The following is a 144,179-nucleotide window of genomic DNA, read 5'->3' as shown; positions in this document are numbered from 1 at the left end:
TTCATCAACAGCGGGATCGAGTTTAAGAGCTGCAAGGTTTTGTTGCAGCTCTACAAGTCCCTGGTAAGACCACACTTCGAATATTGTGTCCAGTTCTGGGCGCCTTAATATAAGAAAGATACAGAGGCTTTGGAGAGGGTGCAAAGAAGGGTTTCCTTCCAGGATGCTGTCTGGACTGGAGGGCTTGTATTATGAAAGAAGGTTTACTAAGCTCGGACTTTTCTCTCTGGAGAGAAGGGGGAACAGAGATGACCTGATCGAGGTATATAAGGCAATGAGAGGCATAGATAGAGTCAATCGCCAGAGACGTTTTCTCCAGGGCAGGATTGACTGGCGCGACAGGTCATAATTTTAAGATATTAGGAGAAAGGTATAGAGGGGATGTCAGAGGAAGGTTCTTTATGCAGAGAGTTATGAATGCATGGAATGCGTTGCCAGTGGTGGTGGTGGTCATTAGGGACATTTAAGCAACTGCAGGACATGCAATGGATAGCAGTGAATTGAGGGGTGTGTAGATGATTTTGTATTATTTTACATTAGGATTAATCCTCGGCACAACATCGTGGACCAAAGGGACTGTACTTTTCTATGTTCAACCTCTGACTTGATTATTAATGAGAAAGTTCTGCCTCAGTGGTAAAAAAAAGTCATGATCCAACATATTGACACAGAACGAGAAGTACAAAGATATGTTGCCACTGAGCTACGACTCATTCCACACCTGACAGCAGATTAGACTTGTATAGAAGTAGAGGCAGAAAAGATAATCCATCAATGGACAAAACACACTAGAATCATTAGAACTCATGCAGATAAAGCAATGGAGTTACTGCAGGACGCCGCATTGTGGAATGGGCTTTGGATTTGGGGAACCAATGTTCAAGTACATCCATGGGTCAGAATTCTGTCACATGTTGCTGTGTCATGATTCTATGTACATTAGTAATCATTGATCATTACTTGATGTCAAGAGAAATTAAGGGCTATGGGGAGAATGCTGATAAGTGGAGTTGAAATGCCCATCAGCCATGATTGAATGGCGGAGTGGACTCGATGGGCCGAATGGCCTTACTTCAATTCCTATGTCTTATGGTTTTATTATACTCAATGCATGTCACCTTAGAAGGTGGAAAAATGAAATTGTACAAAGATTGGAAGTAGAGTCTATAATGAAACAGAAGTAACATTATGGGCGGCACGGTGGCACAGTGGTTAGCACTGCTGCCTCACAGCGCCTGTAGACCCGGGTTCAATTCCCGACTCAGGCGACTGACTGTGTGGAGTTTGCACGTTCTCCCCGTGTCTGCGTGGGTTTCCTCCGGGTGCTCCGGTTTCCTCCCACAGTCCAAAGATGTGCGGGTCAGGTGAATTGGCCAAGCTAAATTGCCCGTAGTGTTAGGTAAGGGGTAAATGTAGGGGTATGGGTGGGTTGCGCTTCGGCGGGTCGGTGTGGACTTGTTGGGCTGAAGGGCCTGTTTCCACACTGTAAGTCTAATCTAAAAAAAATTATGGAAACACTGTGAATTAAAATATGTGCACGGTTTTGATATTCACTTTTTTTTCTACATGCACGTTTTTATATATTATGTATATTTTTTACATACATGTACATTTCTATACTTGTTCTATTATAACAATATAGCATTGTAGATGTGATACACCCATTGGGGAATACTGACAATCCTAGGAGTGGTTGACACAAACAGACAGACAATGATCCTAAGGGGAGATGTCAGCCAAGCTGCTACACAGAGAGAGAGAGGGAGAGACAGGGGCACCAGTTGGCAACATACTCCTGAAAATGAGATGTTAGCCAGAAGGCTATAGAGAGCCAGAGGTACCAGTTGCTGAAAGGGACTAGGAATGCTCAGTGTAAAAAACACTGCTGACGTGCAAGGGAAAGCAGCTGAGAATGATTTGAGGCAAGATACTGGCCTGAGCTGAGCAGGAGCAGTTGGTCTTACTTTTTTTGCAGAAAATAGTTGGTAAAGATGAGGTAATGCAGTGGAGGAGGAACAATGAGGTAATGCTAACTAGGTCTCCAGTCCAGAACCAATAAGCGGATGAGCCTGAACAATGGAAAAAAAACACCACGAGAGATAAGGGAAAGCACACAGACAGCGAAAACTCCAGAGACTAACCATCACAGTGTCGGACTCTATGTCAAGGATGTCATGATATCAAGAGAGAGAGAGAGAGCAGTATCTGGCCAGGGTCAGCCCTTATTAACCATCTGGTAATAGCCTTTACATGATGTGACTATTCAGAGAGTGTCAGAAGACTCTAATGAGTACATAAATATGTTCTAGTTTAGTTTTTGGGGAAATATATAAGCTTTAGTTTATACTGAAACATATAAGAAATATGTCTATTGTTTAATACATTAATAAAGTAACTTGTCAAATTACAAGAATTGACTCTTTTCCTCTCTGTACATGCCAGTCACTGGAGCTGGCGATTACTTGCTCAAATAGGCATCAACACTATCAGGCCAGGTTTCATACTTTCCCAGTAGCACCATCAGCTGGGATCATATCACTGTTCACAAGACCGTGTTGATAGTGCCTGATTACATTATTATTTTCTAAAATTCCTCCCACTACCTCTTTCATAATATATTCCATGATCTTCCAACTGACAAGTGTTAAGCCAAGCAGCATATACCTTCCTACTTTTGATCTCCCTGGTGTCTTAAACAAAGATATTAAATCAATGATTTCCCAATCTGCTGGCACCTTAGAGACATAATCGTATACAAAATGGAAACAGGCCCTTTGGCCCAACTAGTACATGCCAGCCAGATTTCCTAAATTGAACAAGTCCAATTTGCCTGCATTTAGCCTATATCCTTCTAAACCTTTCCTATCCATGTACATGTCCAAATGTCTTTTAAATGTTCTAATTATATTTGCCTCTACTATTTCCTTTGGCAGCTCTTCCATATACATATATACGTGTGAAAAAGATGCCCCTCAGGTTCCTTTTAAATCTCTCCCCTCTCGCCTTAAACCTATGCCCTCTTGCTTTGGACTCCCCGCCCTTGGCTATTCACCTTATGTCCCTCGTGATTTTATAAACCTTTCTGATGATGATGATGCTCATTTAACAAGATATACTGTTCTTGGCTTTTTTTTTCAGATAGGTTATAAAAGACACAGACTCTAAAACGTCTAAGTTTGAAGGGTATTAGGGCCAGTTTGATTGTAGCTAACAGATACTGCATCAGACAACCAGTTTTTACGTTTAAAAAAAACACTTGCGCAATGAAAGGGGAGTGGCCAGTTCTCGCAGCTTGGATTTTCTCTGCTTCAGTCTGGCTATTCACTGAAAGAGTCAGGCAGTTTGAAGCTGCTGGACCCAAAGAAGTAGGTCCATGGTGATCATCTCTCTCTGACATTTCTCCTGTAAGACCCTGTGTTTGATGTTACCTTTTGTGCCAAAGGGTGTTTATGGGGATTGTTGCAAGTGGTGGAACAGCATTATTAAGTTGGGGTGATCTGTTGGATTTTTAGATAGGTTGTTGTTCTGTATAATGGTTCTCTTTTGTTTGTGTTTCATCCAGTAATCTGATAAATAAATGCTGTTGTCTTTAAACTAAGTGGTTTGGCTAGCTGCATCACTCCTGGAATATCTGCGTTACACCTGCTTAAAACAACTGCAAACTTAGGGCCTTGAAAGGCTTTGAGGGCACCTGTCCTGGTCCATAACACCTTTACAAGATCACTCCTCAGCCTCCTACACTCCAGGACAAAAATGTCCCAACCTATCCAGTTTCTCTTTAAAACTCAAAAGTTCCAGTCTTGGTAACATCCCTGTAAATCTTTATTGTACCCTTTCCAGTTTAATAACACTCTTCCTATAGCAGGGTAACCAGAATTGCACACAGTACTCCAAATGTGGCCTTACCAATGTCTTGTACAACTGTAACATGGTGTCCCAATTCCTGTACTTAATATCCTGATCAATGAAGGCAAGTGTGCCAAATGCCTTCTTCACTACTCTGTCTGCCTGTAACGCCTCTTTTAAGGAACTATGTACCTGCACTCCCAGATCTCTCTGTTCAACAACACTCACAAGGACCCTAATCCTGCCCAACTTTGTGTTACCAAAGTGCAACATTTCACATTTATCTGCATTAAACTCCATCTCACATTCCTTGGCCCACTGGTCCAGTTGATCAAGATCATATTGTACTTTTAGTTCACCTTCTTCACTGCTAAAAATCACACAACACCAGGTTATAGTCTAACAGGTTTACTTGGAAGCACTAGCTTTCAGGAGCGCTGCTCCTTCATCACTTTCTATTATACCACCAATTTGGGTGTCATCCGCAAACTTACTTATCATGCCTCCTATATTCTCACCCTAATCATTTATATAAATGACAAACAACAGCGGACCCAATACCGATCCTTATAGCACACTGCTGGTCACATGCTTCCAGTCTGAAAAACACTGCCCTTCCATGATTTTGTATACAATTTGCTAGATCTCCCCAGATCATATGTGATCTAAGCTTACCAACTAGTCTACCATGCAGTACCTTGTCAAAGACCATGCTGAAGTCCATGTAGGCAACATCGACTGCACTGCACTCATTTATCTTCTTGTTCACCTCTTCGTAAATCTCAATAAAATTTGTGAGACACAATTTCCCATGAACAAAGACATGCTGACTATCGTTAATCAATCATTGCCTTTCCAAATGCATGTAAATCCTGTCTCTTAGAATCCCCTCCAACAACTTACGAACATTCACTCACCTGCCTGTAGTTCTCTGGCCTTTATATGCAGCCTTTCTTAAATAATGGCACAACATTAGCCAACCTCCAGTCTTTCAGCACTTCACCCATGGCTGTTGATGATACAAATAGCTCTGTTAGGGGTCCAGTAAAATTGTTCCCTAGTTTCCCACAATATCCTGGGATACATAATCAGGTCCCAGGGATTTATCTACCTTTATGCATTTTAAGAGCTCCAGCACGTTTCCCTCTGTAGTGTGGACTCTTTTCAAGACATCACTGTTTACTTCCCTGAGTTCCCTAGCTTCCACGTTTTTTCTCCAAAATAAATACTGGCTCAAAATATTCATTTAGGATCTTACCCATCCCTTGTGATTCCACACATAGACAACTTTGTTGACCTTTAAGGGGCTCTATTCTCGCTCTATTTACTCTTTTGCTCTTAATGTACTTGTAGAATATCCTTAAAATCTCCTTTACCCTACCTGCCAAAACTTATGTCCCCTTTTCACCTGTCTTATTTCTGTATTCTGACACATCCTATACTCCTTAAGGGATCTAGACTTGATTTAGCTGCCTATACTTGGCATTTGCCTCCTTTTTCTAGACCAGAGCCTCAATATCTCTAGTCATCTAATGTTCCCTACTCCTGACAGCCTTGCTCTTCACTCTAATAGGAAAATGCTGTACCTGAACTCCGGTTATCTCACTTTTGAAAGCTTCCCACTTACCAGGTGTCTCTTTACCTGTGAACAGCGTCTCCAAAACAACTTTTGAAAGTTTCTTTCTTATACCATCAAAAATGACCCTGCCCCAATTTATAACTTGTGGATCAGATCAATTCTTTTCCATAATCATTTTAATAGAATTATTGTTAGCAGTCCCAAAGTGCTCTCTCACTAACATCCTAGTCACTTCTGCTCTGCCTTATTTCCCAAGAGGACGTTAAGTTTTGCCCCTTCCATAATAGGACCACCATTTACTTCTTTCCACTATAACATTGTTGCTGCTATAGCCAAAGCCTTATCCTTTGAAAAGTGCTCTTTTGAAAATGTTCAAAATATATGTATATCCAGATGGTTATAAGTTTTCTTTTCAGATAACTCTTTGACTGAACACTTACTTGCTGGGACATTTTAGGATGAACCACAGTATGGGTCAAAGTCAAATGTAGACTCAAGGGGTAAAGCTAATAGGTCACTGTTTCAAAAGTATATCAGTGGATCTAATTTTTTTAAACACAACTCAGCAACTTATGGTTAATTTTTCATGGTGCCAGTGACCCATTAACCATTGAATTTGGAAATTTGCCACTGTGGCACTTCAATTCACAACTGTTGAAACCTAGTCTAACAAAACCATAATATTATAATTTTCATTTACTACTCACAGGCCAGTTCAGAAGTTGCCATTGCTGAGGCCATGTTAGATCATTTAAAGAAACAGAAGAGAAGAAAAATAATAAGAAGACAATGTGAAGTAGGAACAAGATTTAAGGGTAGTAAAGTATTGTCTCATCTAACATACAGGACAAAAAATCAAGGTCTATTTCATTTGTTGCATTAGTTCGAAATAGAGCGAAAGTAAGCTTGTGGGGAATATAAGAACTGACTGTAAACATTTCTATAGGTATGTAAAGAGAAAAAGATTGGTGAAAGCTACGTTAGATCCTTTACAGTCAGAAACAGGGGAATTCATAATGATTATAAAGAAATGGCTGACAAAGTAAATGCATACTTTGCCTCTGTCTTTACAATATTCTTCAGACTCTGGAACAGTCCCTACAGATTGGAGGGTAACTAATATGACCTCACTATTTTAAAAGAGAGGTAGAGAGAAAACAGGGAATTATACAACAGTGAGTCTGACATCAGTACTGGAGAAAATGCCAGAGTCCATTATCAAGGTTGAAAACCACCTGATGAAGGAGCGGTGCTCCAGAAGCTACTGCTTCCAATTAAACCTGTTGGACTATAACCTGGTGTTGTGTGATTTTTAACTCTATGGCAGAGCACTTAGTAGACATGTGTAGAATCAGACATAGTCAACACAGATTTACAAAAAGGGAAATCATGTTTGACAAATCTACTGAAATTCTTCAAGAATCCAAGAAATAACCAGTAGAGTGGGGGAACCAGAGGATGCGGCAGGCAGGAAACAAAAGTTGGTCATTTTTTGAATGTGAGGCAGTGATTAGTGCGTTACCACAGGGATCAATCCTGGGACCCCAGCTATTCAAAATGTATGTTAATGATTTAAATCTAAATGTAATATCTCAAAGTCTGCAGATGAGACAAAGCTAGGAGGAAAGCTAGGAGTTGTTAGGAGAATGCAAAGATGCTGCAGTGTGACTTGGACAAACTGAATGAAAGGGCAAATGCATGGTAGATGCATTATAATGTGGATAAATGTGAGGTTATCCAAATTGGTAGCAAAAACAGATCGGCAGGTTATTTTAATGGCTGTAAATATACAGAGGGGAATGATCAATGAGACTTGGGTGTCCTTTTGTACCAGTTGCTGAAGTGTGCAGTAAAGAAGGGAAACTGTGCACTGGCCACCTTAGTGAGAGGTTTACCAAATTGATTCCTGAGGTGGCAGGATGAAGTATGAAAAGAGACTGAGTTAGTTAGGATTGCATTCACTGGAGTTTAGAAGAATGAGGCGGGGAGCTCTCATAGAAGCCTATAAAATTTGCACAGGATGAAGTTAGATGCAGGAAGAATATACACAATGGTGAGGGAGTTCAAAAGCAAGAGTCATAGTTTAAGGAAAAAGGATAAACCTTTTAATACTGAGATGAGAAGAAATGTCTTCACCCAAAGAGTAATGAGCCTGTGGAATTCACTACTACAGAAAGTGGTTGAGGCCAAAACATTGTGTGTTTTCAAGTAAGAAGTAAATATAGCCCTTATGGTCAAAGGGATAAAGAGGTTTGGGTGGCGGGCAAGATTAGGATAATGAGTTCAGTTAATTTGCCTCTTCTGCTCCCATCATTGTATGTTTCTATGTTATAGGCTGTCTTGTCCATAATGAGAGAAAGGGAGGGACTCTCTCATTCTTGATGAAGGGCTTTTGCCCAAAATGTCACTTTTCCTGCTCCTTGAATGCTGCCTAACTTGCTGAGATTTTCCAGCATCATTCTAATCTTGCCAGGGTTTTGTGGCATGGCCTTCTTGGTTAGTTCTCCAGGAACAGAATTTCTCACTGTTCCAGTCACCAGGAGCTCTAGATCCCTGCCAGAGAATCGTAATGCCACATGCCTTTGCGCCACCACGTTCAGATTCCGTCTGTCAACAAGCAAAGCAGCATCTGAATGGCAGTCCACATCATGGTGCTAAGCAGCCTTTTAAAGATGGTGCTAAAGCAAGGGTTGCCAATCTTTCAGCAAATATCTGCTGGCTGGTGAGTTGTACACGAATGGCACGCGGTAAGACACATAGGGGCATGGTACATAATTAATGCAGCATGTTTGGTATGATGCAATGAGAAAACTTGCTAGCCTATGGCAGAAAACCTTCCAAAACCATCACTGCAAGTTAAACTTAGCCAAAAAAAACTTAAGATTCAGCCTAGGATATGAGGACCCTAAACTGATTGTGATCATTTGTGTCTCTCATGTAAAAGCACTATTTAAAACCACCAAGCCTGGACATAATTAGTTCTGAAATTGGCATTGATAAAATGACTTGGTTCAAAAGCAGGTGTTGCCTTTGTGGTAATGTCAACATTCTAGTAATGCAGCCCAGGTAATATTCTGGGGACAAGCTGATGGTGGAAGTTGGATTCAATAAAAATCAGGAGCTAAATGTCTCATCATGACAATGAAACCATTACCAATTTTTGTAAAAGCCCATCTGGTTCACAGGTGTCCTTTAGAGAAGAGAACTGTTGTCCTTACCTGGTCTGGCCTATGGATTATTCCAGAATCCCATTAACTTGGCTGACTCTTAAGTGCAAACTGAAACACTCTAGCAAAGCATTCAGTTGTACCAAAAGGAATGAAACCAGACAGACAGGTAGGTGGCATGATGGCTCGGTAGTTACCTCTGTTGTCCCACAGCACCATCGACCTGGGTTCAATTCCACTTTTGGGCAACTGTCTATGTGGGGTTTGCACATTCTCCCTGTGTCTTCATGGGTTTCCTCCCACAGTCCAAAGATTTGAGTCTAGGAGTTGGAAAATCATGATGAGCTTTTACAGGATATTAGTGAGGTCTCTTCTGGAGCACTGTGTCCAGTTCTGGTCACCCAGTTATATCAAGGATATTATTAAGCTGAAGAAGGTTCAGAAGAGATTGACCAGGATGTCACCAGGTGTGGAAGATCTCAGTTATAAATATAGGTTTAGAGGTGACCTTATAGAAGTTTTTTAAATCATGATGAGTATAGATGGGGTTAATAGTAGGGGTCTAGGCTGGGGGATTTCAAGATTAAGAGATTTCAACACAGTTTTAAGGTGAGAGGAAAGATTTTTTAATAAGATGAGAGGTAAATGTTTTACACAGAAGGTGGTTTGCAGGTGAAACGAACTTCCTGAGGAAGTGATGGATATGGGCATAATTTCAACATTTAAAAGACATATGGATATGTACACAAATAGGAAAAGCTTGGAGGTATATGGGCCATCTGAAACTAGTTTAGTTTGGGATTATGTTCCACATGGACTGGTGGAACCGAAGGCTCTGTTTCCATGCTGTATGACTCTATGACTCGAAGTGCAGTTTAGGTGGATTGGTCACACTATATTGTCCATAGTGTGCAGGGATGTGCAGGCTAGGTAGATTAACCATGGGAAATGCAGGGATAGGGTAGGAGGATGGGTCTGGGTGGGATGCTCTTCAGAAAATCGTCAAATGGCCTGCTTCCACATTGCAGGGATTCTATGACTGTATGACCACCCTACATAAAATAAGGCACCAGCAAACACAACCCTGTTAACCCTGAAAAGTCATAAAGATCTTCAGTAGAAAAAGTCATTTGGCCAGTCAAAAACAACCACCTAACTATTCTAATCCCATTTTCCAGCACTTGGTCCATAGCCTTGCATACCTTTGCATCACAAAGTTGAATGAGTTTTTTGATAAAGGAACCAAAAAGAATGATGAGGGCAAAACAGTGGATGTTGTTTTCTTGGACTTTAGTAAGTCTTTTATAAGGTTCCACATGATATAGATCACATGGGATTCAGGGTTAGCTTGCCAATTGGATACAAAATAGGCTTTACAGTAGGAGACAGTGGGTAGTGGTAGTGGTTGTTTTTCAGACTGAAGGCTTGTGACCAGTGATCAGTACTGGGTCCACTTTTGTCTATGATTTATTTAAATGATGCAGATGAGAATATAAGTGGCATGGTTAGTAAGTTTGCAGATGAAACAAAATTGGTGGTACAGTGAACAGTAAAGAAGGTTACCTAAGATTACAAACACATCTTTATTAATTGGGTCAATGGGATGAGGAGTGGCAGATGGAGTTTAATTTGGATAAATGTGAGGTATTGCCTTTTGGCAAAACAATGAGGGGAAGAGTTATACAATCAATGGGTAGGGGGCTGGGTAGTATTGTTGAACAGTGCAGGTATATTATTCTTTAAAATTTGTATCACATATAGATAGGGTGATTAAGAAAACACTTAGTACACTTGCCTTCATTGCTTAGATATTTGAGTATAGGAGTTGGTGAGGCCTCTTCTGGTGTATTGGCCGCCTTGTTATGGAAAGATATTATTAAATTGGAGATGCTTCAGGGAAGATTTACCAGGACATAGCCAGGAATGGAGGGTTTGAGTTATAAAGATAGGCTGGGACTTTTTTCTCTGGAACGTAGGAGATTGAGGAATGGCTTTACAGGGATTTATAAAATCATGAGGAGCATCAATAAACTGAATAGCAAAGGACTTTTCTATAATGCATGGAAATTTAAAACCTGGGGTATATTTTTAAGGTGAGAGGAGAAATATTTAAAAAAGAACATGAGGGCAATATTTTTTACAGACAGTGTTTTGTGTGTGGAATGAACTGCCAGAGGATGTGGTGTTATGCAGGTACCGTTACAACATTTAAAAGACATTTGGATAAGTATCTGAATAGGAAAGCTTGGGAAGGACATGGGTCAACTGCAGGAGGTGGGACTAGTTTAGTTTGAGAACATGGTTGGCATGGACTAGTTGGTCTGAAGGGTTTGTTTCCATGCTGTATGACTCTATGATCCTAGCTGAATACTTAGAATAACAGATTCTTAAATGTTATAAGGGTTTCTGTCTATCACCCTCAGAGGCAGTGAGTTCCAGATTACAATCCTCTCAGTGAAAAAGCTTTTCCTCTCCTCTGAACATTCTGCCTTGCACTTTAAATTCTACGCCCCAATAGTCATTGATACCTCCATCTATGCCACTCATAATTTTATACATCTCAATCATGTCCTCTCTCAATCTCCTCTGCTCTAAGGAAAGCAACTACAATCTCTAAGTTTTCCTTCCTAATATCTGAGGCCAGTGCCAAAACTGGGAGGGCTATCACACAAACTAGTAAAGTAGCCGTCTGAAATAGTCACACTCAGAGAATCAAACTTTGCACATAATATCCCAGAAAGCACTAACTTCATTCTTGACGACTGGCAACACAGACCCAGCGGAGGTGCTTCATAGTGACTTAGAGGGAGGGAGTTGCCCTAGGGGTCTCATTGCATCAGGTAGGCAAGGAAACATCTTGCAGGTGACTACATACCACACCCCAATTGGTCCTATTGCTTGCCTCCTCAGCTGATGAATCATTACTCTTTCAGGTTAAATAGAAAATGGAAGAAGCACTGAAGGTGACAAGGCAAGGGTGTAGAATGTAATCTAGATTAGTGACTTCAATATCCATCACCAAGTGGTTCAACAGCACCACTACTGACTAAGCTGGCTGAGTCCTTAAAAAACAAAGCTGTTGGACTAGTTCTGCAGCAGGTTGCAAGGGAACTGAAGAGATGGAAAAATATATTTGACCTCATCAAAGAACAAAGAACTGTATAGCACAAGAACTGGAATGACACCCTCAACATTGTATGCATCCCTCTATTCCCTGCCTTTTCACATATCTGTTAAGATGCCTCTTAAACAATGCTATTATATCCACCTCCACCAACTCCTCGGTGGGCCATTACAGGCACTTACCACAATTTGTGTAAAACACCTGCCTCTTAAACCTTCTTTAAACTTACTTTTTTTACCTTAAACCTTGTCGCCTAGTAATTGACATTTTCTATCCTGGGAAAAAGACTCTGACTATCCATTCTATCTATGCCTCTCATAATTTTGTAAATTTCTATCAGGTTGCCTCTCATCCTTCAATGTTCAAATGTAAACAAACCAAGTTGTCTAATCTCTCCTCATAGCTAATACCCTCTAAGCGAAGCAACATCCTGATAAACCATTTTTGTGCTTTCTCCATAACCTCCATATCCTTGTGGTATTGTGGCGACCAGAGCTGAACACAATTGTTCAATTGTAGTCTAACTAAAGTTCTGTACAATTGTAATATGACTTGCCATTTTCCATTTTCTATACCCCAATCAATTAAGGCAGGCATGCCATATGCCTTCAAGACCGCCTTATCCACTTGCGTTGCCACTTTCAGGGAACAGTGGACCTGTATGCCTAAAACCTCTTTATGCCAATGCTTCTAAGGGTTTTGTACATTTTCCTTTTGCATAAGACCTTCTAAAATGCGCCACCATGCATTTGTCAGATTAAATTCCATCTGTCATTTCTCCACCCAAGTCTCCAACTAATCTAAATCCAGTTGTATCCTTTGGCAATCGTTCTCACTATCCACAGCTGCCCAAATCATTGTGTTATCCACAAGTTTACTAATCAAGCCAACTACATTCTCTTCCAAATAATTTCTATATATAACAAACAACAGAGATCCCTGCAGAATACTACTGGTCACAGATCTCCAGTCTGAAAAACTCTCTAAAAACCAATACTTACTTTCTTCTCTGACAAAGTCAGTGCTGTATCCATCTTTCCAGCTCACTGTGGATCCCATGTGACTTCAGAAACAAAAGCAGAAATTGCTGGAAAAACTCAGCAGGTCTGGCAGCATCAGTGAAGAGAAACCAGAGTTAGTGGTTCGGGTCCAGTGACCCTTCCTCAGAACACCATGTGACTTCACCTTTTGTATCAACCTGCCATGAGGAATCTTGTGAAAGGTCTTGCTAAAGTCCATACAGACATCTACCTCACTGCCCTCATCAATCATCTTTGTCACTTCGTCAAATAACTTAATCAAGTTTGCAAGACATGACCTCCCCCACATGAAGCCAGACTGCCAAGTGCTAATAAGTCCATAGTATTCCAAATGTGAGTAAATCCTATCCCTAAAAATCTTCTCCAATAATTTCCCTACTACTGACATAAGACTCACTGGCCTGTAGTTTCCCAGGTTGTCCCTGTTCCACTTCTTAAGCAAAGAAACACCTTTAGCTATTCTTCGGTCTCTGGGACCTCTCCTGAGACTAAAGAGGATATAAAGCTTTCATAAAAACCCTAGCAATTTCCTCACCTGTCTCCTTCATCTTTCTGGAATAGATCCGATCAAGTTCTGGGGACGTGTCTACCTCAATGCTTTTCAAAACACATAACACCTCCTCTATTTTTACATTGAAATGCCTTAGAATATCAACATCCCTCTCCTGAGACACAACATTCACTTTAGGACCTCAGCAACTTCCTCGGGCTTCACGCAAATTCCCTCATTTGTCCTTCATTAAACTTATCCTTTTCCCTAGCTACTCTTTTGATTCTTAAATGTGCATAAAATGCCTTGGGATTTTCCTTAATCCTGTTTGCCAAAGACATTTCATGGTTCCTTTTAGCCCTTTTAATTCATTGTTTGAATACTTTCCTGCTATCTTTATATTCTACAAGAGCTCTGTCTATCCTCAGTTCCCTAAACCTTATGCATTCTTCCTTTTTCTTTTTAACTAAGTTCTCAATGTTTCTTGTTATCCAAAGTTTCTGAAGTTTCCTATCCTATCCTTCACTTTCACAGGAATATGCCAGTCCTGAATTCTGATCAACTGACCTTTAAAAGATTCCCAAATGCCAGCTGGATTTACCACCCCAGTTGCCGCCTCTCCATTTCCAGCAACCAACTCAACATCTACTTCAAAACCACTGACTCCCACAGCTACCTGGATGACTACTCCTCCCACCCCACCACCTGTACTCCCAATTCCTCCACCTCCGTTGTATCTGCTTCCAGGAGGAGCAATTCCACTCTAGAACATCCCAAAAAGCATCCTACTTTAGGACTGCAATTTCCCCTCCCATGTGATCAACAATGCCCTCCAGCACATCTCCTCCACTTCCGGCACATGGCATATGGCATCATATGGCATCCTTGAACCCTACCCCTCCAACCACAACAAGGATAGAACCTCCACCCCGGTCCTCACCTTCCATCCAACCAATCTCTAGATACAATGCATCATCCTCCACCATTTCCACCATCTACAGTCAGATCCCAGTATCAAAGGCATATTTCCCTCCCTACTCAATCAGCATTCCACAGAGACCACTCCCTCGGCAACTCCCTCATTAGATCCACGACCCCTACCAACCCACCCTCCACTCCCAGCACCTTCCCTGGCCACCACAAGAGGTGTAAAACCTGCTTCCAAGAGCAGAAAGAATCCTTCCACATCTGGCAGAGATTTTCCTGCATATCCAAACACTTCATCTATTGTGTACTTTGCTCTTGATGAGGTCTCCTCTACATTTGGGGGACAGGATGTTAACTCATGGAACATTTCAGAGAACATCTCTGAGACATATGCACCAAACAACCCCACTGCCCTGTGGCCGACCACTTCAACTCCCCCTCCCACTCTGCCAAGGGCATGCAAGTCCTGGGCCGCCCCCACTGTGAAATCCTAGCCACCCAATGCCTGGAGGAAGAATGCCTCATCTTCACCTTAGGATCCTTCAATCATATGGCATCAACGTCGATTTCACCAGTTTCCTTATCTCCCACCTCCACGTCATCCCAGATCCAACCCTCCAACTCAGCACCACCCTCTTTAACTGACCCACCTGTCCATCTTCCTTCCAGTCCACGTTCCACTCTAACCTATCACCATCACCCCCCACCTGCATCTACTTATTACCTTCCAAGCTACTTTTTCCCCAGCCCCATACCTGCTCCTATCTATCTCTCAGCCCCTTTCCCCCCACCACATTCCTGATGAAGGACTTATGCCAAAATCATCGATTCTCCTCAAGATGCTGCTTGACTTGCTGTACATTTCCAGCACCACATGTTTTGACTCTGATCTCCAGCATCTGTAGTCCTCACTTTCTCCTAATATTGTAGTGGTAAGCCTTCCTGAAGATTACCCTTCTCTTTATCTATAAGCAACTTAAAACCTACAGAATTATGGTCACTGTTCCTGAAATGCTTCCCCACTGAAACTTCAATCTTAGTAAAGTTGGGTCACATAAGATTCAGGGAGAGCTTGCCAATTGGATACGTAATTGGTTTAATGGCAGGAGACAGAGAGTAATGATGGAGGGCTGTTTTTTAAACTGGAGGCCTGTGACAAGCAGTGTTCCATAGGTATTGGTTCTCGGTCTTCTTTTGTTTGTCATTTGTATGAATGATTTAGATGACAATATGGAAGGCATGGTTAGTAAGTTTGCAGATGACACCAAAATTGGTGGCATAGTAAACAGTGAAGAAGGCTTTATAAGATTATGAAAGGATCTTGATCGATCAGTCAATGGGCTGAAAAATGGCGGATGGATTCAATCTGGATAAATGCAAGGAATGTATTTTGGTACAACAAACAAAGGTAGGGCTTACAGAATTAATCGTAAGGCCTTGAATGGTATTGTACAACATAGGGACTTAGAGGTTCAGGTACATAATTCTTTGAAGTTTGCATCACATATAGACAGGACAGTTAAAAAGGCATTTGGTATACTTGCCTTCATTACTCAGTCCTTTGGGTATAGGAGTTGGGATGTTATGTTGAAGTTGTACAGGGCATTCGTGAGGCCTTTTCTAGAATACTGCGCTTAGTTATAGGAAGGGTATTATCAAGCTGGAGGGGGTTCAGAAGAGATTTACAAGGAAGTTGCCAGGTGGGGAATGTTTGAATTACAAAGAAAGGTTGGGTAGGTTAGGACTTTTGAACCTGAGAGATCACCTGATAGAAGTTTATAAAATAGTGAGAGGTATAAATAGAGTTGATGGTAGTTGTCTTTTCCCTAAGATGAGGAGTTTCAAGACAATGGCGCACATTTTTAAGGTAAAGAGGAGAGAGATTTTTAAAAAAGACATGAGGCAATTTTTTTACACAGAGGGTGATTTGCTTGTGGAATTAACTTCCTGAGGAAGTGATGGGTGCAGGTATAATTACAACATTTCAAAGACATTTGGATAGAGACATGAATAGAAGAGATTTGGAGGGATATGATTCAGGAACAGGCAGTTTCATTTAGTTTGGGATTATGTTTAACATGGACTTGCTGGACCAAAGGTCAATTTCCGTGTCTATGACTATGACATGACTCCATGAGCTGGCCTGGCTCATTTGATAAGGTTCCCCATGGTAGGCTACTGCAAAAAATACGGAGGTATGGCATTGAGGGTGAGTTGGAGGTTTGGATTAGGAATTGGCTGGCTGGAAGAAGACAGAGGGTAGTAGTTGATGGTAAAGGTTCATCTTGGAGTGCAGTTACTAGTGGTGTTCCGCAAGGATCTGTTTTGGGACCATTTGGGAGTTCAATGTAGGTAAGTGTGAAGTGATTCACTTTGGTAAGATGATGGGGTACTGGGCTAATGGTCGGATACTTAGAAGTGTGGATGAGCAGAGGGATCTTGGTGTCCATGTGCACAGATCTCTGAAAGTTGCCACCCAGATAAATAGTGCTGTGAAGTAGGCATATGGCGTACTGGCTTTTATTGGTAGAGGAATTGAGTTCCGGAGTCCTGAGGTCATGTTGCAGTTGTATAAGACTCTGGTGCAGCTGCATCTGGAGTATTGTGTGCAGTTTTGGTCGCCATACTATAGGAAGGATGTGGAGGCATTAGAAGGGGTGCAGAGGAGGTTTACCAGGATGTTGCCTGGTATGGTAGGAAGATCGTATGAGGAAAGGCTGAGGCACTTGGGGCTGTTTTCATTGCAGAAAAGAAGGTTTAGGGGTCACTTTATAGAGGTGTACAAGATGATTAAGGGTTTAGATAGGGTTGACCATGAGAACCTTTTTCCACATATGGAGTCAGCTATTACGAGGGAGCATAGCTTTAAATTAAGAGGTGGTAGGTATAGGACAGATGTTAGGGGTAGATTCTTTACTCAGCGAGTCGTGAGTTCATGGAATGCCCTGCCAGTAGCAGTGGTGGACTCTCCCTCTTTATGGGCATTTAAACGGACATTGGATAGACATATGGAGGATGTGGGCTAGCATAGGTTAGGTGGGCTTGGATTGGCACAACATCGAGGGCCAAAGGGCCTGTACTGCGCTGTATTTTTCTATGTTCCATGTTCTATATTCCCCAATACCAGGTCATGGCCCATTCCCTAGTCCCATAGGGACTGTTCACATATTCTTTCAAAAAACCATCCTGGACACACACAACAAATTCCCCCCATCCAAGTCCCAGTCAATATAGCAGAAGTTAAAATTACCCATCACAACAACCCTTATGTTTTTATATTCTTCTATAAGAGGCCATAGGTTTAAGGTGAGGGGGAAAAGATTTCAAATGGGACCTCGGGGGTAACTGTTTCACATGGAAGCTGGTGGTGTCTGGAATGAGCTGACAGAGGAAATGGTGAAGGCTGTTACAATTATAATGTAAAAGAATGGGTAACTGAAAAGGAAGGATCTAGAGAGACATGGTCCAAATGCTGGTAAATGGGACTATGTCAGTTTTAGGATATCTGGTCGGCATGGACAAGTTGGACTGAAGAGTCTATTTCCATGCTGTATAACTCTATGACTTTACATCTGTTCCATTGGCTATTGGAAGACCTGTAGTACCAATCCATCAAAGTGATTGCACCCTTCCTACCCCTGAACTCTATTCATGTGGCCTCACTTGGATGAGATCTTCAAGCTGTCCTCCCTCAGCACAGCTGGGATATTTTCACTTATCAGTAACACAATCTTAACCAATCCTCAACAATTTACCTGCTGCAAATGTATTTGTCCATGAAAGAGATGGGAAGAATGACAATCGCACAATTCTTGTGGAGACTAAGTCTTGTCTTCACATTGAGAATACCTTCCATAGTGTTGTGTGTAATGGCAGCAGCAGGCTAGGTAGAAAGTGCTCGGGCTCCTAAGCCCACTTTCTTCTGCTCACCAGGCCTGGCGTAACCTTTTTTTTTATTTTTTCATTTATTTATGTTATACAACAGAATTCACAGCACGGTGGCACAGGGTTAGCACTGCTGCCTCACAGTGCCAGAGACCCGGGTTCAATTCCCGCCTCAGGCAACTGACTGTGTGGAGTTTGCACATTCTCCCCGTGTCTGTGTGGGTTTCCTCCGGGAGCTCCGGTTTCCTCCCACACTCCAAAAATGTGCAGGTTAGGTGAATTGGCCACGCTAAATTGCCCGTAGTGTTAGGTGCAGGGGTAAATGTAGGGGAATGGGTCTGGGTGGGTGCGCTTTGGCGGGTCGGTGTGGACTTGTTGGGCCAAAGGGCCTGTTTCCACACTGTAAGTAATCTCATCTAATCTACAAGTAATCTAATCTAATCATTTTGCCTCCATTTAACGGCTTTGGTGGGGGAAGAATGTTTCAGGAGACTGCTGTAGCAGTAAAAGTGGTGCAGTCCAATCCTTTTGGCAACTGTAGCCTCATCCTTGTGGCTTCTGTAGCATTTTCCAGCCAGGGACTCCAACAATAGTCTGCTTCAGCAGCAACTTCGGCAACAATGTGGGTCCTTGAGGCGGCTTCTGCAGCATCTTTGGCTGTACAGTGGTCCAGCCTGGAATTCCAATAGTCCAAGATTCAATGGCTTTGACGTCAGCGTTCTGCAATAGTGGAGAATGCAGTTCCTGTCTTTTCATAGAACAGAGAGCATTACAGCACAATACAGGCCTTTCAGCATTCAATGTTACGCTCACCTGTGAAACCAATCTGAAGCCCATCTAACCTACACTATTCCATTTTCATCCATATATCTATCCAATGACCATTTAAACACCATTAAAGTTGGTGAGTCTACTACTATTTCGGGCTGGCCATTCCACCCCCCTACTACTTTCTGAGTAAAGAAACTACCTCTGCCATCGATCCTCTATCTATCACCCCTCAATTTAAAGCTATGTCTCCTCGTGCTAGCCATCACCATCCAAGGAAAAAAGCTTTCACTGTCCACCCTATCTAATCCTCTGATCATTCTCTATGCCTCTATTAAGTCACCTCTCAACCTTTTTCTCTCTCACAAAAATAGCCTCAAGTCCCTCAGCCTTTCATCGTAAGACCTTCCCTCCATACCAGGCAACAGCCGAGTAAATCTCCTCTGAACCCTCCTTCCTGTAGTGCGGTGATTGGAACTGTATGCAATATTTCAAGTGCCGCCGCACCAGAGTTTTGTACAGCTGCAGCATGTCCTCCGAAACTCAATCCCTCTACCAATAAAAGCTAACACACATCATTTTCCTTGTTTTTGTGAACCCATGAGCCATGAACCAAACATAGAAGGACTTTTTCTTAATTATTTCTGTCATTAATATAGGCACGGGAGTATGATGACTTCGATCAGATCTAGCAACTCCAGACTGGCATCCATGAGGCACTCTGAGTCCATGAGCTGCAGCCAAATTGTACTTCAACACAGTCTGCAATCTTATTGTCCAGCATATCTCCACTGTGTCGTTACCATCAAGACAGGGAATCAACCCTTGTTCAGTGATGAGTGCAAATGTGCATATCAGGAGCAACACCAGGTTTAATAGAAAATAAGCTGCCAGTCTGAAGAAGGTACAAAACAGGTGTATTTTCATTCCAGATAGCACAGTCAATGATTGACAGAACTAAGCATTTCAGATATAAGCAACAGATTTCATATAAGCTCTGCAGTACTACCACATTGATGGTGAAAAACTGGAGGAGCAAAGGGCTTCACAAACATCCCTATCCTGAGTAATCGAGGAATCCTGCACATCACTGCAAAAGATAAGGCTCAAGCATTTGCAAAAATCTTCAGCCAGAAGAGTCAAATGGATGGTCCATCTCAAATTCCTCCAAAGAACCCCATCATCACAGTATCCAGCCAATTTGATTGTGCTGTCAAGAAGTGGATAGAGGCACTAGATATTGAAGATGCGTGGTCCAGAACGTTCAGTTTCCCTAGCCAATCCTGTATTCTAATACAACAACAACGGCATCTACCTGACAATGTGGGAAATTGCCCAGGTATATCCTGCACACAAAGAGCAGGACAAATCCAACCCAGCCAGTTACCACCGTATCAGTCTAGCCTCGATCATCAATAAATAGAAGTTGTCGCCAAAAGTTCTATCAAGCAGCATTTGTAACCTGCTCAATGACACTAATTTGTGCTTCTTCAGGGCCACAGTTCCTGACCTGAGATGATGTGGAAATGATGGCCGTTGACAACAAGGGCTCTCTAGCAAAACTTGAGCCAATGAAATCAAGAGAAAAATATCCTGCTGGTTGGAATCATGTCTGGCAAGATGGTTGTGGTTGTAGGAAATTAGTCATTTCAGCTTCAGGACATCTCTGGAGGAGTTTCTCATGTAGTGTCCTTGGACCAACCATCTTCAGCTGCTCCAACAATCAATTTCCCTCCTTCATAAGGTCAGAAGTGGGAATGTTCACTGATGATTGCAGAATGTCCAGCACCATTTGCAACTCCTCAGATATTGAAGCAGTTCATGACAAAATGCAGCAAGGCCTGAACAATATCCAGATTCCTGATGAAGGGCTTATACCCAAAACATCGATTCTCCTGCTCCTTGGATGCTGCCTGACTGGCAGTGCTTTTTCAGTACCACATTCTCGGCCCCAATATCCAGGTGAACTGACAAGTAGCATGTAACATTTATATCACACAAGTTCCAGACAATGACACCCTCTAATAAGCGACAATCTAACCATTACCCCAAGATATTCAATGGCATTACTATCACTGAATCCCCCATGTTCAACATACTCAAGATTACCATTGGCCAGAAACTGAACTGGACTAGCCATCTAACTGCTATGGCTACAAGAGAAGGTCAGAATATAGGAATCCTGCAGCAGGTAACTCACCTCCTGACTTCTAATACCTGTCCACCATACAAGAGTGTGATGGAATTAACTATGCTTGCCAATGCAGTTCCAACAACACTCAAGAAACTTGACACCATCAAGGAGCATATTTGAATGACACAACATCTACAAATATTCACTCCCTCTCTCACTCTCAGTCAGCAGCTGTTGTGTGTATCAGCTACAAGACATTCGGTAGAAAGTCACTCAGGCTCCTGAGGCAACAGCTCTAATGCGTTCCAGCTACAATATGCTCAGTAGAAATGTACTAGGGTTCCTTACACAGCACTTTTCGAACCCAAAAATATTGCTCACTAGAAAGAGAAAGCTACCAGATTCATGGGAAAAGCACAACCTACAAGTTCCCTTCTAAGTTACTCACCATACCGACTTGGAAATATATCAGTGTTCCTTCATTGTCACTGGGTCAAAATCCTAAAATTAATTCTCTGACACAATTGTGTGAAAGCCTATTCCAAATGGATAGCTGCAACTCACCATTACCTTAAAAAAAATCTAGAAATGGGCAATAAGTGCTAATCCAGCCAGCAATGGACACATTCTGTTAAATAATTAAAAAATGAAATTTGCAACAAAGTAGATGATCTAAGGACATAATAGAGGTAAATGGATATAATCTAACTGCCATTGTTTGACCAGGAATGGGCCCTTAATATTTGAAGATATTTGATGTTTAGGAAGAACAGACAAGAAGGAAACGGAGATGGAGCTGCAGTGATAATAAGGAATGGGATCAGTATATTAAGAATGTCGAAACTCAGATCAAAGAACAATGTGTGGAATCTATTGGGTGCAAGTAAGAAAAGCAAGGAGCAGCATATGCTTTATTTTTCCTTTGTACTAGACAGCCATCCCTTTTTAAAGTTTTCTCTGCTGTTTGTGTGCGTGTTTGATATTGTATTTTGTTACTTTTCTTGTTAGTAAGTAATAAATGTCCTCTTCATTCAAAAAACCCATGTATTTGCTTGTTAATTTAATTTAGTGATTTACATTATAATTGAAAAATGATATATTTGTGATATGAAGAATTCAACTTATTTGTTGTGACTAACCAAAGGGTTTTATGAGAATCAATTCACCCTTCCTCATCTGGTCATAACCAGGGCTGTGGACATGGGAACACATCAGAATCCAATAACCCAGACCCAGGGGGTCTTGGAGTCTGCCTTGCTTGAGTTGAGAGCTGAGAATGGGCCCATGATTTATTTTTCAAGGAAAATTTATCCAGATTTTTGGTGAGTTAGGCCAAATTGGAAGCACTTTAAAAATGGCGGGCAGAATTTCCATTCCCAGTTTGGATGTTCTTGCCATTGCAGAATAAGGCTGTCCTCCCACAAACAGCACTCCCAACCTTGCCAGCAGTCCACCCAACCTCACCCCCAGATTTTGTGTCAGTGAATCTGTTAAGTGTATGTTATTCATAATTTCTTTCATAAGACTTGTGAACCATAGTTTGAACATCAGAACTTATCACAGTTAAGTTTAAATAGAGTTTATCTATGACCCTTCAAAATCCCTACCCGCAAAGCACTCCTGCATATTTGCTCACACAGTATGATGTGTTCCTCATAATCTCCTGCAACCATTAAGCTCCAAGTTGAACAGTCACTTAAGGACTCTGGCGTCTCCCTATGAATAACATAATTTGCCCATCACAGCTGGTTTTAAATGATCAATGTCTTGAAAATGGATAGGTTGATTGAGAAGAGGATGTTGCTGTTTGGCCAGTTTCCTTTAGGATCTTGTGAAAAGGGATTGCTGGTGGTATTTCCCTTGTGCAATATCCAGTGAGACATCTGTTTTGGATAATCCAAGTCTTCAAAATATGCCAGAGCATAAGGAGCAACGCTGTCTGGTAAACAATGATCTTAATCTTGGGTTTGAGACCCTGGTGTTCACAGGTTGGGCTGGTTCTTTGGAGGCCATTATGTATTTTGTCATTTCTTTGCATGGGCCCTTCTCAATTGCCCACTTCTGAAGTGGCTGAGAAATCCCTTCCCAGCTTGCACTTTCAAATTTACCCATTGAGAAGCACTAAAGATATAAGCTTCATTCATGGAACATTCAACAAAAAGTCAAGGGGTAGCAGAAAACATTACTTGTCAAGTTCACAAAAGCCTTTTACTCTGTCACTATGAAAGCATACCAAGGATTCTCCTCAAATTTGGCCGAGCTCCAACAATTGCCACTACTCACAAAGTGACATGCAATAGACAGGAAACTGTTTAACATACATACCCAAAAACAAAACCACTCCAACCTCAGCTTCAGTATGCAGACAGTATTTGTGTGCACATTCATGCAGTTGATGATGGTCCAGGAAACTATTGACCAGTCGCACATAGTTAGGTAGCTATTGGAGAAAATTCTTAGGGATAGGGTTTATGCATATTTTGAAAAGAATGGCCTAATAGGGACAGTGAGCATGGTTTTGTGCAGGGCAAGTCATGTCTTACTAACTTGATTGAATTTTTCAAGGAATTGACAAAGGTGATCGATGACGGTAGATCAGTGGATGTTGTTCACATGGATTTTAATAAGGCTTTCAACAAGTTCCCTCATGGTAGGCTCACCCAGAAGATTAAGATACATGGAATCCATGGTGACTTGGCCACATGGATTCAAAATTGGCTTTCCCATAGAAGGCAGAGGGTAGTGGTGGAAGAATGTTTTTCAGGCTAGAGATCCCTGAATGGTGGTGCTCCATAGGGATCCATACTGGGACCTCTGTTGTTCGTGATATATACAAATGACTTGGATGAAAATGTAGATGGGGGTTAGTAATTTTGCAAATGTCACAAAGATTGGTGGAATTGTGAATAGTGTAGAAGATTTCAAAACATAGAGCTAGATATAGATCAGTCGCAGATATGGGTGGAGAAATGGCAGATGGAGTTTAATCCAGGTAAGTGTGAGGTGCTGGGATCAAATGTTAAGGAAAAGTATACAGTTCATGGCAGGACCAGAACAGGATTGATGTACAGAGAGATCTTGGGGTTCAAGTCCAAAGCTCCCTGAAATTGAGTACAGGAGTCAGGATGTCATGTTGCAGCTTTATAAAGACTTTAGTTAGATCACACTTGCATTCAATTCTGGTTACAACTTACAGGCTTTGGAGAGGGTGCAAAAGAGGTTTATCAGGATGCTGCCTTGATTAGAGAGTTTGAGCTATAAGGAGGCTAGAAAAACTCAGTTTGTTTTCTCTGTAGTGGTGGAGGTTGAGGGAAGACTTGATAGAGGTCTATAAAATTATGAGATGTATAGTTAGGGTTGATAGTCAGAATCTTTTTCCCAGAGTTGAAATGTCTAAAACTAGGCGGCATCATTTAAGGTGAAAGGGGGAAAGGTCAAAGAAGATGTGAAGGACATGATTTTAACACAGACAGTGGTAGTAGTCTGTAATGTGCTGCCAGGGATGTTGGAGGCATTTATGAGACTTTTAGATAAGCACATGAATATGCAAGAAATGGAGGAATATTGACCAAGGGCATGCAGAAGGGATTATTTAAATTTGGCATCATGTTAAGCACAACATCATGGGCCAAAGTGTCTGTTCCTGTGCTGTACTGTTCTATGTTCTATAGGACATCATTCCAAGGGACAGCTGTAGAGATGTCCTGGGGCATAGCATATGAGAAAATTCATTTTCTCATAGAGTTTTACAGGCCTGAAGGAAGCCATTTCGTCCATCATGTCTGCATAAAACTGCCTAGTTAGTCTTATTCTCTAGCCCTATTCTCCACAGCCCTCTAAATCCATCACTTTCAAAGATATATCCAGTTCTCTTTTGAAACCTCTTATACAATCCACCTCCACCACTCTCCCAGGCAGCACATTCCAAATCCTAACAGCTGTCCAAGTAAAGGTTTCTCCTCATCTCACTCCTAGCACTCTTGCTGACAATCTTGAAATGACCCTGAGTTACAGACATACCAACTAGTAGAAACAGAATATCTTTCTTTACCCTGTCAAAATTGATCACAATTTTGAACAGTTCAATAAGGTCACCTTTTAATCTTCACTGCTCCAAGATAAATATGCCCAACTTTTCTAACCTTTCCTTGGGTCTAAAATTCCTCATACCTGGTACCATTCTAGGAAACTTCCTTTGCACTCTCTCTAGGGCTTAAATATCCTTCCTTAAATAAGGTGCCCAGAACAGAACACAAGACTCCAAATATGATTTAACCAATGATTTGAGGAAGTGCAGCAACATTTCCTTGCTTTTATACTGTAGGCTCTATTTATAAATCCAGGGATTTTATAAGTCTTGTTAACAACTGTTTCAACTTATCTGGCCACCTTCAGAGAATCATGCACTTGAACCTTCAGATCCCACTGCTTCTGTACCACCTCAAAATTGTCACTTTGGAGTTGCTTGGCGTTATCCTCACAATTCAGTGTTCTCCCTAGCTTAGTATGATCTGTAAATTTAGAGATTTTGCCCTCAACACCCATCTCCAAATTGTTTATATAAATCTGAAAAAGAAAGGATCCCAACACCAATCCTTGCAGAACACCACTTTCAAGTTGTCTGCAGTGTGAGAAATGCTCATCTATTCCTATCCTCTGTTTCCTGTTTTTTTAGCCAACTTCTAACCCATGCTGCCAAGGATTCATCAATCCCAAACATTTCTAATTTTCTTATCGACCTGCCATGAGGCACCTTATCAAAAGCTTTCTGAAAATTTAGATAGACAGTAGATTAGGGTAATGTTGTACGTGTTACCCTTGTCAAAGAACACAATTAAATTTGTCAGACATGACCTGCCCTTGACAAAGCCATGTTGTCTGTCTGGTAGTTAGTTATTTTTCTCTAGGTGTATATTTATTTTATCCCATGCATGGCCTCCATCAGATTTCCCACTATTGATGTCAAGATGGGAGATCTATAGTTTCATATGTTATCCTTTGTCCCTTTTTTGAACAACAGCACCACTTTTGCAATCCTCCAGTCTGCTGGAACTAATTCAATGTTCAGAGACACCTGGAAGATTTATTTCAACGGTTGTGCAATTTGCTCCCTCAGCAATTTAGGATGCATCACATTCAAGCCTGGCGACTTTTCTACCTGGAGTGCTGCCAGCCTTTTTAGCATCTCTTTTTTGCTATCATAGGAAAGCACAGATCCTCTTCCAACCACTCCCACAGTAAACTATCTCCCTCATCTATTAACATTAATAGTGAGATCCTGGAAAACGAGGTCTAATTTCTTTATCTTGGGACCCTCGTCTCCATGGAGAGGTAAGCAATGAAATGAATTTATATAGATCATTTAACATGACAAACAACTGTGTCAGCTGTGGATGAGTTGGTGGCATTTTTTTTAATGCCTTAAGATTCTAGGTTTATACTCCCGAACTTGGATACAAAAAGCAAGCATTTGGGAGTGTTGCACTATTGAAACTGGCATCTCTCAGATGAGATATTAAACTGAGGCCCCATCTATTTATAAAAGATCCAGTAACAATACTTCTAATAAAACACAGATGACTTATTCCCAGTGTCCTGCCCAATCAATATTACAAAAACAGGTTATCTGATCATAATCACTTGCTGTTTGTGAGAGCTGGCTGTGCACATATTGGCACCCTGTTTCCTATATTTCAAGAGTGACTGCACGTCAAAAGTACTTCACTGGTTACAAATTAATATCCAGTGATTGTGAAAAGTGCTATAGAAATGCAATACATTTTTTAAACTATTCAAATTGTCTCATAGAACTAGTATCAAACAAACTTTGACACACTGTTACATGAGGAAACATTATGTCAGGTGATCAAAACTTCAGTCAAAGACGTAGATTTTAAGAGGTGTTTCTTAAGCTGAAGGAGAGATAGGGAGTCTCAGGGTCAAAATTCCAGGGTTTGGGGCCAAAACAACTATATGACTACCAATAGCCGAGATTTAATATTAAAGCTGTGCAAAATAACAGAATTGGAGGAGTGAAACAGTTTTGGATGGTTATAGGGCTCAAGAAGGTGAAAGAGATAGGGAGGGTCAAGGTCATGAAAACAAATGGAATATAAATGTTTGACAATAGAATAAAAAGGTAGAAAGCAGAGATGTTCACGTGGGGGATAATACATGATCAGCTTGGTGGGGGGGGGGGGGGGGGGGCATAAGATGGGGAGTAAGTTTTGGAAAGCAGGGGAAGTGTGTCTCTCATGACCTTAAAGCAACCCTGGAAAATAGCACCTCCTCCCTCCTTCTCACCCCTTTAAAGCTTTTCGTTAAATTAGTAGACAAAGAGGTGGCTGGAAGAAGGCATGCCAGGCAACATCAGGAAGTAGAGATGATTGTGTTTTCTGTACTAACTATTCTTCAGGACTGAGGAAATTGAGAAATTTTTAAATTGAGCTGTCCACTCCCACCACAGTAGTCCATGCTAACCATATAATGGCAATGGCAGCAAATCACTGGTACCAGTTAAACTTTCAACAAACTCAATTGACATTTAAATATGCACTTACATATTGTGGGTGGGCTGTGAATTTCAGTACTCATCCACTTTCCATATTATGGGGGTGGGATGGGGGTTGCATGGGACAGTATTGGGCTGGATGTCTGCTCTAGATTTTGTTTTAACCAATCTGTCCAGGCATGCATGACACACCTCTGGAGCAGGAGGGATTTGAATCCCAGCCTTCTGCCTCAGAGAAAGGAACACTACCACAGTGCCACGGATGCCCTGGACGCCCACTCTGCTTTGGATGGTTTCTCTTCTCCATGCCCAGCCCCAGAAATATTGCCTCAATTCTCACCAAAAACACACGGTGGAATTAGAACTTGTGAAATGCATCTCAGAATTTGTATTTGTTAAAACTCAAACTACACTACCAGCAGAAATTCATTAGAAGAAATTAGTTACTCAGCATTCCTCCAATAATACCCTTCAAACACAGTAAAGGAGAAATAATACAATCTTTGTTGCTTGGACAGGTTCCTTCGAAGAAGGCATTGAAACTAGTCACTGCCATTTCACAAATATTTCTCGCAGCAGACAGGTCGGACATTCACAGAATTATTGAGGTATGGTCCACCGTGTCTGTATGGGCTATTTTGAGTATGATCACAGAGATGTACAGCACGGAAACAGACCCTTCGGTCCAACGTGTCCACGCCAATCAGATATCCCAACCCAATCTAGTCCCACCTGCCAGCACCTGGCCCATATCCCTCTAAACCCTTCCTATTCATATACCCATCTAGATATCTCTTAAATGTTGCAATTGTACCAGCCTCCACCACATCCTCTGGCAGCTCATTCCATACACATACCCCCCTCTGCGTGAAAAAGTTGCCCCTTAGGTCTCTTTTATATCTTTCCCCTCACACCCAAAACCTATGCCCTCTAGTTCTGGACTCCCCAATCCCATGGAAAAGACTTTGTCTATTTATACTATCCATGCCCCTCATAATTTTGTAAACCTCTATAAGGTCACCCCTCAGTCTCCGATGCTCCAGGGAAAACAGTCCCAGCCTGTTCAGCCTCTCCCTACAGCTCAAATCCTCAAACCCTGGCAACATCCTTGCAAATCTTTTCTGAACCCTTTCAAGTTTCACAACATCTTTCCGATAGGAAGGAGACCAGAATTGCACGCAATATTCCAACAGTGGCCTAACCAATGTCCTGTACAGCCACAACATGACCTTCCAACTCCTGTACTCAATACTCTGACCAATTAAGGAAAGCATACCAAACACCATCTTCACTGTCCTATCTACGTGTGACTCCACTTTCAAGGAGCTATGAACCTGCAACCCAAGGTCTCTTTGTTCAGCAACACTCCCTAGGACCTTACCATTAAGTGTATAAGTCATAGAGTCATAGAGATGTACAGCATGGAAACAGACCCTTCGATCCTGCTAAGATTTGCTTTCCCAAAATGCAGCACCTCTCATTTATGGGCAAATAAACTGTTTAATAATCTATTGGTGGGACAAATTATTTTCTGATCATCCGGTGGTAATGTATTCGCTTTTTTAAAATGTAAATATCCACATGGACTGCAAGCGAAATTTTTCATTACGTTATCTTATTCCCTAAATTTACTACAGAATCTCTCATCAGTTGTATCATTAAACTATTCCGTGTGAAAATCTTAAACCCCCTGATTTTTTTAAAACAAAGCTTGCATATTAGTATGTAAACGAGGGAAATTTATCACAGACACCATTTTTTTAATGAATGGTTTAATTGTTTTTCCGGTAATCGCAGAATTTTCCGTATCAGGTTTGAATGCCAAAGCTAGGGTTTAGACAAAAAGTGTATCGAATAACCTGTAAAATAAAGCGAGGTTTGATCTAACTTCAAACAACAACCTGTTTTTCGAGTCTTAACTCTTCCTCCCCTGCTACGAAGTATGTTTGCCTGCAGTTAAAAATGTTTAGCAAAACCAATTACTTTTCTGTAATTCACACGCCAACCCATGAACCATCTGATGATGACTCAGTTTACTGGAAGGCCACATTTCAAGGGTCCCTACCAGGAACTGCTTGTTCATTCTGGCGTGAAGCGTCTGCTATCTTTACGACTCCTCCTCCCTAATCTTTCCTGTTAAAAAAACATTCAAAGCGTGTACAGTGAAACAAGTTTTCGGATGAAATATGTGTAAGGCAATGTTTCCTTAACCATTACATAAAGATAAAACATTCGACTTGAACATTTATAACATTACAGTAATCCTCCTTTTACTCGTCACCCACTGAAACTATATTTAACAATTATTTTACTTTGGTAACTGTGGTTACATTTTCTTTTCCACATCTATTTTTATTTGTTGAGCGCCTACGCGCATGCATTGCTGATTGCAAAGCTACGAGAGCAGCGAGTTTGGGATCCTGCTGTGTAAGGAAAGAAACGAAAACCCTCTACAGGAGGAATCAAGAACCAGGGGGCACATAATTAACGCCATTGGCAAAATAACTAATGATAGCATAAGAAAACGGTTTTGCTTTATGCAATGAGTAGTCAAAATCCGGATTACACTGCCTGAGAGGGCTGTACAGATTCAATTGTAATTTTCAATACGAACTTGGTTAAGTGCCTGAACGTTAAAAACAAAACGACCAGGGTTATTGCCAAGACGTGCAACTGGGACGCATTGGATTTCTTGCAGCAAGCCAGCCTGGGTTGAATAGGCCAAGTGGCTTCCTTTAGTGTTGTATATATTGTATGGTTCTATTAATATATGATTAGAAATTTTAAAATGTTAAAAGTATTTAAAGTAATAAGTTAATTATTATTATTATTGCTGTGTTACCAAAGGGAGTGCAGGAGCAGAGGAACCTGGGTGTGTGAGCACAGATCATTTGAGGTGGCAAGAAAAAAGGAGAAAACGGTTAATAAATCATACTGTTTTATGAATAGTGGTGTAATAAATCATACAGTTTTATGAATAGTACAAGAACAAGAAGACATTCTGAACTTGAACAAGATACTCAGCTAAGTGTATTTTGCACTGTTGTGAGTGCCGCACCATAAGAATGGCTGAAGAGAGTGCAGAAGCACTTGGCAAGAATGAGAAATTTCAGTTATGAGAATAGATTGAAGAAGCTGGGACTGTTCTCCTTGGAAAGTAAGCCGAGAAGAGATTAGCTGGAGGTTTTCAAAACATCTGAGGCCTGGTTATGGAGAAGCTGTTCCCACGTTTAAAACAAGGATGAGAGGCCAGAGATGCAAAGTGATGTGCAAAAGATTTATATGAGAAAGAAATATTTTCATACAGTGAGTAGTTGGGATATGGAATGCACTGCCTGAAAATGGGGTGAAGGCAGGTTCAATGAAGGCATTCAAGAGGGCATTGGATGATTATTTGTATAGAAATAGTTTTCAACAGTATGGGAGAAAGAAAGGAGAGTGTAATGAAGATTGTTTGAAGATCTAGTGGAATAATGAGCCAAATGGCCTCTAACTTGTGACAATTTTAGAAAAGGGTAATCCTAATCTTACAACAGTGTTCCCTAGTTCTGAACTCACCCAGAAGAGAAAATACCCATGTCCACCTTGTCAATGCCATTCAGCATCTTAGGAACTTCAAGCAAATCACCTCTCACTTTTCTGAAATCATTTTGAAAACCAACCATTTTCTAACCTTTCCTCATAAACCAACGCACCTATTCCAGGTGTCAATCAAATAAACTTCCTTTGAACCACATCCAACACACATTTAAAGAAATTAGCATATCAATATTATTTGTTTGCTATGAATAATTCATTCATCAATGACTGAATGGTCATAGATGATTGTTCATAACTAAATGGACCACATGTACCTATGTTGTGTGAGCAAACACAGGTTTTCTATTTTAGTGGTCATATATAACTATATGATTAAAACAATATCATCCCTTTGACTTTTAATGGTATTGCAGTCTTGACATCACTTTTGCTTCATTGTAAGTGAATCGAAATCCTGGAACCTACCTCCTTAACAACACTGTAGGTGTTAAATCACATGCACTATAGGCCATTGACTGCCATCTTCTGAAGGGCAATTAATGATCGGGAGCAAATGCTGGCTTTACCAGTAACATTCACATCTTAGGAATAAGAAACAAAAATGAAATAATCAAATCCCTCATTACCATTGACAAGAGGCCTAACAGGTTCAGTAATATAGATGCTGTGGCTACAAGAGCAGATCATCTGAATTCTCAAAGACTCCATTATCTACAGGTATAAGTCAGAAGAATGATGGAATATTTCTCATTTACCTAGATGAGTGCAGCTCCAATAAAACCAAAGAAGTTTAACATCATCAACATGCTCCATATCTGTTGTATCATTAAAAGTGGAATCAAGTAAGGATTATCTCTACAAGCTGACAAAAGAAAAAAAATGACGAAGTGGATGATTTAGTCAACTGCAAAACTTGGAAGATGGATAATGTAGCATGTTATTACTTAGTGTCTATTTCATTTCATCAATCTTTAATTTAGTCTTTGTCAATTAATAGTCCCTTCAGTATAAAATAGAACAGAATCCTTATTATGTGGAAAAAGGCCATTCAGCCCAACAACTCTGCACTGACCCTCCAAAGAGCATCCCATCCAAACCCAGCCCCCAAACTCATCCCCTGTAAGCCTGCATTTACCATGGCTAATCCACCTTGCTGCACATCCTTGGACACCACGAACAATTTAACACAACCATTCCACATAACCTGCACATCTTTGGAAACAGAGCACTAGGCAGAAACTCAAACAGACACGGGGACAATGTGTAAACTCCACTCAAGGCCTAAATCAAACCCAGGTCCCACTGTGTTAACCACTAAGCCACCGTGCCACCTGTATTCCCTTAGAAGACCAGCATTTGTTGCTCATTCCTAACTGCTCTCAAGAAGGTATTGGTGAACCATTGCAGCCATTGTATGAGTTTTACTGCGCTTTATGGTTTTATTAATGCAGGCTTCTTTGGCTGGGCCAGTATTATTGCACAGCCTTTGTTACCCTTGAGAAGTTGATGGTGAACTGTCTTCTTGAATATGGAAGTCCATTTGGTGTAGGTACACCAGCAATGCTGTTATAGTAGGCATTCCAGAAACAGCAATATACTTTGATATATTGATGAATGGCTTAGAGGGAAACTTGCAGGTGGTAGTATTCCCATGTATCTGTTGCCCATGTCCTTCTCTATGGTAATGGTTGGGAGTGCATCTTCTACAGTGCATCATCTAGCTGATACACACTGCTGCCACTGTGATCGTGGTTGGATGAAATGTTTATGCACGTAATGACAGTCAAGTGGGCTGGTTTGTTCTCAACTCTGTCATGTTTCTTGATTGTTACTGAAGCACTCATTTGGACAATGGGACACTCCTAATTTGTGTCTTCTTGATGGTCGATGGGCTTTGGGAGTCAGGAGGTAAGTTACTTGCAGAATTCCTGGCCTGTGGCCTGATCTTGAAACTATTATATTTATATAGAAACTAATAATTTAGAGCAGGAATAGGCCATTTGACTCTTTGAGCCTGCTCATCCATTCAATATATTATGATTATTGACAATAGGGCAACATGTGGCTTAGTGGTTAACACTGCTGCCTCACAGTGGCAGGGACTTGGGTTTGATTCCAGCATTGGGTGACTGTCTATGTGGAGTTTATATGTTCTCCCCATGTCAGCATGCGTTTCTGTCGAGTGCTCCAGTTTCCTCTCAAGCTCGTAAGATGTGCAAGTTAGATGAATTGGCCATGCTAAATTGTCCATGGTGTGCAGGGATGTCCAGACCATGTGCATTAACCATTATAAAAGTAGGTTTGCGGTGATAGGGTAAGAGATTGGGTTTGGATGTGATGCTCTTTGGAGGGTCAGTGTAGACTCGATGAGCTGAATGGCCACTTACCCACTGCAGAGATTCCATAATTAAGGCTGATTATGATTAACTCAGTACTCAGTATCTGATTTCTCCCCATAAGCCTTTGCCCACTTAACTTGTCAGAATCACACTGAAGCTTCTCTGCATCCTCCTCTCAGTGTCTCCTCTTATCCAGCTTTGTGTCATCTGCAAACATAAAAATACAAGCGGACAAGGGTGGGGGCGGCGCAATGGTACTTTGGTGCACCAACTTGTATACCACTGAAACCAGGCGCCAACTCACAGACACCTCCTCCTACTGCCTCCTCGACCATGACCCCACCTCCCATTATGAAACTATCATCTCCCAGACCACGCACAACCTCATCATCTCAGGGGATCTCCTATCCACCATATCCAACCTCACAGTCACGGAACCTTGCACCGCCTGGATCTAGCTCTTAGTCAAAATTCACAAACCTGACTGCCCCTGTCAACCCATCGTCTCTGCCTGCTCTTGCCCCATTGAACTTCTCTCCGCATACCTTGACACCATCCTGTCCCCCTTGGTCCAGGAGCTCCCCAAATACATTCCGAACACTATGCATGCCCTCCACCTCCTCCACAACTTTCAGTTCCCCGGCCTCCAATGCCCCATCTTCACCATGGACATCCAATCCCCTGTACATGTCCACCTGCCATGAAGAAGGCATCCAAGCTCTCCATTTGTTCTTTTCCCACCAATCCAACCAGCACCCCTCCACTGACACACTCATTCAATTGGCTGAACTGGTCCTCACCCTCAATAACTTCTCCTTCGAATCCTCCCACTTACCTTCAGACCAAAGGGGTATCCATGGACACCCCCATGGGTTCCAGCTATACCTGCCACTTCATTGGGTATGTGGAACAGTTCATCTTCCGTAGTTACACCGACACCATTCCCCACCTTTTCCATCGCTACATTGATGGCTCTGCTGTTTTCCAATTGTCTTTTGATAACATTCCCATTTTGTGTTCTGCTACTTATCTCCTGACCCCACGTGTTCTAACCAACAGTGTCATGTCCTTTTGAAGATCTAAACATATTCCACCTACTACAGAGGAACTTTGATTATCCAAAGGACACAAGTGGGGAGTATTTTGTTCAGATAATCGAATGCTAGATAATCGAATTCCAGATAACATAGGTTACCTGAGCATCGTGACCTTGAGATCTTGCCAGATAATCCGATGTTCGGATAATCGAATGCCAAATAATTGCAGTTTCTCTGTATATTACTCTTGCCTGCCCTTTCTATTATTCTTCAAAAATTTCAGTAGGATTGGTCAAGTATGATATCTCCTTTTGGAGTTTATGCTGACTTCCCTTTGTGACATTTGTAGGTCCTGATTCCATTCTCTTTCCTACAGTAAAGGTTAAATGAATTGGTCTTTAATTTCACTAACTTCTTCTATCTCCCTTTTCAACTGGAGAAATAACATCAACTGATTGTTATGATTCTCCCTTTCTGTTGTAAGCGTGTATACCAGCCTCTACTACCTCTTCCATAACTTTGTTTAATATGGTGAACCTTCACAGGTCGATAAGAGGTTACATCTCAGGGGTTCTCATGGTGCAGTCTGTAAGTTAACTCTTTCAGACCAGGGCTCATACTGATGTATCTGCTGTGCTTCCCCATCCAAGACTTGTATCTCCCTCCCCTGGGCATGGAGCTCAGAACTGAACCCAGTTCCTACCTCTATTGTAGAGACCCTTCCTCTAATGTAGGGACCCTAACTCTAATGTAGAGACCCTACCTCTAATGTCAAGTATCTAATGGATAAGAGATGTCATTCTCAATTGAAACGATTGCAGGGCATTGGTTAGGCCACTTTTGGAATATTGCATGCAATTCTGGTCTCCTTCCTATCGAAAAGATGTTGTGAAACTTGGACGGGTTCAGAAAAGATTTACAAGGATGTTGCCAGGGTTTGGAGGATTTGAGCTATAGGGAGAGGCTGAATAGGCTGTGGCTGTTTTCCGTGGAGCGTCGGAGGCTGAGGGGTGACCTTATAGAGGTTTATAAAATCATAGGGGACATGGATAAGGTAAATAGACAAAGTCTTTTCTCTGGGGTGGGGAGTTCAGAGCTAGAGGGCATAGGTTTAGGGTGAGAGGGAAAAGATATAAAAGGGACCTGAGGGGCTACGTTTTCACACAGAGAGTGGTACATGTGTGGAATGAGCTGCCGGAGGAAGTGGTGGAGGCTAGTACAACTGCAACATTAAAAAGGCATCTGGATGGGTACATGAATAGGAAGGGTTTAGAAGGATATGAGCTGGGCGCTGGCAGGTGGGACTGGATTGGGTTGGGATGTCTGGTCAGCATGGACGAGTTAGACCAAAGGGTCTATTACCGTGCTGTACATCTCTATGACTGTATCAGCACCACCTCGTGCTCCCATGAGGAGGTTGAACAGTTCATCAACTTCACAAACACCTTCCACCCTGATCTCAAGTTCACCTGCACCATCTCAGACACCTCCCTCCCCTTCCTGGAACCTCTCCATCTCCATTTCCGGCAATCGACTCACCACAGACATCTACTCCAAACCCATCGACTCTCACAGCTACCTGAACTACACTTCATCCCACTCCCCCATCCTATGAAAATGCTATCCCTTACTCCCAATTCCTCTGCCTCTGCCGCATCTGTTCCCAGGAGGACCAATTCCACTCCAGAACATCCCAGATGGCCTCCAAGGACCACAATTTACCCTCCAATCCTCCAGCACTTCTCCTCCACTTCCTGCACCTCCACCCTTGAACCCCACTCCTCCAACCGCATTTTGGATAGAACCCAACTTCCATCCCACCAATCTCCAGATACAACGCATCATTCTCCATCATTTCCACCACCTACAGTCAGACCCCACCACCTTGCCACGCCATCAGCATTCCACAGAGACCACTCCCTCCATGACTCATTGTTAGATCCACGCCGCCCCCCACCAACCCCCCTCCACTCCTGACACCTTCTCTTGCCATTGCAAGAGGTGTTAAATCTGCGCACACACCTCCCCCCTCACCTCCATCCAAGGCCCCAAAGGATCCTTTCACATCCGGCAGAGATTTTCCTGCATATCCAAGGATCTCATCTACTGTGTCTGTTGCTCTCGATGTGGTCTCCTCTACATTGGGGAGACAGGATGCCAACTCGCATAATGTTTCTGAGAACATCTCTAGCACCAAACAAACTCACCGACCTGTCGCCAACCACTTCAACACCCTTGCCACTTTGCTAGGGACATGCACGTCATGTGCCTCCTCCACCACCAATCCAAGCCACCCGGTGCCAAGAGAAAGAATGCCTCATCTTCAGCCTTTGGACCCTGCAACCACACCGGATCAATGTTGACTTCATCAGTTTCCTCATCTCTCTTCCCCCCACCTTATTCCAGATTCAACCCGCCATCTTGACACAGCCCACTTGAACTGTCCCACCTGTCCATCGTCCTTCCCACCTCTCCACTACATCCACCTTTCTGACCTACAGCACCAACCCCCACCTTCATCTACCTATCACCTTTCAAACTACCATTCCCCCAGCTCCACAGCCCTCCTATTTATCTCTCAGCCCCCTTGGGCACAATTACCACCCACTCCCCCAATACCCCCATCCTCAAATTCCTGATGAAGGGCTTATGGATGACACGTTAACCCTTCTGCTCACTGGACGCTGCCTGGCCTGCTGTGCTTTTCCAGCGCCAAATGTTTTGACTCTGATATCCAGCATCTGCAGTCCTCACTTTCTCCTAACTGGGTCAGTGTCATGTATTACTCATGTATATATAAATAAAGGGTGACTTTGTGACAGGAGAATTTCCACACCTTTGTGGAATAATTTCAAAAGGGACTAACATTGCATCTTGGAAAATCCACCAAAGGCGCGATGGCGCTACAACATCTGATTATTTCCCCACTCTCCAAACTTTTTTTTTAATTGCCAGAATGCGTGGTTTGCATCTTTCCCACCTCCTCGTCAGACATCACGGAGGTGGTAATTAAAAAAAAGAGAAACAATTGGCCGAATGGCAACACGCCCAAGCGATATAAAAGGCGGCGTGATTGAAGAGGAGCTGGAGTGGTCGGGGCATTGGGGTGGGGGCCCGTCGGGGGAGATGGGCGGGGAAAAGAAATGGGCGGGCGGGGCTTTGGGGGGTGATGGGTGGGCGGGACATTGGTGGGGGCCGTCGGGGAGATAGGTGGGTGGGGCATTGGGGCCGTCGGGGGAGATGGGTGGGCGGGGCACTGGGGGGGCGGCCGATGTTCCGGGCAGCGGTGGGAGATACTGACAGCTGGGGCCTAAAGCTCGGTGAGCGGCTATAGTGATTCAGTAATCGGCTGCTCTATCAATCAGTTGAAAATGTGTTGCTGGTTAAAGCACAGCAGGTTAGGCAGCATCCAAGGAACAGGAAATTCGACGTTTCTGGCATAAGCCCTTCATCAGAGATTCCTGATGAAGGGCTTATGCCCGAAACGTCGAATTTCCTGTTCCTTGGATGCTGCCTAACCTGCTGTGCTTTAACCAGCAACACATTTTCAACTGTGATCTCCAGCATCTGCAGACCTCATTTTTTTACCTGCTCTATCAATCAGGTAGGTAAAAACAATGACTGCAGATGCTGGAAACCAGATTCTGGATTAGTGGTGCTGGAAGAGCACAGCAGTTCAGGCAGCATCCGAGGAGCAGCGAAATCGACGTTTCGGGCAAAAGCCCTTCAGGAATACAGGCAGAGAGCCTGAAGTGTGAAGAGATAAGCTTGAGGAGGGTGGGGGTGGGGAGAAAGTAGAATAGGTGAGTGGGGGAGGGGATGAAGGTGATAGGTAAGGGAGGAAGGTGGAGTGGATAGGTGGAAAAGAAGATAGGCAGGTAGGACAAGTCCTGACAAGTCATGGGGACAGTGCTGAGCTGGAAGTTTGGAACTAGGGTGAGGTGGGGGAAGGGGAAATTAGGAAACTGTTGAAGTCCACATTGATGCCCTGGGGTTGAAGTATTCCGAGGCAGAAGATGAGGCGTTCTTCCTCCAGGCGTCTGGTGGTGAGGGAGCGGCAGTGAAGGGGGTCCAGGACCTTCATGTGCTCGGCAGAATGGGAGGGGGAGTTGAAATGTTGGGCCACGGGGCGGTGTGGTTGACTGGTGCGGGTGTCCCGGAGAGGTTCCCGAAAGCGCTGTGCTAGGAGGCGCCCAGTCTCCCCAATGTAGAGGAGACCGCATCGGGAGCAACGGATACAATAAATGATATTAGTGGAAGAGTTACTAACTCCAACTCCATGGCACAGGAAAGGTCTTGACTATCAAACGACGAAATAATACGATAAACAGAGTGTATCACCCAGCTCAGTGATAGATATAGAGAGTAATTGGGTTTTACATAGGGTGTCCGCCTCTGGGCGTTGCTCTGGATGGAGTTGCCCTGGTGACGCAGGCAGGCAGGCCCGGGCACTGCGCCTGCGCGGGCACGATGTCGGTGTCAGTAAGTGGGCTCGGACCGTTCTGGAGGTTATTTCTTTTTGTTTAAAACGGCGGAGATCCCGGGAGCGGCCTGGTATTTGTCGGAGCGAACCGGGTACCTGGGGTATGTCTGATTCCGCTGTAAAATTGCGTCTCTCGGCAGTTCGATTTTGTTTTCGCTGTTCCGTTGTCTCTTGTAACTTTGCTGAGGCGGGCACGGGTTTCTGGGGGGGGGGGGGGGGGGGACATGGCGATGACTCCTCTGCCTCTGCCTCTGCCTCTGCCTCTCGTACAACTTAGTTTTGTGTTAGCCTTGTCCGATTTCACAATCAGCAGTTTCTGCGTTTTAACCAGCATCAACTCCAACTTTCAAAAGGCTTTTTTACATCGATGGGACATAAATTTTCATAGACAACACGATTATTGTGGCTATATTTTCTCGAGGCCATTATGAGTCGATCAGCTGTAATGTGCTCCTCAGGCTCGTGGGCCAACAGGAAGGAAACTGAAGGAACCTAAACGTTACATATTGACATGCAGCCTTTCAGGATTCAGGACTCTTGATGTTTTTTATCGCCAATAATGTACTTTCTGGAAGTGCAGTCATGGTAAAGCGATAGTAAAAGGGCGTGTTGATTCCTCGACAGGCCTGTACGGTTCTGACACTTGATTTAAACCGGATTCCTACATAACCCCTCTAAGAGTAGTTGTGTTCGTTCTGCCCTGTTTGTGACTTGTACACGGACGGCATTAAATAAATTAAGATCCATACTTCTTTCGTTTGAGTTTGCCATCGCTAACTGTTGTTGCCGATGGTTTCGCAGTTCAGATCCCCGTTACTGCTTAAAATTAATGTTTAGTGTACGTTTAATGCATCTCTTATCATCCCCTGGTGCTCTACACTGCATCTCCGTTTTGCCCTCGTCTGAGTAGGTGTCTCTGGAGGGTTTAGCTATTATTTGGAATACTAATTTGTTTCTTAGTTAGTATATGGAGAATTAATACTGGCATCAAGCTCTCATAAAAGGAATTTGTTTTTTTAACATTTTTTAAAAAAGATTCAAATTTTAATTACGATCCTGAATGTAGAATATGCCATTTGAGATGTTCCAAAAATTTGCTGATCTAAATGGCCATTCTAAACTGCCCATAGTGTTAGGTGCATTAGTCAGAGGGAAATGGGTCTGGGTGGGTTACTCTTCGGAGGGTCGGTGTGTACTTGTTGGGCCAATGGGCCTGTTTCCACACTGTAGGGAATCTTAAAAAATCTCCACTCTATCCAGGTGTCTCGATATTCTATCTGTTTCAATCAGATTTCCCCCCCTCATCCTTCTAAACCCAAGTACAGACCTGAATCCTCAATTACTCCTCATATGACATGCTTTCATCTCTGGGATCTTTCTTTTAACCTTCCTTTGGACCCCCTCCAATGGCAACACATTCTTGTTTAGACATGGGGGGAAACACTATTCACAGCATTCCAAATGCAGTCTGACCAGAACAATTTACAGCCTCAGCAGTACGTCCTACAGTTGTTCTAGCCCTCTTGAAATGAATGCTAATATTGCATTTGCATTCCTAATTGCCAACTGAACCTACATCTTAACCAAAAGAAAACCCTGAACTAGGAATTCTAAAATCCCTTTGTGCTTCAGATTTCCTAAGCTCTTCCCCATTTGCACCTCTATTTTTCCTATCAAAATGGACAATCTCTCTTTCCCATGTTTTATTCCATCTACCATTCTTTGCCCATTGACCCAGCCTGTTTACTTCAGCCTCAACACTACCTGTCCATCCACCTATCTTGTCATTGGCAAACTTAACAGGAATGCCATTTGTTTCTTTGTCTAGATTATTAATGCATTACATGAAAAACTTAAAGGAGGTGACAAATTAGACGTGGAAATGATGTTTCCTCATGCATGGCAAACTAGAATGAGAGATCATAGTTTAAGGAAAGGGGTAACATTAAAACAGATGAGAGATTACTTCTCTCAAGATCTGTGAATCTGAGGAATTTGCTATCCTGAAGTGCGGTAGATGCTGGGACATTGAGTAAATTTAAGGAGGTACAGATTTTTATGAATAATGGTTTGAAGGTTTTGGAGAGTAGGCAGTAAAGTGGAGTTGCGACCAAGATAAGATTGTATCAAATAGAGCAGACTCGTGGCTGCATTGCCTACTCCTGCTCCGAGTTATATTATGTCCTTTTGTTCTTAATTCCAAAAGGAAATGTAAAATACCTTTAATCAGTTTTTAAAGTTAAAAATAAAAGCAAGGTTACAGTCGAACAGATTTATTTGGAAGCTGTTGGATTATAACCTAGTGTTGTGATTTTTAACTTTGTCCACCCTAGTCCAACACGGCTCCTCCACCAGTTTTTAAAATATGCAGCTTCTTACCACCAGGAAGTAGTTGTAACAAATAGTGAACAGTCAAAACAAATAATAGTGCATGCTAAACAAAATTGTACAGTACTTGAGAGAAAAATAAATAGCATTAGGTGGATTAAGAGTGTGGAGTTAGTGTATCATCTTTTTAAAAGTTGTACATTTCAATGAGTGCTTTTGTATGCTGCACGATATGTAATTCCAAATGTGATGTTTCATTGTAATAGAATCATATGTTTTGAATTTTATAGCACAGAAGGAGACATTCACATATCGTTCCTGTACCAACTTTTGAAAGAGGGTCCAATTATGATCATCTACCACTTTCATTACTACAGAAGTAGGCCATTTAGCCTCTCCAGCCTATTCTGCCATTCATTTTGTCTTTTTTTTAATAAATGATTTGGAAGTGAATATAGGAGGAATGGTTACTAAGTTTGCAGATGACATCAAAATTGTTCACTACACCAATGAAGAAGGTTATCTCAGAGTACAGTGGGACTCTGATCAGCTGGGACAAAAAGTGGCAAATGGAGTATAAATGTGCAGAAATGGGAAATCAGAGTAGGAATTGTATAGTTAATGATAGGGTCCTGAGGAATGTTGCCAAACAAAGACTTTGTGGTGCACGTTCATAGTTACTTGAAGGTGGAGTCACAAATAGACATTCGTAAAGAAGGCATTTTGTACACTTGCCTTCGTTGATCAGTGCATTGAGTATAGGAATTGGAATGTTATGTCGCAGCTGCACATGATATTGCTTAGGTTTGATTCTGGTCTCCCTGCTATAGAAAGATGTTGCAAAGAAAAGATTTACAGGGATGTTGCTAGTGTTGGGCAGTTTGAGTTATAGGAAGCGATTGAATAGGCTGGGGCTAATTTCCCTGAAGCATCAGAAGATGAGGATGACCGTTTTTATAGAGGGTTAAAATCATGAGGCTGGATAGGGTGAATAATAAAGGTCTTTTTCCCAGGGTAGGGGAGTCCAAAACTAGAGAGTGTAGGTTTAAGGTGAGAGAGAAAAGATAGAGCTAGAGATTTTTCATGCAGGAGATGAAGCATGTGTGGAATGAGCTGCCAGAGCAAGTGGATGCTGACACAATTACAAATTTAAAGGCATCTGGATAGAGACATACATAGGCAGGATTTAGAGGGGTATGGGCCAAATACTGGCAAGTAGAATTAGATTAATTTAGGATAGCTAGTTGGTATGGACATGTTGGATCAAATGGGTAAAAACAATGACTGCAGATGCTGGAAACCAGATTCTGGATTAATGGTGTTGGAAGAGCACAGCAGTTCAGGCAGCATCTGAGGAGCAGTAAAATCAATGTTTCAGGTAAAAGCCCTTCATCAGGAATACAGGTAGAGAGCCTGAAATGTGGAAAGATAAGTGAGAGGAAGGTGGGGGTGGGGAGAAAGTAGCACAGAGTACAATAGGTGAGTAGGGGAGGGGATGAAGGTGATAGGTCAGAGAGGAGGGTGGAGTGGATAGGTGGAAAAGAAGATAGGCAGGTAGGACAAGTCATGGGGACAGTGCTGAGCTGGAAGTTTGGAACTGCGGTGAGGTGGGGGAAGAGAAATGAGGAAACTCTTGAAGTCCACATTGATGCCCTGGGGTTGAAATGTTTTGAGAAGGAAGATGAGGCATTCTTCCTTCAGGCATCTGGTGGTGAGGGAGCGCTGGTGAAGGAGGCCCAGGACCTCCAAGTCCTCGGCACAGTGGGAGGGAGGGTTGAAATGTTGTGGTTGATTAGTGTGGGTGTCCCGGAGATGTTCCCTAAAGCGCTGTTAGGAGGCATCCAGTCTCCCCAATGTAGAGGAGACCGCATCGGGAGCAACGGATACAATAAATAATATTAGTGGATGTGCAGGTAAAACTTTGATGGATGTGGAAGGCTCCTTTAGGGCCTTGGATGGAGTTGAGGGGGAAGTGTGGGTGCAGGTTTTGTAATTCCTGCGGTGGCAGGATGGGAGGGTGGGTTGCTCTTCCAGCACCACTAATCCAGAAGTTGAATCAAATGGTCTGTTTCTGTGCTATATAACACAATGACAGTGTCATTATAGTTAATCTGACAGCAAACTGCACACCTGCCTTTGGAAGACAAATACTTATGATTCTCTAACTTAGAGTTAATAGTTTAGGTAACATAGGGAAGAGTTCCAAACTATCTCTTAATTTTTAGACAACTTGCATATTTTTACATTAGCAGTTAGGTCTAATGTTTAGACTGTCACTGGTTCTGAAATTACACCAACTTAATTTCAATGTGTCTTATTGGAATAGCACATTGTTATAGAGTTGGAGGCAGGTAATAAGCAGTTAAGAAAAAGGGGGCTTAGAGTTGTGAATAGTTGATGTTTAATATTCACTTTTAGAGTTAAAAAAAATTGATATTATTTTCTTTAAATAGTGAAATTTGAGTTCTGTTATTTATACTTTAAACAGATTACAAGCCGAGATGAGCTTTTCTGGGTGTTTGGTTTAATTAACAGAAGGGTTCACCACCTTGCAACAGATAAAACAATTCTACTATATCTACCATAGCCTGTCCCCTTAATACCTTGAACTTCAATCAAATAACCCCTAACTTTTTAACTAGAGGTAAATGTTATCTCCCATCACACAGATTTGAAAGTGTTTTCCTTTTCAACCAATTTTCTTCGTCAAAAATGCTATCTGCTTCAAGCTTGAGGAGAAACAACGACTATGTGGTTGTTTTTTTTCAGGGTTAAAAATCACAATACCAGGTTATAGTCCAACAGGTTTATTTGAAGCACTAGTTTTTAGAGCCCTATTCCTTCAGCAGGTAGCTGAAGGACCAGTGCTCCCACCCAAGTCCAACACCAGCTCCTCCACATCCTTTTTTTTTCAGATTTACCCGTTTCCCTATTCAGCCTTTTTAATATGTAAGATGTCGACAAATCATTTTCAACTTCATGAATTTTCTGCCTACAATAGAGAATCTTCAGCTTTATCTAGTGTTACGACATGGTGGTGAACCCTTCTGTTAATTAAACCAAACACCCAGAAAAGCTCATCTCAGCTTGTAATGTTTAAAATATGAGTGACAGAACTCAAATTTCACTATTTAAAGAAAATAATATCAATTTTTAAAACTCTAAAAGTGAACATTAAACAACAACTATTCACAACTCTAAGCCCCCTTTCTCTAAACTGCTTATTACCTGCCTCCAACTCTATAACAATGTGCTATTCCAGTAAGACACATTGAAATTAAGGGTGTAATTTCAAAACCAAACAACCGCTGTTGTCTTCTGTGACTTCGCTGTTCCTGTTGTTGAATTCTCTGGGTCGTCGTCTTTTTAGAGTGAATATGTTTCATCTGAAAAGATACCCTTTGATAGTGTTTCCTACTTCCTTGGATCTATCTTGATGGCAGTTCTCCTCCAAATTTCAAAATGTCCGCATTTTGTACATCCCCAATTTCAATTGTCCCATTGGTTCGATGTTGGCAAAGCAATAAATTCAAACTTTATTGGGGTATAATTTAAACTGGTTAAATTCAAATTATTGTCAAAACAACAACAACACTCAGGTATCTATTTCACAGCCTAATATTGCACATTTTCAATTTTCCAATACACTGAGATTGCCATCTAGTCAATATATAGGTCCTTGTAAACTCTGTTCAGAGCAGCATTCACTCTCTCGTAAAGGTACAATATACGCCAACTTCATAACACTTTCATGACATTTGTTTTGTGGCCATCGCTGTTCAATTGCCATTTGAACAGAACTTATCAAGACACATGATCTTGTTTGAGCAATAACAGAAACTCCATAGCTTTGGCAAACACTGCCAGGGTGTGTGCATTGATAGAATCCTGAGATAAGAATGTCTTCAAGACTTTCTACTTCAGCCTCCAAAGTATTACCTCACCACAATCACAGTGCAGTTAAGTGGAAAAAAAATTTAATTACTTTTCTTATTGTGAATCTTGCTTTTTTTCAATGATTCAGTTTCCTGGGTGCCACTCTACAAGATTCCTAGCCATACATCAGGTATTGTAGTACAATGGTTGTATTACTGGACTAATTTGAGAGACCTGTGCTGCTGCTGTTGAGCTTGAGCATTCAGTTGTACACCATGAATTTGAATATTTGAAATTTCTTAACATATAAATGATATTGTTAAAAGTTGCCATGACTGTTGATTGTTTTACTATGAAGATGCTACTTGTGGCGGTAAATGTGAGTCCCCCATACAGTTTGTTCCATCTTTCACTAGTGTACTACACATCAAGCAAATAGCCATGATAAATAAAGGGAGTTATTATCACTGTGAATTGTTGAGGTAAATTACCTTCAGGATTGGTTAAAAACAGAAGTGTAGGTGCTGTAAATCAAACGAAAACAGAACTAGCTGAAAAAGCTCAGGTCTGGTGTCATCTGTGAAGAGAAATCAAAAAACTCCAGTGATCCTTCCTAGCTACCATCAGTTCTGAGGAAAATGTCAGTTTATATGCAGAAGGTAGGGTGAGGGAAGGGGGTAAGGTGTAAACAACAGGTAGGGATAGAGCCCAAAGAGAGAAGAACAGTTGGGCAGATAAAGGAATCAATAACAATCTTGGTTGGGAGGGTAAATAGCTGTTCTTGGAGACTGTTAGTAGTTAACAATAGTTGGTGTGTAATTGCGGACTATGATGTCAAGGCCTGGTGTGTGTGATAGGGGGCTAGGACATGGGGGAGTTAACACCTTAAAGTTACTATTGAGTCCAGAGAGCTGCAGGGTTCCCTGCAGTGAAAAGTGAGATGGTGTTCTTCCTGCTGAGCTTTGCTGAAGGTATCAGGGTAGTGTGTTAAAATGGCAGGCAACTGGAAGCTAAGGATCTTTTCTACAGGCAGAACATAGATATTCTGTGATGCAGTCACCCAGTCTATGCTTTGTTTCCCTAGTGTAGAGGAGATTACATTGTGACCAGCAAATGTAGCAGGCTAGATTGAATGCAAGTAGTGCAGCTTCACCTGGAAGATATGTTTGGGCCCTTGGACACTGTTGGGGGTTGGGGGTGGGGGTGGGGTGGGGTGGGGGAGAGTGGTGGAATGGCAGGAAAAGAGGTAAATGGGCAGGTTTGCAACTTCACTGGTTGCAGGGGAACATACCATGGCATCTTCGGTGTTGGGAGTAAAGAAAGTTTGGATCAGGGTGTTCCAGAAGGGAACAGTCCCTGCAGAACACAGTCAAGGGAATGGAGAGAAATAGCATCTCGCTGGTGGTGGAAATGGCAGCTGATCCTCTTCTGGTGGGATGGCAGCTAAAAAGATTTTACAAGGGACTTAAGGAGCAACTTGTTCAAGCAGAGGATGGTGTAAGGTATGGAATGAACTGCCAGAGAAGAGGTGGAGGCTGGTACAATTACAGCACTTGGGTATAAGACTAGGGAGGGTTTAGAGGGATATAGGCCAAGTGCTGGCAAGTGGGACTAGATTTAATTTAGGATATCTGATCGACATGGATGAGTTGGAGTTGGACTGAAGGATCTTTCCATGCTGTACATCTAACTGTGTAAAGGACATAACTCCAGTTGGCTGAGCTTGTCCTCAGCCTCAACAACTTCTCTTAAGTCCCCTCATTTTCTCCAGGTCAGAGGGATGGCCATGGGTATTTGCATGGCAGAATATTCCTTGTTCCAGTTCTATTCTAGCCCCCACTCAACGTTTTCCAATATATCATTGGCATCATCAGTGCTGCTTCCCTCTTGTCTGGAATTGGATAAATTCATCAAATTGTTTCCAATTTCCACCCTGTTCTCAATTTCACCTGGTCTATCTGACTTCTCCCTTCCCCTGTAAAGACTCCATTCCATTCTCCCAGTTCCTCCATCTCCATCATGTATGTTCCAATGAGGCCAACTTCAAGAAGGGAGCCTCTGAAATATCCACCTTCTTCCTCAGCTGAGGATTTCCCAGAAATGTTGTCACCAGAGTCCAATCTATCCCCTTCACTTTTGCCCTCACTCCTATCTCTTTCTTGCCACAACAGAAATACCTTGTCTACCATCCCACAGCACCCAACAGCTGATAGTGTAACACTTACCACCTCCCTCCTCAGTTTTCAAGGGCTCAAACATACCTTCCAGGTGAAGCAGCATTCTACCTGCACTTCTCGTAATCTACTCTATTGCATTCATTACTCACATGTGGTCTCCTCTATGTTGAAGAAACAAAGTGTAGACGAGGTGACCACTTTGCAGAACATTTACATTCTGCCTGCAATAAAGATCCTGAACTTCCAGTTGCCTCCCATTTTAACATACCATTCTGATATCTGTCTCAGGTTTGCTGCAGTGCTCCAGCAAAGCTCGGTGCGAGCTGGAAGAACAACATATCACTTTCCGTCTTTGCAGCCGTTCAGATCCAATATAGAGTTTAATCATTTTAGAGCCTGTTTTCTCCCATGTCTTAGCCCCTACACCAGGCCTTGTCATCACAGTCAGCAGTTACACACTACCTATTGTTGGCTGCTAACAGTCTCCATTAACAGCTATTCACCCTCAAGCCAGATTGTTATCAACTCCGTTGTCTGTCTAACTGTGCTTCTCTCTCTTTTAGGCTCTATCTCTATCTATTGTTTACTCCTTACCCCTTCTCCCACCCTATCCTTTGCATATAAACTGATATTTTGTTAGCTACCATCAGTTCTGAGGAAGGATCCCTGGAACTGAAATGTTAACTTTGATTTCTCTTCACAGCTGCTGCCAGACCTGCTGAGCTTTTCCAGTAACTTCTGTCTTGGTTTGGGATTGGTAAGACCCCTCTTGAATGTTTAGTTTTGGTCCACTTGCTTTTTAAAAAAGTGTCACCGCTTTGGAAGTGGCTCAATGATATCTGGAATGAGTGGGTTGTCTTCTGAGCAAGTGACTTGATTAAAGTGCATAAGGTCCTTAATGGTCTTGATAAGGTAGATGTGGAAAGGATGTTTTCCTACAGTGGATCAGTTTTAAATAGGTTGCATAGTTTTTAAGATTTGAGGTCACCTTTTCAGGATGGGGGATGAGGAGAAATCGTTTACTGTCAGGATTGTGTGACTTTCGAACTGTCGGGCAGTGGAGGTGGATCAGTGAACATTATGACTGTTGGATAGAATCTTGTTAGACTGGGGAATCAACTGTTATGGGGTTGGTGGGAATGTAGAATTTGAAGAACAAATTGATCAGCCATGATTTGATTGAGTGGCTGAGCAGGCTTAAACAGCTGAATGAGGTATTCTTTTGAATGTTTATAAAATTGAAATTTTGATTCAAATGCATGTGGCATCAACTTAAACCTTTTTTGTACTCAAGTTGCCAGTTGATAGCGTTGACCACAATGTATGAAAAACCTGTGGTCCTGTGTCAAAAGCCTTACTCACTTACAATAAGTGTTAATAACCTTATTTAATATTAGATTTAAAAATGCAAATACAAACATTGCTAAGTGGTCAAATATTCTTTCAAGTTAAGAATTTTGAAGTAAGCCTTTCAATTATATTGCCCTACATTGTCTCAGGTGCAGGTCTGACACTTGGTCCTCATCTCACAGTAATATCTCTGATTCTTGACTATCTTCAAGCCTCGCAAGGCACTGTTATATCTGTCAAGAAGGTGACTTCTCTAGGCAACTAATGATCTTGAATGAAGTATCAGCCTAAGACAGGACATAAAAGTTGCCACTAAGGCAAAGTATAAATCACTTAGCAGTTTTATTCTTAAGTGCCAAATTCTGATGCACAGATTTCTTCTTTAACCACCTTGTTTATAGCTACCTCTGTAATCCAGAAGTTTGCACAGATGATCCAGATATATTAGTGCAAATCCTACTGATACATCTGGGAAATATTAAATTCAATTGAATAAATAAATCAGGAATTATAGGTTAGTATTACAAGCAGTAGCTAGAAAACTCCTTTTACTCATTCTTTTCAAAACAAAATCTGTTATACTTAGTTTATCTGGCCAAATGGAACTGGTTCTATGAATGTAGTTACTCTGAACTGCGATTTGAAATGGCCAAATAAATCTCTCAGTTGAACTCAAGCATATTCACCACCATGTTGAGGGCATTTAACAAGTACAAAGTAATTACTGGCCTTAGTGACCTGCAAATCCCATGAGTGAATAAGTTAAAATGTGATGCAATAAATTGGATATAAACTTTCATTCAGATTTTTCCCAGTTGACAAATTGCTATGAAATTACTGCACAAACTACAATCAAAGGACCTGTTCCCAGTGATATCACCTGAAATGGCTTTGGAATAATCAGACTTTTAGTAATTGGTGATTTCAAAATATATTTACAGTTTACAAAATACGTACACATTGCGTTGTCATGCTTGAGTGATTTATTCTGGCCAAAGATGAAAGTCAAAATCAAAAATTTGTACTTTAGCACTAGTATCTCTTAAAAAGTAAGATGAGTAAATATTTTGAAGTTCATTTATCAGGACAGAGGAATATTTGAATTCTTCTGCTGTTCTTTATTTTCTATAACTATTTCACTTTCCGCTTGTTCTAAAGCAGTAATTTGATTTTTATTTTGAAAAGCATATCCTTTGGGCGCAAAGTATATATTACATTTAATTTTGTCAGTTTCTATCAGCTACATTTGTTTTAAGGAAATTTAAATTCCCCATATTCTCTTCATTTAATTAACGTAAATGAGGGAAATTTAATTTCCAGAAAAATTTATTTAATTTTTTTGGTATTTTCTTGACAATGCATTTTGCTATTTTCATAAGAACACAAGAATTACAGCAATTATTACAACTTAACTTTGTCACTTGTTATTTAATTGAATACAGCATGGTGGTTCAGTGGTTAGCACTGCTGTCTCATAGCGCCAGGGACCTAGGTTCGATTCCAGCCTTGACTGGTGACTGTCTGTGTGGAGTTTGCACATTCTCCTCATGTCCCCCAGGTGCTCCGGTTTTCCCCCACAATTCAAAGATTGTGTTCAGGGATGTGTAGGTTAAGGGTATGGTAGGGCATAGGTCTGCGTGGGTTACTCTTCAGAGGGGCAGAGTGGACTTGTTGGGTCAAAGGGCCTGTTTCCACACTGTAGGCATTCTTAAAAATAACCAAGTTGAGAGCAATGCCAATGGTAAATGCAATTTCTTTTAAATGAAATATCTAAAATTGAATAAACCTTTTTTCTTATGATCAGTATTCTGAATAAGCAAAGATAAAGACGAAGTGTAGTTTTTTTCCAACTGAGTCAGTAAAATTACAGTACTTAAAATGCAATTTTCTAATAAGGTAATTTGCATATGGAATTGATTTGTTGATTAGCAAACTAGGATGCATTTAACTCTGAATTTCTGTTTTAATGGAATCATCTAAATAATTTAATTTTTTGAAAACTGTCAGTAATGTTCCTATGCAACATTTTTAATACATTTTGTAGATGTGGAATCTTGGCTGTCTTTAAGCAGATGTTAATTGCATAATTAAATACAACTGTGGCAGGTGAAGGCTAGTGCATGTAAATACAGTTGTGTTAATGAAAACTTTGAGGGTAACTGACAGCTCTTCCATATTTTTTAGGTATTTTACGTTTTTACATATATACGTTTATCACTTCAAGTACTAATGTGGTCCTGCCTCATCCTGCCTATTAACTAAGCAATATAAATACTGTTTATACATATATGCAATTATTTCAAAGAATCTAAACTGAAAAGATGATCCTCACCATTTACATGGGATATATTATGTGAAACTTGTCTTTATATGACAATTTGTTTGTAAATGCATGAAGGGTTTCAATTTTAAGGTTTCTGAATGTGAACAAAAGATTTGCTGGAATCCAGACTTGGACTTCTGTTGGACACATCCCTGTCCTTTCCCTTGGAAAGTAAATCAAGTGTTCAAACATTGGATAGATAGGAACTATTCATATTGTCAGAAGACTTGTAAACCAGAGGATACCAATTGAAGTTGATCAGCAAGAGGCTAAAGGAGACGCACAAGGATTTTCTAATGAGCAATTAATTTGGATATTGAATCAACCATCTGAAATTGTGGTAGAGCCAGATTTCAATCATTGCTTTCAAAAAGAGATGGGGTAAGAGCCTGAGAGAAAATTGGAATAATAAGTGTAACCTCAAGTTGAATGACCTCTGTAACTGTTCTGTTTATTTTCATAAAATTAAAATAGTAACTTTAGACTGTATGGAAGTTGAAATGTGAAATAAACTTTAGCATCTTTGCATACATTGATAACTAGGTTTATGTAGCATATTACATGGGGGGGGGGGGCAAACAGTGAGCATATGTTGTAGCTGTGAAGTTCATTTCCTGTGTGAACTTGATTTGTCACTTCAAGATTTTTCCATCCATTTATTTACCCGAAGTGTCGTTTCATAGTTCAGAAAAAAATCTACAGTATTATGAGATTTATTTGCTTATAATAAATCTTTTGCATCCATATCATGTAAGATTTAGTAAAAAAAAACTAGTCTATACGCTTCAAAAATTTCATGAAATAAATGTTATATAGTTATTCCCAAAAATCAAATCTTGAAGGTTGCATACTTGAAGAAATGTACATACCAGAAAGTGCAGTCATGTGATTGGAGTCTTGGCTGTCTCAGCTCAATAAAGGAGGTGGTTCTGCTGCTTCTAATCAAAAATCATGTAGGAGATAACTGAGGCCATGCTTATCATAAGAAGCAGGAACAGAAATGGACCATTCATCCCACTGGAGTCTGTGCTGCAATTCAGTGAGATCATGCTGATCTGAAAATCCTCAACTCCGCTTTATTGCTTATTCCCCATTACTACTTTTTCCTCATTACCCTTGATTCTAATGCTGATTTTAAAATCTGTCTATCTCGACCTCGATTATATGGTTAGCGTTGCTACCTCACAATGCCAGAGAGCTGGGTTCAATTCCCCCCTCGGGCAATTATCTGTGTGGAATTGGCACATTCTCCCCGCATCTGTGTGGGTTTCCTCCCACAGTCCAAAGGTATGCAGGTTAGGTGAATTGGCTATGCTAAATTGCCGGTAGTGTTAGGTGAAGGGGTAAATGTAGGGGAATGGGTGTGGGTGGGTTGCTCTTCGGAGGTTCAGAGTGGACTTATTGGGCCAAAGGGCCTATTTCCATACTGCAAGTAATCTAATCTAATCTCTCAACCCCTCTGCAATGAAGAATTTCATAGAATCACCATACTCTGACAGAAGAAATTCCTCCTTTTCTGTCTTTAAATGTGTGACCCCTTATTCTGAGATTATGCCCTCTGGTCCTAGACTCTCCACAAGAAGCAACCTTTCCTCATCCATCCTGTCAAGTCCCCGAAGGATCTTGTTTCTTTCCAGAAGGTTACCTTTCATTCTTCAATATTACAATGAATACAGATCTAATATACTCAACCCGCCTACATAAGGCAGTCATAATGAACTTTCTTTGGATTGCCTCCAATTCCAGTATATTTTTCCTAGATAAGGGACTGAAATCTGTTCACAGTATTCCAACAGTGGTCTGATTAGCACATAGTATATTTTCACAAAACCTTCTACTTTTATATTCCATTCCTTTGTTAAATGAAGGCCACCATTCCATTACTCTTACCTATTACCCATGTAGTTGGGTGCTAACATTTTGTGCTTCATAGGCAAGAGTTCCTGAATCTCTCTCCATAGCTTTCTACAGTCTTTTTCTACTTGAACAATAGAAGAACTGAATACTACTTTTGTCAAAATGCATAAGCTCACATTTTTCCACATTATACACCATCTACTAAATATTTGCTCTGCTTAACTTGCCCATATCCTTCTTCAAACTGTTTCATCTGGACCACTTACCTCCCTACCTATTTTTGTCTCATCCACAATTTTGGCTAAAGTATGACAAGCTGCCTCATTCAAGTAATTGAGATAGTTAATGTATAATTAATATAATGAAGTAAATAATTGTGGCCTCAACACTAATCCCTCTGGCACACTACTAGTTACAGCTTGCCTTTGCTGAAAATGCTTTTACCTTGTCCTAAATGTCTTCTATTTGTTGGCCAGTCCTCTATCCATGCTAATGTACTACCCCCAAAAGCATGGGGTCTCATTGAGTATACTAATGTGTGGTATCTTCTGAAAACCTAAATATTACAGCAACAGCTTCTACTTTATCTATGCTGCTTGTAACTGCCTCAAATACTTCTAGTAAATTTATCAGGCACTATTTCCCATTGAAGACACTCCAGGGAAAACAGCCCCAGCCTATTCATCCTCTCCCTATAGCTCAAACCCTCCAACACTGGCAACATTCTTGTAAATCTTTTCTGAATCCTTTCAAGTTTCACAACATCCTTCCAATAGGGAGACCAGAAAGGCACGCAGTATTCGAAAAGTGGCGTAACCAATGTCCTGTACAGCCACAACATGACCTCCCAACTCCTATACTCCATGTTCTACTATTGCATCCTTTAGCTTTGAGCTGTTCTCAATAACAACCATTAAGCTCATGAATCTATAGTTATCTGTTTTGTCTTTTTTTTAAATATATGAAATTGTTACAGCTTAGCCAGAATAAGTTTGTGTTTTCCTTTTCCAAAACTGACAGCGGTAAGCCTGTTGTCTCGGACAGGAGCCCTTCATCAGGAATGAGGCTGGGAGCCTCCAGGGTGGAGAGATAAATGGGAGCAACGTGGGGTTGGGGAGAAGGTAGCAAAGAGTGCAATAGTTGGATGGAAGTGGGGATCAAGTCTGTTTCAGGACTTGGTTGAAGAGCTCCAGGGCGGAGGAGATAACTGGGGGTTGCAGTGACAGAGAGACTCACTGATGAAGGGCACCTGCCCGAAACGCCAATTTTCCTGCTCTTCGGATGCTGCCTGACCTGCTGTGCTTTTCCAGCACCACTCTAATCTTGTCTCTGATCTCCAGCATGTTGTCTGCTGTTGCTTTCTGTGGGTTTTACTGTAATGTTTATGCAAAAAGAAGGTATAATATTCGAGAAGTATGCACCCACATGTCAGAGCAGGAGTAGACCATTCAGCCATTCAAGACCATTCTGGAATTTAATAAGATTGTGACTGAGTTTATGTTCCAAATTCTGCAATCCCATCTACCCTTGATAAGCTAATAACTTTGTAGGGTATGGGAATCATTTCATCTTCGACTGAAAAATATTCCGTGAACATGCCGCTTCCACTTTGTGAGGTGAAGTTCCATATTCACACAACCCTACAAGAGGACAGGAGAAAAACATTGATAGAATCGTATAAAGCACAAGAGGCCTTTTGGTCGATTAAGTCTGCACTGACATGTGACAAACACTTGACCTTCAACCTAACCCCATTTACTAGCACTTAGCCCTTAGTTGTCAATGTTATAACATGCCAAGTTACCTTTTATCAAGGTTGTGAGGCAGTTTGCCTCTGCCACCCTCCAAGCAGTGCATTCCAGACTTGCCACCCTCTGGGTAAAACATTTTTCCTCATCTCCCTCTTCCGACTTCCTGCTTGAAACCTTGAACTGTCTTCTGTTAGTGACTGACCCTTCAATCAATGGGAACAGTTGCTCCTTATCCACTCTGTCCATACCCCTCATCATTTTTTGTACATCTCAATCAGATCGCCCCTCTGTTTTCTGTACTCCAACATAAACCAAGTTTATCCAAGCTTTCCTCATAACTTTAAATTTTCCATTCCGGCAACATCCTGATGAATCTCATTTGCACCCCTTCCCATTGCAAACATATCCTTCCTGTAATGTGGTGACCAGAACTGCATAAAGTACTCTAGCTGTGGTCTCACCAAAATTCGATAACAAAGCAGGGAAGTAATTAGAGTTTTGGTCTGTGCCTCAATTTGATAAATGCAGATGTCCCACATTCATTTTTTTTCACTGTTCTACTAACATGTCCTTCCACCTTCAGTGATCAATGGACAAAAATGCCAAGGTCTCTTTGTTCCACAGAACATCAGAGTGTCATGCCTTTCATTGAATACTTCATTGTCAAATGTCTCCTTCCTCACATTTCAGGGTTAATCTCACCAAAAACTTGTTTAAATGAGGCATAGCATTCTTGCTTATGTTCAATACCTCTCAAAAATGATGGCATCCCATTAGCCTTTATTGATTTATACACTAGTCTTTTGTAACTAGCACAGTGGAACACTGTACACCACTAGTTACAGATTGGCAGCCTGAAAATGCTCCCTATTCCAACTTTTGTCTTTTATTAGTTAATTAATTCAGCACTCATTGCCCGTTTATTCATTTTTTTTCTAAATTTTGGTTTTTTTTGTCAAAGAAAATAGTTCACATTCGTTTTGTCAGACCTTTTAAAACAACCTATAAACCCACAACCACTTCTATGTAATAGGATAAGGGCAACTGATGCATATAAACATTACCACCTACAAGTTCTCCTCCAAGTCACTCATCATTCTGACTTGAAGTTATATCGCTGTTCCTTCCGTGTTTGGTCAAAATCCTCAAACTCCCTCCCAAATAGCATTGAGACTCTATTTACATCAAATGAACTTCATTGTTTCAAGAAAGTACTCAGCCTCCCCGTTCACCATCTCTACCTATGTACTATCACACCAACAGGGCAGATGCACAGAGGTAATGGTACAGGGGTAGCTGATCAAGGAAATTGTTCTGGAGTCCTCAACATTAACATTAGATTAGATTAGATTAGATTAGATTCCATACAGTGTGGAAACAGGCCTTTCGGTCCAACAAGTCCACACCGACCCTCCAAAGAGTAACCCACCCAGACCCATTTCCCCTCTAACTAATGCACCTAACACTATGGGCAATTTAGCATAGCCAATTCACCTAACCTGCACATCTTTGGACTGTGGGAGGAAACCCACGCAGACACGGGGAGAATGTGCAAACTCCAGACAGTTGCCCGAGGTGGGACTTGAAGCTAGGTCCCTGGCTCTGTCAGGCAGCAGTGCTAACCACTGAGCCACAAAAGACCACACAAAGTCTCATAGCATGAAGTCATGTGAGCAAGAAGATCACCTCTGATTACTAACTACCACAACCGTTGTGCTCATTGCAGACCAACTTGAAGTATTGATGCTGACAAGGACACGATACTCTTTGGATGAGGAACCTCAACATTCATACCAAAAGTAACTAAGTCTGGCCAAGTCTAAATGACACAGCAGTTAGACTGTGTGTGAGTGAACAAACAAAAGCAAAAAACTTAGTTTGCCTCATCAGTCTGCCTGTTCCACTTGCATCTGTCCAGGGTCGTAGTGGTAGAGGTCACTACTGCATTGTTGTTGAGGAGCCATAGTTGTCTTCTTTAAGAACATAATTCCTTTTATATTAAGATCAAAGTTTCTATACGATGATCTACTATACATATTTATCACATTCTATAAAACACTAACACAATCTCAACTGAAGTATTAGGACTTTTCTACACACCTTGCTTTAGCAACAGAATTGGAGTGATTACAATAAAGATTCATGAGAGTGGTTCCAGGGATGAGGGATGTGAATAATTTGAAAGTTATTTGGAAGATTTGGCACTTCTACTTGAAAAACAGAAAACTGAGAGTAGATTTGATAAAGATATTTAAAATCATGTCTGGTTTGGACCAAGCACATTGGAAACCATCTCATTGATGAAAGGACGAAGAATGAGAGGACATGAATTTAACGTGATGGGCAAATGGAGCAAGTAAAATGAGAAAAACCTTCATTGAATGAATGGTTAAGGTCCAGATTGCACTGCCTGAGTGGTGTGGAGGCAAGTTCAAAGCATTCGAGGGAATTTGACTCTTATCTGAAAAGAAAAACAATAGGATTGCAGAAGAATCTAGGGAGAATGAGCAATTCACTTAGTGCCATTCAGAGAAATGGTGCACACATGATGGGCCAAATTGCAAACTCTCTTCCTGTAATAAGTTCCTCAGAATCGTAGAACTGTAGGTTGGGTGTTTACTGTCCTTCAGGTGATTGATTAGATTAGATTAGACTTACAGTGTGGAAACAGGCCCTTCGGCCCAACAAGTCCACACCGACCCGCCGAAGCGAAACCCACCCATACCCCTACATTACCCCTTACCTAACACTACGGGCAATTTAGCATGGCCAATTCACCTAACCCGCACATCTTTGGACTGTGGGAGGAAACCGGAGCACCCGGAGGAAACCCACGCAGACACGGGGAGAACGTGCAAACTCCACACAGTCAGTCGCCTGAGTCGGGAATTGAACCCAGGTCTTCAGGCGCTGTGAGGCAGCAGTGCTAACCACTGTGCCACCGTGCCGCCCATTGAACACACGTTTGAAAGATTCTATCAAAAGAGCTTGATAAATTTCTGCACTGCATCTTGTATATGGTCCACATTGTGCTGATTGTAAAGGAGTAAATGAATGAGGCTGTAGATGGGGATAGGGCAGGAGTGTTGCTTATTAGGTAGTGTGTTTTGTCCTGGATTAAGCTGTTTACATTTGGGTCTTAATTCTTTCACGCAAGTAGGAATTATTCCATCATGCTGTCAACTTGTGCCTTTTAGATCTTGACAAGGATATGAGTTGTATTCCTTGCCTTTAGCCTGTCAATATTTCAGTGATCAGTCCAGCTAAGTTTCTGGTCAAAGGTAATGCCCAGGATGATTCAATGAAGTTTTAAAATAATTGTGGAAGAGGATAGACCTGATGTTAAAGTTGTAAATTGGAGAAAGGCCAATTTTGACATATTGGATAGGAACTTTCAAAAGTTGTTTGGGAGAGGCTATTTGCCAGTAAAGTGATGGTTGAAAGTGGGATGCCATCAAAAATGAGATAACAAGAGTTCAGAGACAGTATGTTTGTACTAGTGCGAAGGGCAAGGGGGATGGGTGTAGGGAATGCTGGATGACTAGAGAAATTGAGGCACTGATCAAGAAAAGTAAGGAGGCAATATGTCAGGTAGAGAAAATTAGGATTGAGTGAATCCCTAGAAAGTATAAAAGCAGAAGGCGTATACTTGGGCGGGTGGGGGCAATCAGGGTGGCAAAAAGAAGACTAGATTAGATTCTCTACAGTGTGGAAATAGGCCATTTGGCCCAACAAGTGCACACTGACCCTCTGAAGAGTAATCCACCCAGACCCATTTCCCTCTGACTAATGCACCTAACACTATTTAGCATGGCCAATTCACCTAACCTGCACATCTTTGGATTGTGGGAGGAAACCAGAGTACCCCAAGAAAACCCATGCAGACACGTGGATAATGTGCAAACTCCATGCAGTCACCCAAGGCTGGAATCGAACCTGGGTCCCTGGTGCTGTGAAGCTGCAGTACTAACCACTGAGGCACTGAACTGACCCACCCATGAGAGATCTTTTACAAATAGGGTTAAGGAGAATCCAAAGAGATCCTACAAATGCATTTAACGGCAAAAGTATAACTAAGGAGAGAATAGGGCCCCTTTAAAGATCAATGTGGCTGTCTGTACGTGGAGTCACAGGATGTAGGTGAAATACTAAATGAGCATTTCATGTCAGTCTTTACTGTGGGGAAGCGAATGGAAGCTAGAGATCAATATACTGAAGTGTCAATATTATTATAGAAGAGGAGGTGCTGGATGTCTTCAAATGCATAAAGATGGATAAATCCTCAGGATCTGATCCCGTGTGTCCCAGAATTTTGTGGAAAGAGATTGTGGGCATGGCTATTTCTGTAACATAACACTTCTGCTGGACTGCTGAATATTTATCAAGTACCACCACCTTTTGCTGTCCAGTCCACCATTTCTTGAAATCACATGATGATGTTGGGGAGCTCAGGAGACCAGGATAGATCATTCAGTCAGTATTCTATTAAAAGATACCATCAAACACTGAAGCCTCGTGTGCACTGACATGCTGGGTTCCATATCATGGATTTTGTGGGGACTTTAGTGGAGTCTACTCTCCTATTAGTTATGTTCTATTCCAGAAAGTTGGTGAGATAGAACTATAACTTTGCATGACTTATATTTATTTGCAAAGTTACAAGTTAAAAGCATTCAAGAACTGAGAGGAAAAGTAAGCAATTCAGCCCCTCAAGCCTGCTCCACCATTTAATACAGTCCTGGCTGATTTTCATTTTGGTCTCAATTCCACTTTCCTATTGCTTCCCATAACCCTTCATCCTGTTACTAATTAAAAATCTGTCTGTCTCCTCCTTTTAAAAATTACTTAACTTCCCTTGGCATCTATCGCATTCTGAGATTCTGACTACAGTGGACAACCTCTCACTTGGCACAGTGGCTCAGTGATTATTAGCACTGTTGTCTGACAGTGCCAGAAACCTGAGTTTGAATTCACCCTCTGTGCGAAGTTTACATGTTTTTCCCCATGTCTGTGTGGGTTTCTGCCAGATGCTACGGTTTCCTCTGGCGATGTGCATGTTAGGTGGATTGGCAATGCTAAATTACCCATATTGTTCAGGGATATGTATGTTAAGTGTGTTAGCAATAGGAAATGCAGGATTACAGAGATAGGCTAGAGGGGTGGGTCTGGGTGGGATGCTGTTAGGAGGATTGGAGTGGACTCATTGGGCTGATTGGCCTGTTTCCACACTGCAGGGATTCTATGTTCTATGTCAAGGTTAGAGTGGTGCTGGAAAAGTACAGCAGGTCAGGCAGCATCCGAGAAGCAGGAAAATCGACATTTCGGGCAAAAGCTCTTCTTCAGCATGAGGCTGGGAGGCTCGGGCAGTGGAGAGATAAATGGCAGGGGGGGGGGGGGTTGCTGGGAAGAAAGTAGCTGAGAACCCCCCCTCCATTTATCGAAGAAAGGATTTTGCCTGCAAAGAGTAAATGCTGGCAAGGATGAGATTGAATGTTGTTTTTTTCTTCTGTGCTCTGTGTAATTCATCTGTAGTGAATGTGAGTATTCCAATAGTTACTCTCAACCAGAAATTATTTTGTTTTAGTGTTTGTATAATAGTCAAATATGTATGTATTGGAACTTAGGAATGCAGCTACCATGATGGGCGGATCTGATATTTGGGATGTAATTTTAAAATGAACTGACATGAACCTATGGCAGTGTTATGTTTAAATGCAGTTTTACTGTGACATAGTCACATCATTTATCAAAATAGTTAACTGTTTTGCTTTTCTGTTCAAGTAATTGTTTTATGTCATTTTGAGGGCTGATTTGATTACAGAGTTATATTTTGATTAATCTTGTGTATGAAGCAGTTTCAAATTCATGCAGTTGGCAGTTTTGTTTCATACTGGTCATTTTTGGAGGATTTGATCTATAGGAAGAGGCTGAGTAGGCTGGGGCTGTTTTTCCTGGAGCGTCAGAGGATGACCTTTTGAAGTTTATAAAATCATGAAGGACACGAATAGGATAAATAGACAGTCTTTTCCCTGGGGTGGGGGAGTCCAGAACTAGTGGGCATAGATTTAGGGTGAGAGGGGAAAGATCTAAAAGGGACCTAAGGGGGCAACTTTATCAGGGTGATACATGTATAGAATGAACTGCCAGAGGAACTGGTGGAGGCTGGTACAATTGCAGCATTTAAAAGGCATCTGGACAGGTATATGAATAGGAAGGATTTAGAGGGATATGGGCCAAGTGCTGACAAATGAGACTAAATTAGGTTGAGATATTTGATCGGCAAGGATGGGTTGGACCGAAGGATCTGTTTTCATGCTGTACCTCTGCTTGACTATGACTTTAAGTGTACACATTGGGAGGTTTAGCGTATTTGGAGAAAAAAAAATGCAAAAAAAAGAACAGTTAGCTAACAAAGAAGTCGCTGGCGGAAAATTTCTACAAATATGTTAAAACCAGTGTTTGCTTATTCTAACAAAATATTTAAATCTTGCTTATTTAACTAACAGCGATTATAGAGTTACTAGAGTAGCATCAGACATGGCTGTGAAAAATCACAGTATCAGAAATATCAGAATCCTTTTGCTTAAGGAAAGAAAAGTATGGCAACATAAGGCATTTCAGGAAAAACCGTAAATGGAAGGGCGAGAAAGGGAGCAGCAATCCGTTTTAATGTACTGAAAATTTGGTATAGGTCTGTAGCTTCACAGAATGGCATACTTTTGAGCTACAGTCTGTATGATTATAATATTGAGATTTTACGAGGAAACATAATAATCATGGTTAGAAATTTTTACACCAGAGTGCTCAATATGTTTTGTGGCATTTGTGAACTATGGTTAATGACTGACATATCAACTGGCGATGTGTAAAGTGTTAAACGTGAACATAAGAAATATAATAAAAACCTATTATTCACCTCATGTCATATCTTCTTGACTTGCCAACCACTAAGTTAAGAGTTATCGAAACCTACAGGACGGAAACAGAGCCTTTGGTCCAAACCGTCTATGCCAACCAGATATCCTAAATTAACCTGGTCCTATTTGCCAGCATTTGGCCCATATCCCCCTAAACCCTCCCTATTCATATACCCATCCAGATACCTTTTAAATGTTGTAATTGTACCAACCTCCTCCACTTTCTCTGGCAGTTCATTCCATACACACACCACCCTCTGCATGAAAACATTGCCCCTTGGGTCCCTTTTATATCTTACCCTCTCACCTTAAACCTGTGCCCTCTAGTTTTGAATTCCAGGGAAAATAGCCCCAACCTGTTATTGAGCCTCTCCCCATAGCTCAAATCCTCCACCCCTGGCAACATTGCATAAATCTTTTTTCTGAACCCTTTCAAGTTTCACAACATCTTTCATTTTCAATAAAGGTGGTTGTTGCTAGTTGAAGTGCTCCGATATTTTGTGCATCTTTATGTGTTGAGAATGCTTTTGCAACTGCAGTGTGTTCAAGGCAATGTTGCTTAATTAATATTATCTGTTCTTGCATGAAATGTTATCTTTTTTGCAAAATATGTTACCTGATTCAAACTATTGGACAGTTCAATCTTGGTGCCGACAACAACTTTTTATTATCAAAATTAAACTGGGATGTGTTTCACTCGTGCCATATTTTTCCTACCATAACTTCCAATGCATTAACTGGTCTTACTCACTTTTTTGTCTCCATGCTATTTTCTGTCTGTCTCAGTAAGTTTTGAAGTTGAAATTCATTGTCTTTTGCTTCCAGACCTGGTTTTACTTCCTAGTTCACTTTTGGTTAGTCTCTCAATTTCATACTCTGTATACTAACTTATGCTTATATCCTATCCTACTAAAACACAAACACTTGCCATTCTAGGTCAGTAGAAATTGATGTGGTATCCCATTTGTGTAATTTTTAATCCTTATCCTTGTTTTAAATCTCTTCAAGACCATTTCAATTTCTGTTTCTAATTTCCAGATCTGCAACTTCCAATAGGCCTATCCATTTCTCCAGTTTTGTGCATTATTCCACCATTGGCTGTCTCTTACCTTGCTCAATGACATTTTATATTTGAGTGTTTTTTTTAAAGAATAATATTGTTCCCCGATAACTACAGATAATCTTTGAAAAAAAAGTGCTCAATCGAAAGTGAGCTGGAACCATTACAACAGTGCATAGCTTTAGTTAGTTTAGTTTAATTTGAGTACTTCAACATGTGAATTTGAGTCTCTGCTGAGCAGTGAAGCTCTGTGGAGTAGGTCATTTGGGATATAATCATACATAATGTGTATGCATTTGAGCAAAGTCACCAGAGATAGGCATTGAAATCTGATTGAAGATTTGTAGCTCGGGTATCCGTTGTTGTGGTTCTGCTCGCCGAGCTGGAAGTTTTTGCTGCAAACGTTTCGTTCCCTGGCTAGGGAACATCATCAGTGCGGTGGGAGCCTCGTGTGAAGCGCTGCTTTGATGTTTCTTCCGGTATTTATATTGGTTTGTTCTTGCCGCTTCCGGGTGTCAGTTTCAGCTGCAGTGATTTGTACCTGGGGTCCAGGTCGATTGTGTCTGTTGATGGATGTTCTTGCCGTTTCCGGGTGTCAGTTTCAGCTGTAGTGGTTTGTATATGGTGTCCAGGTCAATGTGTCTATTGATGGAGTTTGGGGATGAATGCCATGCTTCTAGGAATTCTCTGGCTGTTCTCTGTCTGGCTTGTCCTATGATAGTGGTGTTTTCCCAGTCAAATTCATGTTGCTGGTTGTCTGAGTGTATGGCTACTAGAGATAGCTGGTCGTGTTGTTTTGTGGCTAGCTGATGTTCGTGGATGCGGATTGTTAGCTGTCTTCCTGTTTGTCCTATATAGTGTTTTGTGCAGTCCTTGCATGGTATTTTGTAAACTACGTTAGTTTGGCTCATGCTGGGTATTGGGTCCTTTGTTCTAGTGAGTTGTTGTCTGAGCGTGGATGTTGGCTTGTGTGCTGTTATGAGTCCTAAGGGTCGCAGTAGTCTGGCTGTCAGGTCTGAGACACTCCTGACGTATGGTAGAGTGGCTAGTCCTTTTGGTTGTGGCATGTCCTCGTTCCGTGGTCTATCTCTTAGGCATCTGGTGATAAAGTTGCGTGGGTATCCGTTTTTGGCGAATACCTTGTATAGATGTTCCTCTTCATCTTTTCGCAGTTCTGGTGTACTGCAGTGTGTTGTGGCCCTTTTGAATAGTGTCCTGATGCAGCTTCGTTTGTGTGTGAATTCCTAGAAGCATGGCATTCATCCCCAAACTCCATCAATAGACACATTGACCTGGACACCATATACAAACCACTACAGCTGAAACTGACACCCGGAAGCGGCAAGAACAAACCAATATAAATACCGGAAGAAACATCAAAGCAGCGCTTCACACGAGGCTCCCACCGCACTGATGATGTTCCCTAGCCAGGGAACGAAACGTTTGCAGCAAAAACTTCCAGCTCGGCGAGCAGAACCACAACAAGATAGGCATTGATTTCTCATTAATTTGTGCTAGAGACTCTTTAAATAGTGATGGATTTCTAAACTAGAAAGCATTCTGCTGGTCAAAAATAAATTTTTTTAAAATGTAGTTGAGAAATCAATCCCCAGCAAAATGTGATCTCTTCCTCTATTTATAAGGAAGTGCTTTTGTGGGGCAGTGAGTTATTGTATTCAACAGGGGAATATTCTCCTGCATTTACTGTGAAGTTCATCAGCGGCACCATTCAAAAACATAGGAACAGTTAAATGAAAGCATCCATCGTGACAAGTGGGGAGTATTCCATCACATTCCCAAATTGTGCCTGGTAGATGGTGTGCAGGATTTGGAAGTCCGGGGGTAAGTTACTTATTGCAGTATTCATAGTCTCTGACCTGTTCATTGTAGCCATTATATTGATATAGAATGTCCAGTTGACCTTCTGGCCATTGGTGAATCCCAAGATGTTGTAGTGGAGGATTCAGTGACAGTAACACAATTGAATGTCAAGAGTTAAATCATCTCTTATTGGAGATGATTATTGCCTGGCATTTGTGTGCTATTTCTCAGCCCAAACCTGGATATTGTCCAGATCTTGTTGAATTTGAACATGATCTGCTTCAGTGTCTGAGCAATCCCTACTTTTGACCTTTATGATGGAGGGAACATCATGGATGAAGCTGCTGAAAGTGGTTGGGCCTAGGTCATTACCCTGAGGAACTCATGTAGAAATGTGCTAGAATTACGATGACTGACTTCCAACAATCACGGCCTATAAGACCAGTATACCTCCAACCAGCAAAGAGTTTAATCTCTGATTCCCATTGATGCCGGTTTTTTTGTGACTCCTTGATGTCAGAAATCCTAGCCCATCCATAACTGCAGAATGCTTTTCAAACATTCAGAAAGCTAATAAGAGTCACAATACTGTGGATCAGTGTTGTTTGCAAATCAGGCTCAGGAAGCACACCAGGTTTTTATCTCTGACAAAAATCAGTGAATCAGATGCATTTTTATAGCCATCGAGCCACAACATAATCACCATAACTTTGTATTCCAGATTTATTTAACTAAATGTAAATTTACTAGCTGTTCTGGATAGTTTTGAACTCCTATTCCTGAATCATTGGGCCAGACATGGAATACTAGTCTAGTATCAAAATGTGCCTTGTTACACTCTTAGGTTTGGCTACCTTAAAAGGAACCACCTTGTTCTTATGGGGTGTTTGATCAGTTTAAATGTATTAGAGTCATAGCAATGTACAGCACGGAAACAGACCCTTCGGTCCAACCTATCCATGCTGATCAGATATCCTAAATTAATCTAGTCTCACTTGCTAGCACTTTGCCCAAATCCCTCTAAACCGTTCTTGTTCAAACACTGATCCAGATCCCTTTTAAATGTTGTCATTGTACCAGCTTTCACCACTTTCTCTGACAGTCCATTCCATTTCCCTCAGCGTGAAAACATTGCCCCTTGGGTCCCTTTTAAATATTCTCCTCTCACCGTAAACCTATGCCTCTTGTTCTGGACTCCCCCACCCCAGTGACTTGTCTATTTACTCTATCTATGCCCCTCGTGATTTTATAAACCTCTACAAAGTCACCCCTTAGCCTCCGACTCTCCTGGGAAAACAGCCCCAGCCTATTCAGCCTTTCCCTTTAGTTCATGCCCTCTAACCCTAGCAACATCCTTGTAAATCTTTTCTGAACCCTTTCATGTTTCATAACATCCTTCCAATAAGAGGGAGACCAGAATTGCTCACAATATTCCTAAAGTGGCGTAACCAATGTCCTGTACAGCCACAGCATGACTTCTCAACTCCTACACTCCGTGCTGTGACCAATAAGCGAAAGCATTCTAAATGCCGCCTTCACTATCCTATCTACCTGCAACTCCACTTTTAAGGAACTATGAACCTGCAGTCCAAGGTCTATTTGCTCAGCAACACTCCCCCAGGACCTTAACATTAAATGTACCAGTCCTGCTCTGATTTGCCTTTCCAAAATGCAGCACTTCACATTTATTTAAATTAAAATCCATCTCCCATTCCTTGGCCTATCTGGTCAAGAAGGAGATCACCTCCTTCGCTGTCCACTACACCTCCAATATTGGTATCATTTGCAAACTTACTAACTCTACCTCCTGTGTTCGCAACCGAACCATTTATGTAAATGACCAAAAGCATTGGACTCCGCATCAATCCTTGTGGCATGCCACTGGTCACAGGCCTCCAATCTGAAAGGCAACCCTCCACCACCACCCTTTATCTTCTACCTTTGAGCTAGTTCTGTATCCAAATGGCTAGTTTTCCATGTGATCTAACCTTGCTAACTAGTCTACTGTGAGGAACCTTTATATAATCCAAGGCCAATTCTTAATCAGTAATAAAAACAGAAAATGCTGGAAATACGCTAAGTCCTACAGTATCTCCAGAGGTAAAAGGAGAGTCATAGAGTCATAGATATGAGAGATCTAAAGCTGAGTGAGAATTTGAGTTGAGGAGGATGTAGAAATGTTTTAGTGTATTAGACAATAGACAATAGGTGCAGGAGTAGGCCATTCTGCCCTTCGAGCCTGCACCACCATTCAATATGATCATGGCTGATCATCCTTAATCAGTATCCTGTTCCTGCCTTATCTCCATAACTCTTGATTCCACAATTGTTGAGAGCTCTATCCAACTCTTTCTTAAATGAATCCAGAGACTGGGCCTCCATTGCCTTCTGGGGCAGAGCATTCCACACACCCACCACTCTCTGGGTGAAGAAGTTTCTCCTCATCTCTGTCCTAAATGGTCTACCCTGTATTTTTAAGCTGTGTCCTCTGGTTCGGCACTCAGCCATCAGCGGAAATATGTTCCTGCCTCCAGAGTGTCCAATCCTGTCGTAATCTTATATGTCTCAATCATATCCCCTCTCAGTCTTCTAAACTCAAGGGTATACAAGCCCAGTTGCTCCAGTGAAAGGTAATCCCGCCATTCCAGGAATTGACCTCATGAACCTACGCTGCACTCCCCCAGTAGCCAGAATGTCTTTCCTCAAATTTGGAGACCAGAACTGCACACAGTACTCCAGGTGTGGTCTCATCAGGGCCCTGTACAGCTGCAGAAGAACCTCTTTGCTTCTATACCCAATCCCTCTTGTTATGAAGGCCAGCATACTATTAGCCTTCTTCACTACCTGCTGTACCTGCATGCTTATCTTCATTGACTGGTGTACAAGAACACCCAGATCTCTCTGTACTGCCCCTTTACCTAAATTGATTCCATTTAGGTAGTAACCTGCCTTCCTGTTCTTGCCACCAAAGTGGGTAACCATACATTTATCCACATTAAACTGCATCTGCCATGCATCTGACCACTCACCTAACTTGTCCAGGTCACCCTGTAATCTCCTAACATCCTCATTACATTTCACCCTGCCACCCAGCTTAGTATCATCAGCAAATTTGCTAATGTTATTACTAATACCATCTTCTACATCATTAACATATAATGTAAAAAGCTGCGGTCCCAGTACTGATCCCTGCGGTACCCCACTGGTCACTGCCTGCCATTCCAAAATGGAGCCGTTTATCACTACTCTTTGTTTCCTATCAGCCAACCAACTTTCAATCCAAGTTAATACTTTGCCCCCAATACCATGTGCCCTAATTTTGCTCACTAACCTCCTATGTGGGACTTTATCAAAAGTTTTCTGAAAGTCCAGGTACACCACATCTATTGGATCTCCCTCATCCATCTTCAGAGTTACATCCTCAAAAAATTCCAGAAGATTAGTCAAGCATGATTTCCCCTTCATAAATCCATGCTGACTCTGACCTATCCTGTTACTACTATCCAGATATGCCGTAATTTCATCCTTTATAATAGACTCCAGCATCTTTCCCACCATTGAGGTCAGACTAACTTGGCTATAATTTCCTGCTTTCTCTCTCCCACCTTTCTCAAAAAGTGCTATAACATTAGCCACCCTCCAATCCGCAGGAACTGATCTCGAATCTATCGAACTCTGGAAAATAATCACCAACGCATCCACCTCCTTCAGTACCCTGGGATGTAGACCATCAGGCCCCGGGGACTTATCAACCTTCAGACCTAACAGTCTCTCCAACACCAATTCCTGGCAAATATAAATTCCCTTCAGTTCAGGTCCTTCAGCCATTGTTACCTCTGGGAGATTGCTTGTGTCTTCCCCAGTGAACACAGATCTGAAGTACCAATTCAATTCTTCTGCCATTTCTTTGTTCCCTGTAATATATTCCCCTCTTTCTGTCTTCAAGGGCCCAATTTTAGTCTTAACCATTTTTTTGCCTTTCACAAACCTACAAAAACTTTTACTATCCTCTTTTATATTATTGGCCAGTTTACCTTCATACCTCATTTTTTCTCTGTGTATTTCCTTCTTAGTAATCCTCTGTTGTTCTTTAAAAGCTTCCCAGTCCTCCATTTTCCCACTTATCTTTGCTATGTTATACTTTTTCTCTCTTAACTTTATATGTTTCTTAACTTCCCTCGTCAGCCACGGCCACCCATGCGTCCTCCTAGGATCTTTCTTCCTTTTTGGAATGAACTGATCCTGCAACTTCTGCATTATACACAGAAGTATCCGCCATTGTTCCTCCTCCATAGTGTCATCCCTGCTCAGGTATTGCACCATTGAACTTTGGCCAGCTCCTCCCTCATAGCGCCATAGTTCCCTTTATTCAACTGAAAAGTTGTCACTTCCGATTGTACCCTCTCCCTCTCAAATTGCAGATTAAAGTTTATTGTACTAAGTGAGTGGCAGATGCAGATTAATGAAGATAATTGTAAGGTTATCTACTTTGGTCGCAAAAAAAATGATAGATTGAGTGAGAGTAATGTGCAATAACACCTGGGTGTCCTTGTACTCTATTTTCTGAAGATCGGCATGCAGGTGCAGTAAGCTGTAAAGATGGCAAATCATATGTTGACCTTCATAGCAAGAGGGTTCAAGCACAGGTGCAGGGATGTCTTGGTGAGACCAGGGCATTGGTGAGACCGTACCAGAATATTGTGTACAGTTTGGGTCTCCTTTATCTGAAAAAGGATGTTCTTGCTATAGAAAATGTACATTGAAGATTTACCAGACTGGTTCTTGGGTTAGCAAGACTAATGTATGAAGAGAGACTGGATTAGCTCAGACTAAATTCACTGGAGTTCAGAAAATGAGGTGGAGGGAATCTCAGAAACTGAGAAGATTATAACAGGACGAGACAGGATCGATGCAGGAAGGATGTTCCAGATGACAAGGGAATCCTGAAACAGGGATTACAGTCTCAGGATTGATTTAGAATGAACGTAAGGAAAAATTTTCTTCACTGAGAGAGAGATGAACCTCTGAAATTCATTACCACAGAAAACAATTGGTGCTAAAACGTAGGGTGATTTTAAGTAGGAATTAGAAATTACATTTAGGACTAAGGAATCAAAGGAATATTGATCCTGTGTCTAATTAGCAATGCTAATAACCTGTACGTGATCTTAATTTTCTTTCTTCTTTAGAAGTAAGTAGGCCTTTTACACCTTTCAAGGACCTATGAGAGACTCCTTTTGAATTCATAGCACTACCATTGTCTCCAAGTATAAAACCCTTGTTCTCAATAAGACAATCTAAGCCTTCCTTTGACTTCTAACAATCAAACCAACCAGGGCGGCTGTCAAGCAGGATGAAAAATGGGACATCAGTAATTTATCTTTATTTAAAGCTATCATTCCAAAATATTATGCTCGTATGAAAGTCCAAATTTCTTTCTTCTTTATTCCTCATTGCCATTGAATTAAGTGAAATGGTCAGCTTTTGCAGAGATTTAAGATTCAATTACATTTCTATGACCTGTGTGCCAGACCAGATGAAGTGGCAGTTTTTGTTCCCTAAAGAACAATAGTGATTTATGTGAGTTTTTACAACAATTCAAGATAGTTTTATGGCACTGTTACTGAGACTAATTTGTTTTCTTTTTATTTATTCATTTTGTGGAATGTGGGTCTCACTAGCCAGCCAGCATTTATTGCCCATCCCTTGTTGTCCTTGAGAAGGTGGAGGTGGACTGCCTTCTTGAACCGCTGTAGTCAACCTGCTGTGGGTTGACCCATGATATCATTGGGGAGGGAATTCCAGGATTTTGACCCAGTGACAGTGAAGGAATGGTGATATATTTTCATGTCAGGATGGTGAGTGGTTTGGAAGGGAAGTTGAAGGCGGTGGTATTCCCATATATCTGCTGCCCTTGTCCTTCTAGATGGAAGTGGTCCTGGTTTGGGAAGGTGCTGTCCTGAGGACCTTTCATGAATTTCTGTAGTGCATCCTGTAGATAGTACACACTGCTGCTCCTGAGTGTCATTGGTGGGTGGAGTGGGTGCTTGTGGATGCATTGTACGTGGCGAGTATTCCATTGCAATCCTGACTTGTGCCTTGTAGATACTGGACAGGCTTTGGGGAATCAGGAGGTGAGTTACTCACTGTAGTATTCCTAGCTTCTGACCTGCTCTTGTAGCCACTGCGTATATATGGTGAGTCTGGTTGAGTTTCTGATCAGTGATAACTCCCAAGATGTTGATAGTGGAGATTCAGTAATGGTAAGACCATTGAATGTCAAGGGTGATGGTTAAGATTGTCTCATTAGTGATGGTTATAGCCTGGCATTAGTGTGGCCCGAATGTTACTTGCCACTTATCAGCTGAATGTTGTGCGATTATCAGTGAACATCCCCATTTCTGACTTTGGTGAAAGGAAGGTCCTTGATGAAGCAGCTGAAGATAGTTGGATCTAGGAGACTACCCTGAGGAACTCCTGCACAAATACCTTGGAGCTGAAATGACTGACTTCCAGCAACCACAACCATCTTCCTATGTGTCATGTATGGCACTAATCACTGGAGAGTTCTCCACCTGATACCCATTGATTCCAGTTTTGCCAGGGCTCACACTTTCAAATGCAGTCCTGATGTTAAGAGCTGTTACTCTCACTTCACCTCTGGAATTCAAGTTTTTTTTTGTCCATGTTTGAACCAAGGCTAGAATGATGTGAGGAACTGAGTGGCCCTGGTGGAACCCAAACTGGATTCCCAAGTGTTCTAGATCTATTATTTTAAATAAAATTGATATGAGCTGCCGTGGTGGACATTGAACCTGTGTAACAGTCATTTCAGATGTATTTTAATTGAGTAAAGGTAATTACAAAGGCAGGAGGGAAGAGCTGGCCAGAGTTGATTGGAAGGGGAGTTGTCAGGAAAGACTGTGGAGCAGCAATGGCAGGAGTTTCTGGCGGTAATTCAAGAGATCCAGCAGAAACTTATACCAAGGAATAAGAAACATAACGAGGGGAGGAGAAGTCAACCATGGTTGACAAGGCAAGTCAAGGACAGCAGAAAGGAAAAAGCATGCAATATGGTAAAGATTAAACTTGAATATGAGGAAGCCTTTAAAACCCAGCAGAAGATAACTAAATAAAGAGCAATAAGGGAGAGGAGATGAAATAGGAGAATAAGCTAGTTAGTAATATGAGAAAAGGTTGCAAGTGGTTTTCTTCAGGTATATAAAAAGTAAGAGGGAAGCAAGAGTGGACATTGGAAATGAGGTTGGAGAAGTAGTAGTGGAGAGCAAAGAAATGGTGGAGGAATTGAATTGATACATTGCATCAGTTCTCAAAGTGGAAGCAGCATGCCAGAACTTAGAGTCAAGGGATGGGAGTGAGCATAGAGGCCTTCACCAAGGAGAAGATGCTGGGGAAGCTGAAAGATATGAAAGTGGATCAGTCACCCAGACCAGATGGGCTACACCGCAGAATTCTGAAGGCGATAGCTCAGAAGATTGTGGAGGCATTGGTGATGATCTTTCAGTACTCGCTGGAATCAGGGAGGATCCCAGATGGACTAGGAAATGGGCAATAAATGGCTAATGTAACACCACTGTTTACAAAGAAGGAACGTAGAAGATAGGAAATTAATTTTCTAAAAGAAAAGAACTGCAGGTATTGGAAATCAAACAAAAACAGAAATTGATGAAAAATCTCAGCAGATATGGCAGCATCTGTGGAGAGAAATCAGAGTTAACATTTCGGGTCCAGTGATCCTTCTTCAGAACTGATTATAGCTAAGAGAAGATTGAAGGAGTCCCAAGGAAGGTGTACAAGAATGATCCTGGGGATGAAGAGCAGGTGAGGACTCTGGTCTGTACTCAGTGGAGTTTAGAAGAATGAGGAGGCAACTGATTGAAATTTAAAATAGGGAGAGCCTGGATAGAGTGTATGTGGAGAAAATGTTTACATTAGTAGGAGAGACTAGAACCCGAGGCCACAGACTCAATGTGAAGGAACAACTGAGATGAAGAGGTTTTTCTTCAGACAGAGGGTAGTTAATCTGTGGAACTCATTACCGCAGTGTGTTGTGAAGACCAAGTGATTGAGTGTACAGTATTGAAAACAAAGACAAACCTGGTTCTTGATTGGTAAGAGGATCAAGGGTTGAGGGAGAAAGCAGGAGAATGGTCTTGAGAAACATATTAGCCATGATAGAGTGGCATAGCAGACTCGATTGACTGAATGACCTAATTCTACTCCAATATCTTACTGATGATTTCCCTGAGTGCATTAGCCTGGGTTCCTGGATTAATAGTCCAATGACATTTACCACCAGGCTACTGCCTCCCCAAACTATTTCTCCTAATTGTAACCAAGGCCAAAATAGTAGTAACGGGATAAGTAAAGAAACAAAAGGTGTGTGTCAAGATGGAAATGGTAGATTATGTTAATTCATTCACAGAATGAAGGTATCACTAGGCCAGCATTTATTGCCCATTCCAAATTATCCAGAGGGCATTTAAGAGTCAACTACATTACTGAGAGTATAGAGTCACATGTAGGCCAGACCAGGTAAGGATTACTACTTCCCTCCCAATAGGACATTAGGGAAGCAGATGGGTTTTCATGACATTCAAAAATGGATTCACAGTCATCATTAGACTCTTCATTCCAGAGTTTTTTTTTAAATGCAAATTCCATTGCCTGTTGTGACAGGATTCAAATCAATTAATAATTAATACTGCCAGGAATTGTCTCCCACTAGATTAACTGCTGTCCAAATGCAAAACAAAGATATAAGAATTAGGAAATAAGACAGAAACAAGAGAAGAAAACCAAACCAGCATAGAAATGTTAAAATTGTGGAACGTTATATGCAGAAGTCTGTAAAGTACCTCAAACGTGTACAAAATAGAAACCGAAAATACCAAAAAAACACAGCCGGTCTGGCAGCATTTGGAAGAAATGCTGGCTGAGTTTCTCCAGAATTTTCTGGTTTTATTTTCAGCTTCTACAATATTTTGCTTTTATTTAAATATTTTAACCTTGTCTTGAGAATCATTTGTAGCAGTTCAAGAACAGAAAAATCAAAGTTGGATCAAGATAGAGAAATAAAATGACCAGGCAATGCACATTCTTGCAGACTGAACTGCAGTGTGTCTATTTTAAAATTCTCATTTTTGTTTTCAAATCCTCCTATGGCCCTGCCACTTTGAATCTTTTATCTGTTCTCGGGCCCTATGACCCTTCCTGAAATAAATGATTTTCCAATTGTGGCCCATCTTGAGCTGCCCGAATTGTAGGTGCTTCACCATTGGCTGGGGCTTCAGGTTGCAAATTTAGTATGGCATTGCCAAATTTTTTGAAGCTGTCCTGGAGTGAAGCAATAGGAGGTACTGCTATGGTTGGAAAGGGGATTGCAGTTGTGACCAGCATGATGGCACAGCACCTAATGCAATCCTGTATTGCTATTTGGTTTTTGTTCTGTATGTAGACAATTAATATTGAGGCAAATAAACAATTTTGAAAGTAAACAACCTACTTTTATTTTTACTTATTTTTCAGTGTTATCAAAACCATGCAGGGCTACTTGGCGTTAACAGTGTATCTCTACATACAAATCAGTGTATGTTTAAGGACTGGTAAGTAAAGACCTATTATATCTCATAGCTTACCACCTTCACCTTTGATATTCGACTTGGGCAATAAATTGTTACTTGTTTGCACTAATCTGGGAAAATCAAAAACATTAACTTTCAAAAACCTCGATATTGAATCACATTGGAAACTTGAACATAAAGATAATTTCAGAAGTATTGGGGAATTGCAAGAGTCTCATTTGCAAGTCATCTGAAGCATTGTAATGTCAAAACCATGATTAAAACTGAGACTCATCAGTAGATCACAGAATAGCCCTGTCTGCATCAGTATCACAGCTGCATTACATTTAATGTTGCAATGAGATTCATTTGTGCAACAATGAATTCTAGCCAAATGAAAGGCCTTTTTTAAAGCTCACCATAATGCTAAAAAGCTGTAACAAAAACAAAAATTGCTGGAAAACCTCAGCAGGTCTAGCAGCATCTGTGGATAGAAATCAGAGTTAATGTTTTGGGTTGAGTGACCCTTCCTCAGAAAGGCTAAAGAAACTGCATTGACTTCAGGTTTACTATGTGTTTGTCTGTACAATGGGTTGCAATTGTCTGGATGTGACACCAAACCTGAGTCTGCTAGTATAGTTACTGGAAAGAGTATAGCCAATCTGTTTACTCTGATGTGCTTAATCATCTCCTTACTGCTGCTGCCTTTGGAGGATTGGAGCCTGTTATAATTTTTTTAGGCAGTTTTAGTATTTTTTCTCCATGCATATCCACACTTGCCATGTCGTGCTAGCTTCCCCGAGTTTGGTAGTGGTTATTTTTTAATTCTCTTAGAAAAGAGGGAAGGCTATTCAAATATCAAATAGCACTCTGTGGAAGCGCAAGGCTGGTGAAAGATGCCAAATTGGAAATGGTTAGTTCTGATTATTTCAGAAGATGTGACTTTGATTTTCTACCATAAACAATAAAGTGTGCTCATTATGCCTTTTATGCAGCATTTACTTTTATTTTGAGGTACAACCCAATAAATTATCAGAAGAATGAAATAAAAGACTGAAAATCAGTAAATTAGTCTTAGTCTGATGTGTCATTTTGCAAATTATTCTCCCTATATTTCGCTTTATTTTGTTTTTAAAATAAAATTTGTTTGTGCCAAGTGTAGATAATTCACTGTTAATGCTGTTAACAGATTTATTTTGAAACATCTACGTTTAATTGCTGAAATGATTTTTATTTCTTTTCTCTAGTGGATTGTCTGATTGGGAAAGCTGCCTACATTATCCCTGAGTCACCAGTAATAGTGCTCGGTTCACAACTAACAGCATCCTGCATTCTTAATGATTCCTTCATAAAAGAAAATAAAGTTGATGCAAATCAGATATTCTGGAATTTGAAGGGAATGAGAATATCAGAGGACAACTATCACACAGTCAATAGTACTGTATCTAATGTAACGCTGAGACTTTACAGTGTTGGAAATTCACTTCTCACTTGCAACGTGCAACTCAATGAGGATCAAGTATTAACTGTCTTCGGTATACAGATTACAACAGGATGTAAGTATTTTTCTGGGGTCGAGGGGTGTAAAAAGGAAATTTGCAATTTAATAAATCCAAATGACCTTCTATAATACCATAAGAAATAGGGACATGAGTAGGTTGTTCGGCCCCTTGAGCCTGCTCCGCAATTCAGTGGGATCAGTGTTGATCTGACACTCCTCACGTCCACTTTCCTGCTCATTCCCCATAACTCTTGATCTCCCTAATGATAAGGATCTATCTCAGCCTTAAATAAGCACTAGGTCTCTGCCCCCACAGTTCTGTAGGGCAATGAGTTCCAAAGACAAGAAAAGAATCAAGAGTATGGTGCTGGAAAAGCACAGCAGGTCAAGCAGCATTCGAGGAACAGGAAAATTGCTAATTAGGGCAAAAGCCTTTCATCAGGAATGAGGTTGGGAGCCTCGGGGGTGGCGAGATAAATGGGAGGGGAAGTGGGACTGGGGGGAAGGTAGCTGAGAGCGCAATGGGTGGATGAAGGTGGGGGTAAAGGTGATAGGTCGGAGGGGAGGGTGGAGTGGATAGGTGGGAAGGAAGATGGAGAGTTGGGACAGGTCATGACGACAGTGTTGAGCTGGAAGGTTGGAACTGGGGTAAGGTGGGGGGAGGGGAAATGAGGAAACTGGTGAAATCCACATTGATGTCATGGGGTCCCAAGGTGGAAGATGAGGAGTTCTTCCTCCAGACTTTGGATGGTAAGGGATTGGCATTGGAGGAGGCCCAGGGCCTGTGTGTCCTCAGCAGAGTGTGAGGGGGAGTTGAAGTGTTCGGCCATGGGATGGTGGAGTTGATTGGTACAGGTGTCCCAGAGGTGTTTTCTGAAGCACTCTGCAAGTGGGCATCCTGTCTCCCCAATGTAGAGGAGACCGCATCGAGAGTAATGGATTCTGTAAATGACTTCTGTGGAAGTGCAGGTGAAACCTCTTTGTGGAAGGCTCCTTTGGGGCCTTGGACGGAGATGATGGGGTAGGTGTGGGAGCAGGTTTTGCAGTTCCAGCAGTGGCAGGGAAAGGTGTCAGGGCATGGACCTGACAAGGTAGTCACAGAGAAGGGTCGTGTGAGGATGGAAATACACTCTGGTGGAGGGGTCTGTTTGTAGGTTGCGGAAATGGCTTAGGATGATGCGGCGTATACAGAGGTTGGTTGGGTGGAAGAGAATGATACGATGTGTCCAGAGATTGGTAGGGTGGAAGGTGAGGACCAGGGGTTCTCTCCTTGTTGCGTATAGAGGGGTGAGGTTTGAGGACAGGGGTACTGGATGTGGATGAGATGTGCTGGAGGGAATCATCAACCACATGGGAGGGGAAATTGTGGCCTTCAAAGAAGGAGGCCATATGGTGTGTTCTGTGGTGGAACTGGTCCTCTTGGGAGCAGACACGGTCGAGGCAGAGGACTTAAGAATAAGGGTTAGCATTCTTGCTGGAGGCAAGGTAGGTGAAGGTGTAATCCAGGTAGCTGTAGGAGTCGGTGGGTAGAAAATGTCAGTGTTGAGTTGGTCACTGTTGATGGAGATAGAGAGGTCCAGGAAGGGGGGCGGTGTCCGAGATGGTCCAGGTGAACTTAAGGTCGGGATGGAATGTATTGGTGAAGTTGATGAACTGTTCAACCTCCTCATGGGAGCATGAGGTGGCGCCGATGCAGTCATCAATGTTGCGGATGAAAAGATGGGGAGTGGTGCCGGTGCTGCATGGGCCCCAGTTATGCCTCTCTCTTTGTCGGCTACATGAACTGGAGCTCCTGAAGAAAAGAAACTCCACCTCATCTCTATCTTAATTTAATGCCCTTCAGTTTTGAGACTATGACGGCTGATCCTTGCCTATCCCAGCTCTTACCCTTTCAAGCTCTTTAAGAATCCTATTTGTTTCTTAAAGTTTGAACTTAAGAGAAATAAGAATCCAGAAGTATGTATAATTCTTCCTCTTAGTTGTGTTTTTTTTTTGCATTTCTTCTGACCTCCTTTTCCAGGACTCCCAGTTTTTGCAGGATCATGTCCTCCACCAGTGTCCCCTGTAGGCTTCGCAGTTGATCTGAGTCGGCATACAGCAGTTGCTGATGCTCTTTGCAGCATTGACTTCCACTTCATTGACTGTTACATGTGACTCTGAGGTCTGAGCAGAAGAAAAATGAACAGGAATGTTGTTCCCCACTCACACTTTTGCATTAAATCTTTGCCTCCCCAGGCAGACTTTGAGCCCACATTCTACCACTTCTACCATGCAAGGCATGCACACCCACGCACAGAGTAGTGCACAGCTTGCTACCTCTGATCTATTTTAACCCTACCCTTGAAGCCTGCACTCTTCCCCTTCCCCAACTTACTATTAATGCTCTCCTTCATCCCTTGCATCTGCACTCTTCCTGCTCTTCTCCCCATTCCCTTTGCAGCTGCTTTTTCGTAGACCTCCCCACCACTTTTCCCCCAATTGCCCCCCCCCGTCAACTTTTGCAGCCTTATCACCCCCCACCCAGGCACACAGCCTTGCTGACCAGCAGATTGCTCACTGCTGTCATTTGCCTTTATTTTTTCCTGCTTTTGCTGCTGATTGACTTAGTGGTTCAATAAGAAACAAATACATGGACAGCAGGTTATGTTTGAAGGTGCACCATCTCAGTGATTCTGCTTATCCCTTTGGTTGCCACTGTGAGTGGAATTTTTCAATTGTTCTGACATTTTGGGGCCAAGTGTACCCATGAATTTTGAGCAGTAATCTACAAGGACAAGTAGTGTAGTCCTATTCCATTTTTGATGGTGAGCTGGTATGTTGTTTTCTTTTCTCCACTTTGTGCTTAGAAAGACCTTCCCTAATTATGTTGCAACAATTCCACACATATTGCAGCATTTGTTAACCAAGCCAGAGTCAATGTGAAGGAAGCCTATCCATTTGCACTGCATACAATGTTTGAAGTTGAAATTCTTGATTTGATTTAATTTACTTTGTCTCATGTACTGAGATACAGTGAAAAATATTGTTTTGTGTACTAACCAGACAAATTGTACATAAGTACATCAGGATAATAAAACAATGCAGAACATAGTGTTATAGCTACAGAGCAGGTGCAAAGAAGGATATACTCTAATATATGACATCTATTCATAAGTCTGACAACAGCAGGGAAGAAGCTGTTGTTGAATCTGTAGGCATGTATTTTTCAAACATTTTGTATCTTCTACCTAATGGAAGAGTGTAACTGCGATGAGAGAGATCTCCAGTGATGTTGGCTGCTTTCCAACGGTAGTGGGAAGTATAGACCGAGTCAATGGAAAGCAAACTTGTTTTCATGATGGACTGGCCTGTGTTCACAACTCTTTGTAATTTCTTTTTGCAATCTTGGGAAGAGTAGTTGCCGTACCAAGCTGTGATGCATCCGGATAGGATGCTGTCTGTGGTGCATCCATTAAAAATTGGTAGAAGTCATATGGACATGCTGAATTTCTTCAGCCTTCTGTGGAAGTAGTGGCATTGGTATGCTTTCCTTGACTGTAGCATCAATGTGAATGGACCAGGACAGATTGGTAATATTTACTCTTAGGAATCTAAAGCTCTCGATCATCTTCACCTCAACACCATTGATACACAGAGGCATGTGCCCCTTTCCACTTCCTGAAATCTGTGACATCAAAGGAGAGGTTGTCATCTTTACAACATGCCACTACCTCTTTCCTTATACCCCGTTTTGTCTTTATTTGAGATCTGACACACTACAATGAAGCAGCAAATTTGTAAATGGAGTTAGAACTGAATTTGGCCATACTGGAGTATAAGGAATAGAGGAAGCACTGAGAACACAGCCTTGAGGGACACTGATGTTAAGAATTGTGAAGGAGGTGTTGTCATCTATCCTTACTGATTGTGGTGTGCGGGTCAGGAGTCAAAAGATCCAGTTGCAAAGGGTGGACCAGAGTCCTAGTCCTCAGTTTGGAGATGAGTTTGGTTGGAATTATGGTGTTGAAGACAGAGCTAAAGTCAATAAATAGGAGTCTGATGTGGAATAGAATAGAAATTTATTTCATTTGTATTTATGAAAATACAGGTGAGATTTGCATAAGTTGCCACAATTCAGTGGTATTTTAATTACAGAAATTATAAAACAAAGTAAGAACAAAGTTAGTCTTTTGTTCCCAGCACAGCGATCTGGATTTGTGGAGTGGCTATGGGACACCACTGCTCCTGAAGCTGCCAAAGCAAGGATTTCTGGACTGGACCTACCACAAAGCCATTTCCAAAGCTGACACTGAAGCCACTGCATTGCTGCAAGCAAGAAGTGATTGATTGGTCACTGACCAAGTCACTGAAACAGAAGTTGTCGCTACTTCAATCACTGCCCAAAGTTGCCACAATGCCACCACAGCCATGTGGAATGAACTGGAACCTTAATACCTCTGTAGCCACAGTAGAAACTGCCATCAGGAGGAACAGACCAGACCCACTCACAATGAAACCTTCAATGCAGATGCTGCCATTGTGGCCAAGAGAACAGGAATCCGGATCCATCACACTGCTGCAGCAGACATTTTGAACAGCCTTCTCCACAGCTACAGAAAAATGGCGAACGTTAATATAAAAGAGAAATGAAGAAACATAACAAAAAAAAGCAAAGACTGTGGCTGGCCAAGTGAGTGGGAGCTGCTGCTGCCATCTTTTAAAAGGCATGGATGTCTTTGTTATCTAGGTATTCTAGGGATTAGTGTAGGGCCAGGGAGATGGCATCTGCCATGGACCCCGATTACAATGGTAGGCAAATTGTAGTGGATTAAGGCAATCTGCGAAGCTGGAGTTGATATCTTGCACTTCCAGGAAGTTTGCTGAATTAACCACTAATATCCCATTCATTGATTGTGACCATCTTGACCAACCTCAGCAAGGAAACAAGACTATTTTATTTCCACACTCTCTTTTGAATTTCTTACCTCTTCCTAAGTCTTCAAATGTGCAAAATGTTTCTTGCATCCAAAAGCAATTCAATGTCTACACTTCATTTCATCCATTTCTTCCTTTGCTTCATATTCACAAACTATCCATGGTTGCCATCTCCAACAGCTTTTTAAGAAATCTGTTCCCTTGTTAGAAAAATGATTCAGCAAATTGACTTCTTTAAATCAGTACAACACTGCCAGTTAAGTAGGCTAATTCCAAAAATAAATGTTTCTGTCCTGAATGAATACATATCATCATTAGTTGGCTGTTTAACTCGTCAATGGCTTGGCATAAAATGCGTTACTGTTTTCAAGGCATGACTGTGTTTGGTGGATTGAAGTAAGAGATTGACAATATTTAGAATAAAATTCTTTTTCTTTCCTTCCCTTCCTGAAACTCATAGATTAAGTAGAAACTTATTAAAAGAATTTTAAAAAGCTGATAAAGGCATTATAGAGTCATGGAATTTTGCAGTATAGAAGAAGGCCATTCAATCCATCATGTCTGTCCCGGCTCCAGTAAAAGCTATCCAACTAGTCCCGCTCTCTAGCCCTATTTTTGAGGTCCTAACTTCATCATATTCAAATATGTATCCAGCTCTCTTTTGAAACCTCCTATAGAATCCACCTCCATCATTGTCCCAGTCAATGAATTCCAAATCCTCTCAATTCTCTAAAGAAATTTCTCCTCATCTCACTCCTAAAAATCTTGAAATTGTTTTGCTTAATTACTGACATATCAATCAGTGGAAACAGAATATCCTACTTTACCCTGTCAAAATTGTTCCCAACTTTGAACACCTCAGTAAGGTCAATTCTTATTCTCCTTAGAGAAGAAAAGATTTAGCCCAGTCTCTCTCAATCTTTCCTTTTATGGCTAAAATCCTTCATTCCTGATACCATTCTAGTAAGTCTGCTGTAAACTCTTTCCATTATAAATGTAATTCTCCCAATTATAGATGTATTAAAATCTTTTCACCATATCATGAATGCAAAGCGTATTTTGATTTACCCTCTGAAGGTCAGCACTTCTACCAGACTAACTGTCATTTTCTTTTAATTTTCCACTTGTTTATCCTTGAATTTTGAGAACCTGAGGTTTAGGATGAAAAAAACTATGTTTATGTAGATATTTGTTGTGTCTTTTACAGGATCCCAAATATTTTACATGCAATGAATTGCATTGAAGTACTATTAATTATATGGCCAAACATGATAACCATTTTGCACACATCCAAAATTGTATTGATATGGTTATCTCAATAATTAAATCAAACGTACAAATTCCACTTCTATCAACAATGTGAAATGAATGCATTTGGAAATTCATCTGAGTCCTCATCAAGCTCTGAATAAATGTCAAGTTATTGATTTTGTTAGGAAAATCAGAAAAGGCAGAATATTTCTTAGATGGTAAAAGTTTGGGAAGTGCAGACGGATCTATGTATCATTGTCCGATTTACACTATAAGGTAGCATCTACTGTGCATATAGCAAACAGTTAGGAAGCTAAATGGTATGTTGGCATTCATTTCAAGGGGTTTTGAGTACAGATTTAAAGATGAATTACTGCATTATACACAACCTTGATGATACCTCACCTACAGTTTGTATAGTTTCAGTCTCCTTAACTAAGGAAGAATGTACTTGCAAAAGATGGAGGTAATAAAATCATAGAGATGTACAGCACAGAAACAGACCCTTCCGTCTTACTCGTCCACGTCGACCAGATATCCTAAATTAATCTAGTCCCATTTGCCAGTAGTTGGCCTATATCCCTCTAAACCCTTCCCATTCATACATCCATCAAGATGCTTTTTAAATTTGTATTGTACCAACCTGTACACTTCCTCTGGCAGCTCATCCCGTACACTCACCAGCCTTTGTGTGAAAAAGTTGCCACTTAGGGCCCTTTTAAATCTTTCCCCAAACCTATTTCCTCTAATTCTGGACTCCCCCAACCTAAGGAAAATGCCTTGTCTATTCACCATGTCCATGTCCCTCATGATTCTAGTGAATCTTAATCGAATGTGGACCCAGCTTCCACTATGCCATGTATTCTTTCCAGTTTAGAGCGTAATCTCATTGAGATATTTATAAAATTTGTACAGTCTGAATGGATATAAATGGGATATTGCCATTGGATAGTGACTCTACAGCCAAAGGACATAATATAACATTAAGGAGAAGCTCTTTAACATTTGGATGAAGAGGAATTTGTTCAGAGGTCAATCTTTTGAGTTGTCAACCCCAGAGGGATGTGGGAGCTTAGTCAGGAAACTAATGACATTAAGGAAAATGGAGATAGTTGATCATCTTTTCAATGCTGTTTTGCTGCACATAATAGAGAATGGCAGGCAAGTGCAATGGACTGAATGGCCTACTCTTATTCCTATCTACTCAGGTGTGTATCAAGCAGACTTGGGTATGTATCAAGCAAACCGAGATGCTCTTGATACAGAATAAACGTGAAATCATAAAATACTATACTGATCTGTTATTAATCATGATGGAATGCATTTTTATGATTTATTTTTTCTTTTAGTGCCACCAGAAAAGCCAAAAAACTTGTCATGTATTACATATGATAGGAAAAATATGACCTGCTCCTGGAATCCAGGAAACAATACATACTTACCCACCAGCTACCAATTTAAAGTATTGTAAGTATACAGTTGCTTGGTCAATTATGATTTTTAGTACCTTTATTCAAGTTAAAGCAGATCTTTTAAAAATTATTAATTTATTTTCAGTTTTCAAGCTTGAAGCAAGTTCACAGTTAAATTTTCTTTTAAAATTTTTGGATGTTATGTCTCAGTTTTCATTCTTTTAAAACTTAGTTTCGCTGGCCAGTTTTTGCTTCATATCCACTGAAATATTACACTTGACATCCAGTAGGAATCCATTAACTTTAATGTTTTAACTGCATGATATCTAGTTTTAATTTGCTATTTGACCCGAGTTGAACTTTCAATCGTATATTTGATTTGTCCATCTCCGTGACATTGCCACATTCTGCCGAGGTCTTGGCTCATCTGCTGCCGGAGTCTTCATCTGTATTTTTGTTGTCTCTTGACCATTCTTACTTTACCTCCCATCTTGGAGTCGACAGAAAGTTGAGCTTCTCCAATACCATGGACATATTTTTCCCACATCTTGTCTCTCACCAGGTATTGATCATCAGTCAGCCTTGTGTTTCATGATTTAGTAACTCCAGGACCAGCAATGGCTCAGTTTTAAAACGTTCATCCTTTTTTACCAAATCATTCCAGGACCATACCCCTCCCTACTTCTGTAACCTTCTCCAGTCTTACAGACTCTCAAGATTTCTACACTCCTCTAATTCTAGCTTGATGCATGGGTAACAGGTATGCTTGTAGGTGCTCATGGTCTGACTCGAGCATGCCTCCTCTAACCTGCATTCTCTTCATTTTTAAGACCCTCTGTAAACCATAGCTTTTTGTCATCTGTCCTAATCTTGATGTTGAATTTTGTTTTCTAAATTGTGCTTTGGAAAATTCTACTATATAAAAATTACTGCTTATATTTAAAGTGTTGCTTCGTAAAGGGAAGCATTTACACCAGATTGAAATATGAATTACACCTCTGGTACCTTAAGTATACAGTGAGAGACATTCCTACAGGTCATGGCTATTTGCAGTAAGCCTTATTGAGTTTAATATTTTTCCATACAATTAAGTGTTCAAACATCCTAATGTTTGTATTTTTCAGAATTGCACCTAACAATTTAAAGTCATATCCACTGCCAGAAGGTGTGAACAACTCTTATGCAATTTTGTTCCCAAGTATCCATTATTTTGTTTTCAATACGATCTGGGTCGAGGTGAAGAATGTCTTGGGTAATGCAACATCTGATTCACTACAATTGGATCCGGTTGATGTTAGTGAGTATGCGTCTATATACTCTTAAAAAAACTTAATGAGCAAAATAAATGAATCCTTGCACAAAACTCAATCCATACACAATGTTTCCAGTGTTGAAATTAAATGATGTTCTAGAACTGACTTTATCAAAATGCATCATCTTACCCATTTTTCAATAATGGTTTTGAGAGATCCTTATTCCAAACATTAATTCATTTGTTCCCCCACAAATATTGCCTAGTATGCTGAAAATGTTCTGCATTATTTTATTTTTATTTCAGATTTTCAGCAGGGTTTTGTTCCTACACTAACATTCATCTGTGGTTTTAAGACCGTAGAGTAGAAATGTGCAATAAGATGGAAATGTTTTTGACACTGTTTGTTTCACAAGTATATTTAGTTTATTTTATGTATTTTAAAATGTATATCTTGACAATATCTAGTCTAACATCTGGAGATTGATGTTTATGAACTTGGAGTGACGGAGGCAACACTTTGACCATTTGTGGTTCCTTTTGTAGTGTTTAATTGGAACACCAACAATTATTTGATGTGTAGCTGGCAAATCAATGAATATCTGTTTAATAAATCTGTAGTTCATTTTTCTTTCCTAAAATTGATAGAAATCTCACAACTGTCTTTTGATAATTGAGCTGGGCTTGCCAATGTTTAGTTCTCCAAAACCCATAAAGTTCTTAGCCAATGTTATGATCTCAGCATACTCCAGTAACTTAGTCTTTATTTTTAAAAATGTGGAATCCAGACTTCTAACTAAAAAAGTGAAGCCACAGATTCCACAGGTTTGTATATAACGAAAGCTAAGCAGTGACATTGAAGATTTAGATAATCACCCATACGCTAACATTCAGAACTAACATGAGTTGAACATCAATTAATAGGAAAATTGCAGTTCACTACAAAGTGCAGATTGCATATCATTGGCTGATTTAATTAAGATTGATTTTAATTTACATCTTGACTGCTAAGCCAATTCTTATAAAACTAAATCATAAAAAAGGATTTGAGCTCTCTATTTTTAAGAGCTAACCTATCTCCAGTCAACAGCATGAGTAACTAACTCGCATTCCACAGGATTATACAATCAGAGAAGCTGGAATAAGGATTGTATAACGCTTACTATTTTTCTCTCTGTCCACTATTTTGTTTGTATTTCCAAATCTGACTTTACAGTTAGCTGACCATATTAAATTAATTTCTCTTGTGTTTCAGTAAAACCTGATCCTCCAGTGATAACTTCAATACAACAAATTAAAAACATGAGCACAGTCTTGTCTGTGAAGTGGGAAAAGCCATCTGTACCAGCTACGTATAACCTCAAGTATATCCTGCGATATAAAATTGTTGGTTGTCAGGAATGGATGCAGGTATATTATTTCCATGGTATTGTAACCTGAACATGTTTATTACACATAGAGTGTAGAGATGTACAGCACAGAAACAGACCCTTTGGTCCAAGAGGACCAGATATCCTAACCTAATCTAGTCCCACCTGCCAGCACCCGACCCATATTCCTCCAAACCTTTCCTATTCATATACCCATCAAGATGCCTTTTAAATGTTGTAATTGTACTCCATCACTTCCTCTGGCAGCTCATTCCATACACGTACCACCCCCTGTGTGAAAAAGTTGCCCCTTAGGTCCCTTATAAAAACAGATCATAAAATTCACAGTTAAGAACAAGTGAAACTATTCAAGAACAGAATTTGCTGTTATTTAAACTCTGATCTCCATTTTACGGCTCTGAGAACAACTAGCAAGCACAATAAATTGTTTTAATTTTCAAAGTTTTAAATAATGCAGTAATAGCGATATACTTAATTAAATACGCTCATTCACTTCAGTTCCAATCATATGCTTTAATAAAGCATCCATTTGCATGAATCAGCTTAATCACAGCTGATACCTATTCTCTGCCCATTAAACGTTACATTTTTAAGTAGATTATTGAGATCAACGTGATCGCATTTTTGATGTTTTGTCCAATAATGTGTAAGCACTATCATTTGGACTCTGCTTTCTTCAGTCATATCTGTGACACTGGGAAGTAATTGGCTATTTCTGAAATGCACTGATAAATGACTGAGATTATGCTCATGATTAATTTATTGCTGAATCATAAATTCATTGTTTGCTATAGTCATTAACTTCTGCAGTTATTTTCTTGACAGGTTCCCCCTGAGGATACAGACACCCAAAAGGAATCTTTCTTGATACAAGAACTGAAACCTTTCACTGACTACGTCTTCATAATTCGCTGCAAGAGAAATGATGAGACAGGATACTGGAGTGACTGGAGTTCAGAGAAAATTGGAAAAACACCTGAAGCCAGTATGTAGAATAAAGTAAAGGGAATGCCATTTTATATGTCCATGTTAAAATTGAAATCTGCCAGAGGAATTCACTGAAGGTATTTGAGTGATGACGCTACAACCATTCATTTCCTCCATTACCAGCACACAGTGGTGTAGAATCATTAGAAACATATGATCCCTACAGTGTGGAAGCAGGCTACTTGGTCCATTTGAGTCTCGACTGACCCAACAAGTAGATTTCCACCCAGACCAACACCCCTGCATTTCCCATGGCTAATCCACCTAACTTGCATGTTTTTGGACTGCGGGAGGAAACCCACACAGACATGGAGAATGTGCAAGCTCCACACAGTCAGTCATCTAAAGGTAGAATTGAGCACAGGACTCTGGCGCTGTGTGGTGGCAGTGCTAACTGCAACCAGTGTTCCTAATGGAAAATATACAACAGCAACCCTCCTTCAATGATGTCTTTTTAATCCCTAAACTCTACCATTGTAGAAGGACAAGGGTAGTAGATTCATGGGAAAACCACTTGCCAGTTCTCCCTTCTCTCTCTGCCCCGAACTCACCCAAAGAAAAAGCCAAACACATCCTGAGTTGGAAATATGTTGCCGCTTCTTAACTGTCACTAGATCACACTCTTTGAACGCCCTCTCTCATGGTGTCCTGCTGTACCAAGTTGCAAAGACTGATGTGGTTCAAGGTGGAAGCTCTCCACAACCTTATTAAGCAGTTAGGACGAGCAATACTTTATGGTCTTGTCAGAAATGTCCATATCCCTTGAACTATTTTTATTTTGAAAGAAAATCGTTTGGTACTGCATCATGAGAACAACGTGCTCAGTTTGCAGGTTGATCTGTCATCACTTTGGAGTTTGTGGAACAGAGTTTCAAAAGTCTCCCACCCTCCTTATATACAATTTTGGCTAATTTCACATCTGAAAGATCTGGCTGAAACCAATTGGTTATGTCCCAACCCCTGTTGGGAGATAGTTTCTATCTGGTGTCAGTTCCTTTTAATATCGTACTAAACTTCAATCAAATTATTTCTTAATCTTGTAGACGTTAGGAACTACACCCATGGTTTGTGTAATCTGTGGAATTCATTTCCTTTTAAAAGGCAGTGGATGCAGAAACTTTAAATATTTTTAAGGCAGAGGTAGATAAATTCTTGATTATCAAGGGGATGAAAAATGGACTATTTTCTTTTAGGAAGTAACCAGCAGGTTATACCAAGGAAAGCTAATAGATGTTATCGACCTGGACTTCAAGAAGGCCTTTAACAAGGTGTTGCACAAGAGGTTACTGAGGAAAATAAGGGCCTATGGTGTTCGAGGCAAGTGCTAGCATGCACAGAAGCTTGGCTGCCTGGCAGAAAGAAGAGAGTGGGGATAAAAGGGCGCTTCTCAGCATTGAAACAGTGTGCAAGACTCAAATTGGGACCACGACGTTTTACTTTATACATTAAAAATCTAGATGAAGGAGCCAAGGTCATTTTGGCTAAATTGGCAGATGATACAAAGATAGTTCAGAGGAAGTAGCATTGAGGAGGCGGAGAACCTGCAGAAGGATTTGGACGGGTTAGGAGAGGAGGCATTGTGGTAGATGGAGTATGTCATGGGAAAGTGGGAGGTCATGCAGTTTGGTAGGAAGCATAGAGACGTGGGAGTTCTCGTCCAGGAGTGTCTCAAGGTAAACCGGCAGGTTGAGTTAGGAAGGCAAATGCAATGATGGCATTTATTTTGAGAGGACTTGAATATAAAAAAAAGGGTGTACTTCTGAGACTCTAAAAGGCTCTGGTCAGACCACATTGGGAGTACTGTGTGCAGTTCGGGCCCCATATCTCCGTAAGGATATAGTGGCTTGGACTGTGTTCAGAGGAGGTGCACAAGAATGGTCTCAAGAATGAAAAGCTTAATACACTCAGAACGTTTGAGGACTCTGGGTCTATACTTGATGAATTTAGATGGATGAGGGGGAATCTAATTGAAACATTCAGAATACTGAATGGCCTAGACAGAGTAGATGTTGGGAAGATGTTTCCATTGTTAGGAGAGACGAGGAGCTGAGGGCACAGCCTTAGAATAAAGGGAAGAAGGAGAAACTTCTTCAGCCAGAGAGTGGTGAATCTATAGAATCCATTGCCACAGAAGGCTGTGAAAGCCAGATTGTTGAGCAGGCAGCGTAGTGGCTCAGTGATTAGCATTGCTGCCTCAAAGCACCAGGGACCCGCGTTCAATTCTTGCCTCGGGTGACTGTGCGGAGTTTGCATTTCTACCCCATGTCTACGTGAGTTTCCTCCCACAATCCAAAGATGTGTAGGTTAGATGAATTGGCCATACTAAATTGCTCATAGTTTTCAGGGTGTGTGCATTAGTAAGGGGTAAATGTAAAGTAGTAGGAAAGGGGAATAGGTCTGGGTGGGATACTCCTCGCAGGCTCAGTGTGGACTTGTTTTGCCAATAGGCCTGTTTCCACACTGTAGGGACTCTATTATATATATATATATATATATATATTTAAGACTGAGATAGATAGGGATTCCTGATTGTAAAGGGGATCAAGGATTCCGAGGTGAAAGTGGGAGAATGGTGTTGTGAAACTTAACAGCCATAATTGAATGGCAGAGCAGACTCAATGGGCTGAATGGCCTAATTTCTGATCCTGTGTCTTATTGAAAGATTATCAGGGGCTGGCTATGCAGGAATATAGAGTTAAGATTAAAGTTATGTCAGCCATGATCTTAAATTGGCTTTGAAAGGCCAAGTAGCCCATTCTTGCTCCCTGCTCATACGTTCATATCTCTTCAGAAAGAAAAGTCAAGAGCAATGTCCCCTTTAAAAATGCACATTGGCAATTCCAATTTTTTTTTCCCATGGGGCCACAAATTCTTATCTGAATTCTTTCTCTATTGACTTCCCCACTACTGAAGTTAAACTGACTTGGTCTGTAATTACTGGGTTTATCCTTACAACTTGTTTGAACAGGGGAATGTTTGCAATCCTCCAGTTTGCTGGCACCTCCCCGAGTCTCAGGAAGACTGAATGTAAGTTTGCTCGTTGAGCTGGAAGGTTTGTTTTCAGACATTTCATCACTATACTAGGTAACCTCATCAGTGAGCCAACGGTGAAGCACTGGTGGTATGGTCTATTTTTTATTTGTTTAGATTTCCTTGGATTACATAGAACTTTCCTCTTCTTTTTCTCAGCAGGTGGAAATTGGGATCCAAGTCAATGTGTTTGTAGATAGAGTTCTGGGTGGAATGACATGCTTCTAAGAATTCTCGTGTGTGTCTCTGTTTGGCTTGTCCTAGGTTGGATGTGTTGTCCCGATCGAAGTGGTGTCCTTCTTCATCTGTATGTAAAGATACTAGTGAGAGTGGGTCATATCTTTTTGTGACTAGTTGATGTTCATGTATCCTGCTGGCTAGTTTTCTGCCTGTTTGTCCAATGTCATGTTTGTTACAGTTCTTGCAAGATATTTTGTAAATCACGTTAGTTTTGCTTTGTTGCCTGTATAGGGTTTTTCAAGTTCATTAGCTGCTGTTTTAGTATGTTGGTGGGTTTGTGGGCTACCATGGTGCCAAGAAGTCTGAGTACTCTAGCAGTCATTTCCTAGATGTCTTTGATGGAGGGGAGAGTGGCTAGGGTTTCTGGACGCGTTTTGTCTGCTTATTTGGGTTTGTTGCTGAGAATTCAGTGGACTGTGTTCATTGGGTACCTGTTCTTTTTGAATATACAGTATAGGTGATTTTCATTTGTTCTTCATAGTTCTTCTGTGCTGCAGTGTGTGGTGGCTCATTGAAATAATGTTCTAATACAGCTTCGTTTGTGGATGTTGGGATGATTTCTCCTGTAGTTCAGTCTTTGGTCAGTATGTGTTGTTTTCCTGTAAACATTGGTTTGAAGATCCCCATTGACTATTCGCTCTACTGTGACATCTGAGAATAGCAGTTTGTTATTGCTTTCCTCCTCTTTAGTGAATTTTATGCCAGTAAGGGTATTATTGATGGTCTCTAATTTGTTTTGTTTAGTGATGACAAAGGTGTCAACCATGTAGTGGACCCAACATTTGGGTTGGATGGTTGGCAAAGCTGTTTTTGCAAGTCTCCGCATTACTGCCAGACTACTCTGACCTCTTGGCATTGTGGTAGCCCACAAATCCACCAACACACTAAAACAACAGCTAATGAACTTGAAAGACACTATACAGACGACAAGCAAAACTAATGTCATTTACAAAATACCTTGCAAGAACTGTAACAAACACCACATTGGACAAACAGTCAGGATACATGAACATCAACTAGCCACAAAAAAGATATGACCCCCCCCCCCACTCACTAGTATCTTCACATACAGATGAGGAAGGACACCACTTCGACTGGGACAACACATCTATCCTAGGACAAGCCAAACAGAGTCACATACGAGAATTCCTAGAAGCATGTCATTCCAACGTGAACTCTACCGACAAACACGTTAACTTGGATCCCATTTACCACTCCCTGAGAAAAAGAACAGGAAATAACATAACAGGAAATAATATCAACACCGGAAATGATGTCACCAACCCAAGGCAACCTAAACACATAAATAAAAAGCGAGCTATATGACCAGTGCTTCACCGGAGGTTCAAAGAAGATACCTGATATGGTGACGTAATATCTGAAAACAAACCTTCCAGCTCAGCGAGCAAACCTCAACCTGAGCTACAAATCTTTTCCAAACTCGCTAGGGAAAACTCTTAAATTATGGCTGGTGCCCCTGGATTTCTAACTCTAATTTTTCACACATTCTATTCCTTCAATATCCTTAGATATGTTTTATCTGGTCCTAGTGCCTTGTCAATTTTAGATATTGATAGCCCATATATTACTTTCTCCTTATCAATATTGAACCTTTCTAATGGCAGAGCTTTCCTGTCACCATGGCCTCAGTAGTATCTAACCTCTTGATTTAAAAGCAGATGCAAAGTATTAATTTAACACCTCAGCCATGCCTTTTGCCTCCATATGTAAATCCACATTGTGATCCTTATTTGACTCTAATCCTTTTATCACTTTTTCACTATTGACCTACCTATAGGAAACTTTGGGATTCCCGTTTATGTTGGAAACCAGTTATTTTCTTGTCATCCCTCTTTGCTTCTCTAATGTGTTTTCTTTTCGCCTCTCTGAATCTTCTGTATTCTTCTTAGCTCTCAATTTTGTATCTTTGATCTAACATCTCTCATAACTACACATCCTGCCTTTCTGAACATCTTGTTCAGGAATATTGAACAACCAACCCTCTTGAGGACTTGAACAGGTCTTTGTTGTCATCACCACATCATATTTTCACATGTAAATTTGCATGGGCAACATCCCAAACTTATTTATTATGCATTCACATACTTGCACAATAACTCTGATTTAAACTTCTGTTACTTTCTCCTTTTTATTGAAACTTTGCCTATTAACTTTCTATTCTCTGTGCTGGTGTTATCTGTATTTTGTACCCTGGTATTCCATGTAATATCCTCCCTTTGTTCCCAGTGTCCTGCCAAATTATTTTGAAGTCTTTTTATAAGCACTAGCGAAATGTTTTCCAAGATACTTGGTCCCAGCTCTGATCATGTGCAATACATTTAGCTTGCCAATTTCCGGAGCCAGTGCCTTGGGAATCTAAAGCCATCCTTCCTGCGCCATTTTTTTTTCCAGCCATGTATTCATCTGCCAGACCAACTCTTCCTTCCTGCCCAAGTTCTTGTTACTAGTATGGACAACAGTTTCACATACTGTACGTCCATACAATTTCACAGCTGCAAACGTTATAGTTTCACTTGCTTGATTGTTCCCCACACACTTTAACTATCTATATCTCTTTTTATTCTCCTTTTTGTCCAGTCCACAGTTTGCTTTACTGTCTAGCTTTGTATCATCAAGAAATTTTGGTGACCATTTCCTCCATCCCTTCATCCAAATTATTTAAGGAAAATGGTGAATAGATTCCAACCATTTCTTCCATCTCTTCATCCAGATTATTTAAGGAAAATGGTGAATAGATTCCAGTGCCAATCCCTGTGACAACACTTTTTGCATCTTGCTATAGCAAAAAACACCCATTTATGTCTACTCTCTGCTTACTGTTCACAAGTCAAACTTCTGCCTCTGTAGTATGCTACCCCCTAAACCAAGAGTTTTTATTTTCTGCAGTAACCTCTGATGTGGTACTTTATCAAATGCCTTCTGGAAACCTATGTACGCTACATACACTGGTTCCTTTGTCAAAGAACGCCCATAATTAGTTAAACTGTTGACACGAAGCCATGATGCTCAAAAATTATATTGTACAATTGTAATTTTAAAAACTGGGTTGAATTAATCACTGTTTATTTTAGTTGCATCAAAGCTTTATCTGTTAACATTTTTATTGCTAGAGCCATTACGAGGTCCACCAATTTGGAGAACAGTTGAAAATCTGGATTTTTCAAAGAGAAAGATCCATATCATGTGGAAGGTAACTTTGTCTTCTGTTTATTTTCTATATGTAGACATATGCCTTAGGTTTACAAGTACCTAGTAACAGACATAGAGGAAATAGTCCTTTTAAACCAAATTGTGATAAGTTTTATTTGTGAATGTGACTGTCCCTCATTTCTAACTTGTTCAGTGTTCTATTCAATCTCCAATTAGGATTAAGTTGTGCCGCAAATTGGACCATTCTGATTTATTTAATACTTCAACACAGTACAGGCAGAATAAGAACAAAGTTATATTGCATTACATGCCTCAATGTGGATGCAAATGTTAGTTGTTGTATCATAAACGTTCAACTATTTGATCCCCCTTCACTGTCATCCTATTACAAAGCTGCTTCTTTGGCATTCCTGCCCCTCCCCTTTCCATTGCCTTAAAGAAACTCTTGAATCTCTATTTCCTCTTCAGTTATTGTGAAAGATCACCTTTTTAAAGATTATCTATGTTTCTCTGAAAATGGTGCTTGATCTGCAGCATTTTACCAGCTTCTTTCCTTTTTGTAACACCATACAAAATAGGGACAGGAATAGGCCATTGAGTCTCTTAAACTTGTTCCAACATTCAGTAGGATCATGACACCCTTCACATCTGCCCTTTTCCCACAACCCTTGATTCCCCTACTTATTAGGAATCTATCTATCTCAGCCTTAATTCTGATTTTGGATTTATAGCATCCATGATATTTGGCTTTTATGTTTGGAGAAAAATTGGAACTTGGTGTGTGACAACCAGTCTTGGAATTCAAGCTATGATCAGTTAAGTATGAATTCAGGCAGAAATGCAGCTATGCTAAAAGTGAATATTTGAGGGCCAGAGACAGCAGGCCTTCTGGAGGCAGAAGGAAACTTAATTTTGTGGAATGGTAACAGACAAGCAACTTAACACCTTTCCATGGTTGTCCAAATTAAGGTCTGGACAGGCCCAAACTCTGCCTTCCTGTCATGCAACTAATAAAGACCCTTAACTAATAATCAATAATTATTTTAATGACCATAACCTTCCAGGGCTACAATTATTTCAGCTGCAAGTGGGACTGGAAAGAGTGCGCCTGTCCAACTGGTTTAATTGTGCGGGCCTCTGGTTGGGCAGGGCATGGAATGGTCTTAAATTCCATGCTGTTGTGTGCACAGTTAAGAGAATGGAACTGCTGCAGGGACATGGCCACCAAGGGCGAACCCTGCCCTTGCTTCTGACCCTCTGGTACTCTTGTCCCCCGACCCTGCACTCGGTGAAGCACCATACTGTTAAAGTATCTAACCATATATGTATGACGTGTTGATGACTTGCCTTTGATTGAAAGATACTAGGAGAAAGTGAGGACTGCAGATGCTGGAGACCAGAGTTGAAAAATGTTATGCTGGAAAAACACAGCAGGCCAGGCAGCATCCGAAGAGCAGGAGAATCAACGTTTCGGGCATAAGCCCTTCTTCAGGAATGAGGCTGGTGTGCCAGGCGGGCTGAGATAAAAGGTAGGGAGGAGGGGATTTGGGGGAGGGGCACTGGGAATACAGTAGGTGGAAGGAGGCGAGGGTGAGGCTGATAGGCTGGAGAGGGGGTGGGGGCAGAGAGGTCGGGAAGAAGATTGCAGGTCAAGAGGGCGGTGCTGAATCCGGGAGTTGTGACTGAGAAAAGTTTGGGGGAGGGGAAATGAGGAAGCTGGAGAAATCTACATTCATCCCGTGTGGTTGGAAGGTTCCTCGGTGAAAGATGAAGCGCTCTTCCTCCAGGCGTCGTGTGGTCAGGGTCTGGCGATGGAGGAGGCCAAGGACCTGCATGTCTTTGGCAGAGTTGGAGGGGGGAGTTAAAGTGGGACTGGAAAGAGTGGGCCTTGCAGGTCCTTGGCCTCCTCCATCACCAGACCCTGACCATACGACGCCTGGAGGTAGAGCGCCTCATCTTCCGTCTAGGAACCCTCCAACCACACAGGATGAATGTAGATTTCTCCAGCTTCCTCATTTCCCCTCCCCCCTTCTTTTCTCAGTCCCAACTCACGGATTCAGCACCGTCCTCTTGACCTGCAATCATCTTCCCGACCCCTCCCCCTCCCCACCCCCTCTCCGGCCTATCACCCTCACCCTCACCTCCTTCCACCTATCGTATTCCCAGCGCCCCTACCTTTTATCTCAGCCTGCTTGGCACACCAGCCTCATTCCTCAAGAAGGGCATAGGCCCGAAACGTCGATTCTCCTGCTCCTCGGATGCTGCCTCACCTGCTGTGTTTTTCCAGCATCACATTTTTGAAAGATACCAGCCAATGGTTATACAGCACATCAAATTTTACTTTTTATATGTTATATTCTGGTGATTTATCCATAATTGTGTATGTCAATGATGCAAAAATTAAGTTAATATTGAATTAGATTTCAGCTGTCGTACATTCTTTTTACAATTTATCTGTCTTACACAAGATTAAGACCATAAAACTAAATGTTGCTAAAGTTTTGGGATTTGAAAGGGTTAATTTCTATATAACTTTGCAAAACGGAATGGAATTTGAGAATTTTCTGTTGGGGTACAAATATCTACCTCCCCTTACTCAGTCAATTGTTTAATAAAGTGCATTTCCTTAAGTTTTTCAGACTGGGAGAGAGTGATGATCCCCACAATGCAGTTCTTGGATGGTTGCTTTTTGAACTGTGTAGATGATTTGAATGTTAGAATAGAAAGCAAAATTTGCTACATTTTGGTAATGATACCAAATCTGATGGTGTAGCTGACATTAAGGATCATGGCAATTAACTGCAGTGAGACATAGTCCAATGGATGTGCTAGCAGAATAATTGGACATGTGGAAAATGGAATTTAATAAGGACTATATGAGGTAATATATTTTGGAGAGGGATAGAGAGGGGCAATAAAAGCTGAATGACCTGTTCTAGAGTGGTCAGAGACAAAGAAACCTGGAGGCAGGAAATATTGAGAGCAGTCAACAAATCATTTGGGATATTGTGCTTCATAAATTGAGATACAAAGTATGAAAGTGGAAGTTATGGTGAATCTGGTTGGACCACGACTTGGGTATTGTATCCAGTTGTAATTGTCACAGTTTAGAAAGGATCTGGATTATTGAGAGCATGTAAAATTCCAGAAATCAGGAATTTTAGCTATAAGGTCAGGTTAGAAAACCTGTCGCAAATAGCTGATAGTACATGATGGCTTAAGGTCCGTAGATTAAATGGTTTGGGCAAGTGATTCAGGAAAGTGTGTATGGGAGGATATACAGTGAGTGATAATGGCCCGCAATTTCAATTTCAACAAGAATGATAGAAACTGAGACAATGAATTATTTCACTTGATGGAAGTAAACTTGCAGGACTGCGTAAATAGAGCAGAGGAACAGGATTGGTCTGGTTTACAGAGAGCCAGCAAGGGCTCAAAGTGAGGAAGGCTTCTGTCCTGTTTTCTACAGGAATACTAAAATTCTTTGGGATGAAATCAAATTACAGGGCAGTGTTAAACTTCAATGGTGTGCCAGGATTAGCATCGAAAATCAGGAGATAATCTATTTGGTTTAATAACTCTGACTTTCTTCAGCCTAAGGTGTATGTCATTTGATTAGACCATGTTATTTGACCTGATCTAGCAGACTCCACAGATTCTATTTTTCTTGTGGAACATGGAATGTACTTGCACGGTAGGAGATATTTGAAACGATGTCTTTCTCAGCATGCTGAAAGCAGTGAAGGAATTCTTGGTCAGAAAGTAATGTTCCACTTCAGAATGTTTTGAGTGGATTATATTTTTCCACTATCTTCCTATCAATTAAATCAGCTGACAAAGAGTCTTTCTTTAAAATACACGATTCTGAAAAGGCAGACATTTGAAGCCTTAAAATGTAAACAAAAGGATAGAAAGACTGCATTTATTCTTAAATGATTTGATATCGGCTAAATTGTGCCAAAGTTGATGTTTATATCTTAGTCTGTCCTTTTGTACATAATAAAATTCAGTTCGGCTGACATCAGTTTCCACCTGACGTTTAAAATTCTTTTTAATCTATTTTTCAAATTGCAGGAATTAGAAAAGTCAGATGCTAATGGGGTTATCCTGAAGTACAAGATGACAATTAAGAAGAGTTCTGTGAATATCAAAACCATTGAAACAACAAAACTGGGATGGAATATTACAGTTTCAGATGGGGAATATGAAGTCACACTTAGTGCCAGCAATTCAGCTGGTGACTCTCCGACTGAAATTTTAATACTGCCTGCAGCAACAGAATCAGGTGAGTTTTCTTCATGATATAAAGTAGCACGTGAAAATAGACAATTCAGTCTTTCCAACCCATTCCGTCTACATATTTGTACTGCTGAGAAATTGATCACCCACTACGCCTCCTGAGGAATACCAACCAGAACTGACAAAATCTTCCAAGACATGCAAGCCGTATATCTTGTTCCCTAATATTGAAGCACTCAAGTCAAATTCCAAGTTACTTTTTCCTTCTTGCAACTAAATCTATTCAAATGACGTCTTTGCTTTTGTGGAATGTGCAAGAAGAATAGGGAGTCAGTTAGCTCGGTTGAATAGCTAGTTTGCGATTTGGAGTGATGCCAATAGCATGGGTTACCATGAAGGATCCTCTTTCTCAACCTCCTTCCTGGTAATTATTGGGTTAAGGAGAAAGTGAGGACTGCAGATGCTGGAGATCAGAGCTGAAAATTTGTTGCTGGAAAAGCACAGCAGGTCAGGCAGCATCCAAGGAACAGGAGAATCGACGTTTCGGGCGTGAGCCTGAAGAAGGGCTCATGTCCGAAATGTCGATTCTCCTGCTCTTTGGATGCTGCCTGACCTGCTGCGTTTTTCCAGCAACACACTTTTTCAATTATTACGTTAAACCAGTTCTGCCTCTTTCACCCCCCCCCGCCCAAATCCCTGCCAAAAACCATGAAAGAATAGCCTACAGTGTGCTAACACGATGGTGACGTTACCTTTAAGAGAAACCAAATTACAGTCTTATTAAAGTAAGAAATGCTGGTCCTGCAGTGATACACATAAAAGAATTTTGAAAACTCTTCCATTATTTGATCTGGCTGTATTTTCAAGAATGTAGTAGTTACAAATTTCAAATAATGGAGAAAGGAAGAAATATTAGATCAATTCAGGAAAATTGGAAAATTGCTCCCTGACATTCACCCTAGCGACTGAATACAACCAAGCAAAATTGATATGTGACTATGGCACAAGTCCCAGTTCACCCATGAACCCAGGTCTCAGCCATGAATATTTATTCAATTCTCTGAAGTAGAGCTTGAACCCAAAACTTGGGTTCTGGCTTCGAAATGTTGTGGGTGAGTCAAGGTTAACAGAAACATGTATGATTTTTATCAGGAGAATCCACAACAGAGCTTTAAAATTGGTTTTCAATTCAAAGGAACAATTGTTCCTCTTGATGCAAGATATGTTTATTCTCTTTCAGCATTCCTGCCTGTACAAAATGTCAGTGCCTACCCTCAAGATGGTCACTTGATGGTGGAGTGGAAGCCTTCTAGCTCTGCAGTGAGTGGCTATGTGATAGAATGGTGTGAAGAGTCCATCAAGAATTTATGCCCTGGACCCCTATTCTGGCAAACTGCGCAAAAAACTGCAAGGAAGGTTTTTATAAAAGGTGCATATTTCTGTCATTTCTATCAATATTTGAAGAGCAAAGGGTGCAATTTGATTGCCTGTCAGTTATTTTGATTTATTTTGTTCTATAGTTTTGTGCTGGAATGTGGGAATGATTTTCAAGATGTGTGTTTCTGGTTTGGAATCTTGCTGGTTGACAGGAGCATATTGGAAATTTAAGTACAAATGTCTTAAAATTGTCAAGCTAGAGTTTTTAAATGGTTAGAAAATTGTACGCCATGAATTTACTAAGTTTATCCCTTTTCTTTTCTAAAAAAAAGCAGTTGAAGAGGCACTTATTTTTGGAATCTGTGAAATCCAATAATAAATATGTGGTGCAAGTAACAGTACTAGGCATAAACATAGAATGTACTTTCAGTCATAGTTGGTGACCAAAGCAGCCATTTGTAAAGTAAAAACTACAGGTCAGAAATGTAAGATTACTTGCTTTTTCATGAAGGATCCTCTTTTTCATAGGAAAGACTGAACAAGTTGTTCCTTTTGAAACAAACTCAAATTGCTAAATGAGGAATAACTATAAGGTATTTCATTTATTGTTTCTACAGATAATATAATGCCATTCAAGCGCTACAGGATAACTATATACCCGATGTATCGTGGTCGACCAGGAGCTCCGCTTTCAAAACTGGCATATCTGCAGCAGGATCGTATGTACACACTAATTATGTTAATGATAAAATGCAGAGTATATTTATATGGAATAGATGCATTTATATAATGTTTATACATAATTCATCTACACGTTCAGTACAAGCTAATCAATTTCTTAATATACAATGGAAGACATAATAGAAGGGAGCTCACCAGGTAGTGTTCTTGAACAGATATTCCTAGGGGTTCAGGTACATAATTCTTTGAAGTTTATATCACAAGTAGACAAGGTTGTTAAGACGACATTTAGCATGTTTGCTTTATTGTTCAAACCTTTTTGAGTATACTAGTTGAGATATCCTGTTGAGGTTGTACAGGATATTTGGAGTACGATGTGCAGATCTAGTCACCCTGCTACATGAAGGATTTATTAAATTGGAGAGGGTTCAGAAAAGATTTACCAAGATGTTGTTGAGAATGGAGGGTTTGAGTCCTAAAAATAGGCTGTGTGGGCTGAGACTTTTTGCTGCAGCATAGGAGGTTGAAGGGTGACCTTAGAGGTTTATAAATCCTAAGAGGCATAGATGAGGTGAGTAGCAAGGATCTTTTCCCTGCTATGGGCATGTTCAAAACTAGGCGGCATATGTTTAAGGTAAGAGGAGAAAGATTTGAAAAGAACATGCAGGGCAACTTTTGTTTTACACAGAGTGGCTCATTTGAATATAGGAGTTGGGAAGTCATGTTGAGGTTGTTCAGAACATTGGTGAGGCTTCTTCTGAGAAATTGTGTCCAGTTCTTGTCGCCCAGCTATAGGAAGGATACTATTAAGCTGGAGAGGCTCAAAAAATTGACCAGGATGTTGCCAGTTATGCAAGGTTTGAATTATAAAGAAAGGCTGGATAGGTTGGTACTTTTTCCACTGGAGCATAGGAGGTTGGGAGGTGACCTTATGCAAGTTTATAAAATAATGAGGGGTATAGATAGAGTTGATGGTAGTTGTCTTTTCCCTAGAATGGGGGATTTCAAGACTAGGGTGTACATTTTTAAGTTGAGAGGCGAGAGATTTAAAGACATGAGGAGCAAATCTTTTTACACAGGGTGGTTTGTGTATGGAATGAATTTCCAGAGGAAGTGGTAAATGTGAGTACAGTTACAATATTTAAATGATGTTTGGATAATTACATGAATAAGAAAGATTTGGAAGAATATAGGCCAATGCAAGGAATAGGACTACTTTAGTTTGGGGAACATGATTGGCCTGGATGGCTTGGACAGAAGGACAATTCCCATGCTATGTGACTCTGACTAGCATCACTGGGAGCTAACAGTTCAACTCTTTCATTATGAATTCCTCATTGTTAGACTGGTTAATTTCTCTCTCAAGAAAATTCTGATTAGGGAAAAAAAAGCGTCCTAATTTGGAGGTTTTTTTTACCTAGTGGTAAAATCCCTACCAATGAGCCAGAGACCTTGGTTCATGTCCCACCTCCTCCAGGCATCTGTCATAATACATCTAGACAGTTTGATTTTTAAAAATATAACAAATCAAGAATATTCTGATTTAAAGTAAGTCTAAACTCAATTCCTAGTATGCAAAATTGTCAACTTGCCAGTCACATTTAATCAAAATGAGAGGTGAAAAATGTATACGTAAGTTTGGTACTTTTCTGAGATTTGAAGTCAAGGTATTGATTAGAGGATAGTGTATATAAAAATTCTTCATTTGTTTTTTCCTGCTGTACTCAGCTTTGAAAATCCAATAGTCATTCCTGATGAAGGGCTCTGGCCCGAAACGTCGCATTTCCTGTTCCTTGGATGCTGCCTGACCTGCTGTGCTTTAACCAGCAACACATTTTCAGCTTTGAAAATCCAATGCCTAAAGTGGCAAATTAGTTAATTTAATCACCCTATTCAGATGTGTAACGACACACCCCTGACAGAGGTGGGACTTGAACCTAGATTTTCTGGCCCAGAGGTAGGATATACTACCACCATGTCTTTAGATCCCCTTAAAGTGGCAAAGTACATGAATAGTGGTATTGATCTTTCCCTTATGAGCGCAAAATGAAACATACCTGATTATTAATAGATAGCATATTTAGCGGAATAATTGGAGTAGGAAAGGTTAGATAAGAAGATGCCTGAAAATGTGGAATTGCTTTTACAACCTGAATATTTTAAACTATGCAAGCTGCGGTAAAAGCTATATCCTTCTGTTTCTCAGGTCCAGCAAGTGGTCCTTTAGTTCGTCTGAAAAATGTGGGGAAAAATGATGTCACATTGATGTGGAGTGAAATTCCTGTAAATGAACAGCGTGGTTTTATCACACATTACACCATATTTTACAGGAATTGCATTGCAAATGAAACAAGTAAGCAAAAAGATAACATTTACATATTTCTTTAAGTGAAATGTGTACAATACAATGGTGTTGGAAGATTCTTCAACTCAAATGGTCTAGATTGTTATATCAAAAATACTGAAATTAACAGCATTATCTTTTTTACTCGTATTAAGTATTTTGGTATTTTCTGCAGAATTCTGTTGAAAATGTTAAAAATTGCACAGGATTGGCTTTTATTACGTATTGATAAAATTAAGTTTAAATTCATATACTTAATCTTCAATTATAAATGCACATTGTCGTTTATTTAGGCTGTGCATGTGGGAAGATCCCACAAAAAGCATGGAGGTAAGTGGGCGTTTAAGTTGCTTTGATATATATCATTAAATTTTAGTTAGGATGCAAGGGTGATTCCCTTTATTCTATTTAATAGTGCCAATGGACATTTTTATATCCATCTGGAAAACCAGAACTCAAATTAGCATCTTTCTTTCACCTGTACAGCCCTATCTCATTTCAGCACAGGTTTGTCAGTCTTGTGCTAAACTTCAGGTGTTGGGTCTTTAAGCCTTTGAATGAGATAATAATTCAACCTCCAGAGCCAAGATTGACATAAGAGAATCATGCAAAGTGAAATAATATCACAGCAAATATAAGAATTTTTTAAGCTCTTTCACAAACTGCTTGATGGAATTTCTTTATAACGTTTTCAGCTGCAAAACAGTCATCAAATGAGGTGGAATGGATTGGACTACAATGTAATGACCTGGAACTAGAACTTGCTCATTAATCAGCAATGTAATCAGTCTATTGTAAAAATCAATTCCTACCTATTCCTGTGAGCTTGTAGTTAATCATGATGTATATTGATAATGTTAAAAAGTGAGATGTTGCTTTAAAAATTAATCTAGTAAAACTATTGGCATATATGAGAAGGTTTTGGAGTCATAGAGATGTATAACATGGAAACAGACCCTTTGGTCTAACCTGTCCATGCTGACCAGATATCCTAACCTAATTTAGTCCCATTTGCCAGCACTTGGTCCATATCCTTCTAAACCCTTCCTATTCTTATGCCCATTCAGATGGCTTTTAAGTGTTGTAATTGTACTAGCCTCCACCACTTCCTCTGACAGCTCATCCCATACATGCACCACCCACTGTGTGAAAACGTTGCCCCTTAGGCACCTTTTTATATTTTGCCCCTCTCAATGTAAACCTATGTCCTCTAGTTCTGAACTCCCCAATCCCAGAGAAAAGACTTGAGTAGTTACCCTTTCCATATCCCATCTCATGATTTTATAAACCTCTATACGGTCACCCTTCAGCTTCCAATGCTCCAGAGAAAACAGCCCCAGCCTATTCAGCCTCTCCCTATAGTTCAAACTCTCCAACCCCAGCAGCATCCTTGTAAGTCTTTTCTGAACCCTTTCAAGTTTCACAACATTCTTCCAATAGGAGGGAGACCAGATTTGCACACAATATTCCAAAAGTGGCGTAACCAATGTCCTGTATAGCAGCAACATGACCTCCCAACGTCTATACTCAATGCTCTGTCCAATAAAGGAAATCATACCAAACACCACCTTCACTATCCTATCTACCTGTGACTGCACTTTCAAGGAGTTGTGAACCTGCACTCCAAGGTCTCTTTGTTCAGCAACACTCCCCAGGACCTTACTATTAAGTGTATAAGTCCTGCTCTGATTTGTCTTTCCAAAATGCAGCACCTCACATTTATCTAAATTTAACTCCATCAGTCACTTCTCAGCCCATTGGCCCATCTGATCAAGATCCTGTTGTAATTTAAGGTAACCTTCTTTGCTGTCCACTACACCTCCAATTTTGATGTAATCTTCAAACTTACTAACTATACCTCCCATGTTCACATCCAAATAATTTATATAAATGATGAAAAACAGTGGACCCAGCACCAATTTTTGTGCACACAAGCCTCCAGTCTGAAAAGCAACCCTCCACTATGCTCTGTCTTCTACCTTCAAGTTAATGCTAACTCTCCCTGTACTCCATGAGATCTAACCTTGCTAACCCATCTACCACGAGGAACCTTGTTGAGCATTTTACTGAAGTCCATATAGACCATGTTCACCACTCTGTCCTCATCAATCCTCTTCATTATTTCTTCAAAGAATTCAATCGAGTTTGTGAGACATGATTTCCCACACACAAAGCCATGTTGACTATCTCTAATCAGTCCTGCCTTTCCAAATGCATATAAATCCTGTCCCTCAGGATGTCAGACTCACTGTCTATAGTTCCTGGGCTTGTCCTTACCACCCCTCTTAAATATTGGCACCGCATTACCCAACCTCCAGTCTTCCAGCACCGCATCTGTGCCTACCGATAATACAAATACCTCAGCAAGGGACCCAGCAATCACTTCTCTAGCTTCCCACAGAGTTCTATGGTACACCTGATCAGGCTCTAGGAATTGTCCATTTTTAAGCATTTTAAGACATCCAGTACCTCCTCTGTAATATGGACATTTTTCAAGATGTCACCATCTATTTCCCCACATTCTATATCTTCCAGGTCCTTCTCCACAGTAAACACTGATATAAAATGCTCAACTAGTATCTACCCCCATCTCCTAAGGTTCCACAGAATGCCTTGCTAATCTTTGAGGGGCCCTATTCTCTCCCGAGTTACCTTTTTGTCCTTTTAATACATTTATAAAATGCCTTTGGCAAATAGGAAAAGGGAAAATCCAAAGCTATTTCATGTCCCCTTTTTTCCCCTCCTGATTGCCCTCTTAAGTATACTCTTACTGCCTTTATGCTCTGCTAAGGATTCACTCGATCTCTACTGTCTACACCTGACATATGCTTCCTTTTTCTTAACCAAAACCTCAATTTCTCCAGCCATCCAGCATTCCCTACACCTACTAACCTTGCCTTTCACCCTAATAGGAATGTACTCTCTGAACTCTCATTACCTCTTTTTTTGGAGGCTTTTGATTTTCCAGCTGTTTTTACCTGGAAATACCTGCTCCCAATCAACTTTTGAAAGTTCTACTTTGCCGTTTAAAACTGGAATTTTACAGAACTGCAACTCTCCCAGCTGTGTGAAACTATTTGAGATTTGTTTCTAACAATAAAATACTTATCTAGGTGGAGATGTCAGTTTTCCTTTCCACTAAGTTCCTGTTGTGGTATTACTTTTGCTGACTCATTTAAATAATTCTGTTTTGACATGTGCACTGAAATAGAGTCATAAAGATGTACACCGTGGAAACAGACTCTTCGGTCCAACCCGTCCATGCCGACCAGATATCCCAACCCAATCTAGTCCCACCTGCCAGCACCCGGCCCCTATCCCTCCAAACCCTTCCTATTCATATACCCATCCAAATGCCTCTTAAATGTTGCAATTGTACCAGCCTCCACCACATCCTCTGGCAGCTCATTCCATGCACGTACCATCCGCTGCGTGAAAAAGTTGCCCCTTAGGTCTCTTTTATATATTTCCCCTCTCATCCTAAACCTATGCCCTCTAGTTCTGGACTCCCCGAATGCCCCTCATAATTTTGTAAACCTCAGCCTCTGACGCTCCAGGGAAAACAGCCTGTTCAGCCTCTCCCTGTAGCTCAGATCCTCCAACCCTGGCAACATCCTTGTAAATCTTTTCTGAACCCTTTCAAGTTTCACAACATCTTTCCGATAGGAAGGAGACCAGAATTGCACCGGTGGCCTAACCAATGTCCTGTACAGCCACAACATGATCTCCCAACTCCTGTACTCAGTACTCTGACCAATAAAGGGAAGCATACCAAACGCCTTTTTCACTATCCTATCCACCTGCGACTCCACTTTCAAGGACCTATGAACCTGCACTCCAAGGTCTCTTTGTCGGCAATACATCCTAGGACCTTATCATTAAGTGTACAAGTCCTGCTAAGATTTGTTTTCCCAAAATGCAGCATCTCGCATTTATCTGAATTAATCTGCCACTTCTCAGCCCATTGACCCATCTGGTCCAGATCCTGTTGTAATCTGAGATAACCCTCTTTGCTGTCCACTACAATTTTGGTGTCATGTGCAAACTTACTAACTGTACCTCTTATGCAAATCATTTATGTAAATGACAAAAAGTAGAGTGCCCAGCACCGATTCTTGTGGCACTCCACTGGTCACAGGCCTCCAGTCTGAAAACAACCCTCCACCACCACCCTCTGTCTTCTACCTTTGAGCCAGTTCTGTATCCAAATGGCTAGTTCTCCCTGTATTCCATGAGATCTAACCCTGCTAATCAGTTATCATATGTTCACTGTAGAAAGTTGGGATTGAAGACATGTTAAGTTTTTTAAAAAATTAAGTAAAATTGAAAGATTGATTGTAGTTTTTGAGGCGGCTTTTAATCACTTTTTTGAAAATCAGTTTAGCAAATAGTTTAAATTGATTATTATTGGTTGGAAAACCTGTCTGCATAAGAGATGCTTAAATGAAAAAGGAAAGAGTGAGTGTCTGAAAATATGATAGAAGAAGAATAATTTGTTTATAACTTTCCAATTATACAGTCAGTTCATGGGAACCGTTGAATGTGAAGTGTTTTGACAGTCATTGCATACTGTAAAGCACTGTCTTATCCTACAGTAATTGCACAGATGAAACTTGTTAGATATTCAACCAGAAGGGACATGAGGGTTGAATGGTCTCATATGGTACCATAATGATTTGACTTTATTATTGTCACATGTACCAAAATACTGTGAAAAGTATTGTTTTTATGTGCTTTCCAGGTAAACCATACCTTACCTAAGTACCTCAGGGTAAGAGAACAGACTGCAGAATATAGTGTCACAGCTACAAAGAGATGCAGAGAAAGAATCTCTGTTACAGACTCTGTTAGTCCAATATTTCCCTTACCATTTTGCTCCAAGGGGAGTACAGTGCAAATTGCGAAAAATGCAAGCTGTTAATAAGGTATATCAGGGATGGGGAATAATAGGACCAACAGTCTTTCTCTTTTAACTGAAGCAGTTTGAGAAGCAACAGTTGATGGAAAAGGAAATAGGCTGAACTGGTTTAAAAGGCAAGGTACAGACAGAAAAATGAACTTAGATTCCAAATAAGATAAAAAAGATTTTTTAAAAAAAAGAAACATTTTACATCTCTGACAACAGTTTACTACTTTCAGGTGCAAATTCCACAGTTTCCTTCCTGGACCAGGAAGGTTGAATGGCATTGCAAGAAAATAAGAAATAAAAAGAATACTCGCTCTTATGCACTTGTCTCAACTCTGTCTTCACATCACTTTTTTTTTGTAAAATTTGTGGATTTTTTAAAGATAATTGATAACCATTTCTGTCCACTGTCTTCATTATCTGTGTGCAAATCTTCAATTGTTTTGATTTTTTTGGTTGATAAAAGTTTCACAAGTTGTTTCTAATTTCCAGGTCCAAGTATTGTTGTTGATGCAATGAGTCGAGAGCATGAGCTGACTTCATTAAAAGGCAATACTTTGTATGGTGTACGTGTCATGGCGTCAACAGTGAAAGGAGGCACAAATAGTTCTGAAGTTAATTTCACCACTTTAAGTTATGGTGAGTTTATAACTAGGTTTTTTTTAAAAAAATCATTATCCTCAATTTAGATCTTGTTTTATTTGTTCCCAGGATGTAGGCATTGCTGGATAGGCCAGCATTTATTCACTAGAATCTCACAGGAGGACTGAGTGTTCTTGCTTGTGTAATTATTTATCAGAGCCTCTGTTGGTTTGTTTTTGGATCAGAGCACAGATGTTAGACTTACTTTGTATTGTAGATACAATCTGACAATTTTCCACCTCCCACAAACGGTAGTATTTTGTTTGCCTTCCTGAATGTAAGATAGTCAACCCGAAATAACGACTTAGGCTCAGATTTTTGGATGAGTTTCAGACGAAGAAAAATCCCAAACTTGGAGTTGAAACAAACCAGAGTTATACACAGTACTCCAAAGGCCCTGTACAATCTTACACGATGTCCCAACCCGATGCTCAATGGTCTAAGCAATGAACTACAGTTCTGAAGTTGGTTTGTTGCTCTGAAAGAAAAGCAACAGTTTCTGGCTGTTCCACTTGCAGCTCTCCTTCTCTCCCAGAACAATGTAAATGATGCTTTTGGAGCTGTATAATGTAAACCCAGGATATACAACTGATGACATGCTGAGAATCTAGAGCTCTGAACTCCTGTTACCTGTTCATTCATGAATTGTGAGGCCCCTAGTGTTGACAACAAAACTTCAGATATATAGGGCATTGGTAACCCCACATCGCTCATACTATGCAATTCTGGTCTCCTTATTTAAAGAAGCATGTAAATACATTGGAGGCAGTTTAAAGAAGTTTTGCTAGGTTGATAGCTGGAATGAATGGGTTGTCTTATGAGAATTGGCTGGATAGGTTGGACTTGATTCCATTGGAGTTTAGAAGATTGAGCAATGACTTGATTGAATATGTAAGATCCTGAATCAAGGACATCAGTCAGTCCAGAACTGGCGTACACCTTTTGAAATTGGCACTCATCCTTGCAGGACAGAGGTGAGGATTTTTTTCTTAGGTTGGTGCAACTTTGAAAAACTCTGCCTCAGAAGGCAATGGAAGCAGGGTCATTGAATAAGGCAGAGGTGGATCAATTCTTATTAGGCAGGAGAATGAAGGCTAATGGTGCATAGGTCGGAATGTGGATACAAAAACCGATCAGCTATTGAATAGTGGAGCATACTCCAGGAGCCAAATGGTCTGCTTCTGAACTGATTTTATGTGATTGATGTTTATATGTTTGTATTGCAAATTATTTTTGATTTATTGTGAAACATTCCTTTTGTTTTGCTTTGGTTTTTGCAGCAAAAGGAGAAATTGAAGCAATTGTAGTGCCTATTTGCCTGGGTTTTCTTTTGATCACTGTGGTGACTATACTTTTCTGCTTCAACAAGAGACATCTGTAAGTATAATTTGTTTTAGGGTTAGCACTTTAACTTTTCAATACAATAAAGCTCTATAGTAACAAAAGCTTGTATCTGTAAGGCATCTTTGACACAATTAAATATCCTAAATCTCTTCAAAGAAACAATATAAAACAAATTTATAATACCGACCAACAAAAGAAATCTTGGGATTTAAGTAGTGTCTTAAAGGAAAAAAAATAAGTGAGATGCACAGATGAAAAGGGGAAAGCAGCAGATTTCAGGGCTTAGGACCCAGAGTGTGAAAGCGTGAGAGGGAGGGACAAGACTGTGGGAAGAGTTTTTAATACTAGAATGAGACCATTTTAAAAGGTCCCATTATTAATATTGTTTTGTTCTGTAGTTTTTTATCTGAATAGAGTTCTCATAAGCACTGCCTGCTCTAGCCCTTCCCAGATCCGAGCAGCAGATTTCCCATCCCCTCCTAATTCTAACTCGTTCTCTCCCATTATATCAATCTCAAGACGACAACTTTGTCTCTTTATATCGGGTTCAAGTGGGACAGAAGGCCGCCATTTGACCCCAATGACCCATTATCTTTCTCAGCTACATATCAGGAACCAGAAGTAGACAGCATGTCTTTCTCCCATGCATTTCTCCTGTCAGCTTTAGATTAGATTAGATTTACAGTGTGGAAACAGGCCCTTCGGCCCAACAAGTCCACACCGACCCGCCGAAGCGAAACCCACCCATACCCCTACATTTACCCCTTACCTAACACTACGGGCAATTTAGCATGGCCAATTCACCTGACCCGCACATCTTTGTGACTGTGGGAGGAAACCGGAGCACCCGGAGGAAACCCACGCTGACACGGGGAGAACGTGCAAACTCCACACAGTCAGTCGCCTGAGTCGGGAATTGAACCCGGGTCTTCAAACGCTGTGAGGCAGCAGTGCTAACCACTGTGCCACCGTGCCGCCCACCATTTTATCCACCTTTCTATCCCAATACACTTAGAGTCTTAAAGATGTCCAACATGGAAACAGACAATTTGGTCCAACTCGTCCGTGCCAACAGATATCCTAAATTAATCTAATCCCAGTTGCCAGCACATGGCCCAAATCCCTCTAAACCCTTCCTGTTCATATACCCATGCAGATGCCTTTTAAACTGTACCAGACTCCACCACTTCCTCTGGCAACTCATTCCATACACTCGCTCCCCTTCGATGAAAAGGTTGCTCCTTATGTCCCTTTTAAATCTTTCCTGTCTCACCATAAAACTGTGCCCTCTAGTTCTGGATTATCCCACATAAGGGAAAAGACCTTGTACATTTACCCTGTTCATGCCCCCCATGATTTTATAAACCTCTGTAAGATCACCCATCAGCCCCAGACACTCCAGGGAAAATAGTCTCACCCTATAACTCAAACCCTCCAATGCTTGTAAATCTTCTCTGAATCCTTTCAAGTTTCACAGCATCCTCCTAATAAGAGGGAGACCAGAATTGTGCACAGTATTCCAAAAGGGCTTAACCAATGTCCTGTGCAGCCGCAATGTGACTTCCCAACTCCTATACTCAATACTCTGACCAATAAAGAAACACATACCAAACCCCACCTTCACTATCCTATCTACCTGCAATCCTACTTGCAAGGAAATATGAAGCTGCACTCCAAGGTCTTTGTTCAGCTGCACTCCCCCAGGACCTTACCATTAAGTGTACAAGTCCTGCTCTGATTTGCCTTTCCAAAATGTAGCACCTTACATTTATCTAAATTGAACTCTTATCTGCCACTCCTTGGCCCATCTGAGCAAGATCCTGCTGCACTCTAAGGTAACCTTCTTTGCTGTCCACCAAACCTTCAATTTTGGTGTCAGCTGCAAACTTACGAACTATACCACCTATGTTCACATCCAAATCATTTATATAAATGACGAAAAGCAGAGGACCCGGCACTGATTCTTGTCGCACACCACTGGTCATAGACCTCCAGTTTGAAAAGCAACCCTCCATCACCACCCTCTGTCTTCTACTGTTTGAGCCAATTTTGCATCCAGATGGCTAGGTCTCCATGTATTCCATGAAGTCTAACCTTTCTGACCAGTCTACCATGAGGAACCTTGTTGAATATGTCACTGAAGTCCATATATATTACATTCACTGCTCTGCCCTCATCAATGCTCTTCATTACTTATTCAAAAAATTCAATTCAAGTTAATGAAAAATGATTTCCAATGCACAAAGCCATGTTGATTTTAAAAAACTTGTGAAGGAAAAGAGTAGACAACCTCAAACCTGGTGAACAATACCATTGGAAAAAACTGATCTTATATCAAAAATGTTTTTCTTTTACAGGATTAAAAAATATATTTGGCCTAATGTTCCAGATCCTGCAAATAGTAGGGTTGTCGAATGGTCACCTAGCACTGGAAATCTCATTCAGGTATGATTTTTCATCTATTAATGCAGAACTAATGGCTTTAGGACGCAATTTAAGAGAGAATACAAAGCAATATTGTATCTGTTTACTGTAGACAACAGGCAATCATAGATATTATAGAAAAATAATACTTTAGATATATTTCCAAAATTAATTTGTTGTTGATTTCTTTCTGTGGATCTAGACATTATTGGCAAGGCTAGTATTTCTTGCCCATTCCTAATAGCTGTTGAACTAAGTGGCTTACAAGGTCATGGCAGAGAATAGGTAACCTATAAATGTAGGTCATTCAGCCTATCAAGTATGCTCTCTCATTCAATGAGATCATGATTAATATGATAATCATCAACTCCCTTCCTGCCTTTCCCCATAACCCTTGATTCTCTTAAATATTAGAGTCATTCAGCACAGAAACAGACCCTTTCATCCATATCAATCATCTTAAACTGAACTCGTCCCATTTTCCTACATTTGGCCCATATCCCTTTAAACCTTTCCCATTTACGTACCTGTCTTTTCAAGTGTTGTAATTGTACTCACCTCTACCACTTCGCTGGAAGCTCATTCCACATACACGCCACCTTCTGCATGAAAAGGTTGCCCCTCAGGTCCCTTTTAAATCTTTCCCCTCTCACCTTAAATCTATGTCCTCTAGTTTTGGACTCCCTGATCTTGGCTATTTACCTGAAACATGCATACTCGTGATTTTATAAACCACAATAAGATCACCCTTCAGGCTCCTATGCTCCAGAGAAAATAGTCCCAGCCTACCCAGCATCTCCTTATAATTCAAATTTTCCAGTCTCTGTAACATCCTCGTAAATATTTTTGCACCCTTTCAAGTTTATTAATGTCCTTCCTATAGGCAGGGCAACCAGGAGTGGCTGTATAGGCTATTGGCAAAGCTGTAACATTCCAGCTCCTGTATTGTGTTCTGGCTAATGAAGGCAAGCAGTCAAACACTGCCTTCACCACCCTGTCTACCTGTGAAGCCACTTTCAAGGATCTATGTATCTTCAATCCTAGTTTTCTCTGTTTGACAATACTCCCCAGGTCTGTACCATTAATTCTTGCCTGGGTTTGTCTTATCAATGTGCAACACCTCACATTTATCTAAATTGAACTCCATCTGCCATTCTCTGCCCACTGGCCCCAATGATCAAGATCCCACTTCACTGTCCACTACACCACCAATTCTGGTGTCATCCGCAAACTTCCTAACCATGCTTCCTATATTCTTACCCTAATAATTCTAAAGATATGCAGGTCAGGTGAGTTGGCCATGCTAAATTGCCCATAGGTGCATTATGTCAGAGGGTAGCGGGTCTGGGTGGGTTACTCTTCGGAGGATCGATGTGGACTGGTTGGACCGAGGGGCCTGTTTCCACACTGTAGGGAATCTAATCTAATCAATATGATGAACAAGTGGACCCAGTACCGAATCTTGCAGCGCAGCACAGCACTAGTCACAAGCCTCCGGTCTGAACAACAACAATGTTATAGTGGTTTATAAAATCACAAGCGTGCATGCATGTATAAGGTAAATAGCCATGGTCAGGGAGTCCAAAACTAGAGGACAAAGAAACTAGAGGACGTAGATTTAAAGTGAGAGGTCAAAGATTTAAAAGGGACCTGAGGGGCAACGTTTTCATGCAGAAGGTGGTGTGTACGTAGAATGAGCTTCCAGACAAGTGGTAGAGGTGAGTACAATTACAACATCTACCACAATCCTCTAACTCTACCGTCAAGCCAATTTTGTATTCTGTTGGCTAGCTAAAGCGCTTCCTGGATCCCATGTGATCTAACCTTATTAACCAATCTACCATGCGGAACTATGTTGAAGGCCTTGCGAAAATCCATGTAAACAACGTCTACCATTCTGCCTTTATCTGTGTTCTTGGTCACCTCTTCAAAAAACACTCACGTTTGTGAGACACAGTTTTGTCTGCACAAAATCATGCTGACTATCCCTAATTAATCATCACCCTTCCAAATGCATGTTAGTCTCTCAGAATCTCTTCCAACAACTTACCCACCTCTGATGTCAGGCTCACTGGTCTGTAGTTCCCTGGCTTTTACTTGAAGCCTCCCTTAAATAATGGCACAATGTTAGCCTCCAATCTTTTGGCGTCTCACCCGTGGCTATGATGTTACAAATATCTCTGCTAGGGGCCCCACAATCTCTTGTCTAGTATCCAACAATGTCCGAGGATGGACTAGAACAGGTCCTAAGGATTTATCTACCTTTATGCCTTTTAAGACCTCCAACACCATATCTTCTATAAATGTGTACTCTTCAAGACATCACTATTGATTTCTCTTAGCCCTAGCTTCCATGTCTTTCTCCACAATAAGTAATTTTATGCAGTTAGATGGGTGTCCCCATCTCCTGTAGTTCCACACAAAGATGGCCTCATTGATCCTTACTGGGGCCCTACTTTTCTCTCTCTAGGTACTCTTTTGCCCTTGTTATACTTGCAGAATTTCTTCTGGATTCTCCTGAACCTTATCTACCTAAGCTATCTCCTGTCCCCTTTTAAGCCTCCTGATTTCCATCTTCAGTGTATTCCTACACTTTCTATACTTAAGGGATTCATTTGATCCTAACCATCTATACCTGACACATGCCTCCTTTTTCTTGACCACAGCCTCAATATCTCCAGTCATCCAGTGTTCCCTATTCCTGACAGCCTTGCCCTTCACTCCACTCTAACAGGAACATGGTGTCCCTGAACTTGCATTGTCTTACTTTTGAAAGCCTCCCATTTGCCAGATTTTCCTTTACCTGAAAATAGCTTCTCCAACTCAACTTTTGAAAGTTCCTGTCTAATACTATCAAAAGTGGCCTCACCACAATTTAGAATTTTAACTTGTGGACCAGACCTATCCTTTTCCATAACAATCTTAAAACTAATAGAATTATAGTCATAGCTACCAAAATGCTTCCCCACTAACTACTCAGTACTTGCCCTGCCTTATTTCCCAAGAGAAGATTGAGTTTTGCCCCTTCTCCAGTAGAGCCATTGAATAAGAATATTTTCATGAAGACTTAATAAATTCCTTCCCATCCAAGCCTTTTACATTATGGTAGCTCCAGTCTAATTTTGGAACGCTAAAATTCCCTACTTGTGCAAATGTATTGTTCTTGCATATATCTGCAATTTCTACTTTTACGCTCCTCTACTTCTTGCTGACTGTTGGGAGGGGGTGGCTAGACTACACTTGCATCAAAGCGATCACTCCCTTGTTATTTCTCAGTTCCATCCACGTGGACGATCCTCCACGAATATCCTCTCTACGTACAGTGTGTTTTCCCTAATGGAAAACACTACTCCCCCGTCCGCCAGTTCTATCCTTCCTCTGGTAAGTGTACCACAGAACATTGATCTCCTTGATCTGCCAGTCCTGTCCCTCCCTTAGCCATGTTTTTGCCATAGTTATGATATCCCAGTCCCATACAGTGTCAACCATGAATGAAATTAAAATGCAGCCTCCACATCCCTTTGTAATAAATAAAATAACAAATGCACAGCCCTTAGAGAAGAATTCCTCCTAGTTTCTGTCTTATTCCCTCCTGGTCCTAGACTCTCCCACAAGATGAAAACAATCTAAGAGTCAACCACACCAATATGGATCTGAAGTTACATGTAGGATATTCGTGAACTAAATGGGTTTTTATAGCAATTAGTGATAGATTTATGGCCATCATTACTGATAATGGCTACATAATCCAGATTTGATTAAATTGAGTTTAAAATCCATCAATTTTAATTGTGAGACTTGAACCAGTGTTCTCAGTGCATTAGCTAGACATCTCGATTACTAGTTCAATGACATTATCACTACTCCACCAATTCAGTAAGATTTTTGCCTGTTGCTTCTCCCCTTGCAAGTGCTCCGAGTTCAGTTGTATTTTGAATATAGAAAGTAAGTTCCTGTTTTCTTTGAAAACTGGTCCAATACTTGTTTTTAAGACCACTTAAAGGCTTAAATAACAAACCTTTGTCACCACAGTGGAGTAGCCAAATCAAGTTGTTGCTAAATTCAGACAAACTACAGTACTCCATCAGTTATTGTCAAAATTATGTGACTTGATTATGTGGGTACAGATTAACTCATCATTTATCTTCTCTACTATACCAACAGCAGGTGGAAAAATGGACCAAGTCCTGAAAGCAGAATTTAGGTTGCTGGGAAGTAGATTAAAAAACAAACCCAAAAGATATAATCTCTAGATTACTTCAGATGGCAAATGCTAGCAAGTATAGAAGTAGAATATTAATCCAGATTGTGTGATTAGAGAGAGGGTGCAAGAGTGAGAGTTTATAGCCCACAGGTTCTGGGCTAGTTTGATTTTGAGATGGATGGGGAGGGAAATGTATTAAATATTAGTGACATTAAGGGATTTTAATTTACCCAATATTAGCTGGGGTATTCATATTGTGAAATGTTTGAAAAGAGCGTCTGAGCTTTTTTAAACTAGTATTTAGAAGGCCCCATAAGAGAAGGACTTAATTTTAGGTAATTAAGCTGGGCACATGGCAGAAATATCAGTGGGGGGAGCAGTTTGCAGACAGCAATCATAATTCCATTAGATTTAAGATTTGAGATGGAAAAGGACAAGGATGGGGCTGAAAGTTCTAAATGGGGTAAAGGTCAGTTTTAATAAGATCAGATATGATTTGGCCAGAATGGATTAGGAACAGATACTTTTGGTACATTTTGTCTAAGAAGTGGGACGCGTTCAAGAAGGAATTAGGGAGTGTGCAGAGCCAACATGTTCCAATAAAGATAAAGGGTACAACCAACAAATCCAGCAAACTCTGGATATCAAGGAATATACAAGATTAAACTAAGAAAAAAAGGAAGGCTTATGACAAATACAGAAGGTCCAAAAACCCTAGAGGAGTACAGAATGTGCAAAGGTGAATTTAAAATGGAAATTAGAAAAGCAAGAAGGGGACGTGAAAGAATAATGGAAGATAAAATAACAGAAATTACAAGGATATTGAGGTAAAGGGTAAGTAGGAAAAGAGTAGGGCCCATTAAGAACCACAGTGGTAATTTGTATGTGGAGCCAGTGGATATAAATAGGGTTCTAAGTGAATACTTTGAATAAATGTTCACGAGTGGAAGAGGGATGATGGTGGATATAGAAATCAGGGGGAAGGACTGTGATATAATTTAAAGAAATTAACATAGTCAGAAGATTCTGATTGGTCTGACAGTCTTAAAAGTAGATAAATCTCCAGGCCTCTGAGATGTATCCCAGGCTGTTGAGTGAGACCAGGGAGGAAATAGCAGAATAACTGGCAATTCCTTTCTTTGGAGTGACACAGTAGCTCAGTGGTTAGCACTGCTGCCTCACAGCACTCGGGATCTGGGTTCAATTCCACCCTGAGATGATTGTCTCTCTGGAGCTTATGCGTTCTCCCCATGTCTGCGTGGATTTCGACTGGGTGCTCTGGTTTCCTCCCACAGTCCAAAGATGTGCAGGTTAGGGTGGATTGGCAGGGTTATATGAATAGGGTGGGTCTGGTGCGGTGCTCTTTAGAGGGTTCGTATGGAACTGATTGGAAGCAGGCCATTCCACCACACTCTAGGGATTCTATGATTCTCTCTGGCCATAGGAGAAGTGCCAGAGGACTGCAGGGTGACCAATGTGTTGTGGCTATTCAAGAAGGGAGGAAGAAATAAGTCTGGAAACTACAGCCCAGTCAGTCTAACTTCATTGGTGGGCAAAGTTTTGAAAACTGTTCTGAGGATGGCATTAATCTGTGCTTGAAGAGGCAGGACTTAATCAAGAATAGTCAGCAAGGTTTTGTTAAGGGGAGGTCATGACTGACTAAGTTTTTCGAACAGGTAACAAGATGTGGAGGTGAGCGCAATATATTTGACTGAGTTAAACTCAGCAAGGCATTGGATAAGGTCCCACATGGGACACTGATAGTGAAGGCAAGATCCATGGGATCCAAGGAAATTTGTTAGTTGAATCCAGGAGGCAGTGTGTGATGTTCGAGAAGTGTTTTTGTGATTGTGTCCAGTGGGATTCCACAGGGATCAGTGTTGAGGCACCATGCTATTTGTAGTATATATAAATGACTCAGACTTTGTTCTTTGCTCATTGTGAATGTAGAAGGGTTGATCAGCAGGTTTGTGGGTGACATGTGGGGTGGTGATAGTCATGGGGATAGCTTTAAACTATAGAAGGTTATAGATAGGCTAGTCAAATGATCAGTGAAAGAGTGCGAGATTTACCAGAGTAGTGCCTAGATTGGGGAGTTTTAATTATGAAGACAGATTCAGTAGACTCGGGTTGTTTTCCTTGAACAAAGGAGGCTGAAGTGGGTCATGATTGAGGGGCATGCACAGGATAGACAGGAAGGTGGTGGGACCAGTCAGGGGTGTAGGGATGTGAGGAAAATCTTTTGATTCTGAGGATGGTGAGAATCTGGAACTCTGCCTGTAAGAATGGTAGAGGTAGAAACTCTTATAAAATGTATTTAGTTGTGCATCTATGATGCCAAGGCATAAAAGGCTGAGGACCAAGTGCTGGAAAATGTAAGTAGAATAGTTTGGTGGCTCCTTTTGATCAGCATAGATGTGATGAGCTAAAGGACCTTTTCCTGTGAAACAGATCTCTATGACTAATTACTTGGTTGTGAACAGCTCTGAGTCACCTTAAAGATGTAGTTTGTGTCTTTGGTTTTGGAGTGTTAATGAAATGCGGTCTCGCTGATCATTTGATAAGAATTCAGAGAGACATTGAAAAGTTGGCCAAGTGGGCAGACAGCTAGCAGATGAATTTCAATCAGAGAAAAGTGAGGTAATGCATTTTGGTAGAAGAAACACGGAGAGACAAGACAGGCTCAATGGTACAACATTGAGGGGAGTACAGAAGGAGAGGGACCTCTGGGTTCATGCGCATGTTTCTCTGAAGGTGCATTGGCAAGTTTGATACACTTGTTAACATGGAACATAGAAAGATACAGCACAGAACAAGCCCTTTGGCCCACAATGTTGTGCCGAGATTTAATCCTAATGTAAAATATAGTAACTTAACCTACGCACCCCTCTATTCACTGCTATCTATGTGCATGTCCAGCAGTCGCTTAAATGTCCTCAATGACTCTGCTTCCACCACCACAGCTGGCAACACATTCCATGCATTCACAACTCTCTGCGTAAAGAACCTACATCTGACATCTCCTTTATACCTTCCTCCTAATATCTTCAAACTATGACTTCTCGTACCAGTCAATCCTGCCCTGGGGAAAAGTCTCTGGCTATTGAGTCTATCTATTCCTCTCATTATTTTGTACACCTCGATCAGGTCTCCTCTCTCCTTCCTTCTCTCCAGAGAGAAAAGTCCGAGCTTATTCAACCTTTCTTCATAAGGCAAGCCCTCCAGTCCAGGCAGTATCCTGATAAACCTTCTTTGCACATTCTCCAAAGCCTCTGTATCTTTCCTATAATAGGGCGACCAGAACTGGACACAATATTCCAAGTGTGGTCTCACCAGGGACTTGTAGAGCTGCAGCAAAACTTCACAGCTCTTAAACTCGATCCCCCTGTTAATGAAAGCCAAAACACCATATGCTTTCTGAGCAACCCTGTTCACTTGGGTGGAAACTTTGAGGGATCTATGAACTTGCACACCCAGATCCCTCTGTTCCTCCACTCTGCCAAGAACTAGTAGGCTTATAGGAGGATCCTTGCATTTATGTGTAGAGGCATAAAGTATACAAGCGAGGGAGTGATGCTACACCTCTACAAATCATTGGTCAGACCACATTTGGAGTACTGCGTTCAATTCTGGACCCCTTATTTAAGCAAGGATGCTCTGGAGACGGTTCAAAAGAGACTTATTAGAATTATATCAGGAATGAAGGATTTCAGATACTCTGAAAGATCAGAGACATTAGGGTTATTCTCCTTGGAGCAGAGAAGATTCAGAGATGACCCTATTTTGGTGCTCACAATTATGAATAGATTTGATAGACTTAAGGAAGATATTTGGTTTCCACTCATTGGCTTGTCAATAAATAGGCATCACAACATCACAATTTCAAGGTTGTCAGCAAGAGAGTGAGCTGAGGAAAAACTTCTTGGCTCAGTTGTTAGGATTTGGAATGTGCTGCCTGAGGGAGTGGTAGATGTGGGCTCCATAGAAGGTTTGAAAAAAGCTGGCTATATATTGAAAATGAAGAAGTTAGAGGGCTACAGAGAGAGGGCTGGAAAGTGGGAGTTGCTGGGTTGCTCTTTTGGGAGCTGGGACAGATAGAAGTCAAATGCCTTCCTTCTATATTGTAAGGCCACTAGCTTTCAGAGTGATGCTCCTTCATCAGATGATAGGTCTCTGATGAAGGAACGTCACTCCGAAAGCTAGTGTGCCTCCAATTAAACCTGTTGGACTATAACCTGGTGTTGTGTGATTTTTAACTTTGTACACCCCAGTCCAACACGGGCATCTCCAAATCATATATTGTAAGAGTTATTATTCAATGATTCTAAGAACCTTAATTTTTGTTGCTTAACTTTATTGCATTTAGATTATACATGCCCATCACACAAAATATATTTTCTCAACAGAACAACCTAGGACCAAAGGAATCTATGAATTCAGATGGTTTTATTTCTGACGTTACAATTGTTGAAGCTGATGTTGATGAGGAGAAATATCTATCTAATGAAGATGAAATCAAGCAATTGACATCGTTAAAGAAGGAGAAGAGTACATCAGAAGAGCACAGCAGTGGCATTGGAGGCTCTTCATGCATGTCATCCCCTCGACAAAGTGTTTCGGATAGTGATAGTGAGTCTGCACAGAATACTACAAGCACAGTCCAATATTCAACTGTATTAGTGAGCAGCCCCGGTTACAGGTGCCAGCAACCATCAGCACAGGCTTTTACAAGATCAGAATCAACGCAGCCTTTATTAGAAAATGAAGAAAAGGCTGATGAACATACATATGGAAATTTTGGAAGCTGCAGTTCAGAAGTAAAAAGACTGTATTTTAAACAGCATGCCAGGATTGAGGAGACAAATTTGAATGAGCCACATCCAAATGGAGCAGAAATCTTGGGTGATACAAATGAAGACAATTCTCTCAGACTAAATCAAATGGAAGTTTCAGATCAGACTTCAGACTTGGAGGGATTCTGTCCAGCAGTGGACTCGTTCCAAAGCAGTGATAATCAAACTGTGGTCAAACTGGAGTTTTTAGGATTTAGAGCAGGTCTGGAGACCGATCAGCAAAGTTATATGCCTCAGGCTGTGAAACATAACAGTTATATGCCTCAGTCAAAATAGAAATCTACCTTTTTTCTTGGTGTTTATGATAAAAAAGCTTTTATTTCACAAGCTACTTGTCAAAGTTATGAACTGCTGCTTAGTGTTTGTAACCATCCTAAGTAGACTTAAAGAAGCACGTGTACTGTGAACATCCGTGGTAATGTCATGGCTTCCTCTGAAAATTGTATCAAAATACTGCTGTAAATATTTTATTTGCAAAGTTGTTGATAGCAGTTTTTGGGAATAATTTGCATTGTTATCTACTTCATTATCCACTCAGATGTTAAACTTGTGCACAGAAATAAAGCTGTCATTCTTGTACTTATAAGACACCCATATAGCAAAGGGTAACAGACAGCTGACTGGTGTATGCCTTTATAGGCCGGGGAGGGAGGTGCATAAAATTAATCTAATGTAGGCTTAGAAAAAATACTGCATACCATGTTGGATTTTGATTACATTATTTCAGGATTAGGTTAGATGAGTGTTGGATTTTTTTTTAAATTCCCCTGACTGTTAATAATTTGCCAGCACATTCTCTCAGTATTGTAATGCAATGTATTTGACATTTTTAATTTTATAATTATAACTATTATGAAGTCACTATATTGACGTTCTCTAAATGAGAGTGCTGCAGTGTTTAATGAGTTCATAATTCCTAATTCTGTTATATCTGATTCCAAATAATTCTTCTAAATAGTTTTGAATCTTTTTTTAAAGAAGGTACAACTTGACTAAGAAGGCACAAAATGAATTTGATTGCTGTTGTTATAATAGCCTTTAATAATGATGAATATGATGTAGCCATCTTGATATCCAATTCCCTTAACCATACTTAGGAGCGTTGTTACAATCCTAATATGATTATTTTTATTTTGAAAAATAAAACTCAGTAAAAATAACTATCAATCTAGATGTTAGCACCTGTGAATTTTAGTGGGGGAAAAAACACTACAACTTTTTTTGACCAGGGGAAAATATTAAATTTACACTACTATAGCTGTATACCTTAAAACCTATTTTTCTAATTTGTATAGTGTTAAATGTATCCATTTCACTTATTTGGAGATGGTTGCAAAAATAGTGTAGATCCTGCATAAATCACACATGTAAAATGTGAAGCATAACACTGGAGCAGTGAGCTTTTTTGTTCAGTGGAATGCAGTATTCGGAGTTCTCCTAAATCAGGATGTGGCAACATTTTTAAATCTCTTGCTACTATATTTGCAGAATTTGTAATGGCAAAACCGTTACACACACATACACACATACACACACGCATATATATAAGGGTATTCTTATAAAGATAACAATATGGAATGTTGAAGATTTAATACTGAAGTTTGAATGTAAATTTATCATGCACAATTTTAAAGGATGTATGCCACTTAAATATACAGTGTAATTAGTGTTATAACACATTACGATGTTCTGATCAATTCTGAGCTACTTCTCTTTTCTCAGTGTAAACTATATTTAATCACGTTACCTGCTGCACTAACACTATAAAACATCTGCTTCAAGCCAAAAACTTTCAATTACAAGCTTTGCTAATATTTGATTCGCTGTACACGTACGTGTGGTGATAGTTGTACACTGAGAAATTGATATCCATTATAAAATTTAAAAGTAATTGTATTTCACCATTAATGCCCTGTACTGCATTGTTCAAGACTTATTTAAAAATTAATGTAGTCATTCATTTCTGCTTTACTGTCCTCACGATTTAAAGTTCTTTCTACTTCTGAAGGATTTCTTGTATATTGCTATTTTCCCTTGTCCGTTTTCTAATAGCATAAGATTAACTTTGAGCTGATGGTCTCTGATCTGAAAGTTAATATGCTGATGACATTTTGTATCCAAGGCAGCATTGTAATCCAATTTCATCAAGTGGAGTTTTTTTGGAATTGCCTTTATCATAATAGTGGCATTTAGTCAGATTTTAATCTTTCTGGTAATTAAGATCACAAATTATGGGGCTAATTCTGTGCAGCAATTGATGTAAGTTCTTTGGGTTGCTATTGCACTTGTACATTGTACAGTTATAATATTTTTGAAATTATTGCTGGACAGCCAAAGCTGTGGTTAGCAATGGAAGATTTGAACTTTCCTAGTAAGTTTGAATCCAAAATGAAGCTCTTTTCTCAAGTTTTCTTGCGAATCCTCTACTCAATAATTTTTTTTTGTTCCCTGTATATTTCTTGCCTCCAAAAGTCTAAAGCTGAAAGTGTTGCATAGTTCTGATTATTAGTTCATTAACTTGAAAGACCTGTAGCCTTAGAATTGAGATTTTTGGATGAAATTGGTTACATACTACGTCGTAAGGGATTACCTAGTCCATACAATTTGCCACCTAGAAATGGTCAAACATTTCATTAAACATTTATGTTTAAGCTCAACACGCACTGAAATAATATAAATAAATTTCTTTGAAGCCCAACTTTTTTATTAAATGGGCAAAGTGGTTCTCTTTAATTCTTTTGAGGCTGAATATAATATGCAATCTGTTCCTAAAAGGCTTGTACTTTAACATAAAGCATGCTCAATATGATAATGTGCTCCTTTGGGAATAATGTAACTGTACTATTTTGTTGATTTGCTTTTCAAGAATTTTGTGGCAGTAAGTAGGACTATATAGTGTATAAAAATGCAGGTAGCTAAATGTTGCATTTATTTTAAATACATGAGACAATAAATCATTCAAACTTTTACAGCTATCAAATTGATTTTTCAGCTTTGAGTAATGCAATTTAATCTTCTTTATGATGCCTCTCCAGATAGTGTTTCAGCAAGTGTTTGGGCTTGGAAAAATGTTCCACTTAATAACCAAAGATGGAAAAGTATGTTTGGCCAGTTAAATATCGTAAGCTTGGGTTTGGATGTTTGTGGAAATTCTTTATTTTCTGTAGAACTGTAAAACAGCTGCAACACTAAGTAAAGCATTTGGTCCATTGAAGTTGTGGTAGCTCTCTGCAGGACCATCTCTGCTAATCCCACTCCACTGTCCTATTTTTCATACCACACATTTGGCTGAAGTCCTCCAACCCTAGAAACAATCCAATAAATCCATTTTTTATTCTCTATAAAGCCTTCACATCCTTCCTAAAGTGGGACCAAAATAGGATACGCTACTCTATTTGAAGCTGAAATAGTATTGTCGAATCATGGAATTTTACAGTGCAGAAGAAGGCCATTTGACCCATCTTATCTGTACCAGCTCCCAAAAGAGCTACCCAGCTAGTCCCATCTCCAGCTCTATTTCCATAGCTTTCTAACTTCATCACTTCCAAATATATATCCAGCTCTCTTTGGAAACGTCTGATGGAGTCTGCCTTCACCGCTCTCCCATGCAGTACTTTCCAAGTTTTAAAAATTCTGAGGAAAGGAATTTCTTCTCACTCCAGACAGTCTTGAAATTGTGATTTAAAAGCAGATAGAAGTGCAGATACTATGTGTCAGAAACAAAAACAAATTGCTGGAAAAACTGAGCAGGTCTGGTAGCATCTGTGAAGACAAATCAGTTAACATTTTGGTTTTGAGCAAGGGTCACTGGGCTCAAAACGTTCACTCTGATTTGTCTTGAAATTGAATTGCCTAATTACTAACATACCAACTAATGGAAACAGAATATCCTTCTTTACTCTGTCAAAATTGTTCATAATTTTGTACAGCTCAATAAGGTCACTTCTTAATCTTCTCTACTCAAAGGACAATTAAATCTAACCTCTCTAATCTTTCCTTGTAAACATCATTCGTCGTTCCTGGTATCATTCTCGTAAATCTCCTCTGAATTGTCTCCAGGCATTAACATCCTTCCTTAAATAAAATGCCCAGAACTGAACACAGTGCTCCAAATGTGTTCTGACCATTGATTAGTAGAGGTGTAGCATCACTTCCTTGCTTTTACACACTGCCTCTATTTATAAAGTCAAGAATCCCAAAAACTGCTTTTGCTGCTTTCTCAACCTTTTGTGATTTTATACATACATATACACAGGTCACTTGTATTCGTGCATTCTTTTAAAAATGATGTCCATAATTTCATATCATTTCTCCTTGCCTTCCTACCAAAATGTATCACTACACACTTGCTTGACTGCGTTGAATTTCATCTACCACTTGTGTGTGTTCTGTTAGGCAGCCTGAATCATCTTTATAGTCTGTTGCTATCTAAAAATCTCATTTATGTCTGAAAAACAGCCATTCACAATTGTTCTGATTCTGTTATTTAACCAAGTTTGAATCAGTGTTGCCACGATGTTCTTTTTTTTCCCCTCATGGGTTTTAATTTTTCAGAAAGTCCCTGTTGGCATTTTATCAATCACCTTTCAGAATTTCATGTACATCTCACCAACTATATTATTGTCATTAACCATCCAAGAGGACTTTGTCACTTTGCCTATGTCATTGATACAGCTGGCTGTTCACCTAACTCAGTCAGTTCTCTACAGCTGTTCAATGACATCCTTGAACCCGACATCAAGGAGACCACACACCATCCTGGATTTGCATCTTCTGCATAAAATGCTAGCCACAGAATCAAAGTCAAACGTCGAAGCTTTGAAAAATCAAAAAAATTTAGCTGTTTTTGCTTTAAATGTCTGCATTAATCCGGATTTTGAGGAACACACATTCTTCCCATACTCTGCATTATTTGCTCATATGTATTTTTTGCTGGTGTCAGATCAAATATTTGTATGTTGTTATTTTTGTGTGCCAGGCAGTATGTACTGTATAACAAACTTATGAACATGCATTTTCAATATCATATTTGATTACAGGAATCTTTGTAGTTATGTTAAACTATGTTCTTAGCTCTAGAGAATTCCGTGGATATATTTTTGCTTAAGATTAATAAATGACTTCAAATTTTGAACAATAATTAAAAAGGGTGATACTTTTAATCTAAGCTATTATTTCAACTTAAAGTATATTTTAATGAAGAAATTACTATAAACTATATAAAAATTGGAGTATTCAATTAAGTCATATCACAAGCATAATTTTAAATTTTATTTTAAGTTAAACATAATTATTGAACCACAATATAACCTAGATATTTATTTCTATACGGTTTTAAATAAAAATTACAACCATAAAAACATTATGGGCAGCATGGTAGCTCAGTGGTTAGCACTGCTGCCTCTTAGCGCCAGAGACCCAGGTTCAATTCCAGCCTCTGGTGACTGTGTGGAGTTTGCACGTTCTCCCCATGTCTGTGTGGATTTCCTCCAGTGCTTTGGTTTTTTCCCACAATCCAAAGATGTGCATGTCAGGTGAATTGGCCATACTAAATTGACCATAGTGTTCAGGGATGTGTAGGTTAAGTGCATTAGTCAGGGATAAATATTGAGTAATAGGTTTGGGTGGGAGACTGTTCAGAGGGTCGGTGTGGACTTGTTGGGCTGAAGGTACTGTTTCCACACTGTAGGAATTTTGTCAGGATTCTAAAAATTCTAAATTTTAAGATTCTAAACATTGCCATTTAAGCATTGAAATCACAGTTGACTTTAGGTTATTGGTATTTTTAATAACTGTCTAAGAGATGTTAAATTCAACTGTATTTCAAAGCAACTTAATACAGTTTATAGTGGAGAAAGGTTAAAACATACCCATAATGGAAATTGAGAAAATTGAGTTTGTTTGCAAACTCTTGGAATCAATCAATCGTGTATAACATTGTTATTGAGTAATAATAAAATAGCCCAATTTATTAATTAAGTGTCAAAACTGTTAGTATATACGAAGTGCAATGGCCATGTCAATAAACTTGTAATGCAAAGGTCTAAATTTAACCGTTCAGAGTGTGGTAGTGTAACTCCTATAGCAATTTGAAGATTTCCACTTACTTCTAAACTTCTGGAACTATTCAAAGTGAGCATTATTGTTGTGAACAGTCAACTGGTTAACCAATGTCCTTTCTCACTAATGTAAGAAACCTGTTGTCCTTGATTTTGACCTTCCCTCCCATCTCATTTTCACCCATCCAGTACATACCTTTCACTTATGCTGGTAAGAGAAAATATTTCACTTTTATAAGGTCATGCAAAGCTAGATCACCAAGTTGAACATGAATAATAAAGACCATGAGAAATATGAACAGGAATAGGCCGTTCACCTCCTCGAGCCTGCTCCCCCATTCAATAGCTGATCTGACACTCCCCCGTCCATGCAAAGAATATTGCATGTTTCATTGCAATTATCTCTCAGTCATCTAAAAATATCAATGATTGGAATTCCAACCTGGTTAGCCTTTGCTCATAAGACAATCCCTCCATGCAGGCTCGAAGGACAGAATAGCCTACTCCTGCACCTATTGTCTATTGTCCATGTCAGGGATAATCCTAGTGAATCTTCTCTGACCTGCCTCCAATTGATTTTTTTTTAAAATAAGGAGACCAAAACTGATCACAGCAGACCACATATGTTCTCAGTAGCAATCTGTACATTTGCAATAAGATTTCCTACTCTTATACTACAACTCCCTTGAAATAAGGGCCAACATTCTATTATCCTTCCTGATGATGTGATGACCTTCTGCACTCACAAGTACAAATTCCCAAATTCTTTTGTGTTGCAAATTTCTGCAGTTTTCTCCATTTAAATAATGTAGTCCTTTTTGTTCCTTCCAAAATTAACAACTTAAAATTTTCCTGTATTATTCCATTTGCCATCTTTTTGCCCTCTTAATGACATTTTCCTGTAAAATGTTTATGTCCCTTGCGCAAGCTGCCTTTCCATGTATATTTGTCATCTGCAAATCTGGCTGCAGAGCATTTGCTTCCTTCCTCTAAATCATTTTTGTATATACATGCCTATATACACACACACACACACACTCACAGATCACTGCTGAATCCCACTGCTGAACCCCTTAACCCTACTGTGTTTCGTGTCCATGAACCAATTGTCTATCTAAGAGTATACAACCTACAACACCATGGGTTCTTATGATGTAACCTTTTGTGAGATACCTTGTTGAACAGCACATCAAAGTCCAAATACAACACATCTACCTTTTCCCTTCTATCCATTATGGTTGAGACTTCTTCAAAAAAAACTCTAATAAATTTGTCAGACATGATTTTGCTTTTATGAAGCCTTGATGACTCTGTTTGATTAGATTATGGCATTCCATATGTTCTGCTATTACTTCCTTTAATGATTGATTCCAATACTTTTCCAACAATCAATATTAGGCCACTCAACCAATTGTTACCTTTTTGCCTCCAGCCAGTTTTGAATAGAGGAGTCCCATTGGCAATTTTCCAATTCTCCGCTACTTGTCAAAAATTTAAAGACTTTTGGAAAATTACAACCAATGCATCCATTACCCATGGTAGGCTACTGCAAAAAATACGGAGGTATGGGATTGAGGGGGAGTTGGAGGTTTCAATTAGGAATTGGCTGGCTGGAAGAAGACAGAGGGTAGTAGTTGATGGTAAAGGTTCATCTTGGAGTGCAGTTACCAGAGGTGTTCCGTAAGGATCTGTTTTAGGACCATTGCTGTTTGTCATTTTTATAAATGACCTGGAGGAGGGGCTGGAAGGTTGGGTGAGCAAGTTTGCGGATGATACGAAAGTCGGTGGAGTTGTTGACAGTGAGGAAGGATGTGGCAGGTTACAGCGGGATATAGATAAGCTGCAGAGCTGGGCAGATAGGTGGCAAATGGAGTTCAATGTCGCTAAGTGCGAAGTGATTCACTTTGGTAAGACTAACAAGAAGATGGAGTACTGGGCTAATGGTCGGATACTTGGTAGTGTGGATGAGCAGAGGGATCTTGGTGTCCATGTACACAGATCTCTGAAAGTTGCCACCCAGGTAAATAGTGCTGTGAAGAAGGCATATAGTGTACTGGCTTTTATTGGTAGAGGAATGGAGTTCCGGAGTCCTGAGGTCATGTTGCAGTTGTATAAGACTCTGGTGCGGCCGCATCTAGAGTATTGTGTGCAGTTTTGGTCGCCATACTATAGGAAGGATGTGGAGGCACTGGAACGGGTGCAGAGGAGGTTTACCAGGATGTTGGCTGGTATGGTAGGAAGATCGTATGAGGAAAGGCTGAAGCATCTGGGGCTGTTTTCATTGGAGAAAAGAAGGTTTAGGGGTGACTTGATAGAGGTGTACAAGATGATTAGGGGTTTAGATAGGGTTGACCATGAGAACCTTTTTTCCACGTATGGAGTCAGATATTACGAGGGGACATAGATTTAAATTAAGGGCTGGTAGGTATAGGACAGATGTTAGGGGTAGATTCTTTACTCAGCGAGTCGTGAGTTCATGGAATGCCCTGCCAGTAACAGTGGTGGACTCTCCCTCTTTATGGGCATTTAAACGGGCATTGGATAGCCATATGGAGGAAACTGGGCTAGTGTAGGTTAGGTGGACTTGGATCAGCGCAACATCGAGGGCCGAAGGGCCTGTACTGCGCTGTATTTTTCTATGTTCTATGTTCTACCTCTCGCCACCTTTCCTCAGATTCATTTTCTAATGAGCCTATGTTCACTTTGACTGCTCTCTTCCTCTTTTATAAATTCAAAGAAGCTCCTCTTGTCAGTTTTTATATCTTCTTTAGTACTCCTTTGCTGGATTCTGAACACAAGCTTGATTTTAATTAATATCTAGTTTTGAACTGGGGAATGAACAAATTTTAATTTTTATACCTTTTATCACTTAAGTCAATGTACAATCATTTCAGTAAGAATACAGCAAATTCTGTTTTCACTGAAAGCATGTTGGAGATCACAACAGGTAAAGCAGCATCCTTGGAGAAAGAGAGCAAGCTAATGTTTCAAATCTAGATGACTTCATCAGAGCTGTCTTAATTTACTGCCAGTATCAGTACAGAATATCTACAATAGTGGAGCGAATAATGAGAGTATTATTAGGTCTGGGCGAATGTTTTGAGGATGTATTCAAATTCTATCATGGCAATTAAATTGGAATTAGTTTCTAGTAATAATTTCTATGACACCATAAATTATAGAAAGTTATTTGGTTCACTGACCTTCAGAGAAAGAAAATCCAGATTTGTACCTGGTGTATATGTCAATCCACATGCATGAAAGAAGATAGTGGTATTATTGCTGGACTGTTAATCCAGAGACCTAGGTATGTTCTTGGGGGCCAGGTTAGAACCTGCCATGATAGATGGCGGAATTTGAATTCAAGAAAAATCTGGAATCAAGAGTCTAATGATGACCACAAATCAATTGTCAGAAAAGCCCATCTAGTTCACTAATGGCCTTTAGGGAAGGAAATTGTGATCCTTACCTGGTCTGGCCCACATGTGACTCCAAACACAGATCAATGTGGTTGACTCTCAGTTGCCCTCTGGACAATTAGGGATGGCAATTAGCCAGTAAATGCTGGCCTAGCCATCGACCCCTTGTCCCATGAATGTTTTATTTTTAAATAAAAAGGTGCTTGACTTAATTAAATGGCGTCTGATAATTGTCAAACCTTTCTGGCCTGCATGTTCCTCAGTCCAGACAACTGGGTGCTTTTGCCAAAACTAGAAGAAATATTCCAGACTCTAGTCTTGCAACAGCTTGATATAGTCATACTTATGTAATCATGCATTACAGTGACAATCCCAGATGTCACCAGTCGTGCCTATGTCCTATTGGCAGGACTGATTGACCAAAGGTGCTGGGACACTAGCATGTGGTGTTGTCTGTCTTCGATATGGACTCTGCATCCCCGTCTCATAATAACATGGACAACAAAAAACTTACTGCTAATAATGACCATCACCTCAATCTTCTACACCCCCTCCCCATCCTCCTGTTAACCCATACACCTAATAAATCAATACTCCTTGATCTAGGAGGGTGATACAGGCACAGAATGTACTTGAGAGTAAGGCTTTAATGCCTATCTCATCAAGATAGATTGTGAGTGCTGCTGATGGAGCTGTTAGACTTGATCTGCAGCTTGTGAAGAGGGAAGCAAGAACAGGATAAACCCTATTTGACCTTATCTTCAATGTATCTGCTGTAGATACATCCATCCATTATAGTACTGATAGGACTGGCTGCTGCACATTACTTGTGGGAATGAAGCCCCATTTTCACACTGTGGTTAGCTTTCACCATGTTTTGTGACACTGCCACAATGCGAAATGGGATTAATTGCAAACAAATCTTGCAATGCAGAACCAGGCAATGATAAGGTGCTCTGAGCAATCAGCAGCACAGACTTGTATTCAACTAAAAAATGTCATTACCTTCAAGCCTAGTTCAATGAAGAGTGTTAATGGGCCTGCCAAAAGTAGCAGCTAGCATACCTAAGATTGAGGTGTCGACTTGAAGCTGTTGCAAGAACCAGAGTATGCAACAGTTGAAGCAGGGTGCAATGAACAGAGCTGAACAATCGTGCTGATTTCCATGTACCATCCTCCCTCAGCTGATGAATCAGTACTCCTCCGCATTTAAAAACACTTACAGCAAGCACTGTGGATAACAAGGGCATAAAGTGAACTCCGGGTGGGGGATGCCAAGTCCACCACCAAGAGTGGTTCAGCAGCGGTACCACTGATAGAGCTGGTCAGATCCTGAAAGATATAGCTGCTGACCTGAGTCTGTGGGAACCAACAAGAGAGAAAAATATACTTGACCTCACCCTTATAAATCTGCCAGCTGCAGATGCATCTGTCCAGTATCAGTATCAGTAAGGAGGACCACTGCACAGTCCTTGTGGAGATGAAGTCCTGACTTCACATTGAAAACAGTCTCCATCGTGCTGTGTGGCACTATCACTGTGCTAAATAGGACAGTGACAAATTGAAAAGTTCAAACAGATCTAGCAACTCAAGGCTGGTAACCCATGAGGTGCTGGGGGCCATCAACAGCAGCAGAATTGTATTCCAGAACAATCTTTAACTTATGGTCCAGCATAACCCCCCCAACTCAACCATTACCATCAAGCCAGTGTATCAACCATGGTTCAATGGAGAGTGCATGATATCAAGAAGTGGTTGGAGACACTGGACACTGCAAATTCTATGGGTCCTGGTAATATTCCAGCAATTGTACTGAGGATTTATGCTCCAGAGCTTACCACTCCCCTAGCCAAGCTGTTCCTGTAAGGTTACAACACTGGCATCTATCAATGTGGGAAAATACCAGCTATGTTCTGCACATACACAGCAGGACAAATCCAACCTGGCCAATAACTGAAAGTCCACTCTTGATCATCACTAAAGTGATGGAAGGTGTCATCAACAGTGCTATCGAGCAGCACCTGCTCAGTGATGCCCAGTTTGGATTCCAGCAGGGCCACTCAGCTCCTTACCTCATTACAGCCTTGGTTCAAACATGGACAAAAGAGCTAAGTTCCAGAGGTTAGATGAGAGTGAGAACCCTGGACGTCAAGGCTGCATTCGATTGAGCGTGGCATCAAAGAGTCCAAGCAAAATTGAAATCAAAGAGGATCAGGAGGCAAAATCTCTGGTGGGGTTTGGAGAGTCATACCTGACATATAGGAAGATGGTCATGGTTGTTGGTCAGCAGTCATCCAGCTCCAGGACATCTCAAGGTAGTGTCTTTGGCCCAACTGTCTTCAGTTGCTTTATCAACAAGCATCCACTCCCTCCATTACCAATACTTAGTAGCAGCAGTGTGTTCTATCTACAAGATGCACTGCAGAAATTCACCAAAGATCCTCAGCCAGTACCACCCAAACCTATGACCACTTCCATCTAGAAGAACAACCATAGCAGATATATGGGAACACCACCACGTTCAAGTTCCCCTCCAAGCCACTCACCATCCTGATTTGGAAACATATTATTCCTGACTGTTGCTGGATCAAAGTCCTGGAATTCCGTCCCAGTGGCATGTGGGTCAATCCAGAGCAAGTGGACTTCAGTGGTTCAAGAAGGCAGTTCATCACCACCTTCTCGATGGGCAATAAATGCTGGCTCAGCCAGTGATGCCCACATCCCACAAATGAATACATTTTTAATAGATCAAACCAAAAGACATGCAGAAGGACTTACAGTCATTCATGGCTCCAGCTGAGGACCCGGGGTCATGGATGCCAGTCTTCAGCCATTTCGGTTGACTTCATATGATATCAAAAAGCTCCTGAAGGCAATGTAAACTCCATGATATTGAGCCCAGACAACAGTCTGACAATAGTATTAATGAGCTGAAAATGTGTTGCTGGAAAAGCGCAGCAGGTCAGGCAGCATCCAAGGAGCAGGAGAATCAACGTTTCGGGCGTGAGCCCTTCCTCGGCTCATGCCCGAAATGTCGATTCTCCTGTTCCTTGGATGCTGCCTGACCTGCTACACTTTTCCAGCAACACATTTTCAGCTCTGATCTCCAGCATCTGCAGTCCTCACTTTTTCCTAATAGTATTAATGACTTGTGATCCTAAATTCACTTTGTCCATAGCCATGTTGATCCAGTACAGCTACAACACTGGCATCTTTGTGGCAATGTAGGAATTTGTTAAAGTTTGTCCTACAATATAAAACAGGATAAATCCAACCCAGCCAATTGCTGTTCCGCCAGTGTACCCTTGATCATATGAACACTGTTATTAACAATGCTATCAAGCAAGGAGAAAGTGAGGAGATCAGAGTTGTGGTGCTGGAAAAGCACAGCCAGCATCCGAAGAGCAGGAGGGTCGACATTTCGAGCATAAGCCCTTCATCAGGAAGCCCTTCCTGCTGCTCGGATGCTGCCTGACTGATGGTGCTTTTCCAGCACCGCACTCTTCGACCTTAATGCTATCAAGCAATACTGCTAAAGTAATAATGCACTCACTGACACTTCCCTTAAGTTCTACCATGGCCTCCTAACCCCTTTGCAGCCCAGGTCCAAACATGTATAAATGAGCTGAACTGCAACGGCAATGAGAGAATATCTGCCCTTGACATCGAGGCAGAATTTGACTGAAAGTGGCATCAAAGAGCCCGAGCAAAACTGAACTGAGAGTGGAAAACTCTCTGCTGTTGAATCTGGTTGTGGATTTTGCAGGCTTTCATCTTAGTCTCAAGAGTTTGCTCAGAAGTTCCTCTGGATAGTGCCCTTAATATAGCCATCTTTAACTGCTTCACCAATTACCTTACATCCATCTTTAGGTTAGAAATGAGAATTTTGCTAATAACTGCGCAGTGTTTAATGTTACTATGTCTTTTCACATATGGAGGCAGTCCATTTCTATGTGCAGCAATACCTTAGCATCATTCAGTCTTTCGGGTTGACAAGCAGCATGTAACATTTAGTCCATATAATTTCGTGGAAATGACCATCTCCAATAAGGGAGAATCTAACAATCTCACCTTGGTGTTTAATGACATCACAGAATTCCCCACTATCAATACCCTAGAAATTGAACTGGACCAGAAATATAAAAACTGTAGCTACAATAATATGTCAGAAACTAGGAATTCTATGGCAAATGAGATATATGTGTACAATTCATTCACTCATCAAGGCTCCTTTGGCAGCACCTTTTAAATCCATTCCTTTACCACCTAGAAAGGAAGCAACAGCAGGTACCTAGGAACACCACCTGCAAGTTCCCTTCAACGTCACAAACCATCCCACCTTGGAACTGTATCACTGTCCATTCATTTGGTGGGTCGAAATCCTGGATTTCCTTCCCTAAGAGACATGTGGGCAACAACACGAGTAACAGTGATTCAAAAAGGCACTTTTTCAAGGGTAATTGGGATTGTCAACACATGTTGACTTAGTTACTTGCACCATACTTCCTTAGAAATAACTGAACATAGAACTTTACAGTGCAGTACTGGCCCTTCAGCCCTTGATGTTGCACCAACCTGTGAAACCAATTTGAAGCCCATCTAACCTACACTATTCCATTATCATCCATATGTTTATCCCATGTTCTACCTCTAGCTGTCTTGGCCCCAAGCCCTAGAATACTCACCTTCTGCTTCTCTATGTCACTTTCCTCTTTTAAGACACTCCTTAAAAACCTGCCATCTTAACCAAGCTTTGGTTATCTGATCCAATATCTCCTAATGTGACCTGGTGTCTTACTCTATAATGTAACATATCTGTAAAGTGACTTCAGAGGTTTTGTTATGACAAAGAAGCTAAATAAATGCAAGTAGCTTTTGCTGCATGCATGGATACAATGCTTCATTGAGGACCATTTTTGTTTTAAATTCATTCACGTATGTGTGTGTCACTGACTGGCCAGGGTTATTATTGTCTGTCCTTAAGAAGGTGATGGTGATCCACACCCCCCTCCCCACCCCGAAACGCCCCAGTCCACATTCTGTGCATGGCCTACAATGTCATCACAGAGGCATTGCCAGGATCCTAATTCAGTGACAGGGAAGAAACAGAGATATATTTCTAAATCAGGTCGGTGAGTGGCTTGGAGGGGAATCCTGATGAATGGCTTAGGCTGGAAATGTTGACTCTCCTGCTCCTTGGATGCTGCCTGACCCGCTGTGCTTTTCCAGTGCCACACTTTACCTCATCTACTGTGTCTGTTGCTCTCGATGTGGCCTCCCCTACACTGGGGAGACAGAATGCTACCTTGCAGAACATTTCAGAGAACATCTCCGGAATACACGCACCAAACAACCCCATCACCCTGTGACCATACACTTCAACTCCCCCTCTATTCTGCCAAGGACATGCAAGTCCTAAGCCTTCTCCACTGCCAACTTCTAGCTACCCGATGCCTGGAGGAAGAGCGGCTCATCTTCTGCCTTGGGACCTTCCAACCACATGAGCCCAATGTCAACTTCACCAGTTTCCTCACTTCCCCTCCCTCCACCTTATCCCAGATCCAACCCTCCACTCGGCACCACCCCCTTGAACTGCCCTACCTCTCTATCTTCCTTCCTGCCTATCAGCTCCACCCTCCACTCTGACTTATCACCATTACCCCTCACCTGCATCCACCTATCGCATTCCAAGTTCCCTTCCCACCCTCTCCGACCACACCCTCCTTCTATTTATCTCTCAGCCCCTTTGGGCACTCCCCCATCCTCAACATTCCTGATGAAGGGCTTCTGCACAAAATGCCGACTTTCCTGCTCCTCTGTTGCTGCTTGACCTGCCGTGCTTTCCCATTTACAGTTTTTGATCGCTTCCCATGTGTCTGCTGTTCTTGTCTTTTTAAATGGAAGATGCTATCTAAAGATCTTTAGTGAATTTCTTTGTTGAATGTATAATGTTAATCAAGAACAGTCAGCATGGTTACATCTGACCAAGTATATTGAATTTTTTGAAAGGTGACCAGGTGTATAGGTGAGTGCAATGATTTTGACATATTCTACTTGGGCTTCAGCAAGGTCTTTTATAAAGTCCCACATGGGAGACTGAAAGCAAAGCTAAGAGCTCGTGGGAAACAAGGATTATTGACAAACTGGATTGACAATTGGCTGAGTGGTAGGAAGCAGAGGGTGATGATTCAGGCGTGGTTTCGAAAAGAAAGTCTGTATCCAGAGAGGTCAGATAGTGGTCAGTATTGGGGATCTTGCTGTTCGCGGTTTATATAAATCATTTAAATTGAATGCAGGAGGGTTAACCAGTAAATTCACAGATGATATGCTCGGGTGATAAATAGTGAAAAAGATAACCTTAGATTCCAGGGAAATATAGACAGGCTGATCTGAAAATTGAATTCAATCCCTATGTGAGGTTATGCATTTGGTCAAGACAATAACAGCAAGTGAATATATGGTGAATGGTAGGACCCAAGCTAACATCGAGGAATTTTGGTGCACTTGTCCCTTAAGGTATCAGAACAGGTGCATAAAATAGTTAAGATGGCATAAGGTATACTTGCCTTACTAGCTGAGGCATAGAGTTTAAAAGCAGGAAGGTGATACTGGAATTGTATAAAACATTAGTTCGGCCAAAGCTAGAGTATTGTATTCAGTTCTGGAATCCACATTATAGGAGGAATGTGACAGCACGGAGAGGGTGCAGAGAAGATTTACCAGGATGTTGTCTGAGCTTGAGAATTTCAGTTAATGAGAGAGTGGCCAGACTGGGATCGTTTCCCTTACAACAGAGGAAACTAACAAGGGCATGATTGAGATGTATAAAACTGTGAGGGGCATAGATGGAGTGTTGATGGAGAAATCAATGAACAGGGTCGTAGATTTATGATAAGGAGCAGAAGGTTTAGAGGAGATGTGAGGAAAATCTTCTTCACCCAGAAGAAGGTGGCAGTCTGGAACTCAGTGCCCATAAGGTTGAGGCAGACACCCTGATAAAATTTAAGTGTTTTTTAGATATGCATTTGTGATAATATTAAAATAAAACTATTCACACAGTGTGTCGACATTTTAGATTCCTTGACTGCATTCATGCATAAACACTACCTTCAACTACCAGGCTTCAGTACAATAATGATCTTCTGTAAGGCAGTATCAAACACCAATCCCAGAAAAAAAAATGAGCTAAAAACTGTTTGGAGGAAAGATAGAGAAGGGCAGGAGGAGGATAGAATTGGAGCATCAGTGTGAACTGGAATAGGAAGGGAGCAGGGTTGTCAGTATGGTCTATGATGTGGAGAGGCCAGTGTTGGACTGGGTTGGACAAGGCCAAAGATCACACAACAGCATGTTATAGTCCAATGGGTTGATTTGAAAGCATTAGCTTTTGTCATGCTGCTCCTTCATCAGGTGCCAGTGAGACAGGAAGACCTTAGACACCGAATGTATAAGGAAAAGTTCAAAGGGTCATGCAACTCATGCAAATACACCTAAGGTGTCTAAGAGGGTGAAGGTGAAGCTTGAATGAATGTGAGAAATTGATGAACAATCTGAAGGCAAGCATGTGTTATAATTAATAGAAGGAAATTGAAGCTGAAGTTAAACTGTGGTGAGGGGAAAATTAGTGCCTTCATGTCTCAATATCACCAAAAAATTTTAAAACAATTTAACAACTCACTTTTGCAGCAGTAAATAATGGCTAGCCGCAATATTTGTATATTTTTTTCAATAATTTCATCATAAATTCAACTTAGTTTACTATTCCACGTTGATGAGTCTGTCCTTGCCTTTCTAAATCGTTCCAGTGAACATCGCCACAGGTTCAAAGAATGCTACCTCATTTTTCAATTGTAGAGTTAGCAGTCCAACAATTTTAATCATAACTATTATAAAGTACAGCTAAATATAATCTTCAGGCATTCTCTGCTATGACAATATTTTAAAAGTTCTTTTCTGATTGAGCTATCTGAAATATCTTTGGTAGATACATCCCCACCAATCCCTCTTGCTGGTCTTATTCAAACTGCACATACCATGTGGTGAAGGATAACAACACGATGCCTTACGCAGAAGATTTGGCATCGTCATAGTTAAATGGTTAAACAAGAAATCATAGAGAGTTGTGAATACAGCCCAGTCCATCATAAAAACCATCCTTTCTTCCACTGACTCCATTTATACTTCCCACTGCCTCAGAAAAGCAGCCAACATAACCAAAGGCTCCTCCCATCCAATAATATGCATTTCCAAAAGGCAGAAGATACAAGAGTTTGAAAACAGACACCAACAGATTTAAGAACATCCTGTCCCTCACTGAAAACATATGAACAAACCTCACAGAACCTCACCTCAGAATTCTCTACACCTTCTCTGTAGCTGAAACACTACATTCTACATTCTGTTCTATTACCTAATGTACTTACGTAATGTATGATTTGTCTGATTAGCACATAAAATAGTACTTTTCACGATATCATTGTACATGTGACAATAGTAAATCAAACCAGGAAAGGTAAAGTCACCAGAATCTGAACAAACCATAGTGCTGCTCTCTCATCATAGAGAGATAACTGAATCTTGATTAAATGAGCCAATAGACCGAGTAGTAACAGATGGAATTTAATTTAAATAAGTGTGAGATATTGCATTTTGGTAAGGCAAATCAGAACAGGACTTACACAGTTAATGGTAGGGCCCTGGGGAGTGTTGTCAAATGGAGAGACCTAGGGGTACAGGTCCATAGTTCCTTGAAAGTGGAGTTACCGAAGAAGGCATTTGGCACACTTCACTTCATTGGTCATAACATTGAGTATAGGCATTGAGGTATCATGTTGAGGTCACTTCTGGAATACTGTGTACAATTCTGGTCACCCTTCTATATGAAGGATGTTGTTAGGTTACAGAAAGGATTTACAAGGATGTTGTCTGGACTGAAGGGTTTGAATTATAGGGAGAGGTTGAATAGGCTGGGGCTATTTTGCCTGGAGTATCAGAGACTGAGGGGTGACCTTCTAGAGGTTTATAAAATCATGAGGGGCATGGATAGGGTGAATAGTCAATGCCTTTTTCCTAAACTAGAGGACATTGGTTTTAAGGTGAGAGGGAAAGACCTAACAAGGATCTGAGGCGTAACCTTTTCACACAGAGAGTGGTACATGTCTGATGGAGGCAGGTACAATTATGACATTTAAAATGCTTCTGGATAGGTACATGAATAGGAAAGGTTTAGAGAGATAAGGGCCAAATGCTGGCAAATGGGATTTGGTCAGATACGGACATCTAGTCTGCCCAAAAAAGTTGGACTCAAGGATCTGTTTCCACATGACATGACTCTATGGTGGGCAGGTGAGGGAGTAGTTGAGAAGGAGAGTCCTTCATGATAACATCAGCTGGTGCAGGAATTGAACCCACGCTGTTCACGGCACTTTGTATTGCAAGGCAGCTGGCCCACCAACTCAGCTAACAAACCTGAGCTGGGTTATTAAGTTATATATAGCTTAGAGATGAACAAACTTTTGATTGGTAACTGAGTCACAAGTTAAGGGGAAAAGCCAGAAAGTGGAGTTGAGGATTATCAGATGAGCCGTGATCATGTTGATGGTAAAGCAGACTCAATACTTCTGCTCTTACGGTCTGATCTTATGATCTTATTAGTTGTAAATTTATTGAATTATTTTATCCCTTCCCTTTCATGATTTATAGTTATTTCTCAGACTTTATTTTTAAAGGTTAATTCGGGGAATATAGGCATTGTTTGCCGGGCCAGCATTTATTATCTGACCCTAATTACTATTGTGAAAGTGATGGTGAGATTCCTTTGTTAACCACTGCAATCCATTTGTTATAGATACACCAACAATGTTCAGCCAATCTAGTGAGTGTGTCAGTGGGAGGCACTGCTTGGGTCAGCAGGAGAGGTTGAACAGTTCATCAACTTCATGAAGCTACACTAGCACCATTCCCCACCTTTTCCTCTGCTGTATGGATGACTGTATTGACACTACCTCGTGCTCCCACAAGGAGGTTGAACAGTTCATTAACTTCATAAACACATTCGACCCCGACCTCAGGTTCACCTGGATCATCTCAGGCACCTCCCTCCCCTTCCTGGACCTCTCCATCTCCATTTCTGGTGATCGACTCAACACACTCATCTATGACAAACCCACCGACTCCCACAGCTCCTTGGACTACACCTCCTCCCACCCTGCCTTGTGTAAAACATTATTCCTAATTCCTCCGCCTCCACTGCATCTGCTCCCAGGAGGACCACTTCCATCACAGAACATCCCAGATCGTCTCTTCTTCAAAGACCGCAATTTCTCCTCCCACGTGATCGAAGATTCCCTCCGGTATATTTCATCCACTTCCCACACCTCTGTCCTTGAACCCCACCCCTCCAATTGCAACAAAGACTGAACTCCCCGGTCCTCACCTTCCACCCCATCAGTCTCTGGATACCTTGCACCATCCTTTACCATTTCTGCCACCCACAAACAGATCCCACCACCAGGGATCTGTTTTCTTCCCCACCCCTATCTGCATTCTGGAGAGACCATTCCCTCCACGACTCCCTTGTTAGGTCCCCCACCTCCACCCCCACCCCCACCCCCACCACCACCACACCCTCATTCCCAGCACATCCCCCAACCACTGTAATAAATGCAAAACCTGCGCCCACACCTCCCCCCTTTACTCCATCCAAGGTCCCAAAGGATCCGACAGATTTACCTGCACTTTCACACACGTCATCTACTGTATCCATTGCTCTTGATGTGGCCTCCTCTACTTTGAGGAGGCAGGACACCAACTTGCAGAATGTTTCAAAGAATATCTCTGGGGGACATGCACTAAACAATCCCATTACTCTGTGGCTGAACAATTTAACTCCCCCTTCCACTCTGCCAAGGAAGTGCAAGTCCTGGGCTTCCTCCATCATCAAACTGGAGGAAGAACACCTCATCTTGTGCCTTGGGACCCTCCAACCACACGGGACAATGTGGATTTCACTAGTTTCCTAATTTCCCCTCCCCCCATCTTCTCCCAACCTTCCAACTCGGCAGTGCTCTCTTGAACTGTACTACCTGTTCATCTTCTTTCCCATCTATCCATTCCACTCTCCTCTCCAACCTATCACCTATCCCAGGTTGACAGGGTTGTTAAGTAGGCATATAGTGTTTTAGTTTTTATTAATAGAGGGATTGAGTTCTGGAACCATGAGGTTAAGCTACAGCTGTAAAAAAAACTCTAGTACGGCCACACTTGGAGTGTTGTGTAGAGTTCTGGTCACCGCATTATAAGGAGGATGTGGAAGCTTTGGAAAGGATGCAGAGGTGATTTACTAGGATGTTGCCTGGTATGGAGGGAAGGTCTTAAGAGGAAAGGCTGAGGGACTTGAGGCTGTTTTCATTAGAGAGAAGGTTGAGAGGTGAATTAATAGAGACATATAAGATAATAGAGGGTTAGATAGGGTGGACAGGGAGAGCCTTTTTCCAAGTATGGTGACGGCAAGCATGAGGAGACATAGCTTTAAATTGAGGGGTGATAGATATAGAACAGATGTCAGAGGTAGTTTCTTTAATCAGACAGTAGTAAAGGTATGGAATGCTTTGCCTCACAATGGTAGTAGATTTGCCAACTTTACGTACATTTAAGTCGTCATTGGACAAGTATATGGACATACATGGAATAGTGTAGGTGGGATGGGCTTCAGGTTGGTATGGCAGGTCGGTGCAACATCGAGGGCTGAAGGGCATGTACTACGCTGTAATGTTCTATGTTCTAATGCCACAGGAATTTTGGCACAGTGACAGTAAAGGAATGACAATCTAGTTCCAAGTCAAGATGGTCAATAGCTTGGCCATGTTGGAAGTGGGGTGTTCAGGTAGGTGCTGGTTTACCATCACCTCCTGCTGTCTATCATATTCAAGAGTGTAGTACTCTTGGTATTGTTCTGTAGCCTAAATGTTCTCAAAATTCTGCAGTGGGACTCAAACCCCCACAACATTCTGACTCAAAAATCTGAAACTTAAATACTTTGCTGTTATTTCCTGTTAGATATTTTAAAGAGAGAGGAAGTGAAATTTACTTTACTTGCTTTTCTTCAGATGTTCGTAATACGGTTATAAAATTTATCTTAGAAAAATGCTTAGCACTGGTTCCTGTTGGATATTTTAATTTTCCGGAAGCTAAAATTGCTTGCTTACAGATTTTCTTCAAAATGGCTAAAGTCATGTGCGTAGTCCTTATTTCTAAAGTACAACAAAGTATCTTTCGTAAACCAGACACTTGACCTGCGCTGCCCAAACTACAGGAGTAAGAATAATGAAATCATTACTATATACACAACTGCAAATCCTGTTGTTTGTACGTGAGAATTGCAAGAAAGTTTGAGGCAAAACTCAAAAAGCATATTAAACGCCAGTCTTGCCAGTATTTGAATATTGCAAGACACCCATTGCAGCTAGTCATAAATATACCTTTCCATCATCAGATGTTACCTTGAAAAGTTCACACTGTGCTATCAGTAACAGAGTTGAGGTACAAATGTCAAGTAGATTATTTTGTGTTCGTTGATGGGTACGACTGGCCACTTTATTTTTAACTGACTCAAGCTACAGTTCTTAAAATAGCCAAACATTTAAAAGAAATTCACCTTGCAAATCACACAGTTATCAGAAAGGAATTATGTTGTCTGGAAGTGGGTCAAGCAGAACTGTTAACTTAAATGAGTGTGATTGATACAGCCCTTGAATGAGTCACCAAAATCCAGAATTAATCTTTTACTTCAGGTGGGTGTAGACCGATCAGTTCAACTCATTGCATATGCAAAATGGGCTGAGAGAAGCAATCATCAACCATTTAATCTGGTCACTGCTTCTAAAATATAACCAGGTGTGGATCATTCAGGCAATTCACTGCAGTCTGCAATTAGCACATAAACAATGGACTTGGAATGACGGTTTCTGACTTGTTATGAACTATCAAGCTTATGGATAGGGGCTATGAGGCAGAAACTAATTCTTTCTGGTTAAAAAAAACATTATAAATAGAGTGAGACATGGCTCAATGGATAAACACTCCTGCCTCACAGTGCCACTCACCTGGGTTCGAAGTTAGGTTGGACAGGCAGGTAGTACTGAGGAAGTGGGGAGGCTGCAGAAAGATCTAGACAGTTTGGGAGAGTGGTCCAGGAAATGGCTGATGGAATTCAATGTGAGCAAATGCGAGGTCTTGCACTTTAGCCGAAAGAATAAAAGCATAGACTACTTTCAAAATGGTGAGAAAATTCGTAAAGCCAAAGTACAAAGGGATCTGGGAGTGCTAGTCGAGGATTCTCTAAAGGTAAACATGCAGGTTGAGTCCGTGATTAAGAAAGCGAATGCAATGTTGTCATTTATCTCAAGAGGATAGGAATATAAAAGCACCGTTGTGCTACTGAGATTTTATAAAGCTCTGGTTAGGCCCCATTTGGAGTACTGTGTCCAGTTTTGGTCCCCACACCTCAGGAAGGACATACTGGCACTGGAGCGTGTCCAGCGGAGATTCACACGGATGATCCCTGGAATGGTAGGTCTAATATACGGGGAACGGCTGAGGATCCTGTGATTGTATTCTTGGAGTTTAGAAGATTAAGGGGAGATTTAATAGAAACTTACAAGATAATACATGGCTTGGAAAGGGTGGACGCTAGGAAATTGATTCCGTTAGGTGAGGAGACTAGGACCCGTGGACACAGCCTTAGAATTAGAGGGGGGCAATTCAGAACAGAAATGCGGAGACATTTCTTCAGACAGAGAGTGGTGGGCCTGTGGAATTCATTGCCGCAGAGTGCAGTGGAGGCCGGGACGCTAAATGTCTTCAAGGCAGAGATTGATCAATTCTAGATGTCACAAGAAATTAAGGGCTACGGGGAGAATGCGGGTAAGTGGAGTTGAAATGCCCATCAGCCATGATTGAATGGCGGAGTGGACTCGATGGGCCAAATGGCCTTACTTCCACTCCTATGTCTTATGGTCTTATGGCCTCACGGTGCCACTCACCTGGGTTTGATTCCAGCTTAGGGCAACTGTCTGTCTGAGTTTACACATTCTCCCTGTGTGGGTTTCCTTTAGGTGCTACGGTCTCTAAAGATGTGCAGGTTGGTGGGTTGGCCATTGAGAATGCAGGGTTACAGAGATAGGGTAGGGGCAGGATGCCATTTGAAGGGTCATTGTGGAAATGATGGGTTGAATGGCCTGCTTCCACACTGGAGGGATTCTATGACACCGCTGTCCACAAATGCAGTCATCATGACAGCCCACTAAAAACAACTGAGTAGGTAACAGCAAGAAGACGGCACATGGTATTCTTTCTCTTTAACCACTATTGCAAGCATGTATCAGACAAATGCAGCAGGCAGTATCTTCAACATAAAGCAAACAGCTGCTGACTTCAGAGCTAAGGACATAAATCATCTGCAACCTACAGCAGGCATTTTACCAAGGCACGAATCCATAAAGGTGTACTGCAATACTGCAAAAAAATCTCAACATGTCATCAACTGGCACCTTTAATATCAATAGCAGTGTTTGAAGAACCACACAGCTGAGTGTTAGTAGATTGTGTGGGATCATTGCCAAAAA

The 144,179-nt window shown here is 40.9% G+C and overlaps 1 protein-coding gene across 2 annotated transcripts; it reads left to right on the top strand.

Annotated features, from left to right (window-relative positions):
* The first annotated feature begins 38,850 nt into the window (after window positions 1-38,850).
* On the top strand, window positions 38,851-125,121 carry LOC132813874 (interleukin-6 receptor subunit beta-like). 2 transcript variants are annotated; one of them, XM_060823292.1, is made up of 16 exons: window positions 38,851-38,971; window positions 73,880-73,956; window positions 75,162-75,470; window positions 82,930-83,047; window positions 84,117-84,289; window positions 85,500-85,654; window positions 86,461-86,620; window positions 93,024-93,103; window positions 97,138-97,348; window positions 98,543-98,731; window positions 99,297-99,398; window positions 101,567-101,713; window positions 107,103-107,249; window positions 108,533-108,629; window positions 110,954-111,041; window positions 119,631-125,121. In XM_060823292.1, exons 2-16 carry the CDS (start codon window positions 73,893-73,895, stop codon window positions 120,351-120,353), a joined length of 2,763 nt encoding a protein of 920 aa, XP_060679275.1. In that variant the 5' UTR covers window positions 38,851-38,971; window positions 73,880-73,892; the 3' UTR covers window positions 120,354-125,121. The 2 variants fall into 2 exon arrangements, with proteins under 2 accessions (XP_060679275.1, XP_060679307.1); XM_060823324.1 differs by lacking the exon at window positions 38,851-38,971 and adding an exon at window positions 64,292-64,351.
* The last annotated feature ends 19,058 nt before the right edge of the window (window positions 125,122-144,179 follow it).

Source organism: Hemiscyllium ocellatum, chromosome 1 (genome assembly GCF_020745735.1).
Source record: "Hemiscyllium ocellatum isolate sHemOce1 chromosome 1, sHemOce1.pat.X.cur, whole genome shotgun sequence".
Lineage (NCBI taxonomy): Eukaryota > Metazoa > Chordata > Chondrichthyes > Orectolobiformes > Hemiscylliidae > Hemiscyllium > Hemiscyllium ocellatum.
Note: the sequence above shows the minus strand (reverse complement) of the source record. Positions and strands in the feature narration are given on the sequence as shown.

Excerpts from the sequence above, each read along its gene's own strand:
- LOC132813874 (XM_060823292.1), top strand. The coding sequence starts at position 73,893 with ATGCAGGGCTACTTGGCGTTAACAGTGTATCTCTACATACAAATCAGT. Across the intron at positions 97,349-98,542 it reads GCCTGCAGCAACAGAATCAG|CATTCCTGCCTGTACAAAAT; the intron begins GTGAGTTTTCTT and ends ATTCTCTTTCAG. Across the intron at positions 108,630-110,953 it reads TGCTTCAACAAGAGACATCT|GATTAAAAAATATATTTGGC; the intron begins GTAAGTATAATT and ends TTTCTTTTACAG.